The sequence below is a fragment of the Ranitomeya variabilis genome, chromosome 3, assembly GCF_051348905.1.
Source record: "Ranitomeya variabilis isolate aRanVar5 chromosome 3, aRanVar5.hap1, whole genome shotgun sequence".
Taxonomy (NCBI): Eukaryota; Metazoa; Chordata; class Amphibia; order Anura; family Dendrobatidae; genus Ranitomeya; species Ranitomeya variabilis.
In genome coordinates this window covers 20,387,601-20,531,779 of record NC_135234.1, presented here as the reverse complement: position 1 = coordinate 20,531,779, position 144,179 = coordinate 20,387,601, and the positions used below count along the sequence as shown (strand labels likewise).

The 144,179-nt window shown below is 46.5% G+C and overlaps 1 protein-coding gene across 4 annotated transcripts; it reads right to left on the bottom strand.

Moving 5' to 3' along the window:
- Window positions 1–44,151: 44,151 nt before the first annotated feature.
- TEX55 (testis expressed 55) lies at window positions 44,152–127,892 on the bottom strand. 4 transcript variants are annotated; one of them, XM_077293717.1, is made up of 6 exons: window positions 124,517–124,685; window positions 119,673–119,707; window positions 94,715–95,734; window positions 74,709–74,846; window positions 62,167–62,229; window positions 44,152–45,311 (listed from the first exon to the last, which is right to left on the bottom strand). In XM_077293717.1, the coding sequence occupies exons 2-6, from the start codon at window positions 119,703–119,705 to the stop codon at window positions 45,276–45,278; spliced, it is 1,290 nt and encodes a 429-aa protein (XP_077149832.1). In that variant the 5' UTR covers window positions 119,706–119,707; window positions 124,517–124,685; the 3' UTR covers window positions 44,152–45,275. The 4 variants fall into 4 exon arrangements, with proteins under 4 accessions (XP_077149832.1, XP_077149831.1, XP_077149833.1 ...); XM_077293716.1 differs by lacking the exon at window positions 124,517–124,685 and adding an exon at window positions 127,738–127,892 and having other exon boundaries at window positions 44,154–45,311; XM_077293719.1 differs by lacking the exons at window positions 44,152–45,311; window positions 62,167–62,229; window positions 124,517–124,685 and adding exons at window positions 62,326–62,432; window positions 62,825–62,863; window positions 127,738–127,892.
- Window positions 127,893–144,179: the final 16,287 nt, after the last annotated feature.

The following is a 144,179-nucleotide window of genomic DNA, read 5'->3' as shown; positions in this document are numbered from 1 at the left end:
TTAGAAAATGAACTGGCAGAAAAGCTGAATTATTCGGAAGCTATTAATGCTTTTGCAGCGGCTAAATCTAGAAGAGTCAGTTTCTCATAAATCTGCAACCTACAATTTTTAGGATCTGTTTCCAAAATAATTAATAGATATTATTTACCTACAACTTTGTTCTCACCGTTAATAATTAGCATACTTGTCCCTTTTCCCCAAGTTCTATATAAGTTAAAGGCAAATTATAATTTATTAAAAAAAGGGAAGATACAAGCCTGCTCTCTATTTATTACTCAAGCCCACAAAAATAATGTTTATTATTTTCGGTGCCGGGGGGGGGGGGGGGGGGGGAGAAATTTCCTACTCTCGCCCTGTGTCATTTTTGGGCTAGAAACTGCCCTGAATTGACAGGTTCCCTTTAAACCACTAGAGTGTTGCTTTAGCAGTATGCTTTGGGTCATTGTCTTGTTAGATGGTGAACCTCCGACCTGGTCACAAATCTATGACAGACAAACAGGTTTTGCTTAAGAATATCCCTGTATTTCGCACCTTTCATCTTTCCCGCAACTCGGACCATTTTCCCTGTCCCTGTGGCCAAAAAATATCCCTACAGCATGATGCTGCTACCACCATGTTTCACTGTGGGGATGGTGATAGCTATCCATTATCTATCTACATATCTATCTATTATGTCTCTATTATATATTATATGTTATCTATCTATTATCTATCCATTACCTATCTATATCTATCTATCTATCTATCCATTAATCTATTTATTATCTATTATTTCTATCTATATATCTATTTTCTATTTAGCTTTTATTATCTATGTATCTATTATCTATCAATTATCTATCTATCTATTATCTACAGTATGTATCTATCTATCTTTGTATCATAAGATGTAACATTTGGTCTCTTGACAGCTGTTAATCATCATAGTCATGTGACTCATTATGGTCATGGGGACATGGGAGAAGACGTCTTACGGATGAGACTGGGGCAGAATTTACAGACAAATATAGCACAACATTTATTAATTTTCTATTTGGAGGAACTTTAGGTGCTCCTCAGATTTTTCACTACTCTGGATCCAGGCACCTGGTGAGTGCCCACGTATGGACCTCATTCTCCAGAAAAGGGGTAAAGGGGTCGGTTACAGGTGCACCAGAAGACCCAATAGTCCATTATCTCTTAACACATGAACTCTCCTAGAAGAATATTATGTAAGCCATACAGAGATTTTCTCTTCTGGGTGGAGTCACCGTTTGTAAATGATCATTAAGTTGCATTTTTCCTTCTCTTCCATTGTTTAAACCTGTAATCTACACAGAGCCGTAAATCCACAGGTAATACCATAAATCCGTCAACACTGAGGAGCTATGAAGAAATGTGGTGAGACATAAGACCTAGTTAAATTCATTACCTGGCAGCTTTGACAAATTTCCTTAAAAGTAAAAGAGCTTTCCATATTCCCTGATAGATTCTGTTCAAAACGTTGGGGGATGTCCCAGGCCAGGTGCCTCATAAGGATTTTATCCAAGATTACGCATTGGCAATGGCGAAAAGGAGCTCAACAAAACCATGAATAGATGCTCAAAAATGGGCCACCAAAATGTCACTCATGGTTGAAGACCAACTGGACCCACCATCGTTATCTAAGAGGGACATCGATGGTCATCTCAAGCTGGGATGGTCCTGAAATAATATAGGACAATAGTATATAGAGGAATGTAAGTCCTTGGACAACAAACGTCTCCAAATATATGTTGTAAAGCAAATCCAGGCTTCCCAAGTAGTCATGATAGTGGTAGGGTTTTGCTTGTTGAGGAAAACAGGACTAGATGTCCATGCTCAGTAGTGGAAGAGCCAAAATTGGAGTAACTGGGTGAAGATTAAATAGATCCTCCACAGATATGATCCAGGATGGGATCACGTTACATGGACGAAACGTCATGTTCAAAGAACATCCCAAACACATGGTGTAAAGCAAATCCAGACTTCCATAACAATCACTCATGGTGCTTTTAGTGAGATGAAAGGTACAGGGTCTTGGCTCGTTAATGGAACCATGAAGTCAGCACAAGACCCGGACACTGATCCCAGGAATATTCACCCAAAACGGATCATTCACATTCTAAATTGTCATGAGAAGATCACAGTGGGAAGTCTACGTTCTTGTACCTCCACTAATTATTAAAAAAAACAGATGCCAAATGCTTTTCCATAACTGGAATTGAGGTTTTCCAGTGTTCTTGGGTGTGAGAACTTTCTAGAAATGGACAATCTCTGAACTGGACTAAAAGGGTTTTGGGATTTCCACAACCCTTCGGTTCTAGATATCAGTCAGGTCTAAGACACTGATGTTCTCACATTTACAGTATGTATGGAAGGCTATAAGATAAGAGTTGGGTGGATCTTCCCGAGAAGAAGCATGTGTGATCCTCTGCTCATAAGCTGAAGTGTAAGACATTGATCCAAGAATGCTAGTCTATATGCCAATGGCTGAGCGGTTCTCCACTGGTTTGGGGAATCAGGGATCAGCGGAGGTGGAACACCCCACTAAATTAGACTTGGCCAACCTGAACTCTTCCTATGCGTGAGCTTCTTCTTAGCTATCGCTACCCCCCCCCATTAGTTTTGCCGTCACATGGTTATATCATCCATAATTCCACATATATAACCTACCCGGAGTGTAGAATACAGTATATAGTATATAAAGGGGTTGTCCCATCTCGGACATTAATGGTCTATCCTCAGCATATCCCATCACTGTCGAATAAATACAGGGCTCACTACTTACACTAATCACATAAAAGTGAATTTGTAGCCACCTCATCATTCAGAACAGGGCCCCAATCTTAAAATGGCTGCAGGTCCAGTGGTTATGCCTTAAAGGGGTTTTGGAAATCCTCTGTCCCCCATCTAGAGTTTACTTTAAAGAAACAAATTGTACTTTCCTCATCCTCCCCAGGTCCAGCGATGAGTCTCCGTCACTGCTCCTATCATTGTCTGCAGCGCTGACATCATGTCCACAGCGCTGCAGTCAATCAGTGGCTCTGAGCTGCAACTTGGGTAGGGACACTGAGCTCCCGGATTGACTGCAGCGCTGTTGAAGTGCCATCACTGCTCAGTTGGGACTGATGATTAACCTGGTAGGATCCATGCCGGATATTTAGTGCTCCAATCACTAATGTGGCATAATTGTGTGCCCTGGTCCCTGGTGACTTGTGGTTAGTGTGTCAGTCGTTTATGGACAGTTATTAAAGTACCGGTTCCTGGTGTCCAGTGGTTTTGTTCCTTGGTCCCTGGTGATGTATGGTTAGTGTGTCAGTCATTTATGGACAGCTATTAAAGTACTGGTCCTTGGTGTCCAGTGGTTTTGTCAGTGGTGGTGCCCTTATCCCTGGTTAGTAGTGGTCTATGTGATAGTGATCCCATCTCTATGTCCTGGCACTGGTCCCTAGTATTCAGTGCTTCAGTTTCTCAGTCTTTAATTCCCAGTGATTTATTGCCCTGGTCCCTGGTGACTAGTGTTTCATGTCTCAATAATTTATGTAGAAACCAGTCCCTGGTGTAAAGTGTTTTGTACCTTAGTCCCTGATCAATAGTGTGTCAGTGACATTTGCCCAGTTCTTTAGTGCTATTTCAGGGATTGCTATCTCAGCCTTTAATGCCCAGTGGTTTATGGCCCTTGTCCCTGGTGTTTAGTGTCTCAGTAATTGATGAACAGTTACAGTTATATGAAAAAGTTTGGGCACCCCTTTTAATCTTAGGCTTAATGTTTTATAAAAATTGTTTTTTTTGCAACAGCTATTTCAGTTTCATATATCTAATAACCGTTGGACACAGTAATGTTTCTGCCTTGAAATGAGGTTTATTGTACTAACAGAAAATGTGCAATCTGCATTCAAACAAAATTTGACAGGTGCATAAGTATGGGCACCTCACCAGAAAAGTGATATTAATATTTAGTAGATCCTCCTTTTGCAAAAATAACAGCCTCTAGTCGCTTCCTGTAGATTTAATGAGTTCCTGGATGAAGGTATTTTTGACCATTCCTCTTTACAAAACAATTCCAGTTCAGTTAAGTTTGATGGTCGCCGAGCATGGACAGCCCTCTTCAAATGATCCCACAGATGTTCAATGATATTCAGGTCTGGGGACTGGGATGGCCATTCCAGAACAGTGTAACTGTTCCTCTGCATGAATGCCTGAGTAGATTTGGAGCGGTGTTTTGGATCATTGTCTTGCTGAAAGATCCATCCCCTGCGTAACTTCAACTTTGTCACTGATTCATGAACATTATTGTCAAGAATCTGCTGATACTGAGAGGAATCCATGCGTCCCTCAACTTTAACAAGATTCCCGGTGCCGGCATTGGCCACACAGCCCCAAAGCATGATGGAACCTCCACCAAATTTTACTGTGGGTAGCAAGTGTTTTTCTTGGAATGCTGTGTTTTTTTGCCGCCATGCATAACGCCTTTTTGTATGACCAAACAACTCAATCTTGGTTTCATCAGTCCACAGGACCTTCTTCCAAAAAGAAATTGGCTTCTCCAAATGTGCTTTTGCATACCTCAGCCGACTGTTTGTGGCGTGCTTGCAGAAACGGCTTCTTTCGCATCACTCTCCCATACAGCTTCTCCTTGTGCAAAGTGCGTTGTATAGTTGACCGATGCACAGTGACACCATCTGCAGCAAGTTGATGCTGCAGCTCTCTGGAGGTGGTCTGAGGATTGTCCTTGACTGATCTCACTATTCTGACTCATGGGTATGTATAACGCAGTGGTGCCTGGATAGGCCAATTCTTTTGGGCGCTTCCGTATTGACCTGTACTCACGTTCATACCGATTTATCAGATAGCTTAACTCAGCCACGTTCTCATGTAAGAAGACTCCAGGAAAAGAGGATTGCTTTAACCGAAATTCTTGTATTATGATGAAAGCAGCAGGTAAAAAGGAATATTCAACAGAGGACATGTAGTAGGATGCATACAGATGGAGGAATGATGACAAAATGGAGAATAAGGGCGTGAACAAACATACATCACAGGACTACAGTGAGAGAGTTGGGACAAAATACAGGGAAAAGCAAACTTCTGCCTAGAAAGAAGGATAGAACACAAGCAATGCAAACATTGAATGATTTCCCAAGTCGTGGGACATGACACTCCCCGTCTGAAATCCTTGGATTTCACGATGTCCGTAATTCTTCGAAGTCGTTCGAACCTGAAAAAACAAGAGGAAGAAAACATGCATGCAATAATAAACATAAAAGATTTTTAAGTCCAACTCGTTGTTGTTGACCCGTAGATCACACCGAAAGATAAGTTCAAGTATATAAAACCCATCTTCAGATTGGGGAAGCCGCAAACATGCAAACTCTTCCACCAACCCAGAATCCAATGGGAATGTTAAGGGTTCAATCCAATGGAAAATGTCAACATTCAATAAACTGGGGGATGAGGAGGAATGCTCCCCGCCGTGAACAACGTCCAGGAGCATGTTCAGTTCATGTGATGTCCTCCTTTCGTAGAAGCAACACGAGTTCAGTGACCGGGCGGAAGAAGGTTCGGGTAGAGCCCCCTTTTGTCACCTTAACTTCTACCTTACGAGTCTTTCCGTCCTCACTGGGTAGGACCTTGGTGATAAGTCCCATTGGCCAGTCATTACGATGAGCCTCTGTATCCTTTAAGAGAACAAGGTCTCCTTCTTGGAGATTGGGACTGGGCGTCTGCCATTTGTGACGGTTTTGAAGCAAGTGTAAATATTTGGTCTTCCATCGATGCCAAAACACGTTAGCCAGGTGTTGTACTTGCCTCCACTGACGTCTGTAAATGTCCTTATTATCGAAGTTCCCAGGCGGAACTGTAGCAGCTCCAATCTTCTGTGTGAGAAGTGTGGCTGGAGAAACATCAGAACCCAAGTTGAGGTCCTTTAGGTTTGTGGCGTGGTCCTCAGATGGAAACGCGTTCATTACTTCTTGTACAACTTCAGCAATTTCTACTGCCAATACCGCAGCGCAAAGCTCGAGTCTGGGTACAGAGTGTGCAGGCTTTGGAGTTAACTTGGCTTTACCCAGGATGAAACCACAGTGTACCTTGTTAGCTCCTAAGGTCATCAGATAAGCTACTGCGGCTATGGCTTCTGTAGATGCGTCAGAGAAAATATGAACTTCTCTTCTGATTGCAGTCAAAGGTGATCTTGGAGAATAACAACGTGGGACTTGGAGTTGCTCTAAGAACTTCAGAGACTTCTTCCACGCCTCCCACCTTTGCTGTTTCTGAGTTGGGAGCGGGGTGTCCCAATCCGTGTTCTCGGCCGTAAGCTGTCTTAACAGTATCTTGCCTTGAATAGTGATGGGTGCTACAAACCCGAGAGGATCATAGATGCTATTTATGACAGATAGGACTCCTCGTTTGGTAAAGGGTTTGTCATAGGGTGACACTTGGAAAGTGAAGGTGTCCCGTTTGATATCCCACAGTAGACCAAGGCTGCGCTGTGTTGGAGGAACATCGGAACCCAAGTTGAGGTCCTTTAGGTTTGTGGCATGGTCCTCAGATGGAAACGCGTTCATTACCTCTTGACTGTTAGAGATAATCTTGTGGAGTCTGAGGTTTGATGTGGATAGCATTTCCTGTGTTCTGGAGAGTAGGTCAATTGCATCTTCGCTTGTGGGCAAGGACTTGAGCCCATCGTCCACGTAGAAGTTCTTCTCTACAAATTGCCGAGCATCGGAACCGTACTCTCTCTCACCTTCCTGGGCTGTCCGTCTCAGTCCATAGATCGCCACAGCAGGTGAGGGACTGTTGCCGAAGACATGGACCTTCATCCGGTAGTCTATGACCTGATTGTTGACGTTGTTGTCCTTGTGCCATAGGAACCTAAGATAGTTTCTGTTGTCTTCTTTCACAATGAAGCAATGAAACATCTGCTGAATGTCGGCCATTATGGCAACAGGTTCTTGTCTGAAGCGGATCAATACTCCAAGGAGGCTGTTGTTCAGGTTGGGCCCAGTTAGGAGCAGGTTATTGAGAGAGAGGCCTTCAAACTGAGCACTGGAGTCAAACACCACTCTGATCTGATTAGGCTTGCGAGGGTGATAGACACCAAAGGATGGAAGATACCAACATTCTTCTCCCTCCCTCAGTGGTGGCGCAGGTTCAGCATGATTTCTGTCAAAGATGTTCTGCATAAAGTCAATGAAATGCTTCTCCATCTCTGGTTTCCTCTTTAGGGTACGCTTTAAGGATGAGAACCTTGCAGTTGCTTGCTGCAGGTTGTTCGGCAACCTCACTCTTGGGAAACGAAAGGGTAAAGGAGCTACCCAACTGTTGGAGTCGTCTTGAACAAATTCTTTATCCATAACCTTTATAAATTCTTTATCTTCCCTTGTGGGTGCCAACTTGTTGTCATTACTTGTGGAATCGAACACTGATGACCCAAGGTTTTCTTCCCAGGACTGGAGTGTGTTCATGTTGTTGAAGGATTCCTGTTGCCACTTGGTGTTGCTCACTTTCTCTTTCACCCAGTAGTGATGTGGGCATGGTTGGAAATGGGTGCTGCGACCATTTGACAAAATGTGTGTCTTGTAAGAGGAGATGTTGTTAGGTCTCTTCATCTTGTGTATGCAAACATTGCCTATGATTACCCAGCCTAGATCTAAGCGTTGGGCAAATGGTGCATCGTGTGGTCCATTAATTTGCTGACGCACCTTGTGCAGCCGGAGGATGTCTCTGCCTAGCAGAATCAGGATATCTGCACTGTTGTTGAGGGCTGGTATCTTGTTTGCTATCCCCTTGAGATGTTGGTGATGAAGAGCAGCCTCTGGCGTTGGGATCTCTTCTCGATTGGATGGAATCTGGTTGCACTCGACCAGTGTAGGTAACGGTATCTCGACGGTGTTCTCAAGAGATGTCGCTGTAAGACCACTGGCCCTTCTCCCATAAACCTCTGTAACACCACTGCAGGTACCTAAGGTGTAAGGGTAAGCATTTCCCTTTAAGTTAAACATATCAAAGAGTTCTGACCTTGCAAGTGATCGGTTGCTCTGATCGTCCAGAAGGACGTACACCTTCACGGCTTTCTCTGGGTGACCGTTGGGATATACGTTCACCAGGCAAATCTTCGCACAGGACTTGTCCCAGAGGTCTTCTCCGCAGACTTCTGTGCATGAAGAAGATATTGTGGTATGGCTTGCAGTTTGAGCTGCGTCCTCCCCGCCATGACTCGTGGTGGGGGAAGGAGTAAGTGTAGAGTCAGGATGGAATGGGTGGAGCGCTTGTACGTGGTCCTCACTGTCACACTCCATGCACTTAATTGTAGCTTTACAGTCTTTAGCAAGGTGTTCGGTAGAAGCACAGCATCTGTAGCATACCCCGAACTTCTTTAGAAGCTCCTTGCGTTCTTGGAGCGGTTTCTTCCTGAAGCCGATGCACTTTTTTAAGGGATGTGGCTTCTTGTGGATGGGACACTCACGATTTGGGTTCTCTATCTTTTCACCTTTGTTACTCTTGTCTGGGGGTGATGTTGGTAAGGGAAGAATATCCGTCTTCTTCACTGACACTGGACCCCTGCGGTTTCTGTCGTTCGAGCGTGCGCTGACGTATTTAGAAGGAGGTGAAGCTGGGCCCCTGGATTCTTGGTAAGAAAAGCTTGGGTCGTTCTTGCGCTCTGCCACATCTTTTATAAACTCACAGAAGTAGGAGAATGGAGGAAATGACACTTGATGCTCTTTCTTGTATTTTGACCCTAGTGTAGTCCACTTTTCTTGCACGTTGTACGGTAGCTTGGAGATAATGGGATTTACTCCACGAGCAGTGTCCAGATAGCTGAGGCCAGGTAGGTGGGTGTCTGCCTTGGCCAGATGGAGCTCTAACAGCAAGTCACTGAGCTCCAGGAACTTTGAACTGTCTTTGCTTGATATCTTTGGAAAACTCTGTAATCGCTTGAACAGTGCGTCCTCTATGGCTTCTGGACTGCCAAAGTTTTTCTCTAGTCTTTCCCATGCAGCCATGAGACCAGCCGTTGGATTACTGATATGTACAGACCTGAGTCTCTTGACACGCTCGGTGGATTGTGGTCCTAGCCATCTGATTAGCAGGTCCAGCTCTTCGGCAGCAGTGATGCCGAGGTCACTAGTTACGGTTCTAAAGGCATTTTTCCAACCTCTGTAATTTTCAGGTTGGTCGTCAAACCTTGTGAGACCGGTTTTAGTAAGTTCGCGGCGAATCATGTACCTTGCGAAGTCGGACATGTCTGTTCTTTCTGACTTAGGATGCACGAATGTAGGTTGAGCAGTGCTGTACATAGGGGTGGAGATGTCTTGGCCTTGAAACGTGGGTAAGTATGGAGTGGCATATGCATTTAGTCCAGCAACCGGTTTGGTGGGTATAGTCTCTGCTACATGCGGAGCTGGCACTATGCGGTTGTTGAAAGTATAATGACCTGCCGGTATATTAGATTGCGTGTAGATAATAGCCTGTGGAGTTTGATGAGATGCAGGGTCTTGGCGCATACTGGAATACGAAGGAAGTTCAAGTTTGGGAGCATTGTGCTGACCTTGAGTGTAGGGTTCTGTAAGTTGATCGGCATCCTGGTGTCCTGGAGAAGCATGAACGCCATCAGAAGTGTTAGTGATGATCTGCGGTTCGCCATTTTGGCTTAGCACGTAGTCTCTTGTGCGTTCAATAGGGTCCTCCGCCTCCACTTCACACAAACTGATGCTGTCTCTTTGACTCCCACTGATAGCTTGCTCCAGGATCCTTAACTCCGCCATGGCTGTTGCGTGCTCACATTCCTTCTCCAGAGCTTCCTTGCGTGCTGCATCCGCATCCATTTCTGCTCTCTTTTGTGCTGTGGCTGCATCCATATCTGCTCTCCTTTGCGCAAAGGCTGCTTGTATCTTAGACGTTTCTGCCTTAGCACGTGCCCTTATAAGCTGCTGGCTGAGAGTGGAATATTTTGATGAACTTGACCTAGATGAGCGTTTTGAGTGCTTAGACGATTTGGATGAGCGAGATGATGCATCTGGTGTCCGTGCAATTTTAGCCTCTATCTTTGTCTTAATGTCGCGTACGGTGCAGTCCCTTTCAGAATTAAGCTGCTGGAAACTTTGCAATTCTTTTAAAGTCTCTGGCAAATTCAGTTTCTTCAGGAGAATAATGTATTGGTCAGTCTTCTCCATATACCTTTGGTATGCTGTGCATAATTGTTCTAGGGCTCCCTCAAGTGGTAACTCATGAGAAGCAGGCCTTGATACAGTGTCTATGTGACTCAGCACTTTCTCCCACAGTGAAGACACATCACTATATACAACACATTTTTCAGTCTCTAAATTCTCCATGACTTTCCATGTAGGTTTAACTGTACGTTTTCCTCTTTCACTAGCTGGTGGATGGGGATCTGGGTCTCTGTCCTGTGTTTGTAAGTCTGGTAGGGACATTGTATTCCTTGCTTCAGACATGATTTGCTTGCAGGCAGGAAGAGTGGATGATGAGGGTTATACTTCTCACTGTTTATCTGCGGTGTGTGCTTCTATGCACGCTGGGGTCTGGCTGGGAACTGGGATACTGTGTATCTGGGAAATGTCCTTTTCCACTGAGGTTCAGCACAGACCTTGAGTTACTGTCTCTGAAGGCAGGCTATTCCTTTTTACTATTCTGACTCATGGGTATGTATAACGCAGTGGTGCCTGGATAGGCCAATTCTTTTGGGCGCTTCCGTATTGACCTGTACTCACGTTCATACCGATTTATCAGATAGCTTAACTCAGCCACGTTCTCATGTAAGAAGACTCCAGGAAAAGAGGATTGCTTTAACCGAAATTCTTGTATTATGATGAAAGCAGCAGGTAAAAAGGAATATTCAACAGAGGACATGTAGTAGGATGCATACAGATGGAGGAATGATGACAAAATGGAGAATAAGGGCGTGAACAAACATACATCACAGGACTACAGTGAGAGAGTTGGGACAAAATACAGGGAAAAGCAAACTTCTGCCTAGAAAGAAGGATAGAACACAAGCAATGCAAACATTGAATGATTTCCCAAGTCGTGGGACATGACACTCACCATTCTTCTTCTCTGCCTTTCTGATGTTTTTCTTGGCCTGCCACTTCTGGCCTTAACAAGAACTGTACCTGTGTTCTTCCATTTCCTTACTATGTTCCTCACAGTGGAAATTGACAGGTTAAATCACTGAGACAGCTTTTTGTATCCTTCCCCTGAACAACTATGTTGAATAATCTTTGTTTTCAGATTATTTGACAGTTGTTTTGAGGAGCCCATGATGCCACTCTTCAGAGGAGATTCAAACAGGAGAACAACTTGCAAGTGGCCACTTTAAGTAGCTTTTCTCATGATTGCATACACCTGGCTATGAAGTTCAAAGCTCAATGAGGATACAAAACCAAAAAAAGTGCTTTAGTAAGTCAGTAAAAAGTAGGTAGGAGTATTTAAAACAAGAAAATGATAAGGGTGCCCATACTTATGCACCTGTCAAATTGTGTTTGAATGCAGATTGCACATTTTCTGTTAGTACAATAAACCTCATTTCAAGGCAGAAACATTACTGTGTCCAACAGTTATTAGATATATGAAACTGAAATAGCTGTTGCAAAAAAAAACAATTTTTATAAAACATTAAGCTTAAGATTAATAGGGGTGCCCAAACTTTTTCATATAACTGTATTAAAGTACCAGTCCCTGATATCCAGGAGTTCTGTGCCCAAATTCATAGTTGTTCATTTAGTGTCCCAGTCCCTGGTGTCCAGGTGTTTGGCTCTCAGTCTTTATTGCCCATTGGATTCTAGTGGTCAGAGTCTCGGCCATTCTTGCTTTACCAGTTGTTCAGCTCTTCAGTGGTCAGTGACTTAGCGCTGTACTCGGAGGTGTCCAGTGGTTTAGTACTTTGGTCTTTAATGCCCAGTGGGTCAGTGGCCAGTTTCTGCTATTTTGTCCAGATGTTTAGCAACCCAGTTACTGGCTTCAGATATTTAGTCATTTTTATAGGCCCTGGTGACAAGTGGTTAATGTCTCAGACATTTACATCTTTGTCACTTAGGATCTCAGACCTTGGTCAAAAGTAATTTAATGCCTAAGTCCCTGGAAAATAGTCCCCCAGTCCCTGGAAACTAGTGATTAGTGCCTCAGTCCCTGGAAACTAGTGATTAGTGCCTCAGTCCCTGGAAACTAGTGATTAGTGCCTCAGTCCCTGGAAACTAGTGATTAGTGCCTCAGTCCCTGGAAACTAGTGAATAGTGTCTCAGTCCCTGGAAACTAGTGATTAGTGTCTCAGTCCCTGGAAACTAGTGATTAGTGTCTCAGTCCCTGGAAACTAGTGATTAGTTTCTCAGTCCCTGGAAACTAGTGATTAGTGCCTCAGTCCCTGGAAAAAACTAGTGATTAGTGCCTCAGTCCCTGGAAATTAGTGATTAGTGCCTCAGTCCATGGAAACTAGTGATTAGTGCCTCAGTTTATGCTGTAAAATCGTTTAGTGCCATAATCCCTGGTGAATAGTGTTACTTACATCCAGGTTTTTAGTCTCCCAGTCCAAAGTGTAAGATGTTTAGTGCCCAAGTCCCTTGCACCTAGTGGTTAGTGTCTCAGTCACTTACGTCCAGTTATTTTGTGTTCCAATCTCTGACTAAAAGTGGTTTAGTGTCCCTGGTCCTGGTGATGAGTGGTTAGTGTCTCTCTTATAGATGAGACATTGGCCACTAGACTCTGATGATTATTGGTTAATATCCCAGTCCCCTATGTAAAGTGACCTAATATCCCAGTCCCTGGTGGCTAATGGTTCGTGTAATAGTCCCTGGTGACTATTAGTTAGTGTAACAGCCCCTGGTGACTAGTGGTCAGTGTAACAGTCCCTGGTGACTAGTGGTCAGTGTAACAGTCCCTGGTGACTAGTGGTCAGTGTAACAGTTCCTGGTGACTAGTGATTAGGGTAACAGTCTCTGGTGACTAGTGGTTTGTATAACAGTCCCCGGTGACTAGTGGTCAGTGTAACAGTCCCCAGTGACTAGTGGTCAGTGTAACAGTCACTGGTGACTAGTGGTTTGTGTAACAGTCCCTGGTGACTAGTGGTCAGTGTATCAGTGTTGTGAATTCCGTTCTCGGACTCCCTCTGGTGGCTTTGAGTGGAACTGCTGGTCCTTGAGGTTGGCTTGCTCAGCTGCCCTCGTTTATTGCTATGCTGGCTACTGTTATGGATCTGGTGGTTAGGAGCACCCGGAATGACGTGATGGTTAAACTAGTAATTGGGACAAGCTCTGGGGAAGTGGGAACTCTGCTGACCGCAAACGCTACTCCTATCACACACACTAGAAATAGCCGTGGCGCGTACCTAACTCTCCCTAGACGCCTCTTCACAGCCTAAGAGCTAACTACCCCTAAAGATAGAAATAGAAGCCTTACCTTGCCTCAGAGAAATTCCCCAAAGGAAAAGGCAGCCCCCCACATATATTGACTGTGAGTTTAGAGGAAAGTCACAAACACAGGAATGAAACAGGTTTTAGCAAAGGAGGCCAGACTTCACTAAATAGTCAGAGGATAGAAAAGGGATCTATGCGGTCAGCACAAAAAACTACAAAAACCACGCAGAGTACGCAAAAGACCTCCACACCGACTCACGGTGTGGAGGTGCAACTCTGCACCCCAGAGCTTCCAGCTAGCAAAGAAATATCATGATAGCAAGCTGGACTGGAAATAGCAATACTAGGAAATATATTCAAGAAGCATTAACAACTAATGAACTAGCAGGAACTTAGCTTCTGCTGGAGTAGACAGGTCATCTGAGAAGTCCAAGAGAGATATGAACCCATACTGAGACATTGAATATATTTCCTAGTATTGCTATTTCCAGTCCAGCTTGCTATCATGATATTTCTTTGCTAGCTGGAAGCTCTGGGGTGCAGAGTTGCACCTCCACACCGTGAGTCGGTGTGGAGGTCTTTTGCATACTCTGCGTGGTTTTTGTAGTTTTTTGTGCTGACCGCATAGATCCCTTTTCTATCCCTATCCCTATCCCTTTTCTATCCTCTATCCTCTGAGTGAAGACTGGCCTCCTTTGCTAAAACCTGTTTCATTCCTGTGTTTGTGACTTTCCTCTAAACTCACAGTCAATATATGTGGGGGGCTGCCTTTTCCTTTGGGGAATTTCTCTGAGGCAAGGTAAGGCTTCTAATTCTATCTTTAGGGGTAGTTAGCTCTTAGGCTGTGAAGAGGTGTCTAGGGAGAGTTAGGTACGCTCCACGGCTATTTCTAGTGTGTGTGATTGGAGTAGGGTTTGCGGTCAGCAGAGTTCCCACTTCCCCAGAGCTTGTCCCAATTACTAGTTTAACCATCAGGTCATTCCGGGTGCTCCTAACCACCAGGTCCATAACAGTACAGCTGGCATGAAGTAACGATCTGAGTGGAGTTAAATAGGAAAGCCAGCATAGCAATAAACGAGGGCAGCTGAGCAAGCCAACCTCAAGGACCAGCAGTTCCACTCAAAGCCACCAGAGGGAGTCCGAGAACAGAATTCACAACAATCAGTCCCTGGTGACGAGTGGTTAGTGTAACAGTCCCTGGTGATAAGTGGATTGTGTAGCAGTCCCTAGTGACTAGTAGTTTCTGTAACAGTCCCTGGAGACTAGTGGTTAGTGCCCCAATCCCTGGTGACTAGTGGTTAGTGCCCCAATCCCTGGTGACTAATGGTTAGTGCCCCAATACCAGGTGACTAGTGGTTAGTGCCCCAATCCCCGGTGACTAGTGGTTAGTACCCCAATCCCTGGTGACTAGTGGTTAGTACCCCAATCCCTGGTGACTAGTGGTTAGTACCCCAACCCCGGTGACTAGTGGTTAGTGCCCCAATCCCTGGTGACTAGTGGTTAGTGCCCCAATCCCTGGTGACTAGTGGTTAGTGCCCCAATCCCCGGTGACTAGTGGTTCGTACCCCAATCCCCGGTGACTAGTGGTTAGTACCCCAATCCCTGGTGACTAGTGGTTAGTACCCCAATCCCAGGTGACTAGTGGTTAGTGTCTCAGTCACATGTCCAGGTATTTAGTGTCCTTGTCCCTGGGTGGCAATGGCTTAGGTTTGCTGCCCAGTTTCCTATGTCCAGTGGTCTCATACCCATCTTCCTACCTGTAGACTGAAAAATAGGGGTCCGCTGTAGACAGACCTCGGTGATTGTGGCACTGTATCATACTGAGGGGGTAGTGTGCAGATAAATGAGGTCACAGTGTTGCCCATTGTGCTGGTACCAGCCACATCATCCGTAGCTGTTGTCTCCCGTCTGCTCCATTCATTCCCTGCTGTCCGGGGTGGAGGGTCCCGGATAATACACCAGGACCCCCTTTTAGGGATTGTCCCACTAAGGACATGTATGGCCTCTCCACTCCTGACAGCGTCTGCACACGAGACATTGACCCCAAAAACCCGACGCTCACCACACATTGGGTGAATCTCTGACCGCACGTCACAGCTATAAACTATTTATGGCGATTACTCACAGAGTAATAAAGTCTCGGAGATCTAATTACTGCTGCAGATCTGCGAATCCCCGGAACCATAAACGTTCTGTGATTCCACGAGCCGCAGAAAGTTCTGTGTCCTGACGGCTCCTCACACAGGTGCATCAGGGTCCATATAAAAAAGGCATGTCAGAGATAATGGAGAGCGGGGGCCGCTGCACTCTCGGGGGGATTATTAAGGTCTTTGGGTTCCATAAGCATGAAGGCATTTCATTATTACAACAAACTAGCTGAAGAGCCCGGCATTGCCCGGACGTAGTAACTAACTGTGGTCAGTTATAACAAATTATAATGATTATATTACACAAAAAAACATTTCACATCATATATTCAACACTACAGGTTTGCACTGCTTCCAGAGCCCTTGAGTGAATTTGTGCATTTTCCCCCTCACACCTTTCATTTTCACCTCACTCCTCGCATTTTCCCCTCACTCCACTACTTTCCCCTCACAGCTCTCATTTTCCCCTCACTCCTCATTTTCACCTCACTCCTCTCATTTTCCCCTCACTCCTCTCATTTTCCCCTCACTCCTCTCATTTTAACCTCACTCCACTATTTTCCCCTCACAGCTCTCATTTTCCCCTCACTCCTCTCATTTTTAATTCACTCCAATATTTTCCCCTCACTCCTCGTTTTTACCTCACTCCTCTCATTTTCCCCTCACTCCTCTCATTTTCCCCTCACACCTCTCATTTTCCCCACTCCTCTCATTTTCCCCTTACTCCACTATTTCCCCCTCACCCCTCCCATTTTCCCCTCACTCCTCTCATTTTCCCCTCTTCCCCTCACTCCTCTCATTTTTCCCTCACTCCTCTCATTTTCCCCTCTTCCCCTCACTCCTCTCATTTTCCCCTCACTCCACTATTTCCCCCTCACCCCTCTCATTTTACCCTCACTCCCTGATTGTAGCTCGCAGCAGCTGGGACGTTGCAGCCAGTGAGTTTTTCAGGGTGGCTTCCGATGTGAATGTGTCTCCGCTTGTGTGTGCTAACAACGTGGGCCGTGTGGACGGGGCTTTGTGTATGGAGTGAGTGTGGCTATGCGGAGTGGGTGTGGCTTGATACATACACATACATACATACACTCAGCTTTATATACTGTATATAGATCTACATGTAAGGAGGTTGCTTTCCCTGCTCTTTAGCTGGAACCACTTAGTCAGACAGCTGGGTTGTCGGGGGGAAGACTTTCTGCCCTGGACAGAAGGGATCATGTGACGGCTGGGGGCAGAGAGGAAGAGAGGGGGGTGTGATCAGAAAAGGGCGGGAGAGCAGAGCGCGCCAGATAGAGGGGACAGCGTGCCAGAGAGAAAGCAGGCTGCAGCGCCGCGCTCCCCATGACAGAGTGCTCCCCGTGAGCGCACTAAGGCTGGAGTGAGAGTGGGGACTTGGAAGCCTCCATAATCAGAGACGGCGTCAGGGGTGGATTAAGGGTAGCCAGGGCCCCGGGCTGTTCAGACACTGTGGGCCCCCCCCGGTCATGTGACGGGGGGTCATGTGACGGGGGGTCATGTGATGGGGGGCCATGTGTTGGGGGGTCATGTGATGGGGGGTCATGTGACGGGGGTCATGTTATACCCAAACCAGATTATTCCAGAAAAATGGCCGGGCCCTACTCTACTGTAACCTATTAAATATTTGTTAAAATCTGCAATACAATTTAGGTGTATTTTGACCAATAATATCACATACAAGGAACAAATACCACCGCACCATGACCAGACCACAAATTACAACCACAGTGATCGAATAATATCACATACAAGGAACAAATACCACCGCACCATGTCAAGAGTCAAGACCACATATTACCACCACTTGGTGACCAAATAGCACATTCAAGGGACAAATACCACAACACCATTTCCAGACCACATATTACCACCACATAGTGACTGAATACTACAATACTGATCAGTAATTAAAAAAAACAAAAACGAAAACCCAATACTATCACCATAAGTGGCAGTATTCACAGGAGATCTGTACTTAGTATGCAGTGTCTGTGTAGAGGTAATACAGAGATCACTGGTGGTATTACACACAGGACCTCTGTATATAGTGTATAGGTAATACAGTGATCACTGGTGACATATACAGGAGCTCTGTATATAGTATACAGTGTATAGTGTCAGTGTATAGGTAACACTGACTCACCAGTGACGTCTCTAGGTGAAGTCCTTCATCTTTCATCCAGCACAGACCGCCATCATTTCTTCCAGCCAGGACTCGTTTCTGCAGGAAATAACAGTTAGCTCGAGCTCTGCTTGCAGAACATATTACTTAATTTTTCACAACTTCTACATTACACCACATGGAGAAAGAAAGGCGACATAGTGTCACTCTGCACAGTAACAGGACCGCCCCCCCCCCCCCCCATTTAAAACAGTATACTCAAAAAATAAAATAAATACATCACTGCAGTAATAATATCCCTTATTAGCCCCTATGGTAATAATATTCCCCACCCTGGCCCCATGTGTCTCATTCGTGGCTCCAGCCATATGTTCTCCCATCCTGCACTCATGAGTATCCATTCTACACCATATGATCTCCCCATCCTGCCCCATCTGTCTCCATCATATCCATCCTGCCCCATGATCCTATCCTGCCCCATGTCTTTCATTCTGCCCCGTGTCTCCAATCATGCCCCGTATCTACATTCTGTCCATGCCTCCAGTCCTGCCCCCAGTGTGTCCAGCATATTACCCCCAGTGTGTCCAGCATATTACCCCCAGTGTGTCCAGCAATCTGCCCCAGTATGTCCAGCATATTGCCCCAGTGTCCAGCATTGCCCCCGGACAGTGTCTCCAGCAATCTGCCCCAGTGTCTGACTCCAGCATATTGCCCCCAGTGTGTCCAGCATTGCCCCCAGACAGTGTGTCCAGCAATCTGCCCCAGTGTGTCCAGCATGTTACCACCAGTGTGTCCAGCAATCAGCCCCATTATGTCTAGCATTGCCCCAGTGTGTCCAGCAATCATCTGCCCCAGTCTGTCCTCGAGCATTGCCCCCAATGTCTCCAGCATTGCCCCAGTGTGTCCAGCAATTATCTGCCCCAGTGTGTCCTCCAGCATTGCCCCCAGTGTCTCCAGCATTGCCCCAGTGTGTCCTCCAGCATTGCCCCCAATGTCTCCAGCATTGCCCCAGTGTCTCCAGCATTGACCCAGTGTGTCCAGCAATCATCTGCCCCAGTGTGTCCTCCAGCATTGCCCCCAGTGTCTCCAGCATTGCCCCAGTGTGTCCTCCAGCATTACCCCCAATGTCTCCAGCATTGCCCCAGTGTGTCCAGCATTGCCCCAGTGTGTCCAGCAATCATCTGCCCCAGTGAGTCCTCCAGCATTGCCCCCAATGTCTCCAGCATTGCCCCAGTGTCCAGCATTGCCCCAGTGTCTCCAGCAATCTGCCCCAGACTCCAGCATTGCCCCAGTGTGCCCAGCATTGCCCCAGTGTGTCCAGCTGCAGGCTGCAGCAATCATCTGCCCCAGTGTGTCCTCCAGCATTGCCCCAGTGTCTCTAGCATTGCCCCAGTGTGTCCAGCAATCATCTGCCCCAGTGTGTCCTCCAGCATTGCCCCCAGTGTCCTCCAGCATTGCCCCAGTGTCTCCAGCAATCTGCCCCAGACTCCAGCATTGCCCCAGTCAGTGTCTCCGACTCCAGCATTGCCCCAGTGTGTCCAGCAAATTGCAATCATCTGCCCCAGTGTGTCACTGTCACTGACTGACTGCAGTGTCCAGCATTATAATCTGCCCTGGGCCCTGATTATTGCCGTTACTTAGTTAGGTCACGGTGGTTAGCAAAATTAAAAAAAAACAAACAAAAAAACGAGTTATCCTCACCTGACCAGCGCTCCAGCGGCGAGCTCCCTCCAACAATGATGTCAGACGCCTGCGAGTCTCGCGACGTGTGTGCTGCGTCTGCGGCCGGCTTCAGCGGGTGCGCGCCCGCACGTCCATAGGAAACCGCCGCAGCGACGCCAGTAGCGGTAGGGGCCCGGTGAGCAGATGAGACGGGGCCCGATGCGGGCCCCCTCTCTCTGCCCTCCGGGTCCGGGCCCATAATGATACTTACATACGCGGCGCCAGTCAGTCAGGGGGGCAAGACCATGCACGGTGCACTGCAGACAGTAATGGCGGCGGCCAGCGGGCAATCTGTGCGGTAGCCCCGGGCCCCCCCACACCACTGGGCCCTGGGCTACCACCCATATTGACCCTCTGATAATCCGCCCCTGGACGACGTATCCCCTTACAGTGACCTGAGCGCGCAGCCCCGGTGACCGCACTGACAAGCCAGGACCCCTGAGTTCACTGCTCAGTGTGTGTATTCTTGCTACAGAAAGAGAGAGACTGTCAGCCTGGTCTACAGAGACTCCCAGCAGAGTGGCTGTGTGAATTCCTGCTTGCAGCTTCACTGGGAGAAAAGTCTTAACCCCGGAGTTTCCAGTTCCCAGGAAACAGAGAAGAGACTTCGATCCCCTGGTCCCCGCAGTATCAGTACAGAGACTGTGATTCTTGGTGAGAGACTTAACAGTGTGGAGCCCCTGATTCCTGGCTGTGCTGTAAAAGCTAAAGACTGCATCTTATGAGTACATGAAAGCGGACTCTGCTGGTGACTGTACCCACGCTGGAATTACGACCCTCCAGTCAGCACCTCCCTGGACTGATAAGTTACAAGAACACTCGTTAACCCTTTTGTTTTCGCTTAACTGTTTACTGTTTGATTTACCTCTATTAACCCCCTGTTTACTCCCTGCGAGGAGAATCTTACTCCTGTTAATAAATTCCCCCCAACAGTTGGTCTGTCTGTTCCGTGGTGACATACACAACCCTGCACCCTATTACACTTGGCGTAGTCGGCAGGATGTCACACGGTAGCGCGGAAGGGGCAGACCAAGCAGTTGAGGGAGGCCCCAGGTCTAGCATCTCCCTGGGAGCCATGTTGGTTAACCTGCCAAAATTCTCAGGGAGCGATGTCATGTTGTGGAGTTGGACGGAGCGCATCCGAGGGATGATGCGGATGCATCCTATGACACCGGCTCTGCAGGCGGAAATAGCGGTGATGGCTCTAGAGGGGGATGCACGGGACTCTTATGCTCAGACCCCCCCAGGCGAGAGATACCCTGGACAAAGTATCACGTATACTTGAGGAGACGCATGGGGACCCCACTGATGTAGGGGAGCTGCGCATGTGACTTCCGCCGGGTACAAAGAGAGGGGGAGACCGTGACGCAATATATGAACGCACTGCAGGAGCTTCATAGTGCCATTATACGGAAGGACGGCATAGGTGTGGGGTCAATTGACGTCGAGCTGCGGGACCAACTGGTGACAGGCTTGCGAGATGTGTTGGTGAAACAGGCCCTGCAAGAGCGCATGCGCGTACAGCTAGATATGACTTTCTCTGAGGTTGGGAGTGAGGCACGCACGCGCGAGCAAGGGGAGGTAGTGCCAGGGGGAAAGGTATGGAGCGGGGAGGTAACAGCCCCTCAATGGGTAGAAGACTTGAAGAAGGAGGTTAAGCGAGTCCGTGAGGAAGTAGCTGAATATAAGAAGATCCCTGCTGCAGAGTACAGCCCTCCGGTGCGAGAAAGAGAGACCGCTCCCCAAAGTGAGACTAGTGCCGCTCGGCGAAGAAGACTGCCTAGATGCTACAACTGCGGAGCACCCAGTCAAAATGAAGAGGAGGCGATGTGGACCTGAGATTCCCAGCTGAAGATAAGAAGAATCTGGGAGGAGATTGAGAGTCTGGGGAAAGCCCTTACTGCCGTTTTGGGGACCAGCGGCATACCCCGAGGTAACAAGCGGAAGCCACCAGAAAGAGATAGAGTAGAGGTGCGCAGCATGAAGAAGGCTTCGGTGGTGGCCCCAGAGTGTAACTCCGTATCCTGGGGTGAAGAGCAACCGCAGATGAGATGTCCCCCGCCGAGGTCGACGATCTAGGCTGAAGCGCCCTCCAGACAGACGCAGACGTGAGTGCTGGACATGCCGAACGGTGGGACACATGTCCAGAAATTGCCCTACCCGAGAAGAGCGGTGGCAGAGATCCGCTCACCCCTCTGAGGGTCCTGCTAACTGGAGGGAACGTCGCCCCTGGAGAGAATGGTACGGCAGGAAGAGAAGAGTTCCACCTAAGGCAAGACAGTACCACAACATCGGATGCCAAGGAGAGGTGGAGAAGGTGTCAAGCATCTCTGGTGGAATGACTGCGCTGTCCCGACGCGTAAAGGCGAGCCTGGTGGATCTCCAGCCTGGGTCTGAAGGTTTTGTTGGTGAGACTCAGTCCGGAGGGAAGAAAGTGACGTTCACTCGAGAAGACCACCAAAGTGCTTTATTACCTTGCCCAGCACGAGTTCCCGAAGAAGGACAGAAAGTGCCAAGGGTTCCTGCGACACTCGTTTTCAAGGTCCGAGCCGATGAGAAGGAGGAACCACTGATGTCGTCCCCTGAGGTGAAGAAAGTGCTGGCTGTCAGCTCACCAGTTCCTGATCGGACAGGGGAAATGGAACAGCTGTGTGAGACAGGGCGTGTGGCTGAGAAGCCCTGGGAAGTGATGCCCGCAGAGCCCGGCACAGATGACAAAGAGTCCGGCCTGCATGGTCTTAATTCATCTGACTCAAGCTTCGACGAGAATGCTCCTGTCAAAGAGAGGGGGAGCTATGGAGAAGAATTGCTTGTATTAAGCCCCCAAACTGAGGAGCCCGAACAAGAAGTCCCTAAAGTTTCCGACAACGACAAGGAGGAGGATGAATCATCTACACAGACATCTGCTAGCGGCAAAGCTAAGAAGAAGAAGAAAAAGAAGAAGCGGCCAGCAGTTGTCGATGAAGCGGAGAAGGCATATCTCAACTTGACCGATGAACAACTCCTAGACCATTTAGTTTGGCAGTATGTGAAAGAAGAAAGGCAGAAGGAGATGCGAGAATTGCAGTTATCTGACTCCCCTCAAAAGAACAAAGAGAAGCACGAAGAGTCCTCGCCCGTGGAATGGCGAAATTCAAGAGAGGGGGAAAGTAAGGAGGTTGCTTTCCCTGCTCCTTACCTGGAACCACTTAGACAGCTGGGTTGTCGGGGGGAAGACTTTCTGCCCTGGACAGAAGGGACCATGTGACGGCTGGGGGCAGAGAGGAAGAGAGGGGGGTGTGGTCAGAAAAGAGCGGGAGAGCAGAGCGCGCCATACAGAGGGGGCAGCGTGCCAGAGATACAGCAGGCTGCAGTGCCGCACTCCCCATGACAGAGTGCTCCCCGTGAGGGCACTAAGGCTGGAGTGAGAGTGGGGACTTGGAAGCCTCCATAATCAGAGACGACGTATCCCCTTACAGTGACCTGAGCGCGCAGCCCCGGTGACCGCACTGACAAGCCAGGACCCCTGAGTGTGACTAAGGAAACTGCTCAGTGTGTGTGTATTCTTGCTGCAGAGAGAGAGACTGTCAGCCTGGTGTACAGAGACTCGCAGCAGAGTGGCTGTGTGACTTCCTGCTTGCAGCTTCACTGGAAGAAAAGTCTTAACTCCGGAGTTTCCAGTTCCCAGGAAACAGAGAAGAGACTTCGATCCCCTGGTCCCCGCAGTATCAGTACAGAGACTGTGATTCTTGGTGAGAGACTTAAGGCCGGGATCACACATGCGAGAAACACGTCCGTGTCTCGCATGTGAAACCCAAGCTCTGGCGCCGGCACTGTGGAGCGGAGCGTGCGGCCGCATAGGAACACATGGAGCTGCACGCTCCGCTCCCAAGTGCCGGGGCCAGAGCTTGGTTTTCACATGCGAGGTACGGACGTGTTTCTCGCATGTGTGATCCCGGCCTAACAGTGCGAATCCCCTGATTCCTGGCTGTGCTGTAAAAGCTAAAGACTGCATCTTGTGAGTACATGAAAGCGGACTCTGCTGGTGACTGTACCCACGCTGGAATTAGGACCCTCCAGTCAGGACCTCCCTGGACTGATAAGTTACAAGAACACTCGTTAACCCTTTTGTTTTCGCTTAACTGTTTACTGTTTGATTTACCTCTATTAACCCCCTGTATACTCCCTGCGAGGAGAATCTTACTCCTGTTAATAAATTCCCCTCAACAGTTGGTCTGTCTGTTCCGTGGTCACATACTCAACCCTGCACCCTATTACATACATATAAAGGGAACATATCTGGTGGATCACACAGTCTGATCTGTGGCCGCATGGGATAGAGAAGAAAACAGAACAGAATGATCTACAGGCTTCCTGCAAAAGATTCAGCATTAGGCCGGAGACACACTGGTGTGAGATACGGCCGAGTCTCGCTGGTTAAAAGCAAGCTGTGGCACCTGCACTCCGGAGCGGAGCGTGCAGCTGCATAGCAATACATGGAGCCGCACGCTCCGCTCCGGAGTGCAGGTGCCACAGCTTGCTTTTAACTAGCGAGACTCGGCCGTATCTCACACCAGTGTGTCTCCGGCCTTACTTGTATTATTTTCATTGAAGTCCCCTATGTATACAGAGAAGTCTGTAGCCCCCCTCCGTGTTAACTCATTGGCACAGCACGATGGCGCTACGGACGGGCGAATTTGCGCCCACGACCTATTGAGCTGCTTCAATGCTGCACCCAGAGCTCCGGTCGCTGCTGTTAGGGGCAGGTGCTGGCTTCATAACACAGCTGGCACCAGCCCCACACCCAAAGAATTGTATATCAGGAAGGGGTTAATGTGGAATGGGGCAGTCTTGTTCTTATATTGGTCACATTTACATTAATATTTGTTTATGAGGTTTCATCCAATCTGAAATAGTCTTATTTTTAAAACTAACTACAACTCTCAACATGTCCGGACTGCATAGGGTTAGCCTTACATGACACGACCCTGTTCAGGCTGCAGAGGTCTCAAGCACCAATTGCTCGTTGGCCACAACTCGTTAGGGCCACACAGCGCTATGTGTCTTTACCTGCACACAAGAACAATATCAGGAAATTATTATTTTGCCTCTTGGATGAAGTGTCCAATAATAGGAAAACCAGTGTGTATTTCTGCTGCCACCTCCTGGCCATATGGAGTATAGCAGCATCATTGTAAAAAAAAAAAAAATATCGCCATTGTGCAAACTTCTGCATAAAAGACAAAATTACTCAGCAAAATCTATTGTGAGGGCAATGCAAAAGAGAAGAAAGTGGTACAGCAGCAGCACGACAGGTCCTAAGGTACTTTTATTTATTTTCTATGATTAGCGCACATTTTGCTCTAATTTTATGAACCTACTGCCACGCCAACACAACCTCATATGACTAAGGCCGGCGTCACACTAGGCGTAAGACAATACGGTCCGTTTTTTACGGCCGTAATACGGAGAAATGTTCCCAAAATAGTGATCCGTAGTCAGGGTGTGTCAGCGTATTTTGCACATGGTATCCTCCGTATGTAATCCGTATGGCATCCGTACTGCGAGATTTTCGCGCAGGCTTGCAAAACCGACATCTAATGGATTTATGTGCTCAAATGTTCGGGAAAACATATACAGTATCTATATATATATATGTATATATACATCATTGAGACACATATATATATATTCTGTATTTATATTTCATTCAGCGCGATATCTGTGAACAGCCGGTAATTCAATTGCCGGCTTTTCATTTCTCCTGCACAAACCCGACATGATATGAGACATGATTACATACAGTAAACCATCTCATATCCCCATTTTTTTTGCATATTCCACACTACTAATGTTAGTAGTGTGTATGTGCAAAATTTGGGCGCTGTAGCTTGAAAAATAAAGGGTTAAATCGCAGAAAAAATTGGCGTGGGCTCCCGCGCAATTTTCTCCACCAGAATGGTAAAGCCAGTGACTGAGGGCAGATATTAACCCCTTCATGACCCAGCCTATTTTGGCCTTAATGACCTGGCCGTTTTTTGCAATTCTGACCAGTGTCCCTTTATGAGGTAATAACTCAGGAACGCTTCAACAGATCCTAGCGATTCTGAGATTGTTTTTTTGTGACATATTGGGCTTCATGTTAGTGGTAAATTTAGGTCGATAATTTCTGAGTTTATTTGTGAAAAAAACGGAAATTTGGCAAAAATTTTGAAAATTTCGCAATTTTCACATTTTTAATTTTTATTCTGTTAAATCAGAGAGTTATGTGACACAAAATAGTTAATAAATAACATTTCCCACATGTCTACTTTACATCAGCACAATTTTGGAAACAATTTTTTTTTTGCTAGGAAGTTATAAGGGTTAAAATTTGACCAGTGATTTCTCATTTTTACAACAAAATTTACAAAACCATTTTTTTTAGGGACCACCTCACATTTAAAGTCAGTTTGAGGGGTCTATATGGCTGAAAATACCCAAAAGTGACACCATTCTAAAAACTGCACCCCTCAAGGTGCTCAAAACCACATTCAAGAAGTTTATTAACCCTTCAGGTGTTTCACAGCAGCAGAAGCAACATGGAAGGAAAAAATGAACATTTAACTTTTTAGTCACAAAAATGATCTTTTAGCGAATTTTTTTTTATTTTTCCAAGGGTAAAAGGAGAAACTGGACCACGAACGTTGTTGTCCAATTTGTCCTGAGTACGCTGATACCTAATATGTGGGGGTAAACCACTGTTTGGGCGCACGGCAGGGCTCGGAAGGGAAGGAGCGCCATTTGACTTTTTCAATGAAAAATTGGCTCCAATCTTTAGCGGACACCATGTCGCGTTTGGAGAGCCCCCGTGTGCCTAAACATTGGAGCTCCCCCACAAGTGACCCCATTTTGGAAACTAGACCCCCCAAGGAACTTATCTAGAAGCATAGTGAGCACTTTAAACCCCCAGGTGCTTCACAAATTGATCCGTAAAAATGAAACAGTACTGTTTTTTCACAAACAAATTATTTTAGCCTCAATTTTTTCATTTTCACATGCGCAACAGGATAAAATGGATGCTAAAATTTGTTGGACAATTTCTCCTGAGTACACCGATACCTCACATGTGGGGGTAAACCACTGTTTGGGCACATGGTAAGGCTCGGAAGGGAAGGAGCGCCATTTGACTGAAAAATTATCTCCATCGCTAGCAGACGCCATGTCACGTTTGGAGAGCCCCTGTGTGCCTAAACATTGGAGCTCCCCCACAAGTGACCCCATTTTGGAAACGAGACCCCCCAAGGAACTTATCTAGAAGCATAGTGAGCACTTTAAACCCTCAGGTGCTTCACAAATTGATCCGTAAAAATGAAAAAGTACTTTTTTTTCACACAAAATTTCTTTTAGCCTCAATTTTTTCATTTTCACATGGGCAACATGATAAAATGGATCCTAAAATTTGTTGGGCAATTTCTCCTCAGTACGGCGATACCTCATATGTGGGGGTAAACCACTGTTTGGGTGCACGGCAAGGCTCGGAAGGGGAGGCGTGCCATTTGACTTTTTGAATGAAAAATTAGCTCCAATCGTTAGCGGACACCATGTCACGTTTGGAGAGCCCCTGTGTGCCTAAACATTGGAGCTCCCCTACAAGTGACCCCATTTTGGAAACTAGACCCCCCCAGGAACTTATCTAGATGCATAGTGAGCACTTATAACCCCCAGGTGCTTCACAGAAGTTTATAACGCAGAGCCGTGAAAATAAAAAATAATTTTTCTTTCCTCAAAAATGATTTTTAGCCCAGAATTTTTTATTTTCCCAAGGGTAATAGGAGAAATTGGATCCCAAATGTTGTTGTCCAGTTTGTCCTGAGTACGATGATACCCCATATGTGGGGGTAAACCACTGTTTGGGCGCACGGCAGGGCTCGGAAGGGAAGGCACGCCATTTGGCTTTTTGAATGGAAAATTAGCTCCAATCATTAGCGGACACCATGTCGCGTTTGGAGAGCCCCTGTGTGCCTAAACATTGGAGCTCCCGCACAACTGACCCCATTTTGGAAACTAGACCTCCCAAGGAACTAATCTAGATGTGTGGTGAGCACTTTGAACCCCCAAGTGCTTCACAGAAGTTTATAACGCAGAGCCATGAAAATAAAAAATAATTTTTCTTTTCTCAAAAATGATTTTTTAGCCCACAATTTTTTATTTTCCCAAGGGTAACAGGAGAAATTGGACCCCAAAAGTTGTTGTCCAGTTTCTCCTGAGTACGCTGATACCCCATATGTGGGGGTAAACCACTGTTTTGGCACATGCCGGGGCTTGGAAGGGAAGTAGTGACGTTTTGGAATGCAGACTTTGATGGAATGGTCTGCGGGCATCATGTTACGTTTGCAGAGCCCCTGATGTGCCTAAACAGTAGAAACACCCCACAAGTGACCCCATTTTGGAAACTAGACCCCCCAAAGAACTTATCTAGATGTGTGATGAGCACGTTCAACCCCCAAGTGCTTCACAGAAGTTTACAACGCAGAGCCGTGAAAATAAAAAATCATTTTTCTTTCCTCAAAAAAGATGTTTTAGCAAGCAATTTTTTATTTTCACAAGGGTAACAGGAGAAATTGGGCCCCAATATTTGTTGCCCAGTTTGTTGTGAGTGTGCTGGTACCCCATATGTGGGGGTAAACCACTGTTTGGGCGCACATCAGGGCTCGGAAGGGAAGTAGTGACATTTGAAATGCAGACTTTGATGGAATGGTCTGCGGGCATCACGTTGCATTTGCAGAGCCCCTGATGTGCCTAAACAGTAGAAACACCCCACAAGTGACCCCATTTTGGAAACTAGACCCCCGAAGGAACTTATCTAGATGTGTGGTGAGCACTTTCAACCCCCAAGTGCTTTACAGAAGTTTATAACGCAGAGCCGTGAAAATAAAAAATAATTGTTCTTTCCTCAAAAATTATGTTTTAGCAAGTAATTTTTTATTTTTGCAAGGGTAACAGAAGAAATTGGACCCCAACAGTTGTTGCCCAGTTTGTCCTGAGTACACTGGTACCCCAAATGTGGGGGTAAACCACTGTTTGGGCGCACGTCGGGGCTTGGAAGGGAGGGAGCACCATTTGACTTTTTGAACGCAAGATTGGCTGGAATCAATGGTGGCGCCATGTTGCGTTTGGAGACCCCTGATGTGCCTAAACAGTGGAAACCCCTCAATTCTAACTTCAACACTAACCCCAACACACCCCTAATCCTAATCCCAACTGTAGCCATAACCCTAATCACAACCCTAACCCCAACACACCCCTAACCACAACCCTAACCCCAACACACCCGTAACCCTAATTCCAACCCTAATCCTAACCCTAATCCCAACCCTAACCCTAATCCCAACCCTAACCACAACTGTAACCCCAACACACCCCTAACCCTATCCGTAACCCTAACCACAAGCCTAATCTTAACCCTATTTCCAATCCTAGCCCTAATTCCAACCCTAACTCTAATTCCAACCCTAACCCTAAGGCTATGTGCCCACGTTGCGGATTCGTGTGAGATTTTTCCGCACGATTTTTGAAAAATCTGCAGGTAAAAGGCACTGCGTTTTACCTGCGGATTTACAGCAGATTTCCAGTGTTTTTTTGTGCGGATTTCACCTGCGGATTCCTATTGAGGAACAGGTGTAAAACGCTGCGGAATCCGCACAAAGAATTGACATGCTGCGGAAAATACAACGCAGCATTTCTGCACGGAATTTTCCGCACCATGGGCACAGCGGATTTGGTTTTCCATAGGTGTATATGGTACTATGGTACTGTAAACCTGATGGAAAACTGCTACGAATTCGCAGCGACCAATCCGCTGCGGATCCGCGGCCAATCCGCTGCGGATCCGCGGCCAAATCCGCACTGTGTGCACATGCCATAACCCTAACCCTACCCCTAGTTCTAACCCTAGTTGAAACCCTAACCCTAGTGGAAAAAGAAAAAAAAAATATTTTCTTTATTTTATTATTGTCCCTACCTATGGGGGTGATAAAGGGGGGGGTTCATTTATTATTTTTTTATTTTGATCGCTGTGATAGAACCTACCACAGCGATCAAAATGTACTTGTAACAAATCTGCCGACCGGCAGATTCGGCGGGCGCACTGAGCATGCGCCCGCCATTTTGGAAGATGGAGGCGCCCATGGAGAAGACGGACCGACACCGGGAGCCTCGGTAAGTATAAGGGGGGGGGGGGAGATCGGGGCACGGGGGGGGGGGCGTCGGAGCACGGGGGGGTGGCATAGGAGCAGGGGGGAGCGGACAGGAGGACGGGGGAGCGGAGCACAAGACGGAGGGGAGCGGAGCACAGATCGGTGGCTTGGGGGGGCGATCGGTGGGGTGGAGGGGTCACATAAGTGTTTCTAGTCATGGCCGATGATATTGCAGCATCGGCCATGGCTGGATTGTAATATTTCACCAGTTTTTTAGGTGAAATATTACAAATCGCTGATTGGCAGTTTCACTTTCAACAGCCAATCAGAGCAATCGTAGCCACGGGGGGGTGAAGCCACCCCCCCTGGGCTGAAGTACCACTCCCCCTGTCCCTGCAGATCGGGTGAATTTGGAGTTAACCCTTTCACCCGATCTGCAGGGACGCGATCATTCCATGACGCCACATAGGCGTCATGGGTCGGATTGGCACCAACTTTCATGACGCCTACGTGGCGTCAAAGGTCGGGAAGGGGTTAATAGCCTAGAGAGGGTCCATTGTTATTGGCCCCCCCGGCTAAAAACATCTGCCCCCAGCCACCCCAGAAAAGTCACATCTGGAAGATGCGCCAATTCTGGCACTTGGCCTCTCTCTTCCCACTCCCGTGTAGCGGTGGGATATGGGGTAATGAAGGGTTAATGTCACCTTGCTATTGTAAGGTGACATTAAGGCTACGTTCACATTTGTGGTCGGCGCCGAAGCGTCGGGCGCCGCAGCGTCGCCGCATGCGTCATGCGCCCCTATATTTAACATGGGGGCGCATGGACATGCGTTGTGCTGCGTTTTGCGCCGCATGGCCGCAAGCGTTGGACGCAAGAAACGCTTCAAGTTGCATTTTTTTTGCGTCCAACTTTCGGCCAAAAAGGACGCATGCGGCACAAAACGCAGCGTTTTAGCGTGCGTTTTGCCGCGTTTTTGTTTGCGTTGTGCGCTGCGGCGCCGACGCTGCGGCGCACAACGCAAATGTGAACGTAGCCTAAGCCAGATTAATAATGGAGAGGCGTCAATTATGTCACCTATCCATTATTAATCCAATAGTATGAAATGGTTAATAAAACACACACACATTATTACAAAGTACTTTAAAGAAATAAAGACACAGGGTATTTTAATATTTTATTATTCTCTTAATCCACCTGAAGACCCTTGTCACCTGAAACAAAGTTAAAAAAAAACCAAACAACAATATTCCATACCTTCCGTCGTTCTGTCCCACGTTGTAAATCCATCTGAAAGGGTTAACTAATTTTACAAGCAGAATCCTGTCAATGCAGCCGCCCCTGCCTGTAAAAACCCAGGGAATGAATGGAGTGCAGGGGAATGACCTGTAGTTACCTTGAGTCGCGGTGATGCGCCCTCTGCTGGATGTCCTCATATGAACTCGAGCCTGGGAAAAGTTCCAACGCTCGAGTTCATATGAGGACATCCAGCAGAGGGCGCCTCACCGCGACTCAAGGTAACTACAGATCACCCTGCTTTCCATTCATTCCCCGGGTTTTTACAGGCAGGGGCGGCTGCATTAACAGGATTCTGCTTGTAAAATTAGTTAACCCTTTCAGATGGATTTACAACGTGGGACAGAACGACGGAAGGTATGGAATATTGTTTTTTGTTTTTTTTTTTTACTTTGTTTCAGGTGACAAGGGTCTTCAGGTGGATTAAGAGAATAATAAAATATTAAAATACCCTGTGTCTTTATTTCTTTAAAGTACTTTGTAATAATGTGTGTGTGTTTTATTAACCATTTCATACTATTGGATTAATAATGGATAGGTGACATAATTGACGCCTCTCCATTATTAATCTGGCTTAATGTCACCTTACAATAGCAAGGTGACATTAACCCTTCATTACCCCATATCCCACCGCTACGCGGGAGTGGGAAGAGAGTGGCCAAGTGCCAGAATAGGCGCATCTTCCAGATGTGCCTTTTCTGGGGTGGCTGGGGGCAGATGTTTGTAGCCAGGGGGGGCCAATAACCATGGACCCTCTCTAGGCTATTATTATCTGCCCTCAGTCACTCGCTTTACCACTCTGGCGGAGAAAATTGCGCGGGAGCCCATGCCAGTTTTTTCCGGGATTTAACCCTTTAATTTAATAGCTAGAGCCCCCAAATTTTACACAGAGGCACTTCTTACATTAGTAAAGAGGAATATGTAATAAAAAAGGGATATGAGATGGCTAACTGTATGTAATCATGTCTCATATCATGTCGGGTTTGTGAAGGAGAAATGAAAAGCCGGCAATTGAATTACCGGCTTTTCGATAGAACACCGCTGCGTATTTCTCGCAAGTCACACGCATGGTCCGTGTGTAATCCGTATTTTTCTCGCCCCCATAGACTTTCATTGGCGTATTTTTTTGCGCAATACGGTGACAAACGCAGCATGTTGCGATTTTCTACGGCCGTACAATACCGTATATTACGGATGCGTAATATACGGCTGATAGGAGCTGACCCATAGAGATTCATTGGGCCGTGTGTAATGCGTATTTTACGGGCGTATTTTCTGCGCTCATACGTCCGTAAAACTCGCTAGTGTGACGGCGGCCTAACTCCTGCTACACCTATTAGGCTATGTTTACTGCATTTTTGCTGTGGTTATTTTTTTATGCCAAATTTAAGCTGCGTTTAAGCTGCTTACAAAAAGCAGGTTTTGCTTGGTTTTTGCTGCCTTTTTTGCTTATTTTTTGTTGCGTGATTTACTTTTTGCTGCATTTTTTACCTAGTTTTTGTTTTTTTTTACTTCGTTACTGCTGTGTTTTTTGCCCACTTTTTTTTACACTTTTTCTACTTAGTTTTTGCTGCTTTTGTTGCTTATTTTTTTGCATGTTTTACTTAGTTTTTGCTGCGTTTTTTGCTTAGTTTTTGTTGCTTTTTCACTTAGTTTTTGCTGCATATTTTGCTTATTTTTGCTGCGTCTTTTACTTAGTTTTTGCTGCATTTTTTGCTTATTTTTGCTGCGTCTTTTACTTAGTTTTTGCTGCATTTTTTGCTTAGTTTTGTTGCGTGTTTTACTTAGTTTTTGCTGCATTTTTTGCTTATTTTTGTTGCGTTTTTTCCTTATTTTTTTCTGCGTTTTTAGGGTCCCTTTCCACTTGCAAGAGAAAAAACGGTCCGTAATCTGGACCGAAAAAACGGATGTAGAGTATGCAATTGTCATGCGATTGTCATGCGAGTGCAATGCGATTTTTAATCGCACCATCCGTTTTACATCCGTATGACATCCGTATGCAATCTGTTTTTTTTCTCTGCAACTATTTTTATAGTCATTTACAGGACCATTTTACAGTGTTCTATGCCACAGAATGGTAATGTATCCGTAAAAAATGGACGGAATACGGATGGTCCGTATTCCATGCGTTTTTTTTTTACGCACTCATTGACTTGCATTGGCGAGTCTCGTCCGAGACTCGCAGCAAATCGCAGCACGCTGCGATTTTTTTCTCAGCCGATCCAGATTTTTCTCAGTCCGATTTCGGCTGAGAAAAAAATCGCAAATGAAAAGACACCTATTAAATAACATTGGTCCGAGTGCAATCCAATTTTTTATCGGATTGCACTCGTCCGTTTTCGCAAGTGGAAAGGGGCCCTTACTTAGTTTTTGCTGCATTTTTTGCTTAGTTTTTCTTGCGTTTTTTACTTAGTTTTTGCTTTTTTTTTTACTGTGTTTTTATCAGGGTATGTTTCCACGTTCAGGAAACGCTGCGTTTTTGACGCTGCGTTTTTCTGCTGCGTCAAAAACGCAGCGTCCAGATGTTACAGCATAGTGGATGGGATTTTATGAAATCCAGACTCCACTATGCGTTTAAAAACGCATGCGTTTTTGCCGCGAAAACGCATGCGTTGTGCGTTTTTTCAAAACGCTGCATGTTGCTACTATGAGCAAAACACGCAGGTACACCGCAGGTGACCTGCCAGTGACCTCAGGTGCAGTTTTGGTCAGGATTTTACTTGCATAAAATCCTGACCAAAGACTGATGCAATCCTGAACGTGGAGACATACTCTAAAGGTACCGTCACACTAGGCGATATCGCCAGCAATCCGTGACGTTGCAGCGACCTGGATAGCGATATCGCTGTATTTGACACGCAGCAGCGATCTGGATCCCGCTGTGAAATTGCTGGTCGCTGCTAGAAGGTCTGCACATTATTTGGTCGCTAGGTCGCCGTGTATCGCCGTGTTTGACAGCAAAAGCGACGATACCAGCGATATTTTACACTGGTAACCAGGGTAAACATCGGGTTACTAAGCGCAGGGCCGCGCTTAGTAACCCGATGTTTACCCTGGTTACCAGCGTAAAAGTTAAAAAAACAAACAGCACATACTCACCAGCGCGTCCCCCAGCCTCTGCTTCCTGACACTAAAGCGCCGGCCCTAAACTGAAAGTGAAAGCAACAGCGGTGACGTCACCGCTCTGCTGTTAGGGCCGGAGCTCAGTCAGCGTCAGGATGCAGAGGCTGGGGGACGCGCAGGTGAGCATGTACTGTTTGTTTTTTTAACTTTTACGCTGGTAACCAGGGTAAACATCGGGTTACTAAGCGCGGCCCTGCGCTTAGCAACCCGATGTTTACCCTGGTTACCCGGGGACCTCGGCATCGCTGGTCGCTGGAGAGCGGTCTGTGTGACAGCTCTCCAGCGACCACACAGCGACGCTGCAGCGATCGGCATTGCTGTCGCTATCGCTGCAGCGTCGCTTAGTGTGACGGTACCTTTAGAGTACATTGGTATCTTGTGCATGCTGATAACGTTTAGTGCATAAAAAAAAAAATCTGATTCAAGTTCAACAGGTTTTGGCTTAAAAAAAATAAAGCAAAACTTGATACCAGTGTTTTTTGCTTAGTTTTTGCAGATAACAAAGGCTGAAAAAATGCTGAAAGAAGTGAAATGCTGCATTTTGCAAAATCCAAGCTCTTATGACAAAACAGTCAGGAACAAGGTGTGTGCATGAGATTTCTGAAATCTCATTGACTTTGCTGGTACTGTGAAAAGCAGCTGAAATTTTGCATAAAAATAATTGTATAAAAATGCAGCAAAAATGCAACGTGTGATCATGGCCTTACACTTATCACAATTTGCAGGCTTTTTTTTTTAACTTATTTTCTTTGCAGAAATCATTAGTACATGTGAATATAAGAAATTTTGTAACATATCTTACCAGAGAAATATCCATTTCCTCTCTTCCTTCATCAATCTGTCTAAAAAAAATGTCAGCTCACTCAGGGATCAGATTACAGCTGACTATTAGAGTATGTTTCCACGTTCAGGATTGCATCAGTCTTTGGTCAGGATTTTATGCAAGTAAAATCCTGACCAAAACTGCACCTGAGGTCACTGGCAGGTCACCTGCGGTGTACCTGCGTGTTTTGCTCATAGTAGCAACATGCAGCGTTTTGAAAAAACGCACAACGCATGCGTTTTTAAACGCATAGTGGAGTCTGGATTTCATAAAATCCCATCCACTATGCTGTAACATCTGGACGCTGCGTTTTTGACGCAGCAGAAAAACGCAGCGTCAAAAACGCAGCGTTTCCTGAACGTGGAAACATACCCTTACAGTCTATGGAGTGGGGAAGTAAAAGAGGAGTAAAGAGGAGCAGAGTGGAGGGACAGAGATAGTGGCATAAACTGGCTCAGATGGGGTGCTGCTCAGAAATGGATGCAGACAGAAGGGGCCCCTGTACAAAAACAGTATATGGGCCCTTTGCAGTCCAACAGCTCTTTGTAATGCACCACGTTATGAATTTATGGCAAAAGTTGCTTGCCTAGAAGTGGGCCCCCATTATGCTTAGGGACCCTGTGCAACTACATCAATGGTATAGCTACCCCTGGTGCTGCTTTCTAGTTATCTTGCTGGATTCACAGCTACATAGTTCAGTGATGCATAATGTCCTCCATGCTGATGCTGTAGTGTTATAATCCCAGTGCTGGAATCACATCTACACTGCTTAAAACTGCTTTATCATGTCCTTCGTGCTGCTTTTGCCTTTTAAGAAGTGTTTAATTTACTCTCAAAGCTACACTGCTCAGTACTGCTGTATGTTTGTAATGCTGATTCTGCTTTCTAGTAAGGGTTTATCCAACCAAAAAGCTGGATTCACAGCTAGACTCCTCAGTGCTGCTCTATAATGCTATCCATGGTGCTGATAGCGTTAGTGTTTTCTATAATCTCGGAGTTGGATTCACAGCTACAATGCTCACTTCTAATGTATTGATGCACATCATGCATTCTAATAGGGGTTTTATCTAATTCCAGAGCTGAATTCACTGCTTCACAGCTTGTTGCTGCAGCATAATATCCTCTGTGTGTTTTATTTTATCTCATTGTTTTATTCCATCTCACAACTACACTGCTCAGTACTGCTGTATAATGTTCTTAATGCTGATCCTCTTTTTTAAAGTAAGGGTTTATCTTGCCCAAAATCTGGATTTACCGCTACACTTGTCAGTGCTGCTCTTTAATGTCCTCCATGCTGCTGATGATTGTAGTGTTCTCTGTCACCTCAAAGATGGATTCACAGTTACAATGCTCATTTCTAATGTATAATGTCCCCATGCTGCTGTTTTCTAGTAAATGTTCTAATTCCAGAGCTGAATTCATTGCTACACAGCTCGTTACTGCTGTATAATATCCTCCATGCTGATGCTTCTAAACTTTGTGACATGAGAACAGGAATCCCTCATATCTGTGTATGTATTGTGTATAGGAGACATCATTGCACCTAGTCTCTACCCACCAGCTCAGAGACAACAGAGGATTAGGAATGGAGAAAAATGCAGGAAACAAGACATAAAATGGCCAGAAATAGAGTTATTCCTGGTGTATAGACTGTTGTGAATTCTGCTCTTGTGTTCCCTCCGGTGGTTGTTGGTGGTAATACAGTTGTCCCTGGGTTGCAATCCTGGGCAGGTGTCCCTACTGATTGCAGTGCTGACTGGGGTATTTAAGGTTGCAGGATTCATTAGCCCTTGCCAGTTGTCCATTGTACTTGGAAGGTTTGGATCTCAGTCTGGTTCCCCTGCCCTGCTGCCAATTCAGCAAAGATAAGTTTCTGGTTTTGTTTCTGCAGCACGCATGCAGTGTGCTTTACAGATCAGTGCTATTCATTGTTTTTTCTTGTCCAGCTTGACTGTGCCAGGATTTTTCCAGTCAAGTTGGATTCTCAGGAGATGCAGAGATACGTTCCATGTCTTTAGTTAGATGGTGGAATTTTTGTATTATCTGCTGTGGATATTTTCAGGGTTTTATTACTGACCGCTTAGCATTCTGTCCTATCCTTTCCTATTTAGCTAGAGTGGCCTCTTTTGCTAAACTCTGTTTTCTGCCTGCGTGTGTCTTTCCTCTAATACTCACAGTCAATATTTGTGGGGTCTACCTATCCTTTGGGGTTCTGCTCTGAGGCAAGATAGAATTCCCATTTCCATCTATAGGGTTATTTAGTCCTCCGGCTGTGTCGAGGTGTCTAGGATTGTTAGGTACATCCCACGGCTACTTCTAGTTGCGGTGTCAGTTTAGGGATTGCGGTCAGTATAGGTTCCACCTTCTCCTGAGAAAGTCTCATGCGGCTCCAAGGTCACCGGATCATAACAGTACAACTGGCCAACAATGAGTTAAATGCATCTCAGAAGAAGGGAAGAAAAGTATTGAGCCATTTTTTTTTTCTGTAGCCTGCTTTGTCTTCTCTTCCCTCTTTTTCTCTGGGTGGCTGAGGAGTCTGGTGCTAGCATGGATATTCAGGGATTAATTTCTCGTGTAGACCAGCTTGCTGCTAGGGTACAGGATATTTCTGATTATATTGTTCAGACTCCGGTTTTAGAACCTAAGATTCCTATTCCTGATTTGTTTTTTGGTGACAGGTCCAAATTTCTGAGTTTTAAAAATAACTGTAAACTGTTTTTTGCTCTGAGACCTCGATCCTCTGGTGATTCCATTCAGCAGGTTAAAATTGTCATCTCCCTGCTGCGTGGCGATCCTCAGGATTGGGCATTTTCCCTGGAATCTGGGAATCCGGCCTTGCTTAATGTAGACACCTTCATTCAGGCTTTAGGATTATTATATGATGAACCAAACTCTGTGGATCAAGCAGAGAAGACCTTGTTGGCCCTGTCTCAGGGTCAAGAAGCGGCAGAATTGTATTGTCAGAAATTTAGAAAATGGTCTGTGTTGACTAAATGGAATGATGATGCCTTGGCGGCAATTTTCAGAAAGGGTCTTTCTGAATCCGTTAAAGATGTTATGGTGGGGTTTCCCACGCCTTCCGGTCTGAGTGATTCTATGTCTCTGGCCATTCAGATTGATCGGCGTTTGCGGGAGCGCAGAACTGTGCGCGCGGTGGCGTTGTCCTCAGAGCAGATGCCTGAGCCAATGCAATGTGATAGGATTCTGTCTAGAACGGAACGACAAGGATTCAGACGTCAGAATAGGTTGTGTTTTTATTGTGGCGACGCTTCTCATGTCATTTCAGTTTGCCCTAAGCGTACAAAGAGGATCACTAGTTCATTTACCATCAGTACTGTACAACCTAAATTTCTGTTATCGGTGACCTTGATCTGCTCATTGTCTTCATTTTCTGTCATGGCGTTTGTGGATTCAGGCGCCGCCTTGAACTTAATGGATTTTGAGTTTGCCAGGCGTTGTGGTTTTCCCTTGCAGCCTTTGCAGAATCCTATTCCTTTAAGGGGGATTGATGCTACACCTTTGGCTAAAAATAAACCTCAGTTTTGGACACAGGTGACCATGCACATGGCGCCAGCCCATCAGGAAGATTGTCGTTTTCTGGTGTTGCATAATTTGCATGATGTTATCGTGCTGGGTTTTCCGTGGTTGCAGGTACATAATCCTGTGTTGGATTGGAAGTCTATGTCTGTGACTAGTTGGGGTTGTCAGGGGGTTCATAATGACGTTCCTTTGATGTCAATCTCTTCTTCTGCTTCTTCTGAAATTCCAGAGTTTTTGTCTGATTTTCAGGATGTATTCGATGAGCCCAAGTCCAGTTCCCTTCCACCGCATAGGGACTGTGATTGTGCTATTGACTTGATTCCAGGCTGTAAGTTCCCTAAGGGCCGACTTTTCAACCCGTCTGTGCCTGAACATACCGCTATGCGGAGTTATGTTAAGGAGTCTTTGGAGAAGGGGCATATTCGGCCATCTTCTTCACCGTTGGGAGCGGGATTTTTTTTTTGTTGCTAAGAAGGATGGCTCTTGAGTCCCTGTATTGATTATCGCCTCTTGAATTAGATCACGGTCAAGTTTCAATACCCTTTGCCTCTGCTTTCCGATTTGTTTACTAGGATTAAGGGGGCTAGTTGGTTTACTAAAATTGACCTTCGGGGGCGTATAATCTTGTTCGTATTAAGCAGGGTGATGAATGGAAAACTGCGTTTAATACGCCCGAAGGCCATTTTGAATACCTTGTGATGCCATTCGGGCTCTCTAATGCTCCATCTGTTTTTCAGTCCTTCATGCATGATATCTTCCGGACTTATCTTGATAAATTCTTGATTATATACTTGGATGACATTTTGATCTTTTCCGATGATTGGGAGTCTCATGTGAAGCAGGTCAGGATGGTATTTCAGATCCTTCGTGATAATGCTTTGTTTGTGAAAGGGTCTAAGTGTCTCTTTGGAGTGCAGAAGGTTTCTTTTTTGGGCTTCATTTTTTCTCCCTCATCTATCGAGATGGATCCGGTTAAGGTTCAGGCCATTCATGATTGGATTCAACCCACATCCGTGAAGAGCCTTCAGAAATTGTTGGGCTTTGCTAATTTTTATCGCCGTTTCATTGCTAACTTCTCCAGCGTGGTTAAACCCTTGACCGATTTGACGAAGAAAGGCGCTGATGTGGCCAATTGGTCCTCTGCAGCTATCTCTGCCTTTCAGGAGCTTAAACGCCGATTTACTTCGGCCCCGATGTTGCGTCAACCGGATGTTTCTCTTCCGTTTCAGGTTGAGGTTGACGCTTCTGAGATTGGTGCAGGGGCCGTTTTGTCCCAGAGGGATCCTGTTGGTTCCTTGATGAAACCATGTGCCTTCTTTTCCAGTAAGTTTTCGCCTGCCGAACGCAATTATGATGTCGGCAATCGGGAATTGTTGGCTATGAAGTGGGCGTTTGAGGAGTGGCAACATTGGCTTGAGTGAGCTAAGCACCGTATTGTGGTCTTGACCGATCATAAGAATCTGATTTACCTCGAGTCTGCCAGACGGCTGAATCCTAGACAGGCTCGATGGTCCTTGTTTTTTTCCCGTTTTGATTTCGTGGTCTCGTATCTTCCGGGTTCTAAGAATACTAAGGCTGATGCCCTCTCTAGGAGTTTTTTGCCTGATTCTCCTGAGGTCCTTGAACCGGTCGGCATTCTGAAAGAAGGGGTGGTCCTCTCTGCCATTTCCCCTGATTTACGACGGGTTCTTCAGGAATTTCAGGCTGACAAACCTGACCGCTGTCCTGTGGGGAAACTGTTTGTTCCTGATAGATGGACTAGTAGAGTTATTTCTGAGGTTCATTGTTCGGTGTTGGCTGGCCATCCTGGTATTTTTGGTACCAGAGATTTGGTTGGTAGGTCATTTTGGTGGCCTTCTTTGTCACGTGATGTGCGTTCTTTTGTGCAGTCTTGTGGGACGTGTGCGCGGGCCAAGCCTTGTTGTTCTCGTGACAGTGGGTTGCTTTTGCCATTGCCGGTCCCTGAGAGGCCCTGGATGCATATTTCTATGGATTTTATTTCTGATCTTCCGGTTTCCCAGAAGATGTCGGTTATCTGGGTGGTTTGTGACCGGTTCTCTAAGATGGTTCATTTGGTGCCTTTGCCTAAATTGCCTTCCTCTTCAGATTTGGTTCCGTTGTTTTTTCAGCATGTAGTTCGTTTGCATGGTATTCCGGAGAATATTGTGTCCGACAGAGGTTCCCAGTTTGTTTCTAGGTTTTGGCGGGCCTTTTGTGCTAGGCTGGGCATTGATTTGTCTTTTTCTTCCGCATTTCATCCTCAGACAAATGGCCAAACCGAGCGAACTAATCAGACCCTGGAGACTTATTTGAGATGCTTTGTGTCTGCTGATCAGGATGATTGGGTGGCTTTCTTGCCATTGGCCGAGTTTGCCCTTAATAATCGGGCTAGTTCGGCTACTTTGGTTTCGCCCTTCTTTTGTAATTTTGGTTTTCATCCTCGTTTTTCTTCAGGGCAGGTTGAGCCTTCTGACTGTCCCGGTGTGGATTCTGTGGTTGATAGGTTGCAGCAGATTTGGGCTCATGTGGTGGACAATTTGGTGTTGTCTCAGGAGGAGGCTCAACGTTTTGCTAACCGTCGTCGATGTGTTGGTTCCCGGCTTCGGGTTGGGGATTTGGTTTGGTTGTCTTCTCGTCATGTTCCTATGAAGGTTTCTTCCCCTAAGTTTAAGCCTCGGTTTATTGGTCCTTAGAGGATTTCTGAGATTATTAATCCGGTATCTTTCCGATTGGCGCTTCCAGCCTCTTTTGCTATCCATAATGTCTTCCATAGATCTTTATTGCGGAAATATGTGGTGCCCGTTGTTCCCTTTGTTGATCCTCCGGCCCCGGTGTTGGTTGATGGGGAGTTGGAGTATGTGGTTGAGAAGATTTTGGATTCTCGCTTTTCGAGGCGGAGGCTTCAGTACCTTGTCAAATGGAAGGGTTATGGCCAGGAGGATAATTCTTGAGTTTGTGCCTCTGATGTCCATGCTGCTGATTTGGTTCGTGCCTTTCATCTGGCTCGTCCTGATCGACCTGGGGGCTCTGGTGAGGGTTCGGTGACCCCTCCTCAAGGGGGGGTACTGTTGTGAATTCTGCTCTTGGGTTCCCTCCGGTGGTTGTTGGTGGTAATACAGTTGTCCCTGGGTTGCAATCCTGGGCAGGTGTCCCTACTGATTGCAGTGCTGACTGGGGTATTTAAGGTTGCAGGATTCATTAGCCCTTGCCAGTTGTCCATTGTACTTGGAAGGTTTGCATCTCAGTCTGTTTCCTCCTGCCCTGCTGCCAATTCAGCAAAGATAAGTTTCTGGTTTTGTTTCTGCAGCACGCATGCAGTGTGCTTTACAGATCAGTGCTATTCATTGTTTTTTCTTGTCCAGCTTGACTGTGCCAGGATTTTTCCAGTCAAGTTGGATTCTCAGGAGATGCAGAGATACGTTCCATGTCTTTAGTTAGATGGTGGAATTTTTGCATTATCTGCTGTGGATATTTTCAGGGTTTTATTACTGACCGCTTAGCATTCTGTCCTATCCTTTCCTATTTAGCTAGAGTGGCCTCTTTTGCTAAACTCTGTTTTCTGCCTGCGTGTGTCTTTCCTCTAATACTCACAGTCAATATTTGTGGGGGTCTGCCTATCCTTTGGGGTTCTGCTCTGAGGCAAGATAGGATTCCCATTTCCATCTATAGGGTTAATTAGTCCTCCGGGTGTGTCGAGGTGTCTAGGATTGTTAGGTACATCCCACGGCTACTTCTAGTTGCGGTGTCAGTTTAGGGATTGCGGTCAGTATAGGTTCCACCTACTCCTGAGAAGGTCTCATGCGGCTCCAAGGTCACCGGATCATAACAATAGACATCTATATGAGGTGGTGTTGTCACTGACGTGGGATCACACAATGCAATCACATTGTGCGCTAAGAACCTCATTATATAAATAGTAAATATGGCAATAACGTAATAGTTATCATTCAGCTCCTTCTCCTTCTCACTTCCACAATATTCTTTCCTTTCTCAGCTAAACAGAAAATACAGGAGATCAGAGATGGAGGGAAAATCGACTGAGAGTGAGATACAGGAGGACGGGCATCTTCGATGGTGGCAGCAGCAGCGCCCCCCGGGGACATTAGTGCGCGGTAACATTCATCCACGCACTCATCTACTACATCCTCATCATCTCACCGACTCCACCAGCGGTAATACACAGTCTTGACCAGGAGATGGTGAAGTTTTATAAATTATAGGCTTAGATACAGCAGTTTAACAGACCATATGACACCTATTAGGATTACACGCAGGGCTAAAAAAGCAGTATTACACATGATAGGATTAGATACACAGCTCAGCAGACAGTATCACACATGATAGGATTAGATACACGGCTCAGTAGACAGTATTACACATGATAGAATTAGATACACGGCCTCAGCAGTCAGTATCACACATGATAGGATTAGATACACGGCTCAGCAGATAGTATTACACAGGATGGGATTAGATACACGGCTCAGCAGTCAGTATCACACATGATAGGATTAGATACACAGCTCAGCAGACAGTATCACACATGATAGGATTAGATACACGGCTCAGTAGACAGTATTACACATGATAGAATTAGATACACGGCTCAGCAGTCAGTATCACACATGATAGGATTAGATACACGGCACAGCAGTCAGTATCACACATGATAGGATCAGATACACGGCTCAGCAGACAGTATCACACAGGAGGGGATTAGATACACGGCTCAGCAATCAGTATCACACAGGAGAGGATTAGATACATGGCTCAGCAATCAGTATCACACAGGATGGGATTAGATACACAGGTCAGCAGGCAGTATCACACAGGATAGGATTAGATACACGGCTCAGCAGAAGGTATCACACAGGATAGGATTAGATACACAGCTGAGCAGTCACTATCACACAGGATAGGATTAGATACAGGGCTCAGCAGACTGTATCACACAGGAGAGGATTAGATACAGGGCTCAGCAGACAGTATCACACAGGATAGGATTAGATACACGGCTCAGCAGACAGTATCACACAGGATAGGATTAGATACACGGCTCAGCAGACAGTATCACACAGGATAGGATTAGATACACGGCTCAGCAGTCAGTATCACACATGATGGGATTAGATACACGGCTCAGCAGACAGTATTACACAGAATTGGATTAGATACACAGCTCAGCAGTCAGTATCACACATGATAGGATTAGATACACTGCTCAGCAGATAGTATCACACAGGATAGGATTAGATACACGGCTCAGCAGTCAGTATCACACAGGATAGGATTAGATACACAGCTCAGCAGATAATATCACACAGGATAGGATTAGATACACGGCTCAGCAGTCAGTATCACACAGGATAGGATTAGATACACGGCTCAGCAGACAGTATCACACAGGATAGGATTAGATACACATCTCAGCAGACAGTATCACACAGGATGGGATTAGATACACGGCTCAGCAGTCAGTATCACGCAGGATAGGATTAGATACACAGCTCAGGAGACAGTATCACACAGGATGGGATAAGATACACGGCTCAGCAGACAGTATCACAAAGTATAGGATTAGATACACGGCTCAGCAGTCAGTGTAACACAGGATAGGATTAGATACACAGCTCAGCAGACAGTATCACACAGGATAGGATTAGATACACGGCTCAGCAGTCAGTGTAACACAGGATAGGATTAGATACACAGCTCAGCAGACAGTATCACACAGGATAGGATTAGATACACGGCTCAGCAGTCAGTATCACACAGGATAGGATTAGATACACGGCTCAGCAGTCAGTATCACACAGGATAGGATTAGATACATGGCTCAGCAGACAGTATCACACAGGATAGGATTAGATACACATCTCAGCAGACAGTATCACACAGGATGGGATTAGATACACGGCTCAGCAGACAGTATCACAAAGTATAGGATTAGATACACGGCTCAGCAGTCAGTGTAACACAGGATAGGATTAGATACACAGCTCAGAAGACAGTATCACACAGGATGGGATTAGATGTATGGCTCAGTAGTAGCAGTGTTCTTCATTGGATAGACTGACAGAAAATCATTGTCTGATCCCACTTGTGGAGTCCTGCTTGTTGTCAGTGAATGGAGACGATTACATTCACATCTTCAGCCTGGAATCCTGTACATAATAACAGATCATATGATACATCTCACAGCTGAAGTTTTGTTACAGTTGTATCCAATCTAGACAATCATGTCTGCACTGAACACATCACTGCAAAACGCTCTCTCTCCTGTGCTGTTGGTTTGTTACAATGTGTCAGTGCAGGCAGCTGAACAGTCAAGGACTCTAAACTAATACATGTTGCCTGCACTGACACATCGCTCCATCTGTAGGGCAGGAGAGAGGCTCTTGTGCCATCCCTGAAGGGTCAGCACCAGTTACAGAGAGTTTACCAGTCCTAAAGGATTAGTACCAGTCCCAAATGGCTAGTTCGGGCCCTGGAGAATCAGTACCAGTATTGCAGGGACTAGTACCCGTCCTGAAGGAACTGTACCTGTCCTGGAGGATTATTACCAGTTCTGGAAGGTTATACAACACAGTAAAGTCAGATCACCAAGCAAGGATCTCCTCAAGGATTAATACAGCCCCAAATGAAGATAAAAACAGATGATCAGCAATGAAGAATTTGCCCCCAAAAATTTTTATTCCACGTTGCAGTAAAATTACTCAAAACAGAAGTGGAGCCACTAGTCACACTAATATATTTTGGTAATTACACCTTAGTCGTGGCTGAGTTCAGCCCTAGAGGATGAATTCCAGCGCAGTGGGGTTAGTACCACTCCTGGAAGTCTAATACCGTCAGTGATTAGAATAGTCTCTCCTAAAAGTTACACGCTCATTTATAGAGGACGCCATTGATCTAAATGGATGATGAGTTTGAATTTCTTCTTAGCAGGTTCCTCGGGGGAGGGGTCATTACTGTTCCTTCTTGGTGGAGATCATAGACTGGACCTAAAAAGCAAGAGACACAACTTTATGCTTCTTTGCCCCAAAGTAATATCCATTATTCCATTATAGTTACTTACATACAATGTCTAATTTGTAACACTGGTCACTTCTAATGTAAGAACCTACACTACTCAAAACCAAAGAGAAAATTCCCTGTGTCATACTCCGCCCCGCAGACCCTAAACTAAATAAAGAACACCAAACAAAAGTCCCTGTATCATGCGCCACCCACCACAGACCCTACAGTAAATGAAGAACATGAAAAAGAAGATCCATGTCAAACTCTGCCCCCTTCAGACCCTACACTAAACTAAGAACATGAAAGAGATGATTCTTGTGTCATGCTCAACCCCCGCAGACCCTACACTAAACAAAGAAACTGAAAGAGATGATTCTTGTGTCATGCTCCACCCCCGCAGACCCTACACTAAACAAAGAACCTGAAAGAGATGATTCTTGTGTCATGCTCCACCCCTGCAGACCCTACACTAAACAAAGAACATAAAAGATGATTCTTGTGTCATGCTCCACCCCTGCAGACCCTACACTAAACAAAGAACCTGAAAGAGATGATTCTTGTGTCATGCTCCACCCCCGCAGACCCTACACTAAACAAAGAACCTGAAAGAGATGATTCTTGTGTCATGCTCCACCCCTGCAGACCCTACACTAAACAAAGAACATAAAAGATGATTCTTGTGTCATGCTCCACCCCTGCAGACCCTACACTAAACAAAGAACATGAAAGAGATGATTCTTGTGTCATGCTCCACCCCCGCAGACCCTAGACTAAACAAAGAACATGAAAGAGATGATTCTTACATAGTTATTTATTAAGGTTGAAAGAAGACTGTAAGTCCATCTAGTTTAACCCATAGCCTAGCCTAACATGCCCTAACATGTTGATCCAGGGGAAGGCAAACAAAACCCCATGTGGCAAAGAGTAACTCCACCATGGGGAAAAAAATTCCTTCCCGACTCCACATACGGCAATCAGACTAGTTCCCTGGATCAACGCCTTATCAAGGAATCTAGTGTATATACCCTGTAACATTATACTTTTCCAGAAAGGCATCCAGTCCCCTCTTAAATTTAATTAATGAGTCACTCATTACAACATCATACGGCAGAGAGTTCCATAGTCTCACTGCTCTTACAGTAAAGAATCCGCGTCTGTTATTATGCTTAAACCTTCTTTCCTCCAGACGTAGAGGATGCCCCCTTGTCCCTGTCTCAGGTCTATGATTAAAAAGATCATCAGAAAGGTCTTTGTACTGTCCCCTCATATATTTATACATTAACATAAGATCACCCCTTAGTCTTCGTTTTTCCAAACTAAATAGCCCCAAGTGTAATAACCTATCTTGGTATTGCAGACCCCTCAGTCCTCTAATAACCTTGGTCGCTCTTCTCTGCACCCGCTCCAGTTCAGCTATGTCTTTCTTACACACCGGAGACCAGAACTGTGCACAGTATTCTAAGTGTGGTCGAACTAGTGACTTGTATAGAGGTAAAATTATGTTCTCCTCATGAGCATCTATGCCTCTTTTAATACATCCCATTATTTTATTTGCCTTTGTAGCAGCTGCCTGACACTGGCCACTGAATATGAGTTTGTCATCCACCCATACTCCCAGGTCTTTTTCATTGACGGTTTTGCCCAGAGTTTTAGAATTAAGCACATAGTTATACATCTTATTACTTCTACCCAAGTGCATGACCTTACATTTATCCCCATTAAAGCTCATTTGCCATTTATCAGCCCAAGCTTCTAGTTTACATAAATCATCCTGCAATATAAAATTATCCTCCTCTGTATTGATTACCCTGCAGAGTTTAGTGTCATCTGCAAATATTGAAATTCTACTCTGAATGCCCCCTACAAGGTCATTAATAAATATGTTAAAAAGAAGAGGGCCCAATACTGACCCCTGTGGTACCCCACTGCTAACCGCGACCCAGTCCGAGTGTGCTCCATTAATAACCACCCTTTGTTTCCTATCCCTGAGCCAGCTCTCAACCCACTTACACATATTTTCCCCTATCCCCATTACTCTCATTTTATGTAACAACCTTTTGTGTGGCACCGTATCAAAAGCTTTGGAAAAGTCCATATATACTACGTCCACTGGGTTCCCTTGGTCCAGTCCTGAACTTACCTCTTCATAGAAGCTGATCAAATTAGTCTGACATGAACGGTCCCTAGTAAACCCGTGCTGATACTGGGTCATGAGGTTATTCCTCTTCAGATACTCCAGTATAGCATCCCTTAGAATGCCCTCCAGGATTTTACCCACAGTAGAGGTTAAACTTACTGGCCTATAATTACCGAGTTCAGTTTTTGCCCCTTTTTTGAATATTGGCACCACATTTGCTATACGCCAGTCCTGTGGTACAGACCCTGTTATTATGGAGTCTTTAAAGATTAAAAATAATGGTCTATCAATGACTGTACTTAGTTCCTGCAGTACTCGGGGGTGTATCCCATCCGGGCACGGAGATTTGTCAATTTTAGTGATTTTTAGACGCCGCTGTACTTCCTGCTGGGTTAAGCAGGTGACATTTAATGGGGAATTTTTATCACTAGTCATTTTGTCTGCCATGGGATTTTCTTTTGTAAATACTGATGAAAAAAAGTCATTTAGCATATTGGCTTTTTCCTCATCCTCATCCACCATTTCACCCAGACTATTTTTAAGGGGGCCAACACTGTCATTTTTTAGTTTCTTACTATTTATATAGTTAAAGAATATTTTGGGATTATTTTTACTCTCTCTGGCAATGAGTCTCTCTGTCTCAATCTTTGCTGCCTTGATTTGCTTTTTACAGAATTTATTCAGTTTTCTATATTTATTTAATGCCTCCTCACTACCTACTTCCTTTAATTCTCTAAATGCTTTCTTTTTGTCCCTTATTGCGCCCCTTACAGCTCTATTTAGCCATATTGGTTTCCTCCTATTTCTAGTATGTTTATTCCCATACGGTATATACTGTGCACAGGTCCTATCCAGGATGCTAATAAACGTCTCCCATTTTCTTTGTGTATTTTTATGTCTCAGGATATCGTCCCAGTTAATTGCACCAAGATCCTCTCTCATCCGTTGGAAATTTGCCCTCCTGAAGTTTAGTGTCCTTGTCACCCCCCTACTACCCATCTTATTAAAGGTTACATGAAAACTTATTATTTTGTGATCACTATTCCCCAAGTGACCCCCAACACTTATATTTGATATGCGGTCTGGCCTGTTGGTTAATATTAGGTCTAGCAGTGCCCCCCTCCTTGTTGGGTCCTGAACCAGTTGTGAAAGGTAATTGTCTCTCATAGTTGTCAAAAACCGATTACCTTTGCTGGAACTGCAGGTTTCTGTTCCCCAATCTATTTCAGGGTAGTTGAAGTCCCCCATAATAATGACTTCTCCTTGAGTCGCAGCTTCATCTATTTGCTTTACGAGGATATTCTCCATTGCTTCCATTAGTTTTGGAGATTTATAACAAACCCCTATCAGTAATTTATTATTTTTTCCCCCTCCCCTTATCTCCACCCACAGAGACTCTACATTTTCATTAGATTCACCTATATTATCACGCAGGATGGGTTTTAAGGTCGATTTTACATACAGACACACCCCACCCCCTCGCTTACTAAACTAAGAACATGGAAGAGATAATTCTTGTGTCATGCTCAACCCCCGCAGACCCTACACTAAACAAAGAACATGAAAGAGATGATTCTTGTGTCATGCTCAACCCCCGCAGACCCTACACTAAACTAAGAACATGGAAGAGATAATTCTTGTGTCATGCTCCGCCCCCGCAGATCCTATACTAAACAAAGAACATGAAAGAGATGATTCTTGTGTCATGCTCAACCCCCGCAGACCCTACACTAAACAAAGAACATGAAAGATGATTCTTGTGTCATGCTCCAACCCCGCAGACCCTACATTAAACAAAGAACATGAAAGAGATGATTCTTGTGTCATGCTCCAACCCTGCAGACCCTACACTAAACAAAGAACATGAAAGAGATGATTCTTGTGTCATGCTCCACCCCCGCAGACCCTACACTAAACAAAGAACCTGAAAGAGATGATTCTTGTGTCATGCTCCACCCCTGCAGACCCTACACTAAACAAAGAACATAAAAGATGATTCTTGTGTCATGCTCCACCCCTGCAGACCCTACACTAAACAAAGAACCTGAAAGAGATGATTCTTGTGTCATGCTCCACCCCCGCAGACCCTACACTAAACAAAGAACCTGAAAGAGATGATTCTTGTGTCATGCTCCACCCCTGCAGACCCTACACTAAACAAAGAACATAAAAGATGATTCTTGTGTCATGCTCCACCCCTGCAGACCCTACACTAAACAAAGAACCTGAAAGAGATTATTCTTGTGCCATGCTCAACCCCTGCAGACCCTACACTAAACAAAGAACATGAAAGAGATGATTCTTGTGTCATGCTCCACCCCCGCAGACCCTAGACTAAACAAAGAACATGAAAGAGATGACTCTTGTGTCATGCTCAACCCCCGCAGACCCTACACTAAACAAAGAACATGGAAGAGATAATTCTTGTGTCATGTTCCGCCCCTGCAGATCCAATACTAAACAAAGAACATGAAAGAGATGATTCTTGTGTCAGGCTCAACCCCTGCAGACCCTACACTAAACAAAGAACATGGAAGAGATGATTCTTGTGTCATGCTCCAACCCCGCAGACCCTACACTAAAGAAAGAACATGGTAGAGATGATTCTTGTGTCATGCTCCCCCCCGCAGATCCTACACTAAACGAAGAATATGAAAGAAGATCCCTGTGTCATTATTACAGCTAAGTACAGATTGCATTTCCACCATCTATATATCTGTACTCTGACTGCTCGTCACATTCTCTTTTGTCACCCAGGATGAGGCAGCATAATAAGACTTCTATAAAAAAAGAAAATATCCATATCCAAGAAACAACGTGATGTTATCTCACAAGTATGGGAATAAATTCTCCATATGGATGGAGCACGAATATAATTAAAATGACAGTGAAATCAGAAATACTGCAAACCCAAAACTATTTATACTAGAGCAATTGTATACAGTGGCATGTAAAAGTTTGGGCACCCCTGGTCTAAATTACTGTTATTGTGAACAGTTAAGCAAGTTGAAGATGAAATGATCTCTGAAAGGCCTAAAGTTAAAGATGAAACATTTCCTTTGTATTCTAGGCAAAAAATATATATATATATATATATATATATATATATATATATATATATATATATATATATATATATATTTTGTCTTTTTGTTTTTCATTTTAAAAATTACAAAAAGGAAAATGGGCTGATGCAAAAGTTTGAGCACCCTTGGAGATTTGTGTCCTCAAATAACTGACTAAAGTGTCAGATCTTAATTAGTTTGTTAGAGTTATGGCTTGTCCACTATCATCGTATAATCGAAAGGCCGTGTGACGCATATTTCCCAGCTTTATAAAAACCCAGCCTCCTCTAACCTTGTGCCAAAAAACGGCAGCCATGGGTTCTTCTAAGCAGCTGCCGAGCACTCTGACAGTGAAAATGGAGGAGGCCCACAAAGCAGGAGGAGGCTATGAGAGCAAAGAGTTTTCAAGTTACCATTTCCTCAGTTCACAACGTAATTAAGAAATGGCAGAGTAACAGGAGTAGTGGAGTCACTGTGCCGTGGTCCGAGGAGAGCCTGGAGGGGCATAATCAAGTGAGCACCTGACTCTTCACTAGAGCCCCTGATGGTGGGGTTAGGCTTGGCTCCCGATGGACACCAGATGTTACACCAGGACAGACCTCGGGCGCACGGCAGCAGACCCCCAAGGGACAAGCAGCTGGAATGGCCAAGTAGGAAAGTACAGCTGATACAGGCAGGTACGGCAGGAACACAAGAACCACAGATGCTAGCTGGCATACAGATAGGCACTGAGAGGTGCAGGCTGGTTCAGCTGAAATACAGGGAGACAAGGCAAGTACAGACAGACAGGTTCTGGACAGGTAGACTGACTGGCGGGTACAAGCAAGCGTGCAGGGGACTAACTTTACACATTGCTCAGGCACCTCTATTCAGGTGAAGGTGCCTTTAATAATAAGTGTCTCCCAGCCATTGACTGTGGACACTTTAGAACAGTGCGCAAGGACCCTTTAAGGAGGGAGCACTGCCATGGGAGGACAGAAGCATGCAGGGACATCAGCACTACAGGTAGTTAACAGGAACAGTGGAGGTCAAGATAAGGTCTGGAAAACCAAGCAATATTTCAGTGAGAGCTGCTCCTAGGATTGTTAGGGAGGTAAATCAGAGCCCCCGCTTGACTGCAAAAGACCTTTAAAAAGATTTAGCAGCATCTGGAGTTGAGGTACATTGTTCTTCTGTTCAAAGACACATGCACAAATATGATCTTTATGGAAGAGTCATCAGAAGAAAACCTCTCCTGCATCCTCACCATAAAATTCAGCATTGGAAGTGTCACGGGGTTACCACGACAGAGTAGAGCCAGAAGACCACAGCGTCTGATTGCTCCTACTCTGGCACTGAGAAGAAGCACTTCTACTTCATTTTAAATGTGTTTATGTCTTCTGGCAGAACAAGGGTTAATCGGCCATGTTGGGAATCCCTGTGTTCACAGCTGAACTCAGTTAGCCACTCCCTTCCCCTTTATAATCTGGGCTCTGTTACTAATCCTTGTCAGAGCTAGCATTTGCTGCATGGCTAATGGAGGGAGAGGAGTTCATATGAGAAGGAGAGTTGAAGGAGTTATTGGTGACTGTTTGGTTTGTATATGAATCGCACGCCTGGGCACTGGGGTACTCGGGTCCAGTCGCACTTAAAGGGGATGTCACGGTGACATGGTCCATGGCACTGGGCACTCGATTAAAGGGGAAAGGTCTTTTAAAGGGAGTAGTAAAGTTTGTGTTTGTCACGCCACCTGTGGTTCTCGGTCAGAGGGGACCGACGCTGCTTAAAGGGGTCCTCTGGGGTGTTGTTGTTGCAGCAAGAAGGTGACGCTTCCCACAGGTGAAGCGCGGTCCCCAGGGCTCCCAAGGTGTATGGGCAAGGATGGTGTATGCCGGCACATAAGTGGAGGACACAAAGTTATAAAGTCTTTACCTGGTTTACTGACAGTAGCAGTCCACAGTCCAGGGTACCAGGTGATGGTATGGCCCGGCCGGCCTGGAAGCAATAGTGAATCCCTCTCCCAGGTGAGGTCCGTAAGCCTTCCTACTCACGCTAGTGTGCGAGGTCCCTGCTGCCTGTAGATGCTGGCAAAGTCCACTCTCTCCTGTCCTGGGACAGTTACCTGTATGGTGGGCAACTTGAGTCTTTTATAGGGTCTCTATCATGACTCGGGCTCTTCAGGTGCTGCTTCACCTTCAGGTGTGGTGTGGGCAAATCACATACAGTTCTATGCCCTCTGGTTCTGCCGTGTGTCCTGGAGTATGCCACAGCCTCGGGCTCCTGGTGCCCGGTTCCTGCGCTTCGGCTCTGAGGGTGCCCAGTCACAGTTCCCCTCTGAGCCCCTTTCCTTCTTCACTGTGCTCCTTTCCTCAGTAGCTCCACCACTTTCAACCCCTTGGGTTCATTTCCTTTCCCTGGAGCTGCAGCTCAGTCCTGGCTGCACGGCTCCGCTATCTGCTCTCCGTTCCAGACTTCCTTCTTTTTCCTCTCCCTCCAACAGACTGACTTGTTTGGTCTCCCTGGACCAACTGACTGACTCCTCCTCCAGACCAGAGCACTTAAAGCTGGGGAAGCTCCCCGGAATCTGGGTTCAGAGCTCCCCCTTCTGGCCTGGATTTGGAATGTGTTGAATGTGGGTGCGTTACCTGGTAAAGAGAATCCTTCTTGCCTCCAAGCATGATATCGACCTCCCCGAAAGGAAGGCAACATCACTGTAACAACCGGTTACCTGGGGTGTTAAATATGCGTAACGGTTATTCCTTATCCTTCTCTGTATTTGTTTATTCCCCATCCTCCACTCCCAGATGCATTCCTCTGTTACATGTGAGTGAATATTTTGTATGCCTGGAGTTTTCTGTTAACCCTTGTTTGTGTTGCCTTGTTTGTCAGGTTGGTGTACTACGGTGCACAGTAGCGTCCCCTCTTCCCTGGGTGGGGGAAGAGAACAGACAGAGGGCTAACTCAGGAGATAAGGCAAGGGTGGAGGCCCCGGCATCTTCACCTTCAGAAGTATCCTGGGGAATAGGGCGAGGTAGGGAGCCACCTAGTATTAGGGACAGGGAAAGAGCCCCTTGTCTCGGGTCACCTGACAGCTGTGTCGTGACAGGAAGTGTGCAAAAGAACATCTAAACAAGCTTGATGCATTTTGGAAACAAGTCCTGTGGACTGAGGAGGTTAAAATAGAACTCTGGCCACAATGATCAAAGTTATGTGTGGGAAAAAAGGGCACAGAATTTCTGGAAAAGAACATCTCGTCAACCATTAAGCATGGGGATGGATCAGTCATGCTTTAAAAAAGCTGAAGTTGGAAAGAGGATGGCTTCTTCAAATGGATAATGATCCTAAACACATGTCACAATCCACAATAGACGACCTCAAAAAGCGCAAGCTGAAGGTTTTACAATGGCCCTCACAGTCCCCTGATCTGAACATCATTGAAAATCTGAGTCTAGCCCTCAAAATAGCAGAGGAAGCAAGATGATCCAGGAATCTCACAGAACTGGAGGAATTCTCCAAGGAAGAATGGAGGAAAATCCCTCAAACAACAATTGAAAGACTCTCGTCTGGCTACAAAAAGTGTTTACAAGATGTGAAACTTGCAAAAGGGAGAACTATTAGGTACTAACCAAGCAGGGTGCCCAAACTCTTGCATCAGCCCATTTTCCTTTTTGTAATTTTTAAAATTTAAAAGATGAAAAAATATATATATTTTGTTATTTGAATAAAATACAAAGGAAATGTGTCATCTGTAACTTTAGGCCTTTCAGAGATCATTTCATCTTCAACTTGTTTAACTGTTCACAATAATCGTAATTTTGACCAGGGGTGCCCACATTTTTAAATGCCACTTTACATAACCTTACTCACGAAAAGAGGAAAAAAAAAAATCTGTTTTGCTGTGAATGCTCTAGGTGTGGGGTAGAAATATTCTGCACTTACAACACATATTTATTACACTGAACAAAGAAAATGAAAGTAACAAGTAACTCACAGATCAGATCTGTAAGAGCAAAAGATTACAGGGAGTCCTAAAAAATGATACTTACCTGCAGTAACAGTGGTAATCTGCAGGTTTGGGTACAAGGAGAAAATGAACTTATTCTCGCTGCAGCCGCTTTCTTCCAGTCATCAGACACACAGTGAGCATGCGGTAACCAAGCTCATGGACTCTGCACACACTGCACACACACTGCACACACTATACACACACAGTGCACAAAGTAAATGACATACTGCTAAAGCATGATCCAGTTAAACGTGAAAATCTCTACTTATATAAGTTGTGTCATTCACTATCAAAGGTAGATTGAAGCCAAAAGACAATTAAAGCCTACTGAAATCAAAGTATAAAAAACAGTCACGAGTAGATGCTGCTTTTATAGGGCTCTGGCAGTGCTCCAATGATTCTCTTCTTTTTTGGTTATTCTCCATTGTATCACTTGTTCATTTAATTTAGAACTAAGCTGACGACACTGATTTTGTCATTTCTTCTGCGTCCTAAGTAGACAGATTGATAGCACTGACAATGTACTTGAGTTATACTGTGATCAGCAAGTGTATTGTAATGCAAGATAAATCCACACGTAGAAAAAAGGTTGAAAGAGCTGAATATTTGGAGTTTAAAAGACCAAATCTACAAAATTATGACGACTACAGCTGTTCTGTGAGGGTCTGTGTGAGAATATTAGGAATCAAACATTGTCATGAAAACCAAGGAGCCCACCAGACAGGTGAAGGATAAAGTTTTGGAGAAGAGTAAAGCAGGGTTAGGTTATAAAAAGAATAGCTCAAGCTCTGAACCTCTCACAGAACACTGTTCAATCCATCATCCAAAAATAGATGGGAGTATGTCACAACTGCAAACTACCAAGACATGGCCGTCCACCTAAACCAACATCCCAAGCAAGGAAAGCACTAATTAGAGAAGCAACCAAGAGGTCCATGGGTCACTCTGGAGGAGCTGCACAGATCCACAGCTCAGGTGGGATATTCTGTTCCCAGGACAACTATTAGTAGCATAAGCCACAAATCTGGCTTTTATCGAAGAGTGGAAGGAAGAATGCCATTGTTAAAAGCAAACCATAAGAAGTCCCGTTTGCAAAAGCCATGTAGGGGACACAGTGAGCATGTGGAAGAGGGGGCTCTGGTTAGATGACACCAAAGAAGAACATTATGGGTTAAATGCAAAATGATATATGGGGTAGAAAACTAACACTGTACATCATCCTGAAAACACCATCCCCACCGTCACACATGGTGGTGGCAGCATCATGCTGTGGGGAGGCTTTTCTTCAGCAGGGGCAGGGAAACTGGTCAGAGTTGATGGGAAGATGGATGAAGCTTATACAGGGCAATCCTGTAGGAAAACATGTTAGTGGCTACACAAGACTAGAGTGTAGGTTCACCTTCCAGAAGGACAACGACCCTCAACATCCTTTCAGTTTTTCAAGGCTCTGTGCAGGAAAACAAATAGTATAGTACTGCTCCTATGTAACCGGGTTCCTTCTTATTATTATATTTGACATTTCTTCTAAGGTTCTTGTTTTCTCCTTCACTGGTAACTTGTATGTTTCAGCGTTCGCGCTCTCTGCTCCTCATTATTGCGCTCCGGGGTGAGATGTTTGTGCCTCTGTAATATTAGTCCTGAATTACCCTGCATGCTTTATAATGTCTGTTCTGCAGATTACAGTAATGTCCTTGTGACTATATATTGGGGTTCTGGGAAGCAGCAGATAGCGCAGCCTTATTTATTCTGCTGCTCGCTCTATTGATATTTGCATTAGAGGTGCAGGGTAATGGCGGAACAGCGGCTGTAACCAGACTCTCATTAGTGCCGGAAAAGAAGCCCAGAGATTAACGGAGCAATCAATATCATTTATCGCCACAGAATCTACTGAACGAGAGCGGCCGCACTAAGTGTTTATTTCTGGATGTTAATATTTCCTCACTGCTACTCACTAATATTGACTTTTGCGTTCTACTAAGTCTTCTGACTAGAAATAAACTGCGGGGAGAACCTTGATTACATAAAGGAAATGCAGAGATTACAGAGGAACTGTGCAAGGATTACATTACACAACTGTTCAAGGAGCACATTATAGTTATATTCCTATACATGGTGGCAGTATTATACCAGTTATATTATACATAGGGGCAGTATTATAGCAGTTATATTCTTGTACATAGGGGCAGTATTATAGTAGTTATATTCTTGTACATAGGGGCAGTATTATAGTAGTTATATTCTTGTACATAGGAGCAGTATTATAGTAGTTATATTATTGTATACAGGAGCAGTATTATAGTAGTTATATTCTTGTACATAGGAGCAGTATTATAGTAGTTATATTCTTGTACATAGGGGCAGTATTATAGTAGTTATATTCTTGTACATAGGAGCAGTATTATAGTAGTTATATTCTTGTACATAGGAGCAGTATTATAGTAGTTATATTATTGTATACAGGAGCAGTATTATAGTAGTTATATTCTTGTACATAGGAGCAGTATTATAGTAGTTATATTCTTGTACATAGGGGCAGTATTATAGTAGTTATATTCTTGTACATAGGAGCAGTATTATAGTAGTTATATTATTGTATATAGGAGCAGTATTATAGTAGTTATATTATTGTATATAGGAGCAGTATTATAGTAGTTATATTCTTGTACATAGGGACAGTATTATAGTAGTTATATTCTTGTACATAGGGGGCAGTATTATAGTAGTTATATTCTTGTACACAGGTGCAGTATTATAGTAGTTATATTCTTGTACATAGGAGCAGTATTATAGTAGTTATATTATTGTATATAGGAGCAGTATTATAGTAGTTATATTCTTGTACATAGGGACAGTATTATAGTAGTTATATTCTTGTACATAGGGACAGTATTATAGTAGTTATATTCTTGTACATAGGGGCAGTATTATAGTAGTTATATTCTTATACATAGGGGCAGTATTACAGTAGTTATATTCTTGTACATAGGGGCAGTATTATAGTAGTTATATTCTTGTACATAGGAGCAGTATTATAGTAGTTATATTCTTGTACATAGGGGCAGTATTATTGTAGTTATATTCTTGTACATAGGGGCAGTATTATTGTAGTTATATTCTTGTACATAGGGACAGTATTATAGTAGTTATATTCTTGTATATAGGAGCAGTATTATAGTAGTTATATTCTTGTACATATGGGCAGTATTATAGTAGTTATATTCTTGTACATAGGGGCAGTATTATAGTAGTTATATTCTTGTACATAGGGGCAGTATTATAGTAGTTATATTCTTGTATATAGGAGCAGTATTATAGTAGTTATATTCTTGTACATAGGAGCAGTATTATAGTAGTTATATTCTTGTACATAGGGGCAGTATTATAGTAGTTATATTCTTGTACATAGGGGCAGTATTATAGTAGTTATATTCTTGTACATAGGGGCAGTATTATAGTAGTTATATTCTTGTATATAGGGAGCAGTATTATAGTAGTTATATTCTTGTACATAGGGACAGTATTATAGTAGTTATATTCTTGTACATAGGGGCAGTATTATAGTAGTTATATTCTTGTACATAGGAGCAGTATTATAGTAGTTATATTCTTGTACATAGGGGCAGTATTATAGTAGTTATATTCTTGTACATAGGGGGCAGTATTATAGTAGTTATATTCTTGTACATACGAGCAGTATTATCTACTATATAATTGTCTAAGGGTCACTTCCGTCTTTCTGTCCTTCTGTCTGTCCCGGATATTCATTGGTCATGGCCTCTGTCTGTCATGGAAATCCAAGTCGCTGATTGGTCATGGCAAAACGCCAACGACCAATCAGCGACGGGCACAGTCCGGAAGAAAATGGCCGCTCCTTACTCCCCACAATCACTGTCTGGCGCCCGCATACTGCCCTCCAGTCACCGCTCACACAGGATTAATGCCAGCGGTAACGGACCGGGTTATGCCGCGGGTAACGCACTCCGTAACCACTGCTATTAACCCTGTGTGTCCCCAACTTTTTACTATTCATGCTGCCTATGCGCCATCAATAGTAAAAAAATGTAATGTTAAAAATAATAAAAAAACAAAAAACCTGCTATACTCAGTATTATAGTAGTTATATTCTTGTATATAGGGGCAGTATTATAGTTGTTATATTTTTGTACATAGGGGCAGTATTATAGTAGTTATATTCTTGTACATAGGGAGCAGTATTATAGTAGTTATATTCTTGTACATAGGGGGCAGTATTATAGTAGTTATATTCTTGTACATATGGGGCAGTATTATAGTAGTTATATTCTTGTACATAGGGGCAGTATTATAGTAGTTATATTCTTGTATATAGGGGCAGTATTATAGTAGTTATATTCTTGTACATAGGGGCAGTATTATAGTAGTTATATTCTTGTACATAGGAGCAGTATTATAGTAGTTATATTCTTGTACATAGGGGGCAGTATTATAGTAGTTATATTCTTGTACATAGGGGCAGTATTATAGTAGATATATTCTTGTACATAGGAGCAGTATTATAGTAGTTATATTCTTGTACATAGGGGCAGTATTATAGTAGTAATATTCTTGTACATAGGGGGCAGTATTATAGTAGTTATATTCTTGTACATAGGGTCAGTATTATAGTAGTTATATTCTTGTACATAGGAGCAGTATTATAGTAGTTATATTCTTGTATATAGGGGCAGTATTATAGTAGTTATATTCTTGTACATAGGGGCAGTATTATAGTAGTTATATTCTTGTATATAGGAGCAGTATTATAGTAGTTATATTCTTGTACATAGGAGCAGTATTAGGCCGGGATCACACATACGCGAGACACGGCCGAGTCTCGCAGGTGAAAACCCAGCTCTGGCGCCGGCACTCCGGAGCGGAGCGTGCGGCCGCACAGCAATACATGGAGCTGCACGCTCCGCTCCGGAGTGCCAGAACCAGAGCTGGGTTTTCACCTGCGAGACATGGCCGTATCTCGCATATGTGTGATCCCGGCCTTATAGTAGTTATATTCTTGTATATAGGAGCAGTATTATAGTAGTTATATTCTTGTACATAGGGGCAGTATTATAGTAGTTATATTCTTGTACATAGGAGCAGTATTATAGTAGTTATATTCTTGTACATAGGGGCAGTATTATAGTAGTTATATTCTTGTACATAGGAGCAGTATTATAGTAGTTATATTCTTGTATATAGGGGCAGTATTATAGTAGTTATATTCTTGTACATAGGGGCAGTATTATAGTAGTTATATTCTTGTATATAGGAGCAGTATTATAGTATTTATATTCTTGTACATAGGAGCAGTATTATAGTAGTTATATTCTTGTACATAGGAGCAGTATTATAGTAGTTATATTCTTGTACATGAGGCAGTATTATTGTAGTTATATTCTTGTACATAGGAGCAGTATTATAGTAGTTATATTCTTGTACATAGGGACAGTATTATAGTAGTTATATTCTTGTACATAGGGGCAGTATTATAGTAGTTATATTCTTGTACATAGGAGCAGTATTATAGTAGTTATATTCTTGTACATAGGAGCAGTATTATAGTAGTTATATTCTTGTACATAGGAGCAGTATTATAGTAGTTATATTCTTGTACATAAGGGCAGTATTATAGTAGTTATATTCCTGTACATAGGGGCAGTATTATAGTAGTTATATTCTTGTACATAGGGGCAGTATTATAGTAGTTATGTTCTTGTACATAGGGGCTGTATTATAGTAGTTATATTCTTGTATATAGGAGCAGTATTATAGTAGTTATATTCTTGTACATAGGAGCAGTATTATAGTAGTTATATTCCTGTACATAGGGGCAGTATTATAGTAGTTATATTCTTGTACATAGGGGCAGTATTATAGTAGTTATGTTCTTGTACATAGGGGCTGTATTATAGTAGTTATATTCTTGTACATAGGAGCAGTATTATAGTAGTTATATTCCTGTACATAGGGGCAGTATTATAGTAGTTATATTCTTGTACATAGGGGCAGTATTATAGTAGTTAGTTTCTTGTACATAGGGGCAGTATTATAGTAGTTATATTCTTGTACATAGGGACAGTATTATAGTAGTTATATTCTTGTACATAGGAGCAGTATTATAGTAGTTATATTCTAGTACATAGGGGCAGTATTATAGTAGTTATATTCTTGTACATAGGAGCGGTATTATAGTAGTTATATTCTTGTACATAGGGACAGTATTATAGTAGTTATATTCTTGTACATAGGAGCAGTATTATAGTAGTTATATTCTAGTACATAGGGGCAGTATTATAGTAGTTATATTCTTGTACATAGGAGCGGTATTATAGTAGTTATATTCTTGTACATAGGAGCAGTATTATAGTAGTTATATTCTAGTACATAGGGGCAGTATTATAGTAGTTATATTCTTGTACATAGGAGCAGTATTATAGTAGTTATATTCTTGTATATAGGAGCAGTATTATAGTAGTTATATTCTTGTACATAGGAGCAGTATTATAGTAGTTATATTCTTGTACATGGGGCAGTATTATTGTAGTTATATTCTTGTACATAGGAGCAGTATTATAGTAGTTATATTCTTGTACATAGGGACAGTATTATAGTAGTTATATTCTTGTACATAGGGGCAGTATTATAGTAGTTATATTCTTGTACATAGGAGCAGTATTATAGTAGTTATATTCTTGTACATAGGAGCAGTATTATAGTAGTTATATTCTTGTACATAGGAGCAGTATTATAGTAGTTATATTCTTGTACATAAGGGCAGTATTATAGTAGTTATATTCCTGTACATAGGGGCAGTATTATAGTAGTTATATTCTTGTATATAGGAGCAGTATTATAGTAGTTATATTCTTGTACATAGGAGCAGTATTATAGTAGTTATATTCTTGTACATAAGGGCAGTATTATAGTAGTTATATTCCTGTACATAGGGGCAGTATTATAGTAGTTATATTCTTGTACATAGGGGCAGTATTATAGTAGTTATGTTCTTGTACATAGGGGCTGTATTATAGTAGTTATATTCTTGTACATAGGGACAGTATTATAGTAGTTATATTCTTGTACATAGGAGCAGTATTATAGTAGTTATATTCTAGTACATAGGGGCAGTATTATAGTAGTTATATTCTTGTACATAGGAGCGGTATTATAGTAGTTATATTCTTGTACATAGGGACAGTATTATAGTAGTTATATTCTTGTACATAGGAGCAGTATTATAGTAGTTATATTCTAGTACATAGGGGCAGTATTATAGTAGTTATATTCTTGTACATAGGAGCGGTATTATAGTAGTTATATTCTTGTACATAGGAGCAGTATTATAGTAGTTATATTCTAGTACATACATTCTTTAACATACTATATAACACTTATAATAAAGAGTAATATAGAGATAGACATAGGGATTTCATATTAACACACACTGAGATTTGTATCGAGCTCAACGCTCCACAATCCTGGCATTATTTTTTATCAAAAATAACTGTGTTCCATGATTTCCACCTTATTATGTGTTATAGACCATCCCTGTACCTCACCTAACTAGGTTTATGATAAAAGTAATCCAAAATTTTTCTTGGTGTATAGCACGAGTGGACGTAGAACTCATAATTTACCTTTCCAAGCATAAAATCCAGTGGATCCTCTGGCTTTTCGAAAACCAGATCTTCTGTGATCTCCTAATAAAACATTAAAGAGAAGATGATAAACCTGTAATAACAGAGCGACAGATCTACCATCACTTTCTGCACAGCACTGGTGTACTTACCATGGAGGGCCCACTACTGTGGGGACTGTTGTAGTGAGCAGTGGGAAACGTAGCATTTTCTCGCACTGACCACTAGGGGTGCATGAAAATTTGGGGGGAGAGTCTATGCTTCAGCTGTAAAACAAGCCCAAATTATGACCCCTAAACCATCGTGCTGAACAATTAGTATGATTCGTGTTATGGGCTGATGTGGTGAGGTGCATTCTCTCATAAGTCAGAACGAGCAACATAGAAGGAAGGTGACGGCACAACAGGCAGGACACGAAGGACAGCACGTGGATCAGCAAGTGCCAGGAGAGTGGAAGACAGCAAGCAGACAAGCAGAGAGGGAAATACTACAGGACATCGAGCAAAGAGAGTTTATATACACAGGAACAGTAATTGCATTGTCAGCCCAGTACTTGCAGCAATCAAATAGTTAATGGCAGAGTTGTATGCAATCAGGACATGAATGGTTAACTGCAGGCAAAATGAATACTACAGTGGATATAAAAAGAATTACACACCTCTAATGAAATGCCAAGTTTTTGTCATGTAGAAAAATCCTACCAAGAAAAAAAAATTCAGAACTTTTTCCACCTTTAAGATCTCCCATAATCTGTACAATTTGTTTTTAGGTGAAAAAAAGAAAATAAAGAGTTAAAATAATGTGGTTGCATAAATATGCACGCTCAAACTAATACCTTGGTGAAGTACCTTGTGCATTTTATTTATGACACCATTCACTCTTTTTGGGTCGGAGTCTAGCAGCATGGCACATAGAGAATTAACAATTTTTTCCCACTCTTCCTTGCAATGGCTCCTCTTCATGTCTCCAACAGATTTTCACTTGGATTCAGGTCTAGCTTTGACCGGGCCGTTCCAAAGCCCTGATGGTTTTCTGATGAAGCCACTCTTCTTTTGCCGATTTGGAGGTCGCTTAGGGTCGCTGTCGTGATGAAAGGTAAAATACCTGTGCACCTTTAGCTTTATAGCAGAGTCCTGAAGATTTTGTTGCAAAATTGACTGATATTTAGAACTGCTCATAATTCCCTCCACCTTAACTAAAGCTCCAATTCCAGGTACCAAAAACTGCCCCAAAGCATAGAGTTGTCTCCACCATGCTTCACTGTGGGTGCTTCACTCTTTTGGTGGTGCACACTATTGGTTTTTCGAAAAACATACATTTTGGAATTACAGACGCAGAGTTCTACGTTGGTCTCATCAAACCATAAAACATTTCCCAAATATTTTTAGCAGACTGGATGTGTAATTTGATAAAACATCAACGGCTGACAACACAGCAAAGGATCTCAGTGCTGAAAGTTATAGTAGTTTCAGGCTGATCTCTCACCTTCCTCACGATCACGGATACCCCACGAGGTGAGATTTTGCACGGTGCCCCAGATCGATGTCGATTGACAGTCATTTTGTATTTCTTCCATTTTCTTACTATTGCACCAACAGTTGTCTCCTTCTCACCCAGCATCTTACTTATGGTTTTGTAGCCCATTCCAGCTTTGTGCAGGTCTATGATCTTGTCCCTGACATCCTTATAAAGCTCTTTGGTCTTGCCCATGTTGTAGAGGTTAGAGTCTGACTGATTAATTGAGTGTGCACAGGAGTCTTTTATAAAGGTGACTGTCATGAATCCCAATGGCTAGGGGATAGCACAGGACAAGCAAGGTACAAATAAATAACGGACGAGCTCTAGGGTGATGGAACCTGGGCTGACCGCTGCCCTACGCCTGACAAACGCAACTAGAGATAGCCAGGGAGCGTGCCTACGTTGGTTCTAGACGCCACGCACCAGCCTAAGAGCTAACTAGTACTGCAGAGAAAATAAAGACCTCACTTGCCTCCAGAGGAATGAACCCCAAAAGGTGTAGTTGCCCCCCACATGTATTGACGGTGAAATGAGAGGAAGGCACACACATAGAGATGATATATATAGGTTTAGCAAATTGAGGCCCGCTGTAAACTAGAAAGCAGAACGATACAAAAGGGGTCTGAGCAGTCAGCAAAAAACCCTAATCAAAAACCATCCTGAGATTACAAGAACCCATGTGCCAACTCATGGCACATGGGGAGAACCTCAGTCCACTAGAGCTACCAGCTAGCATAGAGACATAATAAGCAAGCTGGACTAAAAAAACAAACAACTGAAAATCAGCACTTAGCTTATCCTGAAAGATCTGGGAGCAGGTATGCAGGAACTAAACAGAGCACATCTGAATACATTGATAGCCGGCAAGGGAATGACAGAAAGGCCAGGTAAAATAGGAAACACCCAGCCTCTGATGGACAGGTGGAAACCAAAGGCCGCAACCCACCAAAGTCACCCAGTACCAGCAGTAACCACCAGAGGGAGCCCACAAACAGAATCCACAACAGTACCCCCCCCTTGAGGAGGGGTCACCGAACCCTCACGAGAACCCCCAGGGCGATCAGGGTGAGCTCTATGGAAGGCGCGGACCAAATCAGTCGCATGAACATCGGAGGCGACCACCCAAGAATTATCCTCCTGACCATAACCCTTCCACTTAACCAAATACTGGAGTTTGCGTCTGGAAACACGAGAATCCAAGATCTTCTCAACAACATACTCCAATTCTCCCTCCACCAGCACCGGAGCAGGAGGCTCAACCGAAGGAACAACGGGCACCTCATACCTCCGCAACAACGACCGATGGAACACATTATGAATAGCAAACGATGCTGGGAGATCCAAACGAAAAGATACAGGGTTAAGAATCTCCGAGATCCTATAAGGACCGATGAACCGAGGCTTGAACTTAGGAGAAGAGACCTTCATAGGGACAAAACGAGAAGACAACCACACCAAATCCCCAACAAGAAGTCGGGGACCCACGCGGCGACGGCGATTAGCAAACTGCTGAGTCTTCTCCTGAGATAACTTCAAATTGTCCACCACCTGATTCCAAATCTGATGTAGCCTGTCCACCACCACGTCCACTCCAGGACAATCCGAAGGCTCCACCTGACCAGAGGAAAAACGAGGATGAAACCCCGAATTACAAAAAAAAGGAGAGACCAACGTGGCAGAACTAGCCCGATTATTAAGAGCAAATTCGGCCAGTGGCAAAAAAGCAACCCAGTCATCTTGATCAGCAGAAACAAAACACCTCAAATAAGTTTCCAAGGTCTGATTAGTTCGCTCCGTCTGGCCATTCGTCTGAGGATGGAATGCAGACGAGAAAGACAAATCAATGCCCATCTTGGCACAAAACGTCCGCCAAAATCTAGACACAAACTGGGATCCCCTGTCAGAAACGATATTCTCCGGAATCCCATGCAAACGAACTACGTTCTGAAAAAATAAAGGGACCAACTCAGAGGAGGAAGGCAACTTAGGCAAGGGCACCAAATGAACCATCTTAGAAAAGCGGTCACACACAACCCAGATAACGGACATTTTCTGTGAAACCGGGAGATCAGAAATAAAATCCATGGAAATGTGCGTCCAAGGCCTCTTCGGGATGGGCAAGGATAACAACAACCCACTGGCCCGAGAACAGCAAGGCTTAGCTCGAGCACACACTTCACAAGACTGCACAAAGGTACGCACATCCCTAGACAAGGAAGGCCACCAAAAAGACCTGGCCACCAGGTCTCTAGTACCAAATATTCCAGGATGACCAGCCAACACAGAAGAATGGACCTCGGAGATGACTATTGGTCCAATCATCCGGAACAAACAGTCTTTCTGGTGGACAACGATCCGGTTTATCCACCTGAAACTCCTGCAATGCACGTCGCAAGTCTGGGGATACGGCGGACAATATTACCCCATCCCTAAGGATACCAGTAGGCCCAGAGTCTCCAGGAGAGTCAGGCACAAAACTCCTGGAAAGAGCATCTGTCTTCACATTCTTTGAACCTGGCAGGTATGAAACCACGAAATTGAAACGAGAAAAAAACAACGACCAACGAGCCTGTCTAGGATTCAAACGCCTGGCAGACTCAAGGTAAATGAGATTCTTGTGATCAGTCAAGACCACCACACGATGTTGAGCACCCTCAAGCCAATGACGCCACTCCTCAAATGCCCACTTCATGGCCAAAAGCTCCCGATTACCCACATCATAATTGCGCTCGGCGGGCGAGAATTTTCTAGAGAAGAATGCACATGGCTTCATCACCGAGCCATTAGAACTTCTCTGTGACAAAACCGCCCCCGCTCCAATCTCGGAAGCATCAACCTCAACCTGAAAAGGAAGTGAAACATCTGGTTGACACAACACAGGAGCAGAAGAAAACCGGCGCTTAAGTTCCTGAAAGGCCTCCACGGCCGCAGGAGACCAGTTAGCAACATCAGCACCCTTTTTAGTCAAATCAGTCAAAGGTTTAACAATACTGGAAAAATTAGCAATGAACCGACGATAAAAATTTGCAAACCCCAAGAACTTCTGAAGGCTCTTAACAGATGTAGGTTGTGTCCAGTCACAAATCGCCTGAACCTTGACGGGATCCATCTCAATAGTAGGAGAAAAAATGTACCCCAAAAAAGAAATCTTCTGGACTCCGAAGAGACACTTTGAGCCCTTCACAAACAGAGAATTGGCCCGCAGAACCTGAAACACCTTCCTGACCTGTAGAACATGAGACTCCCAGTCATCAGAAAACACCAAAATATCATCCAAATACACAATCATAAACTTATCCAGATATTCACGGAAAATATTGTGCATAAAGGACTGAAAGACTGACGGAGCATTGGAGAGCCCAAAAGGTATTACCAAATACTCAAAATGGCCCTCAGGCGTATTAAATGCGGTTTTCCACTCATCACCCTGTTTTATCCGCACCAGATTATACGCACCGCGAAGATCTATCTTAGTGAACCACCTAGCCCCCTTAATGCGAGCAAACAAATCAGTCAATAATGGCAATGGATACTGATATTTAACTGTAATCTTATTCAGAAGGCGATAATCTATACAAGGCCTCAGGGAACCGTCCTTTTTTGCCACGAAAAAAAAACCTGCTCCCAGAGGGGACGAAGATGGACGAATATGTCCCTTTTCCAAGGACTCCTTAATATAATTCCGCATAGCAGTATGCTCTGGCAGTGACAGATTAAATAAACGACCCTTAGGGAACTTACTGCCAGGAATCAATTCTATAGCACAGTCACAATCTCTATGAGGAGGGAGCGAATTGAGCTTAGGCTCCTCAAAAACATCCCTATAGTCAGACAAAAACGCAGGGATCTCAGAAGGAGTAGATGAAGCGATTGAAATCGGAGGTGCATGATCATGAACCCCCTGACATCCCCAGCTTAACACAGACATTGTTTTCCAGTCCAGGACAGGATTATGAGTTTGTAACCATGGCAGACCCAGCACTAGTACATCATGTAAATTATATAGTACAAGGAAGCGAATCACCTCCTGATGAACGGGAGTCATGCGCATGGTCACTTGTGTCCAATACTGCGGCTTATTCATAGCCAATGGTGTAGAGTAAATTCCCTTCAGAGGAATAGGAACTTCCAGAGGCTCCAGACAAAAACCGCAGCGTTTAGCAAATGACCAATCCATAAGACTCAGGGCAGCGACCGAATCCACATAGGCATCGACGGAAATGGAAGACAGTGAAAAAATCAGAGTCACAGACAAAATGAACTTAGGCTGCAGAGTACCAATGGCAAAAGATTTATCAACCCTTTTTGTGCGTTTAGAGCATGCTGATATAACATGAGCTGAATCACCACAATAAAAACACAATCCATTTTTCCGCCTATAATTTTGCCGTTCACTTCTGGACTGAATTCTATCACATTGCATAGTCTCAGGTGCCTGTTCAGAAGACACCGCCAACTGGTGCACGGGTTTGCGCTCCCGTAAACGCCGATCAATCTGAATGGCCATAGCCATAGACTCATTCAGACCTGTAGGCGTAGGGAACCCCACCATAATATCCTTAATGGCCTCGGAAAGACCATTTCTGAAGTTTGCAGCCAGGGCGCACTCATTCCACTGAGTAAGCACCGACCATTTCTGAAATTTTTGACAATATATTTCCGCTTCATCATGCCCCTGAGAGAGGGCTAATAAAGCCTTTTCAGCCTGAATCTCCAGGTTAGGTTCCTCATAGAGCAATCCCAATGCCAGAAAAAACGCATCCACACTGAGCAATGCAGGATCCCCTGGTGCCAATGCAAATGCCCAATTCTGAGGGTCGCCCCGCAGGAAAGATATTACAATCCTGACCTGTTGAGCAGGGTCTCCAGAGGAGCGAGTTTTTAAAGAAAGAAACAATTTACAATTGTTCCTGAAATTCAGGAAGGTAGATCTATCTCCAGAAAAGAACTCTGGAATAGGAATTCTAGGTTCAGACATGGGAGTGTGAACAACAAAATCCTGTATATTTTGAACTTTTGCCGCGAGATTACTCAGGCTGGAAGCCAAACTCTAGACATCCATGTTAAACAGCTAAGATCAGAGCCATTCAAGGGTTAAGAGGAGGTAAGAAGCAGCTAGACAGCAATTAAGGGCTAGGCAGCAAAACTCTGAAGGGAAAAAAAAATTTTTTTTCCCTTAAACACTTCTTTTTCTCCTGCTTCAGCCCAAACAATTAACACTTTGTGGGCCGGCTATACTGTCATGAATCCCAATGGCTAGGGGATAGCACAGGACAAGCAAGGTACAAATAAATAACGGACGAGCTCTAGGGTGATGGAACCTGGGCTGACCGCTGCCCTACGCCTGACAAACGCAACTAGAGATAGCCAGGGAGCGTGCCTACGTTGGTTCTAGACGCCACGCACCAGCCAAAGAGCTAACTAGTACTGCAGAGAAAATAAAGACCTCACTTGCCTCCAGAGGAATGAACCCCAAAAGGTGTTGTTGCCCCCCACATGTATTGACGGTGAAATGAGAGGAAGGCACACACATAGAGATGATATACACTCACTGGCCACTTTATTAGGTACACCTGTCCAACTTCTTGTTAACACTTAATTTCTAATCAGCCAATCACATGCAACTCAGTGCATTTAGGCATGTAGACATGGTCAAGACAATCTCCTGCAGTTCAAACCGAGCATCAGTATGGGGAAGAAAGGTGATTTGAGTGCCTTTGAACGTGGCATGGTTTTTGGTGCCAGAAGGGCTGGTCTGAGTATTTCAGAAACTGCTGATCTACTGGGATTTTCACGCACAACCATCTCTAGGGTTTACAGAGAATGGTCCGAAAAAGAAAAAAAATCCAGTGAGCGGCAGTTCTGTGGGCGGAAATGCCTTGTTGATGCCAGAGGTCAGAGGAGAATGGGCAGACTGGTTCGAGCTGATAGAAAGGCAACAGTGACTCAAATCGCCACCCGTTACAACCAAGGTAGGCCTAAGAGCATCTCTGAACGCACAGTGCGTCGAACTTTGAGGCAGATGGGCTACAGCAGCAGAAGACCACACCGGGTACCACTCCTTTCAGCTAAGAACAGGAAACTGAGGCTACAATTTGTACAAGCTCATCGAAATTGGACAGTAGAAGATTGGAAAAACGTTGCTTGGTCTGATGAGTCTCGATTTCTGCTGCGACATTCGGATGGTAGGGTCAGAATTTGGCGTAAACAACATGAAAGCATGGATCCATCCTGCCTTGTATGGAGCATCTTTGGGATGTGCAGCCGACAAATCTGCGGCAACTGTGTGATGCCATCATGTCAATATGGACCAAAATCTCTGAGGAATGCTTCCAGCACCTTGTTGAATCTATGCCACGAAGAATTGAGGCAGTTCTGAAGGCAAAAGGGGGTCCAACCCGTTACTAGCATGGTGTACCTAATAAAGTGGCCGGTGAGTGTATATAGGTTTAGCAAATTGAGGCCCGCTGTAAACTAGAAAGCAGAACGATACAAAAGGGGACTGAGCGGTCAGCAAAAAACCCTAATCAAAAACCATCCTGAGATTACAAGAACCCATGTGCCAACTCATGGCACATGGGGAGAACCTCAGTCCACTAGAGCTACCAGCTAGCATAGAGACATAATAAGCAAGCTGGACTAAAAAAACAAACAACTGAAAATCAGCACTTAGCTTATCCTGAAAGATCTGGGAGCAGGTATGCAGGAACTAAACAGAGCACATCTGAATACATTGATAGCCGGCAAGGGAATGACAGAAAGGCCAGGTAAAATAGGAAACACCCAGCCTCTGATGGACAGGTGGAAACCAAAGGCCGCAACCCACCAAAGTCACCCAGTACCAGCAGTAACCACCAGAGGGAGCCCACAAACAGAATCCACAACAGGTGACTATGTAAGACAGCTGTCATTAATGAGTTGATTAGGAGAGTCTAACTGGTCTGTAGGAGCCAGAACTCCAGTGATTTTCTCAATTTTATTTTTGATATTCTATTTCTCAATGTTATAATGAACCTTCCCTTAAAATTATAGATTGTTCATGTCTTTGTCAGTGGGCAAACTTACAAAACCAGCAAGGGATCAAATCATTATTTCCCCCACTGTATATTCACTGTGCCCATCTAATTATAATTGTATTGGCCTCATTTCACCCCCCAAACACGCAGGGTGGGCACAATCAGGAGGCTAAAACCCAGATACAATTCAGTGGGCGTCAGTGCAGGAAGGCGAGGAGTAATGTATAAATGCCTGGGGTCCGGACCACCACTGCCGTGCGGCTCTTATCGTGGCCGGGAGTGAGAACATGAATGCTCCTGCCCTTACAAGTGATGTGTTTGTTAGCACACATGTATCAGGGTGTTAGCCTCCTGATCGGCCTCCTTTGGGGGGTGAAATACAAATAGAATTAGATGGGCACAGGAAATGCCCATGACTCTCAGGCTCCATATCTCACCATCCTCTTCTCCTTTGATCGTGAGACCACCATCCTTTTATAGACAATCATCTGGGCTATCTCATACATAAATGTGACTTGCCGCTATTTAGCATACGATTAGTTATGCAGATTCTCGTCATGTGGCTGCATTGATACTGTTTTGCTCCTAAAGATCTAAATTTAATTTGTATTATTTTGTTAGTATTTTGGTTTTCACCACGGCCTGAATCCTTCCGGGCTGCTCTCCATCAAGGTCAAGCATGTCTGGTCCTAAATCTGATCCCAGGTGTCTTCTCCACGTTCCCCATGTTGCTGCACACTGGTCGCCTCACTTGGGTCTGTATACGGCTTGTTCTTCACCTCTAACCACAAAACCACAAGTGTTGGACTGGGTTGAGATCCGAGGACTGTGGGGACAATCCAGCTCCTCTACTTCATTGATCCATTTCTTCTCCAATCTCGCCGTATGCTTCGGGTCGTTGTCCTGCTGTCGTCCTTTTCATACCCATAGTACTCGAGTGTAAAAAGTAACTCATCTTGTAGGACCCTCACATATAGCAGAGCATTGAGGCCACCATCGATCCTGGTCAAATATCCAACACCTTTGGCTGTAAAACAACCTCAAATTATCAGACTGCCTCCACCGAACGTCACAGTTCCTGCAATTTCTCGATCCATTAGCCCCTTTTTCCCTGGTTTCTTCCAGACCTATTTGCACACATCGGAGCAGTCTATTGACTTTCATGTCAACGCTCCAATTCCCCCGTTTCCAATCTTCTACTTCTTTTCGTACTTTTTTGCAAACTCGAGCTGACACTTCTTATGACGATATTGAGGTTGAAGCCTCTTCACTTTTTTCGGGCCACCACTCCAGACTTATGTAATGTGCTTCACACGGTGCTTCCATGGACATCTGTGATCTCACTATTGTGGAGCATACGAGCCTCCTCCACTACCATCTCCACAACTGATAGACCTTGGGATGAGCCGACCTGCTGACTCTGACATTTCTCCTGAACGTCCACCTCTTGGCTTCTGAATGGATGGACAGACTTCAGTTTGTATCCTTCCAACTGTCATGGCGCTCACATGATGCAGTTTGGCAGTTTTCTTGGCTGAGAGACCGCTATCAATGAGCTGGATGCTGCGGTTTTTCTTTTCTTGGGTAATCGTCTTCATGGCTGCTCCTCGATTCGATCCAGTGACTATTCACTGGGGAATCAACAGAATAAGGCACTGAGCAAATAGGGAATGTGAGAAAAGGTTGCAATTTGTAGCATTCAAGAAGAAAAAGATTATTCCATCATCAGGAACAAAACAGTTACAATGCAGTGACATGACGAGAATCTGCATAACTGATCATATGCTAAATAGGTGGAAGTTAAAGTCATGTATGAGATAGCCATCATCTTATAGACAATCATCTTATAGACAATCATCTTATAGACAATCTCACATTAGAAGCAGTAGTGGATTATGAGAAATGGAGCTTAAAAGTCAGAAGGTCAGAACATTGTTACTCTTTTCACGATAGATAGATAGATAGATAGATAATAGATAATAAATAGATAATAGATAGATAATAGATAGATAATAGATAGATAATATATGATAGATAAATAGATAATAAATAAATAGATAGATGATAGATAGATGATAATAGATAGATAGATAGACAATAGATAGATAGATAATATATGATAGATAGATAATAGATAATAGATAGATAATAGATAGATAATAGATAGATAATAGATAGATAATATATGATAGATAAATAGATAATAAATAAATAGATAGACAATAGATAGATAATAGATAGATGAGAGATAGATAATAGATAGATCATAGATAGATAACACTGGTCAACAGCATTTTTGGTGCCAAAGATATTTCATCGAATTTGGGGTATTTTTGGGGTGCTGATTCTGAATATGTCATCAGTTTTGCCAGATTGGCTCAAGTTTTTGAGATTTTTGGTATCTTATTTATAGCACTTGTTGGTAAATGCGACGCATCATCTCATTAATTTCTTTGGATTAGTACTTGAACTGAGCAGTTCTCAATATAGTTTTGTGTTAATTAGTGTTCTAAAAGTTTGTTCATAGCTTGATTTTTGCACTAACTTTATGTTGTTGTCTGTTTTCCAGTGAAAAGCATGAACTCATCAAGAAGAAGTTGTCTTAACGATCCAGACTCATTCTGTTACATTTGTGGTGAATACACACTGCCAAAACATAGAAGAAACATAACAGACTTCGTAAAAAAAAGTGTATTTTGCCTATTTTGGGGTTATGCTTGGGGACCAAGACAAGTTTTGGGCACCACACATAGTGTGCAAAGCATGTATCGAATTATTACGAAAATGGAGCAAAGGACAAAGAAAAAGCTTCAAATTTGGTGTTCCAATGGTGTGGAGAGAGCCAAAAAATCATCATGATGACTGTTATTTATGGTAACCACAGGTACAGGCACATCTTCACAATGAGGGACAGGCCTTCTTGCAGATTCCATGTTACTCCCATTTTCGTTTCTTATGCTTATTGAATCCTTGCACTTGCACTGCACAGAAATAACAGTCATCATGATGATTTTTTGGCTCTCTCCACACCATTGGAACACCAAATTTGAAGCTTTTTCTTTGTCCTTTGCTCCATTTTCGTAATAATTCGATACATGCTTTGCACACTATGTGTGGTGCCCAAAACTTGTCTTGGTCCCCAAGCATAACCCCAAAATAGGCAAAATACACTTTTTTTACGAAGTCTGTTATGTTTCTTCTATGTTTTGGCAGTGTGTATTCACCACAAATGTAACAGAATGAGTCTGGATCGTTAAGACAACTTCTTCTTGATGAGTTCATGCTTTTCACTGGAAAACAGACAACAACATAAAGTTAGTGCAAAAATCAAGCTATGTACAAACTTTTAGAACACTAATTAACACAAAACTATATTGAGAACTGCTCAGTTCAAGTACTAATCCAAAGAAATTAATGAGATGATGCGTCGCATTTACCAACAAGTGCTATAAATAAGATACCAAAAATCTCAAAAACTTGAGCCAATCTGGCAAAACTGATGACATATTCAGAATCAGCACCCCAAAAATACCCTAAATTCATTAAAATATTTTGGACACCAGAAAAAAAAATTTTTTTTGTTGACCTGTGTAATAGATCACAGATAGATAGATAGATAATAGATAGATAATAGATAGATGATAGATAATAGATAGATTATAGATAGTTAATAGATATATAGATAGACAGATAGATAATATATAACAGATAGATAGATAGATAGATAGATAGATAGATAGATAATAGAAAATAGGTAGATAGATAATAGATATATAATATACAATAGATAGATAATAGATATATAATATATAATAGATAGATAATAGATAGATAATAGACATTGGAGTGCAGTAATAACTGTGGACACACAGGGGCAGTATTGCCCCACGAGTCTCTTCTACGGACACATATCGCTCCTCTGGCTCCAATATCCCGATCTGTAGTGTAGCAGCACTTGTTCCTGTACTGGTTAGTCCAGTTTACAGCTGGATATTTGGGATGTTTTACCTGAAATATCTGCAGAATGTTGTGTCTCTCCATGTACTTCAGAGATCGTTCAAAGGGGTCCTCATAGACCGGAGGGGTCTGCGGTGCGACGCTCGCCAGGTGACTTAACTCTGTGATCAGGACCTTCCTGCCATCCATCTAGAAAGGGAAGAATAATAGGACGGTGTCACTAAACTCTGACAGAAAGAACCTTCTACACTGTGTGCAGAATTATTAGGCAAGTTGTATTTTAGAGGATTATCTTTATTATTGATCAACAACTATGTTCTCAATCAACCCAAAAGACTCATAAATACTAAAGCTTAATATTTTTGGAACTCGGAGTGTTTTTTTTTAGATTTGGCTATCTTAGGAGGATATCTGTCTGTGCAGGTAACTATTACTGTGCAGAATTATTAGGCAACTTAATAAAAACCAAATATATTCCCATCTCACTTGTTTATTTTCACCAGGTAAACCAATATAACTGCACAAAATTTAGAAATAAACATTTCTGACATGCAAAAACAAAACCCCAAAAAATGAGTGCCCAATATAGCCCCCTTTCTTTATGATGACACTCGGCAGCCTCCATCCATAGATTCTGTCAGTTGCTTGATCTGTTTACGGTGCAGCGGCCACCACAGCCTCCCAGACACTGCTCCGAGAGGTGGACTGTTTTCCCTCCCTGTAGATCTCACATTTTATGAGGGACCACAGGTTCTCTATGGGGTTCAGATCAGGTGAACAAGGGGGCCATGTCATTATTTTTCTTCTTTGAGACCTTTACTGGCCAGCCACGCTGTGGAGTAGTTGGAGGCATGTGATGGAGCATTGTCCTGCATGAAAATCATGTTTTTCTTGAACGATACCGACTTCTTCCTGTACCACTGCTTGAAGAAGTTGTCTTCCAGAAACTGGCAGTAGGTCTGGGCGTTGAGCTTCACTCCATCCTCAACCCGAAAAGGTCCCACAAGTTCATCTTTGATGATCCCAGCCCATACCAGTACCCCACCTCCACCTTGCTGGCATCGGAGTCGGAGTGGAGCTCTCTGCCCTTTACTGATCCAGCCTCTGGCCCATCCGTCTGGCCCATCAAGAGTCACTCTCATTTCATCAGTCCATGAAACCTGTGAAAAGTCTTAAGATATTTCTTGGCCCAGTCTTGACATTTTATCTTATGTTTCTTGTACACAGGTGGTCGTTTTTGAGCCTTCCTTACCTTGGCCATGTCCCTGAGTATCGCACTCCTTGTGCTTTTTGTTACTCCAGTAATGTTGCAGCTCTGAAATACGGCAAAACTGGTGGCAAATGGCATCTTGGCAGCTTCTCGCTTGATTTTCCTCAATTCATGGGCCGTTATTTTGCGCCTTTTTTGCCCAACACGCTTCTTGCGACCCTGTTGGCTATTTGCCATGAAACGCTTGATTGTTCGGTGATCGCGCTTCAAATATTTGGCAATTTCAAGACTGCTGCATCCCTCTGCAAGACATCTCACAATTGTGGACTTTTCAGAGCCATCAAATCTCTCTTCTGACCCATTTTGCCAAAGGAAAGGAAGTTACCTAATAATTAAGCACACCTTATATAGGGTTCTGATGTCATTAGACAACACCCCTCCTCATTACAGAGATGCACATCACCGGATTTACATAATTGGTAGTTGGCTCTCAGCCTTAACAGTTTGGAGTAGGACAACATGTATAAAAAGTATCATGTGATCTAAATACAACTTGCCTAATAATTCTGCACGCAGTGTAGATTATGAGACTATAGCGGATATTTCAGATGGGCATGGAGTCACACATAAACATTGTTGTTGTTTACATTTTACAAATTACAAAAAAGAAAGTGGACTGATGTAAAAGTTTGGGCACCCTTGGAGATTTCTGTGCTCAGATTTCTTTGACCAAGGTTTCAGACATTAATTATCCTGTTAGGGTTATGGCTTATGGTTATGGCCAAAATCAGCTAGAAAGCCAACAAGTTGAAGACCTATGAGATGGAAGACAGGATGGTTGCTAAGGACGCGGTGCCTGACAACCCCATATGTGTTGTTAGCCAGTGTCTCCCTAACAACGCAGTCTGATCAGTGATTACTAAACTTCTTAAGTCAGTCAACCCTGAACCAACTACAAGGACCCATCAGATGAGAGAGAGGATGGTTACTATGGATCGGGTACACCACCATGACTGTTGTTAGGCAATGTCTTCCTAGCAACACAGACAACCAGTCTGTGACAACCAGTGATTCCTAACTTATTTAGATAACGTTTCCCCATACCTGATAGATGCTGGTGGATATGCAACAGATACAGATTTATTTGTGTGCAGGAGAAGTTTACACTTTTCTGACAGTAGACGGCGATGTTGCTACTGTTATATGCTTACTTGAATGTAATGCATATACTTGTTGTACTTTGATTTCACTTTCTGTTTGGTAAAAGATCCTTCAGACTTCCTGCTATGCTGTATTAAGAAGCTGATGCATGTATCTCATGTTCTGTGTAGATAAAAGTTGAACTACCCCATATGATCTACTCTCACACGTTTCTTCTGCGACCAAACTATGCAACACTAGAAAGCCCACCCATTCATGACCTGAGACAGGATGGCTGCCAGGAACGTTTTTAGACCACCATTTTGTCTCTAATGTCTCATTGAAGCAACCAGACTGTCAACTATGGACGAATTAAGCTTACACATATTTAGGCCTGATTACTCCAAACCAGCTATAAGGATGATATGATGAAGACCTGAGAAATCCAAGACAGAATGGTCACTAGACTCTTGGAGTCTGACAGACCCATATGTGTTGCTAGGCATTGTCTCCCTAGCAACCAGAATGTCTGACATGGGGGATAACTTCTCTCCCTAACTACCCAGGTCTCTGGTTTCCACTGTCCATGCCCCTGAATGGCAAGCCGGCCGCCATCAGGTCCATGCCCCTGTGAGGTGACTTTGGGAATCAGTTACAACACATCTTACTTTGTACTAATCAGATTTTTCTCATCTTCTGCTCCACTCACATCCAGAGCTGCTGTCTGGACTTTCTTGCCTCTACCGTGTAGGTACTAAGGTGTAGTACATTCTCCACCTCCGGCCATGCACCGCAGCCGAGCACGCTCACTAATCCCGCAGGCAGCAGCAGGAGGACGTGCGATCCTGAGCCCGGCGGGTGCAGAACGCGTGAGGCCGGCACTGTTCTGCTGCAGCTTTGGATGTGACATGAGCATGAGACTCAATAGTAACACAACTCTGATGAGCCCCTCCTGTCCAGTCTCGCCACATCTGCGCAGGTGGAGCAGAATCTAAACACCTCCGTGCTGCACTAAAGAGATTATCCGCATCCCGTGGAGTAATTTGGCTGCGGCTTCGTTCTCGGGGTCAGAGTGTCTGGAGAATGAGGAGGAATACAATTACTTACACACCTCTGATGTGATTACCGCGCCGCCATCTCCACGTCCTCCTGCAACTTCACTAATATGCTCAAATTGGATTTACTTTTCTGTGTAATTCTCCACTCTCATAGTCAGGGAGTTATTCCGGATTATTTCTAAACCTAATAGATAAATTCAATCCATTCCCTAGTTATATCGGTTCCCATTGTAGGGACTGTGACTCACCCTAATACATAGCAAACCCCAAATAAGATCCCCAACTAATACAGACTAGAACAGACCCCTAAAGTAGATCGCAGATCCTTAAAATTAAATTGGTCAGACCAATTAAAGGAATCTCTCACCTGCCATATATATTTTTTTTCCCACTTGATGTAAACGCCGCTGTTCTCTCGAATCCAGCGCTGTTCTTCTTTTGTTCCTGCTACTCTCCATTCCTGAGATATGGCCCTCTCTTCCCTGTATTTAAATCAAGGTTTGTTAGCGAACTGGGTGTGGCTCTCAAGAAGACAGAACACACCCACTTAGCTAATAAGACTAGATTTATATATATAGGAAAGAAGAGGCCATATCTCAGGAATGGAGAGGAGCAGGAACAAAAGAAGAACAACATCGGATTCAGGAGAACAGCGGCATTTACGCCAGGTTCAAAATTTACACATTTATGGTAAGTGACAGGTATTTATCTCCTTTGGGACAGTATAATTTTTTGTGTTCCCTTTTTGAAAAGCTATAATTTTTTTATTTTTCCATCAACATAGCTGTTAGTAGGCTTGACTTTGCCACTAGGCACCTGAGGGCGGGGGCCTTAAGCGGCAGGTTGCGGGGAAAGGGAGGAGCCACCATGAAGGAAGGTTTTAAAAAAACTTTGGCTGTCACTTTATGAGGTTATAGCTCTGGAACGCTTCAACGGATTCCACTGATTCTGCGAATGTTTTTTCGTGACATATCGAACTTTATGTTAGTGGTAAAATTTCTTCGATATGACTTGTGCTTATTTATGAAAAAAATGTAAAATTTGGCGAAAATTTTGCAAATTTTGCAAATTTTCAAACTTTTAATTTTTGTGCCCTTAAATCAGAGAGAGATGTCACACAAAATAGTTAATAAATAACATTTCCCACATGTCTACTTTGCATCAGCACAATTTTGGAAACACATTTTTTTTTTGTTAGGACGTTATAAGGGTTAAAAGTTGACCAGCGATTTCTAATTTTTCCAACAAAATTGAAAAAAATGTGTTGTGCGATTTATCCTGAGTACGCTGATACCCAGTATGTGGGGGAAAGCTACTGTTTGGGCGCATGGCAGGGCTCGGAAGGGAAGGAGCACCGTTTGACTTTTTGAACGCAAAATTGGCTGGAATCGATGTCGCGTTTGGAGACCCCCTGATGTGCGGCGCTGAGGAATAAGTACCCTTAACTGCAGCCAATAAAAGGCGTATTGGCGGTTGTTAAGGGGTTAAACTTCCTCCTTCTTTCTTCCACTGGACTGGGGAGGAAAACCGCCATCTTTACTGGGGGTGCATCACAAAGAAAAAAAAAAGTTGGATTTTCAATTCATTTCTCTCTTCTCTTGGATGATCTAGCACTTCAGAGGAGAGAGAAATGGGGTCCCCGAGCTCCCCCTGGTACCTCCGCCATCCTCGGACCCTCCTGCTCCGTCCCCCGGCCCTCCGCGTCATCTTCCCGGAAAAAAATGGCAGGTGCATGCGCAGTGTGCCCCCCGAGATCTGTCGGCCGGTACTCGGCAACAATAGGAGATTTTTTTGATTACTGTGATAGGGTCTATCACAGTGATCAAAATAAAAAAAATAAATTGTACATCATCCTCCAAAGTTTTCTGGATGAAACATGATTTCTCATGCACTCATCTGTAGGCGCCCGTAGACTGTCAGCAGTACCTGGTGATACCAACGAATTTGGCCGACATTAGTCTGGAGTGTATGGGGGACTATTAATTAACTTAATCGCATAGAAAACTTATGGAGGGAGTTGAAGCTCCGAGTTGCCAACAACAGCCTCGAAATCTTAATGATTTAGAGATGATCTGCAAAGAGGAGTGGAGCAAAATTCCTCCTGACATGTGCGCAAACCTCATTATCAACTACAAAAAACGTCTGACTGCTGTGCTTGTCAACAAGGGTTTTACCACCAAATATTAAGTCTTGTTTGCCAGAGGGATCAAACACTTATTTCTCACTGCAAATAAATGTATATAATTTATACAGTGTGAGTTTCTGGATTTTATGTTTGGTATTCTATCTCAACGTTAAAAATTAACCTACCTTTAAAATTATAGACTGTTCATGTCTTTGTCAGTGGGCAAACTTACAAAATCAGCAAGGGATCAAATACTTATTTCCCGCACTGTATGCACCTGACTAGCTTTCACTAAGAACCAGGGTTTGTGTTCGGTAGATGTGTCAGTCTGCTGGATGTTGAGCAGAGTCGTGCTGCAGGTGAGTGACCAGCCAAAATGTGAGCTGTAGCTAGAAGAGAGACAAGCCACAGTCTCTCTATAAATGGAGACGGCATGGGTCAGCTAGGAAAGCTGAGCAGTCTGTGTGTTGGAGCTGCAGCCTGTTCAGTGTGAACAATGCATGGAGTTGAACATGTCTGTTTGGCGCTGGTGCAGCGCCCCAGAGTCCTGGTCGTTGCAGTACTGTGGCTTCGCCACTAAGGGGAGCTATGGTACGTCTGATGGCACTGAAGGAGTTCATCTGATCAGGTATCACAGACACCAATACCGGGCCTCCAGGGGGAGCTAAGGGTTCTATTTACTAGGCCACTCTCCACACACTGGTAAAACTGGGGGTCAGGCAGGAAGTTAGACAGAAAGCTGACTGGATGGGAACCAGGCAACACCTTGTGGCAGAGGGTGTTGCGGGAGAAGATTCAGTAGGGTCCCTGTCAGGGGTGGGATCCTGACAGGGGCTTGGCGACTTGAGCGAACGTAACGGGACCGTGCCTGCACAGTATAGCGGCGGTGCCCAAGAAGGGACTGGAAGAGAGAGATTGTGCTGAGTGAGAAACGAGATCAAAGCAAGAAGGAGAATACCAGTAGGGGTCGTGCTGTAAGACCGAGGCAACATCCTACTGAGGCGCAAACCACCGGTGGCCGGAACGCCGAAGGAAGTATTTCTACAGACAGCTTCAGGCAATACTTCGAACCTACGGCAGGACAGTCAGTCTCAGGCGGGCTGTCTCACCTTAATCACCTATGCAGTCTTGGGGGGCAACTTGTGGAGAGATGCGACTCTAGGGTCCCGGAAGAGCTCCGAGCCTACCCGTCAAACGGGTGCCGTCCTGACCGCAACATCAGGGAGGGACGGAGATTAGTAGAAGATCATCTAATCGAGTTGTGAGGGAACTTAAGAAACAGACACAACAGTTGTGGGGACTTTCCGTAAGCACAGCAGGGAAGGACTACAACACACAGCGCTAGAAGGAAGGCACAGATTTCCACCTGCAAAGAGAACTCTGGAGGTGCCATTGGACCGGCCGGACTTGCGCAGCCTGGTGATCTGGATTCCGGACTGAGGACCCAGAGATCATCAGTAAAGAGGTAAAGAGACTGCAACCTGGTGTCCTCGTTATTTGCTGCACCGCACCACTACACCGCATCACTACAGCCTCATCACCGCTACCACTATCTACTTCTATCATTACTGACTGTGCGCCCCTCGGCAGGGTCACGGACCGGGCCTAGCCACCGTGACAACCCCAGAGCAGAAGCTCAGAGGCCCGGTACCGGGTACCCCTCGGCCCTGCGGCAGAGTGGGGGCGCTACAATTTTGGCGTCACAAACAGGATCTACTTAAGCCTGAAGAATCAGGTCATGTGTGCCTTGGAACTGTGATTTACTGTGCTTGGACTGTACTTTATTGAAAAGACTGTGTGCTGCCATTACTACAAGGATTGCCGCCAAAACCGCCGCCATTGCAGCGCTGAGGAGAAGCGCAGGAGAAGAAGAAGGGCGTGGAAGTGGGCGTGAGCAAGCTGAAGAGCGCGAAAGACAATGGCCGCCCAGTCTAAATAATTCGGCCCCTTGAGGACGTGTCCGTCAGCAGCCGAGATCCGCCTCCTGATCCTCAATGGTGGGCAGAGACAAAGAAAGCAGAACCGCCCACGAAGGAGAGAGCGGGAAAAGGACCAGGAAGAAGGAGCGAGCAACATGGAGGACGCCATGGCCAGCCGCCCGGAGCGTGGGGTCGGAGCCGAGGACTCCCCCAGCTACCCGGAGAAGCACCGCAGCCAGACCTCCACAGTTGACGCTGACCTCCTGCAGACCGGAGCGGACGAGCTGATCTACCAACTCCTGCAGACGCAGCTGAGCACTGAGGCCGGATGGAAGAAGACCATCATCGGGAGCCTCACCAGACATCTGTCGGCAGCCTCGTCTGGTCCGGAGCAAGAAAGAAGTTCCAGCACTCCGAAGCCAGAAAGCAAGGCCCTGCCGGAAAGCGAGATGTTGCAAACGGAGGTGACAACGCCGCAGCGCAAGGCCCTGCAACTGATGTTCCAGACCCCAGCGGAGACGGAGCAGATCGGCACCGGAGGAACCGCATCTGAAGCAGGTAGGAAGAACGACCCTGCCCTGATGATTGACACCACTCCAGTGACTGCTAGTGCCACCGCTACTGACTCCGTTCCAGTGACTAATCTTGCAGCAGCGCTACCTGCTGCCCTGACTAAGACCACCTCTGAACCGACGAGTCCCAGCACTACTACTACAGAGTGCATTATCTCTACCACTGAACTTACTACCAAAATTGACATTCGAACCCAGATTATACCTGAAAGACCGACTAGTGACCTCGATGCCGCATCGGATGAGAAGGCGAATACAGATCTTCCCAGGCCAGGGAGTGTTCGCTACCAACTGATGTCTTGCAACCTACTATGAGGATAAGCCTCGGAAACCTGAAACTGTAAATAGTTAACTGTTTATTTCCTTGCTGTTTTGCTGCTAAAACCCGTCCTGGGTTAACTCTTAAAGGGATCCCTTTGTTGACCCGGGATCCCTATTGTTTGGTTTGTTTTTCTACTTTTGTTTCCTGTTATCAAGAACTGCCGCAATCATGAACAGTGCATGATACAAACTTATTGTAAATAGTTGCACCTTCTTAAAGGCGCTTCCTACTGGTTTTACTTAAAGAGAGACTCTTTGCGAAGATACCGCACCGGAGCCTTTGCTGAGTATGGACTGGTAGCCTGAGAAGATATGCTACCTCATAAAAACTTGATCCCCTCTTAAAGGGGATGTTCATCTGTGTACTTATGAGAAATACTGCCTTAGAACAGTAAAGTGATAACGATGCTTTGAAAGAGAATGATAATGTTTACATGTAGAAGTTATGTGTATTGAATTGGTTAACTGTAAAAAGAGATGCTAATGATGTTCGTTAGAAGAAAGTGTGAAAGCTAGAAGAAAGGTGCAGTAGGCCCGTAGGGGTAGACAGAGTGTCCTGCATAGTTGTAAGCAAGAAAGTAAAGATAGAAGTTAATGCTCTAAGAAAATGTTTGATAATGTTGATAGAAAATGGGGATAGAAGGTAAACCCTGAGTCCTCCGTAGAAAACTAGTTTATTGTAAAGAAAGAGTTTAATAATGTGTTAACAGAGGACAGAAAGTGAACCCGTAGGGGTTAGTCAGTGAGTCCTCCTAGGAGCCATATGCAGATGGCTCAGTGTTCCTAAATCGAAAGTACGTTATGTTCTATACTGTGTATAGTAGTTGAAAAGACAGAAGGCTCGGGCTGAAAGGAGCGGTCCTGTAAGAAAGGAGAGGCAGTAGGTCTGGCGCCGTTAGGACAGGCGGTCCTGCAGATTTAAAGAAGGAGAATGTAAAAGTTAATTTGCCTTATAATGTGATTATAAGAAGGTCTTTAGTGGATTTAGAGTGTACGTCCTTTAAAGGCAATGTTAAATTATTGTTCCAGAGTTTGTACTAAGTAGAATACCCGGTTGGGTAAGAAAAGTTATTTATAGCATGTTGCTATGTTATTTAACCATGTTTTGTAACGTTCAAGTGTCCTCACCTCCCATAAAGGGAAGCTCTGTTCAAGTATACTTGTTGTTATTTGCACTCAACTAAATGTATGTCTTTTTGCTAACTTGTATTGTTGTTTTCTTCCCAGTCCCGGAGTACTGGATTTAACCGGGGGGGGGGGAGTGCAGCGCCCCAGAGTCCTGGTCGTTGCAGTACTGTGGCTCCGCCACTAAGGGGAGCTATGGTACGTCTGATGGCACTGAAGGAGTTCATCTGATCAGGTATCACAGACACCAATACATTTCACCGCCGGGCCTCCAGGGGGAGCTAAGGGTGCTATTTACTAGGCCACTCTCCACACACTGGTAAAACTGGGGGTCAGGCAGGAAGTTAGACAGAAAGCTGACTGGATGGGAACCAGGCAACACCTTGTGGCAGAGGGTGTTGCGGGAGAAGATTCAGTAGGGTCCCTGTCAGGGGTGGGATCCTGACAGGGGCTTGGCGACTTGAGCGAACGTAACGGGACCGTGCCTGCACAGTATAGCGGCGGTGCCCAACAAGGGACTGGAAGCGAGATAGATTGTGCTGAGTGAGAAACGAGATCAAAGCAAGAAGGAGAATACCAGTAGGGGTCGTGCTGTAAGACCAAGGCAACATCCTACTGAGGCGCAAACAACCGGTGGCCGGAACGCCGAAGGAAGTATTTCTACAGACAGCTTCAGGCAATACTTCGAACCTACGGCAGGACAGTCAGTCTCAGGCGGGCTGTCTCACCTTAATCACCTATGCAGTCTTGGGGGGCAACTTGTGGAGAGGGGCGACTCTAGGGTCCCGGAAGAGCTCCGAGCCTACCCGTCAAACGGGTGCCGTCCTGACCGCAACATCAGGGAGGGACGGAGATTAGTAGAAGATCATCTAATCGAGTTGTGAGGGAACTTAAGAAACAGACACAACAGTTGTGGGGACTTTCCGTAAGCACAGCAGGGAAAGACTACAACACACAGCGCTAGAAGGAAGGCACAGATTTCCACCTGTTAAGAGAACTCTGGAGGTGCCATTGGACCGGCCGGACTTGCGCAGCCTGGTGATCTGGATTCCGGACTGAGGACCCAGAGATCATCAGTAAAGAGGTAAAGAGACTGCAACCTGGTGTCCTCGTTATTTGCTGCACCGCACCACTACACTGCATCACTACAGCCTCATCACCGCTACCACTATCTACTTCTATCATTACTGACTGTGCGCCCCTCGGCAGGGTCACGGACCGGGCCTAGCCACCGTGACAACCCCAGAGCAGAAGCTCAGAGGCCCGGTACCGGGTACCCCTCGGCCCTGCGGCAGAGTGGGGGCGCTACACTGGCAGCTGCTGAAGCTCAGGCTGAAGGGGATACCAAGACTGGTAGAACTGCACCTTATATCTCAGTAAGGTTTGCTGCAGAAGAAAGTACTGTAATCTGTTGGGGTTAACCCACACTGACATGTATGTGCTGCTGAATTAACTGTTCATTCGCTGTGTGCTTGTTTTTGGTTTTGAGTCCCTTGAAGTCATATCAAAGCAATAAAACTGCACTTTAGACCAAACTGCATTGCTTGTGTGAACACTGCCTAATCCCTGAGAGCGTAAATCCCTACGATATATATATTACATATGTCGCTGCTGTTAGAGGCACACACCGGCTATGTATTAGGGCAAGTTCACACTGGGCAGCTTCTTTCCTGCCAAGATCAAGTTTTGCTGCAGAAAAAAAGCAGCAAAAATGCCCTGTGTGAACTTACCCTTACAGCTGCCCTGTATAGAGCGGGCACAGTTCCTGAGCTTGCTTTATACACGTGTACCATGACTGCACATGTATGGCCGGGTACGTGAAGGGGATGAATACTGATCCAAGACCCGAACCCCCCTAAACTAGTACAGACCACAGACCAAACCCCTGGGCAGACATGCTGATACCCATTGCCCACAGGATGTGGTGCGGAACGGCTGCAGGACCGGGGCGAGGTGAGAGTACTTTTGTGAGGGGCACCCGGGGGTTTTCACTAGTATGTCTGTAGTAGGATCTGGAGCTCACGTTTGGGGTACACGGAGCGGCTCCCTCCCGCAGCGCTGGGTGTAGGAGATGATATTGTTTTCTCAGTGTAATGTGTTACATTCATAGTGTCATTGAGCGGTGACATCTAGAAATATCCATGGAAAACACAGACACTTCTCCTGATACGTTAGTGACTCCTCCGACAGCATTAGCCAGAACAATAGGCGGAGGTAATGTTCCGTACGGCAGGACACCGGCGGCTGTAAACTACACAATACAGCAATAGCAATGTTATTAGAAATACTATAAAGGCACTTGTGCTGCGTACACAACGATAACTGCGCTAGAGCCAGCGGGGAACAGGAAGGCGACGTCCACCCTTCATATCACCCTCAAGCTTTAAACATGCCTCAATCACACCTATCCTCAAAAAGCCCAAGCCCTCTGTTGACCCATCCTCTGTGTCTACCTATCGCCCTATATCACTTCTCCCTTATGCCTCAAAACTACTGGAACAACACATCCATCTTGAACTGTCCTCCGACCTCTCCTCCTGCTCCCTCTTCGACCGCTTACAATCTGGCTTCCGGTCACACCACTCCACTGAAACTGCCCTAACTAAGGTCACCAATGACCTATTAACCGCCAAGAGCAAGCGACACTACTCTGTCCTCCTCCTCCTGGACCTGTCGGCTGCCTTTGACACAGTGGACCATTCCCTATTATTACAGACCCTCTCATCCCTTGGCATCACAGACTTGGCCCTATCCTGGATCTCGTCATACCTAACAGACCGGACATTCAGCGTCTCCCACTCACACACCACCTCCTCACCTCGCCCCCTATCTGTCAGAGTCCCGCAAGGTTCAGTCCTAGGGCCCCTGCTCTTCTCCATCTACACCTTTGGCCTGGGACAGTTCATAGACTCTCACGGCTTTCAGTATCACCTCTATGCTGATGACACACAGATCTACATCTCTGGACCAGATATCACCTCCCTACTAACCAGAATCCCTCAATGTCTGTCCACTATTTCATCCTTCTTCTCCACTAGATTTCTGGAACTTAACATGGACAAAACAGAATTCATCATCTTTCCCCCATCTCACGCGACCCCCCCAACGAACCTATCCATTACAGTAAATGGCTGCCCACTCTCCCCAGTCCCACAAGCTCGCTGTCTCAGGGTAATCCTTGACGCTGATCTCTCCTTCAAACCACATATCCAAGCCCTTTCCACTTCCTGCCGACTTCAACTCAAAAATATTTCACGTATCCGTACATTCCTCAACCAAGAATCTGCAAAAACCCTAGTCCATGCCCTCATCATCTCTCGCCTCGACTACTGTAACCTCCTGCTCTGTGGCCTCCCCTCTAACACTCTCGCACCCCTCCAATCTATTCTAAACTCTGCTGCCCGACTAATCCACCTGTCCCCCGGCTATTTCCCGGCCACTCCCCTCTGTCAATCCCTTCACTGGCTCCCCATTACCCAGAGACTCCAGTACAAAACCCTTAGGGCTTGTTTCCACATGCGAGAAACACGTCCGTGTCTCGCATGTGGGAACCAAGTTCTGGCGTCGGCACTCCAGAGTGGAGTGTGCGGCCGCATAGGAACACATGGAGCTGCACAGCTCCGCTCCCGAGTGCCGGCTCCAGAGCTTGGTTTCCACATGCGAGACACGGACGTGTTTCTCGCATGTGGAAACAAGCCCTTACCATGAGATACAAAGCCATCCACAACCTGTGTCCTCCATACATCTGTGACCTCTTCTCCCGGTACTTACCTGCACACAACCTCTGATCCTCACAAGATCTCCTTCTCTACTCCCCTCTTATCTCCTCTTCCCACAATCGTATACAAGATTTCTCTCGCGTATCACCCCTACTCTGGAACCCTCTACCACAACACATCAGACTCTCGCCTACCATCGAAACCTTCAAAAAGAACCTGAAGACCCACCTCTTCCGACAAGCCTACAACCTGCAGTAAACACCGATCAACCAAACCGCTGCATGACCAGCTCTATCCTCACCTACTGTATCCTCACCCATCCCTTGTAGATTGTGAGCCCTCGCGGGCAGGGTCCTCTCTCCTCCTGTACCAGTCGTCACTTTTATTGTGTAAGATTATTGTACCTGTTTTTATTATGTACACCCCTCCTCACATGTAAAGCGCCATGGAATAAATGGCGCTATAACAATAAATAATAATAATAACACAGAAGCGGTGCTCAATCCACTGTAACATAGGGCAACGTAACATGCCCTCATATACACTGCAGTCACATGTCCCCATAAACGGTGCAGTCATATGCCCCCATGTACACTGCAGTCACATATCCCTATATACACTGCAGTCACATGCCCCCATATACACTGCAGTCACATGCCCCTATATACACTGCAGTCACATGCCCCCATATACACTGCAGTCACATGCCCCTATATACACTGCAGTCACATGCCCCTATATACACTGCAGTCACATGCCCCCATATACACTGCAGTCACATGCCCCTATATACACTGCAGTCACATGCCCCCATATACACTGCAGTCACATGCCCCTATATAAAGTGCAGTCACATGCCCCCATATAAAGTGCAGTCACATGCCCCCATATACAAGGGGTGCACGCGTGTGGGGTCAGGCACGCGCATTTCTGCAGCTAAGCATATAGACGCCGCAGTTACTTCAAGGGCCGGGAATTAACATCCATCTCCTCTCTTCATACAGGTACAAACATCTCTGCTGGCTGTTATCTGCTGTCTACCATCCTGCAACCTTCCCTTTAATGGTACAAACATCTCTTCTCGCTGTTATCTGCTGTCTACCATCCTGCAACCTTCCCTTTAATGTGCCTGCTGAATGTTTGTTAAATTAATTTGTTGTATTGTATTACTTACTGCTGCACATCCATGCTGGGGTCACAGGAGATATTATCGTGTTAGAGCATATGGTTGTGGCCAGGCTCAGTGCCTTTGATCATGTAACCTCCCCTGGGGTGTTGGCCAATTGCTAATTTATCCCAAATAAGGACCCACAATCCCTCTCACCTGATCCTTTACTCAGTCCTATAAATTTAGTAGCATCTTAAGGGGTGCACGAGTGTGGGGTCAGGCACGCGCATCCCTGCAGCAAAGCATTGTGCAGCTGAGCATATAGACACCGCAGTTATTTCAACGGCAGTTACTCACGGCAGGAGTCAGGACCCCACACTATGATCTGTCTCTTTTGGGTATGTCTGCTGAGTAAGCACTTCTTATTACTTGGATCTAGCTTTTCTATTAACCCATCTTAAGGTACCTTCACATGGAGCGACGCTGCAGCGATAGCGACAACGATGCCGATCGCTGCAGCGTCGCTGGAGAGCTGTCACACAGACAGCTCTCCAGCGACCAACGATGCCGAGGTCCCCGGGTAACCAGGGTAAACATCGGGTTGCTAAGCGCAGGGCCGCGCTTAGTAACCCGATGTTTACCCTGGTTACCAGCGTAAATGTAAAAAAAAACAAACAGTACATACTCACCATCTGATGTCCGTCAGGTCCCTTGCCGTCTGCTTCCTGCTCTGACTGAGTGCCGCCGTACAGTGAGAGAGCAGAGCACAGCGGTGACGCCACCGCTGTGCTGTACTTTCACTTTCACTTTGCGGCGCTCAGTCAGTGTGGGAAGCAGACGGCAAGGGACCTGACGGACATCAGATGGTGAGTATGTACTGTTTTTTTTTTTTTACATTTACGCTGATAACCAGGGTAAACATCGGGTTACTAAGCGCGGCCCTGCGCTTAGTAACCCGATGTTTACCCTGGTTACCAGGGTAAAATATCGCTGGTATCGTTGCTTTTGCTGTCAAACACAACGATACACAGCGATCGGACGACCAAATAAAGTTCTGAACTTTATTCAGCGACATCACAGCAGGATCCTGATCGCTGCTGCGTGTCAAACTAAACGATATCGCTAGCCAGGACGCTGCAACGTCACGGATCGCTAGCGATATCGTTACAAAGTCGTTTCGTGTGAAGGTACCTTTACTCCTTCACCATGTTTACCTATGCCCTTACAGTGTTTGCTCCACTAATCCTCTCTTTCCTTCCCTATCACAAACCCCCGCACTCTCTAACCTAATAATCATCTCCCCTTCCCTCTTACCTCCCCACCTGTCCAACTCTGCTGACCTGCTCCTCAACCTCAAGCCTGTCCTAAGAAAACATAAAACAAGTTGGCCACCTTCTTTCTCCCACATGATCTCCCTTTCTCTGCTTCTCCTCACTGCTGGAGACATATCTCCCAACCCTGGACCCCCACAGCTCATACATCCCACTCCTACCCCCTCCTACCGCTCCCTATCTAATATGAACTACGCAATCTTTCCAACATAATTCCTGTGCCCCTGACGCCCACCCCCCGGCTCCCTCTCTCTGGAGCACTCTGGAATGCCCGCTCAATCTGCAATAAGCTTCACGTGATTCACGACCTTTTTGTCTCTCGCAATCTTGCCTTCCTTGGCCTCACAGAAACATGGCTAACACCCTCTGACACCGCCTCCCCTGCTGCGCTGTGTTACGGAGGCCTCCACTTCACCCACACCCCTCGACCCGGCAACAGACATGGTGGAGGAGTGGGTCTTCTCCTTTCTTCTAACCCAATTCCACTTCTACCCTCCCTTATCCTCCCCTCTTTTGAAGTCCACTCTGTCCGCATCTACTCTCCCTCCAACCTCCAAGTGGCCATCATATACTGACCTCCAGGCCCAGCCACTGCCTTTATTGACCAATTCTCCACCTGGCTTCTTCACTTTCTCTCTGCTGACATTCCCACCATCATCATGGGTGACTTCAACATCCCCATTGATACTCTTCAGTCAACAGCCTCCAAACTTCTGTCCCTTACCTCATCCTTTGGACTTACTCAGTGGTCCTCCGCAGCCACCCACACAGACGGACATACACTAGACCTCGTCTTCACCAGTCTCTGCTCTCTATCTAACTTCACCACCTCCCCTCTCCCTCTATCCGACCACCACCTGCTCACCTTCTCATCCCTGTCCTCCTCACCGGTCATCCATGTCCAGCAAAATGCCTCCTCACCAGTCATCCATGTCCAGCAAAATGCGCACCCCCGCAGAAACCTTGCACACCTAGACGCCCACACACTCTCTGACCTACCACTGGCATCCATATCCTCACTCCACGACAGACACTGCCACTGCTTTCTACAATGCCACTCTTGCATCAGCTATTGACACAGTTGCCCCTCTCGTCCATGGCAGAGTGCGACGTATCAATAGACAACCATGGCACAATAACACCACCATAAAGCTCCGGCAAGTGTCCAGGGTTGCGGAGCGACGTTGGAAGAAAACACATTCACAAGACGACTTCACTGCATTCAAACAGGCAACATTCGCTTTTAAATCTGCTCTCACCTCTGCTAAACAGGCCTACTTCACAACCCTCGTATCTTCCCTATCCTACAACCCCAAACAGTTATTCAAAACCTTCAACTCCCTCCTCTGCCCCCACTGCCCCCTCCAACCTCCCTCATCTCTGCTGAGGACTTTGCCACACACTTTAAAAATAAGATCGACCAAACAAGGCAAGTCTTCATTGTTCAACCACCACAACCCCTTTGTATACCAGACCAATACCCAAACCCCATAACCTCCCTCTCCAACATCACTGAAGGGGGCTTAATTGTCTCCTCTCCAAATCGCACCTCACCACCTGTGCGCTCGACCCCATCCCATCTCACCTCCTCCCCAACCTCACCACCACACTTATCCCATCCCTAACCCACCTCTTCAACCTATCACTATCTTCTGGCGCCTTCCCTTCTGCTTTCAAACATGCCACAATCACGCCTATCCTTAAAAAGCCAACCCTCGATCCAACTGCTATGTCCAGCTATCGCCCAATATCGCTGCTCCCATTCGCTTCCAAACTCCTGGAGCAGCACGTCCACTCTGAACTTTCCTCCCACCTCTCATCTAACTTGCTCTTTGACAATCTACAATCTGGTTTCCGCCCCCATCACTCAACTGAGACAGCCCTGACCAAAATCACTAACGACCTACTTACCGCCAAAGCTAATGGACAATACTCTGTACTCCTCCTTCTAGACCTGTCCTCTGCTTTCGACACAGTTGACCACTGCCTTCTACTACAGATCCTCTCCTCCTTTGGCATCAAAGACCTCGCCCTATCCTGGACCTCCTCGTACCTTTCCAACCGCACATTCAGCGTCTCCCACTCCCACACTACCTCCTCTTCCCATCCTCTCTCTGTTGGAGTCCCCCAAGGCTCTGTTCTAGGACCCCTACTCTTCTCAATCTATACACTTGGCTTGGGACAACTCATAAAGTCCCATGGATTCCAGTACCACCTTTATGCTGCTGACACTCAGATCTACCTCTCTGGACCAGACGTCACCTCTCTGCTGTCCAGAATCCCAGAGTGCCTATCAGCCATATCCTCCTTCTTCTCCTCTCGCTTCCTCAAACTCAATGTGGACAAATCTGAACTCATCATCTTTCCTCCATCCCATAGATCTTCCTTACCTGACCTATCTATCGCAATCAATGACATCATGCTTTCCCCCGTACCGGTAGTCCACTGCCTCGGAGTAACCTTCGACTCTGCCCTGTCCTTCAAACCGCACATCCAAGCTCTTTCCACCTTCTGTCGCCTCCAGCTCAAAAACATCTCCAGAATCCGTCCTTTCTTCAACCGTCAATCTACTAAAATGCTTGTGCATGCCCTCATCATCTCCCGCCTTGACTACTGCAACATCCTTTTCTGCGGCCTCCCTGCTAACACCCTTGCACCTCTCCAGTCCATCCTTAACTCTGCTGCCCGACTAATTCATCTCTCTCCTCGCTACACTCCTCTGCTTCCCCCCTCTGCAAATCTCTTCACTGGCTCCCATTCCCTCAGCGTATCCAGTTCAAATTACTAATACTGACCTACAAAGCCATCCATAACCTGTCTCCTCCATATATCTCTGAACTAATCTCCCGATATCTTCCCTCACGTAATCTCCGGTCCTCCCAAGACCTCCTTCTCTCCTCCACACTTATCCACTCCTCATCCAATTGCCTCCAAGACTTCTCACGAATATCCCCCATCCTCTGGAATTCTTTGCCCCAACACGTCTGACTATCAACCACATTCGGAACCTTCAGACGGAACCTGAAAACCCATCTCTTCAGGAAAGCCTACAGCCTGCACTGACCCCGCTGCCTCCTCACCACTACTGGAGTTACCGCCTCACCAACACCAGAGCTACCGCCTCACCAACACCGGAGCTCCTGCAACCCTCAACCTATTGTCTCCAACCCAACAATCCTGTAGAATGTAAGCCCGCAAGGGCATGGTCATCACTCCTCTGTATCAGTCTGTAATTGTTAGTTTGTTTACTGTAAGTGATGTCTGTAATTTGTATGTAACCCCTTCTCATGTACAGCACCATGGAATCAATGGTGCTATATAAATAAATAATAATAATATACGGTGCAGTCACATGCCCCCATATACAGTGCAGTCACATGCCCCCATATACAGTGCAGTCACATGCCCCCATATACAGTGCAGTCACATGCCCCCATATACACTGCAGTCACATGCCCCCATATAAAGTGCAGTCACATGCCCCCATATAAAGTGCAGTCACATGCCCCCCCAGTCACAGTACAGTCATATGCCCCTAATTCAGAGGGCAGACACATGCACCATATCTACATGCCCGTTCCATCATCCAGAAGGGCGCGGGAGCGCCGTTGTTCCTACCCGAGGGGTCACCACAAGCCTCACACTGACAAGACGGCCATTTACATAGATGTCAATCCCTATGTCAGAAGGTGCCTACCACAAACGTGGATGTCCAGCCCTATACCAGAAGGCCCTATACTGAAAAGACGGCCACGTATCCTAGAGACCAGTTTCATGCTATCAGTGACTGGACATCTATTAAGGGGTCTGTTCTTCCCCTCTATTTTGCCTCTCTTACATACTCACCTGGAACCAAGTAACCACATGATTAAGACCCGGGAGGGTCGAAACGTTGGGTTTTTGGTCATTCTGATCTCTTTGAGGGGCATGGCGTTATCCCCAGTTGCCCTCCGTTAATCTAAAGTCTTGTGAATAGATCACATGGGGAAAAAACGTAAAACACCCCTCCACAAATGCCACCCGCAGTTTCAAAATTGGCCCCAAACCTCCCAGCAGTGTCATTGCCAGTGAACTGAAGCCGTCAACATTCCAATCTGATATCTTGTATTAAATGGAGATTCTGCTCATATAACATATTTGTGGGAGAGATGAGACAATTACAATATAAAGAGGTTGTGCTGAATTTAAGTATGGGCTGGCTTACTTTTTTTTTTTTATAGAAATAGCGCTACTCTTGTGGTTGTGTTTGGTACTGCAGCTCAGCCTCATTTATTTGTATCTAATCCTGGACAACTCTGCTCTCAGCTGAGTAGTGGATGCCATAGGATCCAATGTAACTGGATACACTGCAATCACTTCTCAGCTAAAGAGCCACAAGTTGTGGGCCACTAATCCTTACATTACTAATAGTCATACTACGTCTACTTACCCCCTGGGCAGGGGGCTGCAATGGTCCTGCAGCGACCATCTCCTGGTCAGAGACTGCTGTTGTGATATCATCTTTGATTCTTTCAGCAGTCATTACGCTCTCCATCGCCTTAGCAGGTAGTACATCTTCTCCTCCAGTGGTTTGGTCGTTGCCAATAGTTTCATGGGCTGGTACTAGTTCTTTATCGAGAACTTTGGTAGAGCTGTCTTCATGGTGGTTGCTCATAGTTTCCACAGGGTTGACAGCTTCACCGCCGACATTTCTGTTTATGGTCGCATCTTCTTTAAAGGTATCCGCTGACTGTATTGAGTGGGAGTTGGGGTGACTGTCATTTGTGCCGATCGTTTCGTGATTTTGGATTTTGTGGTCTTGGGAACCTTCGTCAGTAGATGGTGGACCTGTTTTACTAACAGGATCAATAGTTTCTAGGTTCAGTTTAGAAACTGGTCCAAATATGACTTCAAGCTTTGATAAATCAGGTTTTCCTTGCAAGGAATCTTCCATAGGTTCAGTCTTACCATTCTCATGATTAGATATATTGATGTTTCTTTCTTGCAAGCCCGATAGACTTGAGATGTCTTCATCCTGTTCTTCCTTTTTGGATGTTTTCTTGGTCAGTGAAAGTGATATTTCTTCTTGAGGTGCCTCTTCATTCAATATCACCGGAGATTCTTGTTTCTGTACGTCCTCTATGGATCTGTCCTTGGACAGCAGTGGTGATCTAGTTTCCTCTTGAGATGTTTCCTCATTCAATAATTTCAGAGAATGTTCCACCTGTTCTTCCTCCTTGGATGTGTTCTCAGTCAGCGGTGGTGATCCTCTTTCTTCTTGGGATATCTTCATAGGAGAATCTTCTCCAACCTTCTTGAAGGACAGGTCATCATGTTCCTCAGAGGCAACTACAAGGTTCTCCTGTTTGGTTGTCTCTTCTCCGAACCCATCGTCTTTGGGTTGACCATCCTGAGGATGTGATGAGGTCAATGTTTCAGAGGTTGTGCCACCTTCGGTAATTACAGCTTCCTGATGTGAACAGAAAGAAATCAGATAGAAGAGCTAACTGAACTCTATGCACTTACAACATCACATCAATTATGCCTGCTTAGATGGTTTGGAAGTAGGGTCGCTGTTAATTAAGCCTATCAGCAATGTGTAGAGGAAACAACAAGAAGATACCCATATAGCCCTTGATTGGGTACATTGGGTCCCTTCCTGTCTAAGAGAGCAATTACCATGTGAGGTACTCATAAAAACTATTCTCCTAATGATGACTTGGTTGAACCCTTACCAATATGCCATTTTTACTTCCATATTTTAGTACCCTTATGTTCAAGTTCTTTGGTTAAACTGCTCAATCATGGTGCCCAATGCTTTGGTACACCAGTCCATCCCTGATACTGAATGCTACAGATGGATCTCATGATTTTTCTCCTAAGTCTATTTTTTGTGATCCTTCGACATCCATTGCCATCTCCATCATTGGGGACAACCACTTTTTGCGTCACAAAGGGTAGAGCTATGCATAGGAAGAAGTCCAAATGTGGACAGGTCAATGAATCTTCTCTGACAGTCCACTCACAATACACATGTAGGTGGTGGTGACCCACTTAACCCTCAGGGCTCCTGTGCAAAGTCTGCACGTAAATATGTACAGTATAGGACAGCTCTTGTCCATAGCAAACATAGGTTTGTCCAGTCTATCCTTAGTCCTCTTTATTTACTATGCAATTGTACTAGGCAGAACGCACAATCCTTAGGGTGACTTTACACATAAGACGAATGTCGAATGAACCCACCAATGTCATGAGGACTGGCCGAGCACCTAATGTGTGTGTATGGAAGTGTCCAACTTTCCGCTGATGACAGATGCTGGGGGAACGAGACAATATGGCAGATCCTTCATTTTCAAGGGAAAGAAGCCAGCGCCGAACGCATCTGCCAGTTGCTTACATCCATCTTCCCAATGAGAACATGCATGCTCGGACAACCTGAGTGTGTATGTTTAGATTGTGGGAGAAATATTTGTTGGCCGAATGGGCTCCTTTAGTCTGTGATCAGTGCAATATGGTAAAAACAAAGCACCTGTCATGTGACAGTGGTTCTGCACTCAATGAGTCTACTGCAACCATATCGGTCAGATGTAGGCCAGGTGGAGGGTCATCTTAGCTGGTGATGACCCCTCTACACTCGGTGCCTCTGAAGAAGCACATTCAGGGATGTGTTTGTGAATAGTGGTGGTGGGTCCACTTACCCTTTAGGGCTCTACTGTATGTAGTACTACAATTGATGACTGATCTGCCTGTGGGATAATCATCGTCATCGCATACAGAAAAGAGATGACAAAGATCAAAGTGGACCCCCATTATGGTGCTGGGTTACACCATACGAGATAGCAAGGAAATGCCTTTTGGTCAGTCAATCAGTAGTAAAATCAATGGGAACAACCAGTTCTTCGACAAACAGAAGCCCCTGGTCTGTAAATCAACTATGCTTTCAGTTTTTTTCTCCTGTCTTCTGGATAAACTTGTTGTATAGTCAAGCCAAGGGTGGTGGGTAGACAGGAGGCCTGTTTGGACTCTGATGCCCCCCTACACCATGTCCCAAACCCTCATTTTTACACAGATAAGGTTTCCTCTCTATTCCTCATCCTCCAAATGAACTCAAAGGGAGAAGGCACAAGAGTGGTTACGTGGTTGGACGCTGCCAAAGCACTTTATAGTGTAGAATGGAATTACCTGTGGGCAGTTTGAAAAAAATCGGATTTGTGCCTTACTACATTGCTTAACTCGGCTCTCCCCAGTTGCTAAAATTCGAGTGAATGACCAGCTCTCTGAGGCTTTTAAAATTACAGATGGGTACTAGATAGGGATGTCCGTTGTCGCCCTTTCTCTGTGCCCCGGCCACTGAACCCTTGTCGTGTAGCCTAAGAGAGTCCAGAGATCTTACTGGGTTTAAATGTGGAGAAATAAAAGAGCGAGTGAGTCTCTATGCAGATGATATCCTCAATAAGTCCAAGAATGTCAATCATAGCAGACTTCGGAAGGTTGTCAGGTTTATCAATGAATTGGAATAAATCTGTCCCGATGTCAGTAGATCCTCTGCCCCATTCTCCAATAGTTACAAATTGTAGACAAGTTTGGGAATAAGTGTCAGCACCAAGCCAAAAGAATATGGAACACGAAAAGAAAACCCTTTGTTAGATACATTTAGAACTAAGGTGAATGCATGGTCCAAACCCCCGCTATCAGTTATAGGTGGAGGAAATCAAGATGATCCTTATGCCATAATTGTTACAAGTGCTACAAGACGCTCCTTGGTGTTTTCCTCCCCCCATAGTTTATAAAGTACAAACGTAATATGGCGTAAAGAGCGTGCTCACATAAAACTACAAACTCTCCAACGTCATAAAGATGTGGTTGGACCGGCCATTCATGATCCATGGCTGTTATTGCAATGTTGCGATCACCAAAAAAACGTAATTCTTGCGTTTTTATGTTTTTTCTCATTACGCCATTTACCGGTCGGATTAATTATTTTTATAATTTGACAGATCGGATGTTTCTGAATGCTGCAATACCAAATATGTGTGGGGTCTTTAATGTTTTATTTTGAATGGGACAATAGAAGGGGTTGGGATCTGAACTTTTATATTTTAAAATGTTCTTTATATTTTTTAAAAACTTTTTTTTCTTCTTACATGCTTCAACGCTCTTCTTAGAAGACTTGAAGCGGCGATCATCTGATCGCTTGTGCACATAGTGCTTCAGCCCCCCTGTTCTATGTGGATAAAATGTCCATCTGCTATGATCGTCGGTGGGCCAAGGGGCAGCGCTCATAGCAATTCGGCAATGACAACCACAGGGGTCTTCTGCAGACCTCGGGTTGTCTAGCCAACCCATCGTCGTCAGTCATGTGACAATGGGGCCAATGGGCAGAGCTAATGAAGCGCATCCGCTTTGCGTGAGTTAAATGTCGCTGTCAGAGATTGTTAACAGATCCCCATATATGATGCCCCCGGAAGAAGCAGGCAGGCGAAACGCACGTCGGGGTGAGGGGACGCCATTTATGCAAGGTAATATATTCTTTTCTACACTGGTTTACTGCGGATGGGTGTTTTTGGTCACATGTATTCTCATTTGTATTGCTGCCTTCTATAAGGCCACTGTGCTGGTTATCATAATCCTTTTATAGGCAGTGAATACACTATTAAGGTTTTTGGGCTGGCCATTCTACTGGGTTATGTTGTAGTATTACCATTCGTTGTTGTATATCATTATTGTATAATCTGTTGTATCGGCGTGGGCATCTATCTATGTAGTCAAGCTATTCAGTACATACAATTTATTATTGAGTATACCTATAGATATAGCCTTGTATTGTGGTGTCCCCTACGGTACATTTTTGCTTTTTTTATCATGTTATTTTAAAAAATATTAATAAAGATTGGTTTTAATATTGAATGGGACCTCTTCTTCTCGCATGTAACGATGTGGGATTAGTTGAAGATGGAGTGGATCCCGACTTGCCCCTATTCATAGGTATCTCTCGTATCTTATTTCAGGCACTTCATTGGTTAAGGCACACAACTTTAGCTATGGAGGCCCAAAAATCTAACTAGAGAGAGAATATTTATCATGTGATCCCTTTATTTTTTGTCCCCTTTTTCCCCTTCTTCTCCCCCCTTCTACGAATGTTATACTCCCGTTATTCTAGAACTGCTCTGAAAATGAAAATGCTCCTCTCTGGGATGTCGGGAATCGAAGGCAAGATACTTTGTTTATGTTTTATACTATGGAATTATTATGTCATTTATGTTATTTGAAAGATGGAAAATGTGGATTTGGAGATTTTCAATAAAAATGATTTGATTTAAAAAAAAAAAAAAAGGTAAGATTTCCTCCTGGGAGAAGTTTTTGTCCCATTTCCAGGCTGCTCCGACGCCGCGCTCTCGGTTGGAGTCACTTTAACAACTTGCCAATAATCAGCCGGGGACGGCCCGGGATCTGCTGCTATGCAGCGCATTCCTAAATAGCTTGTGTCTATTTTAGGAAAATGCAGCAAAATCGCCCTTGTCGCAGCTATTTTAATCCAGGAGACGAAAGGCAGATCCAGCTCGTCACTGCCAAACGTCTCCAGATACATCATCGCTCCACGCTAGAGGGAGCGGGCATCATAATCAATGCGCGCCATGCAGTCATTATAGGGGAGCGCGGCATGGCCGTATCATTAACTGATATCAATTAGCATCACAGTTCAACGGATCATGCAGGTTGCGGAGTTAAAGGGAACCTGGACCCAGGATACGTCATCATCGCATTAATATTATACCTTATAAGACGGAACCAACGGGCATGAATGTGGCCGATAAATAACCACCTGCAAATGGGTAAGCGTGTGCGACCACCTTTACTGTACACAGTGAATAGGGCAGAAGTGAGCGTGTGTGACCACCTCTACTATAGAGAGTGAATGGGGCAGTAGTGAGCGTGTGCGATCACCTCTACTATACACAGTGAATGGGGCGGTAGTGAGCGTGTGCAACCACCTCTACTATACACAGTGAATGGGGCGGTACTGAGCGTGTGCGACCACCTCTACTATAGACGGTGAATGAGGCGGTAGTGAGCGTGTGCGACCACCTCTACTATAGACAGTGAATGGGGCGGTACTGAGCGTGTGCGACCACCTCTACTATAGACAGTAAATGGGGCGGTAGTGAGCGTGTGCGACCACCTCTACTATAGAGAGTGAATGGGAAGGTACTGAGCGTGTGCGACCACCTCTTCTATACACAGTGAATGGGGCGGTACTGAGCGTGTGCGACCACCTCTACTATAGAGAGTGAATGGGGCGGTAGTGAGCGTGTGCGACCACCTCTACTATAGAGAGTGAATGGGGCGGTAGTGAGCGTGTGCGACCACCTCTTCTATACACAGTGAATGGGGCGGTACTGAGCGTGTGCGACCACCTCTACTATAGAGAGTGAATGGGGCAGTAGTGAGCGTGTGCGACCACCTCTACTATAGAGAGTGAATGGGGAGGTAGTGAGGGTGTGCGACCACCTCTACTATACACAGTGAATGGGGCGGTAGTGAGCGTGTGCGACCACCTCTACTATAGAGAGTGAATGGGGAGGTAGTGAGCATGTGCGACCACCTCTTCTATACACAGTGAATGGGGCGGTACTGAGCATGTGCGACCACCTCTACTATAGAGAGTGAATGGGGCGGTACTGAGCGTGTGCGACCACCTCTACTATACACAGTGAATGGGGCGGTACTGAGCGTGTGCGACCACCTCTACTATAGACAGTGAATGGGGCGGTAGTGAGCGTGTGCGACCACCTGTACTATAGAGAGTGAATGGGGAGGTAGTGAGCGTGTGCGACCACCTCTTCTATACACAGTGAATGGGGCGGTACTGAGCGTGTGCGACCACCTCTACTATAGAGAGTGAATGGGGCAGTAGTGAGCGTGTGCGACCACCTCTACTATACACAGTGAATGGGGCGGTAGTGAGCGTGTGCGACCACCTCTACTATAGACAGTGAATGGGGCGGTACTGAGCGTGTGCGACCACCTCTACTATAGACAGTGAATGGGGCGGTAGTGAGCGTGTGCGACCACCTCTTCTATACACAGTGAATGGGTCGGTACTGAGCGTGTGCGACCACCTCTACTATAGAGAGTGAATGGGGCAGTAGTGAGCGTGTGCGACCACCTCTACTATAGAGAGTGAATGGGGAGGTAGCGAGGGTGTGCGACCACCTCTACTATACACAGTGAATGGGGCGGTAGTGAGCGTGTGCGACCACCTCTACTATAGAGAGTGAATGGGGAGGTAGTGAGCATGTTCGACCACCTCTTCTATACACAGTGAATGGGGCGGTACTGAGCATGTGCGACCACCTCTACTATAAAGAGTGAATGGGGCGGTACTGAGCGTGTGCGACCACCTCTACTATACACAGTGAATGGGGCGGTAGTGAGCATGTGCGACCACCTCTACTATAGACAGTGAATGGGGCAGTAGTGAGCGTGTGCGACCACCTCTACTATACACAGTGAATGGGGCGGTAGTGAGCGTGTGCGACCACCTCTACTATAGTGAGTGAATGGGGAGGTAGTGAGCATGTGCGACCACCTCTTCTATACACAGTGAATGGGGCGGTACTGAGCGTGTGCGACCACCTCTACTATAGACAGTGAATGGGGCGGTAGTGAGCGTGTGCGACCATCTCTACTATACACAGTGAATGGGGCGGTAGTGAGCGTGTGCGACCACCTCTACTATAGAGAGTGAATGGGGAGGTAGTGAGCATGTGCGACCACCTCTTCTATACACAGTGAATGGGGCGGTACTGAGCGCGTGCGACCACCTCTACTATAGACAGTGAATGGGGCTGTAGAGAGCGTGTGCGTCCACCTCTACTATAGAGAGTGAATGGGGCGGTAGTGAGCGTGTGCAACCACCTCTATTATACACAGTGAATGGGGCGGTAGTGAGTGTGTGCGACCACCTCTACTATAGACAGTGAATGGGGCGGTAGTGAGCGTGTGCGACCACCTCTACTATACACAGTGAATGGGGCGGTGGTGAGCGTGTGCGACCACCTCTACTATACACAGTGAATGGGGCGGTAGTGAGCGTGTGCGACCACCTCTACTATACACAGTGAATGGGACGGTAGTGAGCGTGTGCGACCACCTCTACTATAGACAGTGAATGGGGCGGTAGTGAGCGTGTGCGACCACCTCTACTATACACAGTGAATGGGGCGGTAGTGAGCGTGTGCGACCACCTCTACTATACACAGTGAATGGGGCGGTAGTGAGCGTGTGCGACCACCTCTACTATACACAGTGAATGGGGCGGTAGTGAGCGTGTGCGACCACCTCTACTATACACAGTGAATGGGGCGGTACTGAGCGTGTGCGACCACCTCTACTATAGACAGTGAATGGGGCGGTACTGAGCGTGTGCGACCACCTCTACTATAGAGAGTGAATGGGGAGGTACTGAGCGTGTGCGACCACCTCTACTATACACAGTGAATGGGGCGGTAGTGAGCGTGTGCGACCACCTCTACTATAGACAGTGAATGGGGCAGTAGTGAGCGTGTGCGACCACCTCTACTATACACAGTGAATGGGGCGGTAGTGAGAGTGTGCGACCACCTCTACTATAGAGAGTGAATGGGGAGGTAGTGAGCATGTGCGACCACCTCTTCTATACACAGTGAATGGGGCGGTACTGAGCGTGTGCGACCACCTCTACTATAGACAGTGAATGGGGCGGTAGTGAGCGTGTGCGTCCACCTCTACTATAGAGAGTGAATGGGGCGGTAGTGAGCGTGTGCGACCACCTCTACTATAGAGAGTGAATGGGGAGGTAGTGAGCGTGTGCGACCACCTCTACTATACACAGTGAATGGGGCGGTACTGAGCGTGTGCGACCACCTCTACTATAGACAGTGAATGGGGCGGTAGTGAGCGTGTGCGTCCACCTCTACTATAGAGAGTGAATGGGGCGGTAGTGAGCGTGTGCGACCACCTCTATTATACACAGTGAATGGGGCGGTAGTGAGCGTGTGCGACCACCTCTACTATAGACAGTGAATGGGGCGGTAGTGAGCGTGTGCGTCCACCTCTACTATAGAGAGTGAATGGGGCGGTAGTGAGCGTGTGCGACCACCTCTACTATACACAGTGAATGGGGCGGTAGTGAGCGTGTATGACCACCTCTACTATACACAGTGAATGGGGCGGTACTGAGCGTGTGCGACCACCTCTACTATAGACAGTGAATGGGGCGGTAGTGAGCGTGTGCGACCACCTCTACTATACACAGTGAATGGGGCGGTAGTGAGCGTGTGCGACCACCTCTACTATACACAGTGAATGGGGCGGTAGTGAGCGTGTGCGACCACCTCTACTATACACAGTGAATGGGACGGTAGTGAGCGTGTGCGACCACCTCTACTATAGACAGTGAATGGGGCGGTAGTGAGCGTGTGCGACCACCTCTACTATACACAGTGAATGGGGCGGTAGTGAGCGTGTATGACCACCTCTACTATACACAGTGAATGGGGCGGTACTGAGCGTGTGCGACCACCTCTACTATACACAGTGAATGGGGCGGTAGTGAGTGTGTGCGACCACCTCTACTATACACAGTGAATGGAGCGGTAGTGAGCGTGTGCGACCACCTCTACTATAGACAGTGAATGGGGCAGTAGTGAGCGTGTGTGACCACCTCTACTATACACAGTGAATGGGGCGGTAGTGAGCGTGTGCGACCACCTCTACTATAGAGAGTGAATGGGGAGGTAGTGAGCATGTGCGACCACCTCTTCTATACACAGTGAATGGGGCGGTACTGAGCGTGTGCGACCACCTCTACTATAGAGAGTGAATGGGGCGGTAGTGAGCGTGTGCGACCACCTCTATTATACACAGTGAATGGGGCGGTAGTGAGTGTGTGCGACCACCTCTATTATACACAGTGAATGGGGCGGTACTGAGCGTGTGCGACCACCTCTACTATAGACAGTGAATGGGGCGGTAGTGAGCGTGTATGACCACCTCTACTATAGACAGTGAATGGGGCGGTACTGAGCGTGTGCGACCACCTCTACTATACACAGTGAATGGGGCGGTAGTGAGTGTGTGCGACCACCTCTACTATAGACAGTAAATGGGGCGGTAGTGAGCGTGTGCAACCACCTCTACTAAACACAGTGAATGGGGCGGTAGTGAGCGTGTGCGACCACCTCTACTATAGACAGTGAATGGGGCGGTAGTGAGAATGTGCAACCACCTCTACTAAACACAGTGAATGGGGCGGTAGTGAGCGTGTGCGACCACCTCTACTATAGACAGTGAATGGGGCGGTAGTGAGCGTGTGCAACCACCTCTACTATAGAGAGTGAATGGGGCAGTAGTGAGCGTGTGCGACCACCTCTACTATAGACAGTGAATGGGGCAGTACTGAGCGTGTGCAACCACCTCTACTATAGACAGTAAATGGGGCGGTAGTGAGTGTGTGCGACCACCTCTACTGTAGAGAGTGAATGGGGCTGTAGTGAGCGTGTGCGACCACCTCTACTATAGACAGTGAATGGGGCGGTACTGAGCGTGTGCGACCACCTCTACTATACACAGTGAATGGGGCGGTACTGAGCCTGTGCGACCACCTCTAGTATAGACACTGAATGGGGCGGTACTGAGCGTGTGTGACCACCTCTACTATAGACAGTGAATGGGGCGGTAGAGAGCGTGTGCGACCACCTCTTCTATACACAGTGAATGGGGCGGTACTGAGCGTGTGCGACCACCTCTACTATAGAGAGTGAATGGGGAGGTAGAGAGCGTGTGCGACCACCTCTTCTATACACAGTGAATGGGGCGGTACTGAGCGTGTGCGACCACCTCTACTATAGAGAGTGAATGGGGCAGTAGTGAGCGTGTGCGACCACCTCTACTATAGACAGTGAATGGGGCGGTAGTGAGCGTGTGCGTCCATCTCTACTACAGAAAGTGAATGGGGAGGTAGTGAGCGTGTGCGACCACCTCTTCTATACACAGTGAATGGGGCGGTACTGAGCGTGTGCGACCACCTCTACTATAGACAGTGAATGGGGCGGTAGTGAGCGTGTGCGACCACCTCTACTATACACAGTGAATGGGGCGGTAGTGAGCGTGTGCGACAACCTCTACTATAGACAGTGAATGGGGCGGTAGTGAGCGTGTGCGACCACCTCTACTATACACAGTGAATGGGGCGGTAGTGAGCGTGTGCGACCACCTCTATTATACACAGTGAATGGGGCGGTACTGAGCGTGTGCGACCACCTCTACTATAGAGAGTGAATGGGGCGGTACTGAGCGTGTGCGACCACCTCTACTATACACAGTGAATGGGGCGGTACTGAGCGTGTGCGACCACCTCTACTATAGAGAGTGAATGGGGAGGTAGTGAGCATGTGCGACCACCTCTTCTATACACAGTGAATGGGGCGGTAGTGAGCGTGTGCGTCCACCTCTACTATAGAGAGTGAATGGGGCGGTAGTGAGCGTGTGCGACCACCTCTACTAAAGACAGTGAATGGGGAGGTAGTGAGCATGTGCGACCACCTCTTCTATACACAGAGAATGGGGCGGTAGTGAGCGTGTGCGTCCACCTCTACTATAGAGAGTGAATGGGGCGGTAGTGAGCGTGTGCGACCACCTCTACTATAGAGAGTGAATGGGGAGGTAGTGAGCATGTGCGACCACCTCTTCTATACACAGTGAATGGGGCGGTAGTGAGCGTGTGCGTCCACCTCTACTATAGAGAGTGAATGGGGAGGTAGTGAGCATGTGCGACCACCTCTTCTATACACAGTGAATGGGGCGGTAGTGAGCGTGTGCGACCACCTCTACTATAGACAGTGAATGGGGCGGTAGTGAGCGTGTGCGACCACCTCTATTATGCACAGTGAATGGGGCGGTAGGGAGTGTGTGCGACCACCTCTACTATAGACAGTGAATGGGGCGGTAGTGAGCGTGTGCGACCACCTCTACTATACACAGTGAATGGGGAGGTAGTGAGCGTGTGCGACCACCTCTACTATACACAGTGAATGGGGCGGTAGTGAGCGTGTGCGACCACCTCTACTATAGACAGTGAATGGGGCGGTAGTGAGCGTGTGCGACCACCTCTACTATACACAGTGAATGGGGCGGTAGTGAGCGTGTGCGACCACCTCTATTATACACAGTGAATGGGGCGGTAGTGAGTGTGTGCGACCACCTCTACTATAGACAGTGAATGGGGCGGTAGTGAGCGTGTGCGACCACCTCTTCTATACACAGTGAATGGGGCGGTAGTGAGCGTGTGCGACCACCTCTACTATAGACAGTGAATGGGGCAGTAGTGAGCGTGTGCGACCACCTCTTCTATACACAGTGAATGGGGCGGTACTGAGCGTGTGCGACCACCTCTACTATAGACAGTGAATGGGGCGGTAGTGAGCGTGTGCGTCCACCTCTCCTATAGTCAGTGAATGGGCCGGTAGTGAGCGTGTGCAACCACCTCTACTATAGACAGTGAATGGGGTGGTAGTGAGCGTGTGCGACCACCTCTACTATAGAGAGTGAATGGGGCTGTAGTGAGCGTGTGCGACCACCTCTACTATACACAGTAAATGGGCCAGTACTGAGCGTGTGCGACCACCTCTACTATAGACACTGAATGGGGCGGTACTGAGCATGTGCGACCACCTCTACTATAGACAGTGAATGGGGCGGTACTAAGCGTGTGCGGCCACCTCTACTATATACAGTGAATGGGGCGGTACTGAGCTTGTGCGACCACCTCTACTATAGACAGTGAATGGGGCAGTAGTGAGCGTGTGTGACCACCTCTACTATAGACAGTGAATGGGGCGGTACTGAGCTTGTGCGACCACCTCTACTATACACAGTGAATGGGGCGGTACTGAGCTTGTGCGACCACCTCTACTATACACAGTGAATGGGGCGGTACTGAGCTTGTGCGACCACCTCTACTATAGACAGTGAATGGGGCAGTAGTGAGCGTGTGTGACCACCTCTACTATAGACAGTGAATGGGGCGGTACTGAGCGTGTGCGACCACCTCTACTATAGACAGTGAATGGGGCAGTAGTGAGCGTGTGTGACCACCTCTACTATAGACAGTGAATGGGGCAGTAGTGAGCGTGTGTGACCACCTCTACTATAGACAGTGAATGGGGCGGTACTGAGCGTGTGCGACCACCTCTACTATACACAGTGAATGGGGCGGTACTGAGCTTGTGCGACCACCTCTACTATAGACAGTGAATGGGGCAGTAGTGAGCGTGTGTGACCACCTCTACTATAGACAGTGAATGGGGCGGTACTGAGCGTGTGCGACCACCTCTACTATAGACAGTGAATGGGGCAGTAGTGAGCGTGTGTGACCACCTCTACTATAGACAGTGAATGGGGCAGTAGTGAGCGTGTGTGACCACCTCTACTATAGACAGTGAATGGGGCGGTACTGAGCGTGTGCGACCACCTCTACTATAGACAGTGAATGGGGCAGTAGTGAGCGTGTGTGACCACCTCTACTATAGACAGTGAATGGGGCAGTAGTGAGCGTGTGTGACCACCTCTACTATAGACAGTGAATGGGGCGGTACTGAGCGTGTGCGACCACCTCTACAATAGACAGTGAATGGGGCGGTACTGAGCGTGTGCGACCACCTCTTCTATACACAGTGAATGGGGCGGTACTGAGCGTGTGCGACCACCTCTACTATACACAGTGAATGGGGCGGTAGTGAGCGTGTGCGACCACCTCTACTATAGACAGTGAATGGGGCGGTACTGAGCGTGTGCGACCACCTCTACAATAGACAGTGAATGGGGCGGTACTGAGCGTGTGCGACCACCTCTACTATAGACAGTGAATGGGGCGGTAGTGAGCGTGTGCGATCATCTCTACTATAGACAGTGAATGGGGCGGTACTGAGCGTGTGCGACCACCTCTACTATAGATAGTGAATGGGGCGGTACTGAGCGTGTGCGACCACCTCTACTATAGACAGTGAATGGGGCGGTAGTGAGCGTGTGCGACCACCTCTTCTATACACAGTGAATGGGGCGGTACTGAGCGTGTGCGACCACCTCTACTATAGACAGTGAATGGGGCAGTAGTGAGCGTGTGCGACCACCTCTACTATAGACAGTGAATGGGGCAGTAGTGAGCGTGTGTGACCACCTCTACTATAGACAGTGAATGGGGCGGTACTGAGCGTGTGCGACCACCTCTACTATAGACAGTGAATGGGGCGGTAGTGAGCGTGTGCGACCACCTCTACTATAGAGAGTGAATGGGGAGGTAGTGAGCATGTGCGACCACCTCTTCTATACACAGTGAATGGGGCGGTAGTGAGCGTGTGCGACCACCTCTACTATAGAGAGTGAATGGGGAGGTAGTGAGCATGTGCGACCACCTCTTCTATACACAGTGAATGGGGCGGTAGTGAGCGTGTGCGTCCACCTCTACTATAGAGAGTGAATGGGGAGGTAGTGAGCATGTGCGACCACCTCTTCTATACACAGTGAATGGGGCGGTAGTGAGCGTGTGCGACCACCTCTACTATAGACAGTGAATGGGGCGGTAGTGAGCGTGTGCGACCACCTCTATTATACACAGTGAATGGGGCGGTAGGGTGTGTGTGCGACCACCTCTACTATAGACAGTGAATGGGGCGGTAGTGAGCGTGTGCGACCACCTCTACTATACACAGTGAATGGGGAGGTAGTGAGCGTGTGCGACCACCTCTACTATACACAGTGAATGGGGCGGTAGTGAGCGTGTGCGACCACCTCTACTATAGACAGTGAATGGGGCGGTAGTGAGCGTGTGCGACCACCTCTACTATACACAGTGAATGGGGCGGTAGTGAGCGTGTGCGACCACCTCTATTATACACAGTGAATGGGGCGGTAGTGAGTGTGTGCGACCACCTCTACTATACACAGTGAATGGGCCGTAGTGAGTGTGTGCGACCACCTCTACTATAGACAGTGAATGGGGCGGTAGTGAGCGTGTGCGACCACCTCTACTATAGACAGTGAATGGGGCGGTAGTGAGTGTGTGCGACTACCTCTACTATAGACAGTGAATGGGGCGGTAGTGAGCGTGTGCGACCACCTCTACTATACACAGTGAATGGGGCGGTAGTGAGCGTGTGCGACCACCTCTACTATAGACAGTGAATGGGGCAGTAGTGAGCGTGTGTGACCACCTCTACTATACACAGTGAATGGGGCGGTAGTGAGCGTGTGCGACCACCTCTACTATAGAGAGTGAATGGGGAGGTAGTGAGCATGTGCGACCACCTCTTCTATACACAGTGAATGGGGCGGTAGTGAGCGTGTGCGACCACCTCTACTATAGACAGTGAATGGGGCAGTAGTGAGCGTGTGCGACCACCTCTTCTATACACAGTGAATGGGGCGGTACTGAGCGTGTGCGACCACCTCTACTATAGACAGTGAATGGGGCGGTAGTGAGCGTGTGCGTCCACCTCTACTATAGTCAGTGAATGGGCCGGTAGTGAGCGTGTGCAACCACCTCTACTATAGACAGTGAATGGGGTGGTAGTGAGCGTGTGCGACCACCTCTACTATAGAGAGTGAATGGGGCTGTAGTGAGCGTGTGCGACCACCTCTACTATACACAGTAAATGGGCCAGTACTGAGCGTGTGCGACCACCTCTACTATACACAGTGAATGGGGCGGTACTGAGTGTGTGCGACCACCTCTACTATAGACACTGAATGGGGCGGTACTGAGCATGTGCGACCACCTCTACTATAGACAGTGAATGGGGCGGTACTAAGCGTGTGCGGCCACCTCTACTATATACAGTGAATGGGGCGGTAGTGAGCGTGTGCGACCACCTCTACTATACACAGTGAATGGGGCGGTACTGAGCGTGTGCGACCACCTCTACTATACACAGTGAATGGGGCGGTACTGAGCTTGTGCGGCCACCTCTACTATATACAGTGAATGGGGCGGTAGTGAGTGTGTGTGACCACCTCTACTATAGACAGTGAATGGGGCGGTAGTGAGCGTGTGCGACCACCTCTACTATAGACAGTGAATGGGGCAGTAGTGAGCGTGTGTGACCACCTCTACTATAGACAGTGAATGGGGCAGTAGTGAGCGTGTGTGACCACCTCTACTATAGACAGTGAATGGGGCGGTACTGAGCGTGTGCGACCACCTCTACTATAGACAGTCAATGGGGCAGTAGTGAGCGTGTGCAACCACCTCTACTATAGACAGTGAATGGGGCGGTACTGAGCGTGTGCGACCACCTCTACTATAGACAGTGAATGGGGCAGTAGTGAGCGTGTGCGACCACCTCTTCTATACACAGTGAATGGGGCGGTACTGAGCGTGTGCGACCACCTCTTCTATACACAGTGAATGGGGCAGTAGTGAGCGTGTGTGACCACCTCTACTATAGACAGTGAATGGGGCGGTACTGAGCGTGTGCGACCACCTCTACAATAGACAGTGAATGGGGCGGTACTGAGCGTGTGCGACCCCCTCTTCTATACACAGTGAATGGGGCGGTACTGAGCGTGTGCGACCACCTCTTCTATACACAGTGAATGGGGCGGTAGTGAGCGTGTGCGACCACCTCTACTATAGACAGTGAATGGGGCAATAGTGAGCGTGTGCGACCACCTCTACTATAGACAGTGAATGGGGCGGTACTGAGCGTGTGCGACCACCTCTACTATAGACAGTGAATGGGGCGGTAGTGAGCGTGTGCGACCACCTCTACTATAGACAGTGAATGGGGCGGTACTGAGCGTGTGCGACCACCTCTACAATAGACAGTGAATGGGGCGGTACTGAGCGTGTGCGACCACCTCTACTATAGACAGTGAATGGGGCGGTAGTGAGCGTGTGCGATCACCTCTACTATAGACAGTGAATGGGGCGGTACTGAGCGTGTGCGACCACCTCTACTATAGACAGTGAATGGGGCGGTACTGAGCGTGTGCGACCACCTCTACTATAGACAGTGAATGGGGCGGTAGTGAGCGTGTGCGACCACCTCTTCTATACACAGTGAATGGGGCGGTACTGAGCGTGTGCGACCACCTCTACTATAGACAGTGAATGGGGCAGTAGTGAGCGTGTGCGACCACCTCTACTATAGACAGTGAATGGGGCAGTAGTGAGCGTGTGTGACCACCTCTACTATAGACAGTGAATGGGGCGGTACTGAGCGTGTGCGACCACCTTTATTATACACAGTGAATGGGGCGGTAGTGAGCGTGTGCGACCACCTCTACTATAGACAGTGCATGGGGCGGTACTGAGCGTGTGCGACCACCTCTACTATACACAGTGAATGGGGCGGTAGTGAGCGTGTGCGACCACCTCTACTATAGACAGTGAATTGGGCGGTAGTGAGCATGTGCGACCACCTCTACTATAGACAGTGAATGGGGTGGTAGTGAGCGTGTGCGACCACCTCTACTATAGACAGTGAATGGGGCGGTAGTGAGCGTGTGCGACCACCTCTACTATAGACAGTGAATGGGGCGGTAGTGAGCGTGTGCGACCACCTCTACTATACACAGTGAATGGGGCGGTACTGAGCGTGTGCGACCACCTTTATTATACACAGTGAATGGGGCGGTAGTGAGCGTGTGCGACCACCTCTACTATACACAGTGAATGGGGCGGTAGTGAGCGTGTGCGACCACCTCTACTATAGACAGTAAATGGGGCGGTAGTGAGCGTGTGCGACCACCTCTACTATAGACAGTGAATGGGGCGGTAGTGAGCGTGTGCGACCACCTCTACTATAGACAGTGAATGAGGTGGTAGTGAGCGTGTTCGACCACCTATACTATAGACAGTGAATGGGGAGGTAGTGAGCGTGTGCGACCACCTCTACTATAGACAGTGAATGGGGCGGTAGTGAGTGTGTGCGACCACCTCTACTATAGACAGTGAATGGGGCGGTAGTGAGTGTGTGCGACCACCTCTACTATAGACAGTAAATGGGGCGGTACTGAGCGTGTGCGACCACCTTTATTATACACAGTGAATGGGGCGGTAGTGAGCGTGTGCGACCACCTCTACTATAGACAGTGAATGGGGCGGTAGTGAGCGTGTGCGACCACCTCTACTATAGACAGTGAATGGGGCGGTAGTGAGCGTGTGCGACCACCTCTACTATACACAGTGAATGGGGCGGTACTGAGCGTGTGCGACCACCTTTATTATACACAGTGAATGGGGCGGTAGTGAGCGTGTGCGACCACCTCTACTATACACAGTGAATGGGGCGGTAGTGAGCGTGTGCGACCACCTCTACTATACACAGTGAATGGGGCGGTACTGAGCGTGTGCGACCACCTTTATTATACACAGTGAATGGGGCGGTAGTGAGCGTGTGCGACCACCTCTACTATACACAGTGAATGGGGCGGTAGTGAGCGTGTGCGACCACCTCTACTATAGACAGTGAATGGGGAGGTAGTGAGCGTGTGCGACCACCTATACTATAGACAGTGAATGGGGCGGTAGTGAGTGTGTGCGACCACCTCTACTATAGACAGTGAATGGGGCGGTACTGAGCGTGTGCGACCACCTCTACTATAGACAGTGAATGGGGCAGTAGTGAGCGTGTGTGACCACCTCTACTATAGACAGTGAATGGGGCGGTACTGAGCGTGTGCGACCACCTCTACTATAGACAGTGAATGGGGCGGTAGTGAGCGTGTGCGACCACCTCTACTATACACAGTGAATGGGGCGGTACTGAGCGTGTGCGACCACCTTTATTATACACAGTGAATGGGGCGGTAGTGAGCGTGTGCGACCACCTCTACTATAGACAGTGCATGGGGCGGTACTGAGCGTGTGCGACCACCTCTACTATACACAGTGAATGGGGCGGTAGTGAGCGTGTGCGACCACCTCTACTATAGACAGTGAATGGGGCGGTAGTGAGCATGTGCGACCACCTCTACTATAGACAGTGAATGGGGTGGTAGTGAGCGTGTGCGACCACCTCTACTATAGACAGTGAATGGGGCGGTAGTGAGCGTGTGCAACCACCTCTACTATAGACAGTGAATGGGGCGGTAGTGAGCGTGTGCGACCACCTCTACTATACACAGTGAATGGGGCGGTACTGAGCGTGTGCGACCACCTTTATTATACACAGTGAATGGGGCGGTAGTGAGCGTGTGCGACCACCTCTACTATACACAGTGAATGGGGCGGTAGTGAGCGTGTGCGACCACCTCTACTATAGACAGTAAATGGGGCGGTAGTGAGCGTGTGCGACCACCTCTACTATAGACAGTGAATGGGGCGGTAGTGAGCGTGTGCGACCACCTCTACTATAGACAGTGAATGAGGTGGTAGTGAGCGTGTTCGACCACCTATACTATAGACAGTGAATGGGGAGGTAGTGAGCGTGTGCGACCACCTCTACTATAGACAGTGAATGGGGCGGTAGTGAGTGTGTGCGACCACCTCTACTATAGACAGTGAATGGGGCGGTAGTGAGTGTGTGCGACCACCTCTACTATAGACAGTAAATGGGGCGGTACTGAGCGTGTGCGACCACCTTTATTATACACAGTGAATGGGGCGGTAGTGAGCGTGTGCGACCACCTCTACTATAGACAGTGAATGGGGCGGTAGTGAGCGTGTGCGACCACCTCTACTATAGACAGTGAATGGGGCGGTAGTGAGCGTGTGCGACCACCTCTACTATACACAGTGAATGGGGCGGTACTGAGCGTGTGCGACCACCTTTATTATACACAGTGAATGGGGCGGTAGTGAGCGTGTGCGACCACCTCTACTATACACAGTGAATGGGGCGGTAGTGAGCGTGTGCGACCACCTCTACTATACACAGTGAATGGGGCGGTACTGAGCGTGTGCGACCACCTTTATTATACACAGTGAATGGGGCGGTAGTGAGCGTGTGCGACCACCTCTACTATACACAGTGAATGGGGCGGTAGTGAGCGTGTGCGACCACCTCTACTATAGACAGTGAATGGGGAGGTAGTGAGCGTGTGCGACCACCTCTACTATAGACAGTGAATGGGGAGGTAGTGAGCGTGTGCGACCACCTATACTATAGACAGTGAATGGGGCGGTAGTGAGTGTGTGCGATCACCTCTACTATAGACAGTGAATGGGGCGGTACTGAGCGTGTGCGACCACCTCTACTATAGACAGTGAATGGGGCGGTACTGAGCGTGTGCGACCACCTCTACTATAGACAGTGAATGGGGCGGTAGTGAGCGTGTGCGACCACCTCTTCTATACACAGTGAATGGGGCGGTACTGAGCGTGTGCGACCACCTCTACTATAGACAGTGAATGGGGCAGTAGTGAGCGTGTGCGACCACCTCTACTATAGACAGTGAATGGGGCAGTAGTGAGCGTGTGTGACCACCTCTACTATAGACAGTGAATGGGGCGGTACTGAGCGTGTGCGACCACCTCTACTATAGACAGTGAATGGGGCGGTAGTGAGCGTGTGCGACCACCTCTACTATACACAGTGAATGGGGCGGTACTGAGCGTGTGCGACCACCTTTATTATACACAGTGAATGGGGCGGTAGTGAGCGTGTGCGACCACCTCTACTATAGACAGTGCATGGGGCGGTACTGAGCGTGTGCGACCACCTCTACTATACACAGTGAATGGGGCGGTAGTGAGCGTGTGCGACCACCTCTACTATAGACAGTGAATTGGGCGGTAGTGAGCATGTGCGACCACCTCTACTATAGACAGTGAATGGGGTGGTAGTGAGCGTGTGCGACCACCTCTACTATAGACAGTGAATGGGGCGGTAGTGAGCGTGTGCGACCACCTCTACTATAGACAGTGAATGGGGCGGTAGTGAGCGTGTGCGACCACCTCTACTATACACAGTGAATGGGGCGGTACTGAGCGTGTGCGACCACCTTTATTATACACAGTGAATGGGGCGGTAGTGAGCGTGTGCGACCACCTCTACTATACACAGTGAATGGGGCGGTAGTGAGCGTGTGCGACCACCTCTACTATAGACAGTAAATGGGGCGGTAGTGAGCGTGTGCGACCACCTCTACTATAGACAGTGAATGGGGCGGTAGTGAGCGTGTGCGACCACCTCTACTATAGACAGTGAATGAGGTGGTAGTGAGCGTGTTCGACCACCTATACTATAGACAGTGAATGGGGAGGTAGTGAGCGTGTGCGACCACCTCTACTATAGACAGTGAATGGGGCGGTAGTGAGTGTGTGCGACCACCTCTACTATAGACAGTGAATGGGGCGGTAGTGAGTGTGTGCGACCACCTCTACTATAGACAGTAAATGGGGCGGTACTGAGCGTGTGCGACCACCTTTATTATACACAGTGAATGGGGCGGTAGTGAGCGTGTGCGACCACCTCTACTATAGACAGTGAATGGGGCGGTAGTGAGCGTGTGCGACCACCTCTACTATAGACAGTGAATGGGGCGGTAGTGAGCGTGTGCGACCACCTCTACTATACACAGTGAATGGGGCGGTACTGAGCGTGTGCGACCACCTTTATTATACACAGTGAATGGGGCGGTAGTGAGCGTGTGCGACCACCTCTACTATACACAGTGAATGGGGCGGTAGTGAGCGTGTGCGACCACCTCTACTATACACAGTGAATGGGGCGGTACTGAGCGTGTGCGACCACCTTTATTATACACAGTGAATGGGGCGGTAGTGAGCGTGTGCGACCACCTCTACTATACACAGTGAATGGGGCGGTAGTGAGCGTGTGCGACCACCTCTACTATAGACAGTGAATGGGGAGGTAGTGAGCGTGTGCGACCACCTATACTATAGACAGTGAATGGGGCGGTAGTGAGTGTGTGCGACCACCTCTACTATAGACAGTGAATGGGGCGGTACTGAGCGTGTGCGACCACCTCTACTATAGACAGTGAATGGGGCAGTAGTGAGCGTGTGTGACCACCTCTACTATAGACAGTGAATGGGGCGGTACTGAGCGTGTGCGACCACCTCTACTATAGACAGTGAATGGGGCGGTAGTGAGCGTGTGCGACCACCTCTACTATACACAGTGAATGGGGCGGTACTGAGCGTGTGCGACCACCTTTATTATACACAGTGAATGGGGCGGTAGTGAGCGTGTGCGACCACCTCTACTATAGACAGTGCATGGGGCGGTACTGAGCGTGTGCGACCACCTCTACTATACACAGTGAATGGGGCGGTAGTGAGCGTGTGCGACCACCTCTACTATAGACAGTGAATGGGGCGGTAGTGAGCATGTGCGACCACCTCTACTATAGACAGTGAATGGGGTGGTAGTGAGCGTGTGCGACCACCTCTACTATAGACAGTGAATGGGGCGGTAGTGAGCGTGTGCAACCACCTCTACTATAGACAGTGAATGGGGCGGTAGTGAGCGTGTGCGACCACCTCTACTATACACAGTGAATGGGGCGGTACTGAGCGTGTGCGACCACCTTTATTATACACAGTGAATGGGGCGGTAGTGAGCGTGTGCGACCACCTCTACTATACACAGTGAATGGGGCGGTAGTGAGCGTGTGCGACCACCTCTACTATAGACAGTAAATGGGGCGGTAGTGAGCGTGTGCGACCACCTCTACTATAGACAGTGAATGGGGCGGTAGTGAGCGTGTGCGACCACCTCTACTATAGACAGTGAATGAGGTGGTAGTGAGCGTGTTCGACCACCTATACTATAGACAGTGAATGGGGAGGTAGTGAGCGTGTGCGACCACCTCTACTATAGACAGTGAATGGGGCGGTAGTGAGTGTGTGCGACCACCTCTACTATAGACAGTGAATGGGGCGGTAGTGAGTGTGTGCGACCACCTCTACTATAGACAGTAAATGGGGCGGTACTGAGCGTGTGCGACCACCTTTATTATACACAGTGAATGGGGCGGTAGTGAGCGTGTGCGACCACCTCTACTATAGACAGTGAATGGGGCGGTAGTGAGCGTGTGCGACCACCTCTACTATAGACAGTGAATGGGGCGGTAGTGAGCGTGTGCGACCACCTCTACTATACACAGTGAATGGGGCGGTAGTGAGCGTGTGCGACCACCTTTATTATACACAGTGAATGGGGCGGTAGTGAGCGTGTGCGACCACCTCTACTATACACAGTGAATGGGGCGGTAGTGAGCGTGTGCGACCACCTCTACTATACACAGTGAATGGGGCGGTACTGAGCGTGTGCGACCACCTTTATTATACACAGTGAATGGGGCGGTAGTGAGCGTGTGCGACCACCTCTACTATACACAGTGAATGGGGCGGTAGTGAGCGTGTGCGACCACCTCTACTATAGACAGTGAATGGGGAGGTAGTGAGCGTGTGCGACCACCTATACTATAGACAGTGAATGGGGCGGTAGTGAGTGTGTGCGACCACCTCTACTATAGACAGTGAATGGGGCGGTAGTGAGTGTGTGCGACCACCTCTACTATAGACAGTGAATGGGGCGGTACTGAGCGTGTGCGACCACCTCTACTATACACAGTGAATGGGGAGGTAGTGAGCGTGTGCGACCATCTGTACTATAGACAGTGAACGGGGCGGTGCGACCATCACTAATAGTTAAGGAAGCAGCTGATTTATTTGCTCAGGAGACCCCTATTCTTGTGAGTGGTGAGGGTCCGCACTGTAATACCGTTACCAGACATCCCGTTTAATCTGCCATCTTCCAAACTGTCTTAATTCTAGCAGTGACTTCCCACAGCATGAGGCCTACGACTCGTTACTTCGGGGGCAGATTTGCCCCCACTAGACAAAGGCTGACAAGGTGCTGGTAGTTCTAGATATTTGCTGCTATCGCCCCTTTTATCTCCTTGGAGACCCCGCTAATGTGCCTTTTTTTCGCTTTCGTTTTTCCCCACAATCCATCACTTTTTGATTTCCATAGTGGTTACAGCCGCACGTGACGAGTTGTCGCTTTGATGGACGCCTTTGATTTTACAGTATAATGTACTGAAAAATGGGAAAAAAATATAAACAGGATGGAACCGAGAAAAGAAACAGAATAATTCCGCCATCGTTTTTGGGGTTTTGTTTTGATGTCGTCCACTTTGCAATAGAAAATACTAGGGGTCAGTGCGATTATGGATCACACCAAACTTTTGTTTTTGTTTTTCTGCTTTAAGTATAATAAATATATAAGATGGAGAACAGCAGTTTTGTGTCTCCGCGTTCTCGGGGCGATAACCTTTTGATTTATTGGTCGATCGCGTTGTATCCTGGCTTTTCTGTCGTTTTATCGCTACCATTTTGGGAACCGTCTAACTTTCTGATCTATTGAGTGAGAAGTGATAATAAAAAACAAACAATAGAGACTTTGCTATTTCTATTTTTTTTTTGCGTTTATCGTATGGGAGAAATATTCTGATTATCGGACAGGATCGCTGTGGCCGTGCAAAAAATATATATATTTTCCTTTTGATGAACTTTCTTTGAAGGATTTTTTTATTATTTTGTTTTTAAAACTTGTACCTGATTTCCACATTCTGATGAGTCCCCTTTGGGGACGTGAACCTGCGATCGCCTGTAATTCCGCACAGAAGTCTCCTGTATAATTAGCGCCGTCCTATGATGCCCGGCCGCAGGCTTCTCTAGTACACAATCGTATTCTCTTCTTCCGCCATTTTTGAAGACCCCCGACCCCCCCTAATAATGGGCGCCCTCCCTGCCGTCGTCTCCAGCCTCCCGTACAGTATACAGAGTGTGTATACCAGGGATGCCGCCGCGGACGGGGTTAATCCTTGTGCGGATCCATAACTTAGCGGACGCGGCTTGTAATCCTAACTCTTTCTGACTTCTGCCGTACGGATTTATGATTCGCTCCGGTCGCTTCTATTATCTGCGCGGCGGCTCGGAAAGTGCTGGGGCTGCAGTTTTAGGTTAACCGTGTGATCCCGGGACAGCCGCTCGGCCAACCTCATGAGCTCGGGCAGTTGCCGTCTGCTGACCAGTATGGCCGCCATTAGAGCAGCGTTCTTCTTTCCCTGTGCCTGTATCTTACTGCTCAGAAGCCTAGAAAAGCTGGGTGATAACCAGATCCTCCGAGCCAGAAGACCCCACAAGACTCATGGACAAGTGCACCTCTTGCCAAAAGCTTCTCTTGCACCCCCCCCCACTGCTCATAAGCTTGGCTTATACTCCAGTCACATACGAAGCTGCATCCACAAATCTGCTGCACTGCACTGGCACAGCTCTACTCTTGCAAGCCTTCAATGGCTGATAACAGGGAACAGTAGAAAGTGACAATCAGCATATAGGATAAGAGAACTAACAGTGTGAGGAGCCGAGGAGCGGCGGAGGAAAGACTCACCTGTTCAGGAAGGGGCCCCTCCGGCACATCCATATCTAGGGGCAAGAAGGAAAGAAGCATGAAACCGATACTAGGGAGGAGAGGCGATATATCAAGTATGAGGCACTGCAGGCAACAGACGGACGTTTATAGGGGAACCCTGAGGGGATTACTGTTATGGGGACCCTGAGGGTGTTACTGGTTATGGGGGACTCTGGAGGATTACTGTTATGGGGGAACTCTGGGGGTGTTACTGGTTATGGGGGAACTCTGGGGGATTACTGTTATGGGGGAACTCTGGGGGTGTTACTGGTTATGGGGGAACTCTGGGGGATTACTGTTATGGGGGGACTCTGGGGGTGTTACTGGTTATGGGGGAACTCTGGGGGATTACTGTTATGGGGGGACTCTGGGGGTGTTACTGGTTATGGGGGAACTCTGGGGGATTACTCTTATGGGGGGACTCTGGGGGTGTTACTGGTTATGGGGGAACTCTGGGGGATTACTGTTATGGGGGGACTCTGGGGGTGTTACTGGTTATGGGGGAACTCTGGGGGATTACTGTTATGGGGGGACTCTGGGGGTGTTACTGGTTATGGGGGAACTCTGGGGGATTACTGTTATGGGGGGACTCTGGGGCTGTTACTGGTTATGGGGGAACTCTGGGGGTGTTACTGGTTATGGGGGAACTCTGGGGGTGTTACTGGTTATGGGGGAACTCTGGGGGTGTTACTGGTTATGTGGGAACTCTGGGGGATTACTGTTATGGGGGGACTCTGGGGGTGTTACTGGTTATGGGGGAACTCTGGGGGATTACTCTTATGGGGGGACTCTGGGGGTGTTACTGGTTATGGGGGAACTCTGGGGGATTACTGTTATGGGGGGACTCTGGGGGTGTTACTGGTTATGGAAGAACTCTGGGGGATTACTGTTATGGGGGGACTCTGGGGGTGTTACTGGTTATGGAAGAACTCTGGGGGATTACTGTTATGGGGGAACTCTGGGGGGACCCTGGGGGGATTACCGTTATGGGGGAACCGTGTGCGCTATTGGTTATGGGGGAACCTTGTGGGCATTACTAGTTATGAGGGAACCCTGTGTGTAACTTGTTTTGGGGGAACTATGTGGGTGCTCCTGGGTTTTGGATGAACCCAATGGGTGTTACGGATATAGGGAAGATCTCTGGGAGTTACTGATTATAAAGAATCTGTTTGCGTATTATTAGTTATGGGGGAATCCTGTGGGAGCTAATGGATTATCATGGAACCCTGGTGACTGGTTATGCAGGAACCTTGTGGGTGTTCTTGATTATGGGTAATAACTGCGGGTGTTACTGGATTATGGGGGAAATCTGTGGGTGCAATTGGATTACAGAGGAATCCTGCGGGTGTTACTAGTTAGGAGGGTAGACTGTGTGCATTACAGGTTATGAGTCAGCTCGGAGTACGATCACTATGTCTACACTTTTCAAGGTTTTCAAACATCTTCATCTGGCCCAAACCCCAATGATCTTTGTGGTTTTGTCCTGATAAAGAGGTTTGTAAACCTTGAAATGTGTTGACATAATAAACCGCATTCATGCTTCACCTCCATGTGTGATCGCACTTTAGAACTTTGGGCAGCCTGTATGATGGTCGTGCTGCAGCCTGTATGATGGTCGTGTTGCAGCCTGTATGACGGTCGTGTTGCAGCCTGTATGACGGTCGTGTTGCAGCCTGTATGACGGTCGTGTTGCAGCCTGTATGACGGTCGTGTTGCAGCCTATATGACGGTCGTGGTGCAGCCTGTATGACGGTCGTGCTGCAGCCTGTATGACAGTTGTGCTGCAGCCTGTATGACGGTCGTGTTGCAGCCTGTATGATGGTCGTGTTGCAGCCTGTATGACGGTCGTGTTGCAGCCTGTCTGATAGTTGTGCTGCAGCCTGTATGACGGTCGTGCTGCAGCCTGTATGACGGTCGTGTTGCAGCCTGTATGATGGTCGTGTTGCAGCCTATATGATGGTCGTGTTGCAGCCTGTATGATGGTCGTGCTGCAGCCTGTCTGATAGTCGTGCTGCAGCCTGTATGACGGTCCTGTTGCAGCCTGTATGATGGTCGTGTTGCAGCCTGTATGATGGTCGTGCTGCAGCCTGTATGACGGTCGTGTTGCAGCCTGTATGACGGTCGTGCTGCAGCCTGTATGACGGTCGTGTTGCAGCCTGTATGACGGTCGTGCTGCAGCCTGTATGACGGTCGTGCTGCAGCCTGTATGACGGTCGTGCTGCAGCCTGTATGACGGTTGTGTTGCAGCCTGTATGACGGTCGTGTTGCAGCCTGTATGACGGTCGTGTTGCAGCCTGTATGACGGTCGTGCTGCAGCCTGTATGACGGTTGTGTTGCAGCCTGTATGACGGTCGTGCTGCAGCCTGTATGACGGTTGTGCTGCAGCCTGTATGACGGTCGTGCAGCAGCCTGTATGACGGTTGTGTTGCAGCCTGTATGACGGTCGTGTTGCAGCCTGTATGACGGTCGTGCTGCAGCCTGTATGACGGTCGTGTTGCAGCCTGTATGACGGTCGTGCTGCAGCCTGTATGACGGTCGTGTTGCAGCCTGTATGACGGTCGTGTTGCAGCCTGTATGACGGTCGTGCTGCAGCCTGTATGACGGTCGTGCAGCAGCCTGTATGACGGTCGTGCTGCAGCCTGTATGACGGTCGTGTTGCAGCCTGTATGACGGTCGTGCTGCAGCCTGTATGACGGTCGTGTTGCAGCCTGTATGACGGTCGTGCTGCAGCCTGTATGACGGTCGTGCTGCAGCCTGTATGACGGTCGTGCTGCAGCCTGTATGACGGTTGTGTTGCAGCCTGTATGACGGTCGTGTTGCAGCCTGTATGACGGTCGTGCTGCAGCCTGTATGACGGTCGTGCTGCAGCCTGTATGACGGTTGTGTTGCAGCCTGTATGACGGTCGTGCTGCAGCCTGTATGACGGTTGTGCTGCAGCCTGTATGACGGTCGTGCAGCAGCCTGTATGACGGTTGTGTTGCAGCCTGTATGACGGTCGTGTTGCAGCCTGTATGACGGTCGTGCTGCAGCCTGTATGACGGTTGTGTTGCAGCCTGTATGACGGTCGTGCTGCAGCCTGTATGACGGTCATGCTGCAGCCTGTATGACGGTCGTGCTGCAGCCTGTATGACGGTTGTGTTGCAGCCTGTATGACGGTCGTGCTGCAGCCTGTATGACGGTCGTGTTGCAGCCTGTATGACGGTCGTGCTGCAGCCTGTATGACGGTCGTGCTGCAGCCTGTATGACGGTTGTGTTGCAGCCTGTATGACGGTCATGCTGCAGCCTGTATGACGGTCGTGCTGCAGCCTGTATGACGGTTGTGTTGCAGCCTGTCTACGCTTCTTTAGGAGTTGTGACTGTCACAGCTCATCAGGTGAGCGGATGTATAATATCTTATACCACATGGTTATCAGATAACACTCTATTTACACTTTTTAGTTTCTCCAGTTTTATCATTCGATTTACTGGTTAAGAGGGAAATTAGTGGGTGGTTGTTATTGGTTTTGGGGAACCCTATCTGTTTTACTGTTTATTGGGGAAATCCGTGGGTGTTACTAGCCATGAGGGACAAGGTGAGTGCTAATGGACTATACTCCTGTGGGTGTTTTTAGTTATGGGTGAACCCTAGGGGTGTTATTGGATATGGGGGAACCCTGTGGGTGTTACTGATAATGTGGGAAACCTGTGGGTGCTAATGGATTATGGGGGGAACCTGTGCTTGTTAATAGTTGAGGGAAACCTGTGTGTATGACTGGCTATGGGGGAACCCTACTGGTGTTACTGGTCATGGGGAACCCTATGTATATTATTGGTTATGGGGAACTCTGTGGGTGCTAGTGGGCTTCGGGGGATCCCAGTGGGTGCTTTTTTTTTCTTTTTTGTTTTGTTGAAAATTGAGTTTGAACAATAACATGTAGATATATTTACTCTTGGCACAAGGGACCTTCTGTGATTTGGGGATAATTCCCTCTATTGAAAAGATGTAAGATGTGGCTTTAGAGGAGAATATTATCCATTTGAGAGTTTGGGGTTGAGACACATTTCTTTAGCGAGGCTTGTGTCTCCCCCATTCTTCATGTGGTGAGCCCCAGCCCCAGCTAATGGGGGGTGTTCTCACCCTTATGGATTTTTCCCAGCCCTTCTAATATCTAATTTTAATGGGAATCCTCTGTGAAACTTGCTTGAGAATGAGTCCTATATGTACGGTGCGATGTGATCCTATTAGCATTATACTTATTGAACAATATTTGTGTCACTATATCAAAGTGCTACTATATTAAAACTCTATGTGCTGTACGTCAAAGATGCTGTAGCTTATCAGTCATTATATGAATACATTGAAGCGCTGAGGTTTCGTTCCTTTGTAACATGCTTGAAAATGATAAATGATAGATTTATGACTATGGTGTTTTATATTAACACAAGATGAAAACTGAATTATAATCGTGCTATAACGCCGCTGTACATTTATTTTTTTGTTTATATGTGTATATATTTTTTCTTTAAAAAGCGCTGTGACTTAGTAGCGCTGAGGTTTCGTTCCTTTGTAACACGCTGTTTACTGGGATCTTTTTGCCTTTACCCAAGAGAGTGGGACAAGTCATGGATGTGATTAACAAGGCTGTACACCTGTTTCATCATTACCAATCGATGTCTAAATGCACATTTTTCAAAGCCTTCCTAGATCTATGCACTGTACTTTATGTGATGAATAATTCCTGTATCACTGCCTGCACTTTATGCGTGTCAATTATAATGTGAATACATGCTCTTATAATGATGATTAATGCAAATGACTATAATCAGGTATACTCCTTATATACCTGGCACCTTCACATGGTCACTGCTTGAGAAAGGTTCCTATTGGGACCGAAACGTCACTTTCTGGGCTGATGAAATAAGCTCTTTTTCACTACAAACGGTGCGCTGCCTCCAATTTTTCTTTTTTTCTTATGCAGATTATTGGTTATGGGGAACTCTGTGGGTGCTAGTGGGCTTTGGGGGATCGCTCTGTGGGTGTTACTGGTTATGGGGGAACCCTGTGTGTACTAGTGTATTATGGGGGAATTCTGCGGGGGTTACTGGTTATGACCTGTGGGTGCTAATGGATTATGGGGGACCTGTATGTGTTTCTGGTTATGGGGAACCTTATGGGAGTTACTAGTTATAGAGGAGCCCTGTGGGTGTTTTTGGATATGGGGGAACCCTTTGGGTGTTACTGGTCATAGGGGTACTATGTGAGTGTTACTGGTTATGTGGGGAAAGCATGTGGGTTTTACTTGTTACGACGGTGGCCTGGGTGTTACTTGTTATGGGGGAACTCTGTGAGTGTGACATAATTTTGGGTGAACCCAGTGGCTGCTAATGGATTATAAGGGAACTCTGCAGGTGTTACTGGTTATGGAGGACACCTGTGGGTGCTAATGAATTGTAAGTGACCTGTGTGTGTGTTAGGCTACGTTCACATTTGCGTTGTGCGCCGCAGCGCACAACGCAAACAAAAACGCGGCAAAACGCACGCTAAAACGCTGCGTTTTGCCCCGCATGCGTCCTTTTTGGCCGAAAGTTGGACGCAGCAAAAATGCAACTTGCTGCGTCCTCTGCGGCCGGACGCGGGCGCCGCAGCGACGCATGCGGCGCAAAACGCAAGTGTGACGCATGTCCATGCGCCCCCATGTTAAATATAGGGGCGCATGACGCATGCGGCGCCGCTGCGGCGCCCGACGCTGCGGCGCCCGCCGCGAATATGAACGTAGCCTTACTGGTTATGGGGGCACCCTGTGTGTGTTACTGGTTATGGGGGCACCCTGTGTGTGTTACTGGTTATGGGGGCACCCTGTGGAAGTTACTGGATATAGGGGTGCCCTGTGGGTGTTACCAGTTATGGGGAATCTCTGGGTGTTTATGAGGGAGCGCTCTGGGTGTTACTAGTCTTGGCGAAACTCTGTGGCTGTTACTAATTATGGGACTGGGTTATTTGTTATGGGGAAACATTGTGTATGTTACTAATTGTGAAGGATGCCTGAGTCAGTCACTGGTTATAGGGCGACCATGTGGGTGTTACTGTTTTCGCCTGAAAGTCCAGATAGAAAAACCACAGCTATTCTGGTGCATGTGGACGCTCTGACGCCATCGCCGAAAACTCACGAACCTACATAGCAAACACAAGCCACTGAAAAAGCCAATACAGCCGTCAATCAGCACTAGAGCCACAGACCCCCCACGGGAAGAGAGACCCTATACCAAGGCAGGTGTGTGTGTACAGGGGTCACACTGCAGCCTCGGACTAGTGGGAACACAGCCAGGGGGGTTTTATCGCCCTCACGGCTCTGTACATATTTGGGGGTCTGCGCATATTTAGAGGTCTGGGGTTTTACTGATTTAGGTGACTGATTTGGGGTCTGGGTTTATTTAAGTGTCAGTTTATTTAGGGCTCTGCAGTTAGAGCTTTGTATTTTGATGTCTGTATTTTGGGGTCTGCAGTGAGGACTCTTTATTTTTGGGTCTGTGTTTTGGGCTCTGTAGTAGGGCTCTGCAGTTAGAGGTGTGCAGTTAGGGCTCTGCAGTTGGAGGTCTGCAGTTAGGGGTCTGCAGTTGGGGGTGTGCAGTTAGAGGTCTGCAGTTAGGGCTCTGCAGTGAGAGGTCTGCAATTAGGGCTCTGCAGTTAGGGCTCTGCAGTGAGAGGTCTGCAGTGAGAGGTCTGCAGTGAGAGGTCTGCAGTTAGAGCTCTGCAGTTAGAGCTCTGCAGTTAGAGGTCTGTAGTTAGGGGTCTGTAGTTAGGGGTCTGTAGTTAGGGGTCTGCAGTTAGAGCTCTGCAGTTAGAGCTCTGCAGTTAGAGCTCTGCAGTTAGGGCTCTGCAGTTAGAGGTCTGCAGTTAGAGGTCTGTAGTTAGAGGTCTGTAGTTAGAGCTCTGCAGTTAGAGCTCTGCAGTTAGGGTTCTGCAGTTAGGGCTCTGCAGTTAGAGGTCTGCAGTTAGAGGTCTGCAGTTAGGGCTCTGCAGTTAGGGCTCTGCAGTTAGAGGTCTGCAGTTAGAGGTCTGTAGTTAGAGGTCTGTAGTTAGAGCTCTGCAGTTAGAGCTCTGCAGTTAGAGCTCTGCAGTTAGGGCTCTGCAGTTAGAGGTCTGCAGTTAGGGCTCTGCAGTTGGAGGTCTGCAGTTAGGGGTCTGAAGTCAGGGTCTGCAGTCAGGGGTGTGCAGTCGGGGGCGTGCAGTTAGGGCTCTGCAGTGAGAGGTCTGCAGTTAGGGCTCTGCAGTTAGAGGTGTGCAGTTAGGGCTCTGCAGTTATCGGTCTGCAGTCAGGGTCTGCAGTCAGGGGTGTGCAGTTGGGGGCGTGCAGTTGGGGGCGTGCAGTTAGGGCTCTGCAGTGAGAGGTCTGCAGTTAGCGGTCTGCAGTGAGAGGTCTGCAGTTAGGGCTCTGCAGTTAGGGCTCTGCAGTTAGAGGTCTGCAGTTAGGGCTCTGCAGTTAGAGGTCTGCAGTGAGCGGTCTGCAGTGAGCGGTCTGCAGTGAGAGCTCTGCAGTTAGGGCTCTGCAGTTAGGGCTCTGCAGTTAGAGGTCTGCAGTTAGAGGTGTGCAGTTAGGGCTCTGCAGTTATCGGTCTGCAGTCAGGGTCTGCAGTCAGGGGTGTGCAGTTGGGGGCGTGCAGTTGGGGGCGTGCAGTTAGGGCTCTGCAGTGAGAGGTCTGCAGTTAGCGGTCTGCAGTGAGAGGTCTGCAGTTAGGGCTCTGCAGTTAGAGGTCTGCAGTTAGGGCTCTGCAGTTAGAGGTCTGCAGTGAGCGGTCTGCAGTGAGCGGTCTGCAGTGAGAGGTCTGCAGTTAGGGCTCTGCAGTTAGGGCTCTGCAGTTAGAGGTCTGCAGTGAGGGGTTTGCAGTTAGTTTTTGTGGCTGCCTGAGTGCAGATACAGCGCTGATTACACAGAGAATCAGTCCTCCATGTTCCGGTCCGTCTCCTGATGACACCACGTCCAGTACAAAGTGACCCGAGCTGCCGCAGGAGAACAACAAGTCTCATCATTGTCTGCCGTCACCACCACAGCGGAGCAGCACGTACCTGCACCCGGACCTCCTGCTGTACCCGTCCTGTGAGGTGTCAGACTGCAGCGCTAGACTAGAATTGGCCCTTAGCTGCTACCGTAGTGTGGACTCTCAGCCCGTCACCATGACGACTGTTCACTACAGGATGACGACAGCTGGTGATCACGTGATGACGCACAGAGATCATAGCAACAAGCCTCAGTTGAGCGGCTGCTTTATGCTGAAATGTCCTTTTGCGGCTTCCGTAGAAGGAAGTTTGAGTTTCTCGCTAAAATTCTCAGTTGTCATGGCAACAAAATAAAAGTTGGAATTAACCTTTTTTTTTATTACGTTACGTGTAAACAAATCGCTTCCTATTTTTTAGGTTTGGGGGGTGATAGTGAGTGTGTGTGTGTGTATATATATATATATATATATATATATATAGCCCTGGTGGTTGCCATGAGTAACGGCGCTGTCCACCCCTAGCTCTGATCGCTGCTGTCACAGGCAGACGCCGGCTGTATTACACACGCGCTGCCGTACCGTTATTTCCCTATGTGCCAAAGGGTTAACAATTTCCCCATTTTGCTAATCAGAACACGTCCTGTACAGGGACACTATTATTTTCTCTGTGTCCTGTTGTTTCCTATCTGTCGCCGGGGATTTCTATCCGTGCGCCGGCGTCACATCAGCTCGTTACATCGGAGCCGGAGCTCGTTATGGCGCGTCGTCCCCATTAATTTCGTGCCCCGTCCCGCTAATGTCCATAATTGTAATTACGATTTCTTGGCACGGCCGGCGCTGATCGCTTTAATGAAGGTGCATTAGATAATGGCAGAGAACATCCTGCTCAGATTACGACGACGCTAATCCCCCGCCGTCTGCTCCGCTCCGGGGTCTCGGTCATTAATGGTCGCTCCTGTAACCACCTGAGCGGCCAACGTGTCCGGATCAGGGCGCAGATCTCGAGCACATGCGGATTAGCGGATCATTGTATCAGAACTGCGAGATAAATCACCGGTCCCAGACATCGGGAAAATGACCGTTATGATGACATCGCTGCCGGCGCCATTCATGGGGTCACCCTGATCGCTTGTGTTTTTTTTATTTTAGTGAGTGGAGTTTATCCCGTTCCCGTCACCATCATTTTACACTTTTACATTTTCATTTTTTCCTTCTTCTTCCAAGAGCCATAACTTTTTTATTTTTCCTTCACCATAGCTTGTATTTTTGCGGGACGAGTTGTAGCTGTGATTCACACCTCTCACTTTACCATATAACGTGCTGAAAAAATGAAAAAAAATTCTAAATGGGATGATACTGCAGAAAAAAAGGGGAAAAAAGTGTTTTTTTTGGGTGGGGGAACGGGGTTATGGCTTTCATTGAGCTGTAAAAATGACCTAGAAACTTCATTCTTCAGCTCAGTCCAAATACGACGACGTCAAGCTTATCTGTTTTTTATTACTATATTTTACTGATTAAACAAATGTGATGTGTGACGCCATTTTCTGAGGTTCTTAATCTTTTTATTTTTCCATCGATGGAGCAGTGTGAGGACTTGTTTCCTGCAAACTGAGCTATCGCTTCTATAAAGACCTTTTTTGGGTGACGGGTTTTGATCGCTTTTTGTTGCATCTTTTGGGAGAAGTGTTTTCACTGAAAAATGCAATTCAGGAGTTTCAATATATTTTCATGGGTCAGACCTTTTAGGGAAACAATGATACCATAAAAGTTTATATATATTCTTAATTCTTAATTGAAAAACAGTGTGTGACCCCTTCTCAAGAACAGCACCACGGAATGAAAAAAATATATATATTTTTTTAAATTCATTTTTATTTTATGTCTTAGTCCCTTGGAGGAACTTAAACCAGTTCATTTACTATATACTGCAAGATTAGAGTATTGCAGTATATAATAACGCTAGATGGTAGCCCGATTCTAACGCATCGGGTATTCTAGAATATGTATGTAGTTTATTTATGAAGATTTCAGAATAATGCAATTTATACACAGGATTCGGCCGGCCGGGCACGACCAATTAGCGAAGCATGGTTCAAATCCCGCGCCAGTTCGCGGCCGGACTGCGTCTGTCGCTGATGGATCAGTGAAGCCAGGGCCAGCTGCAGGTTTTTGAGGGCCCCGGGTGAAAGAGTCTCACAGCCCACGTAGCATATAACACAGCTTACGTAGTATATAGCACAGTCACGTAGTATATAGCACAGTCATGCAGTATATAACACAGCCACGTAGTATATAACACAGCCACGTAGTATATTGCACAGCCACATAGTATATTGCACAGCCCACGTAGTATATAGCACAGTGATGTAGTATATAACACCGCCCACGCAGTATATAACACAGCCCACGCAGTATATAACACAGCCCACGTAGTATATAACACTGCCCACGTAGTATATTGCACAGCCACGTAGTATGTAGCACAGCCCACGTAGTATATAACACAGCCACGTAGTATATTGCACAGCCACGTAGTATGTAGCACAGCCCACGTAGTATATAGCACAGTGATGTAGTATATAACACCGCCCACGCAGTATATAACACAGCCCACGCAGTATATAACACAGCCCACGTAGTATATAGCAATTTGGGCACCAAATCCCTGTTAAAAAAAAGAATTAAAATAAAAAAATAGTTATATACTAACCTTCCGGCGGCCCCGGATCCAGCCCAGGCCTTTAGCGATGCTCCTAGCGACGCTCCGGTCCCAAGAATGCCTTGCGGCAATAACCCTGGGTCATTGCAGCAATGCATTCTTGGGACCGGAGCGTCGCGAGGAGCGGCAAAGGCTGCCTTGGATGCCGGAAGGTGAGAATATAATGAATTTTTTTATTATTATTTTTAACATTATATGTTTTTACTATTGATGCTGCATAGGCAGCATCAATAGTAAAAAGTTGGTCACACTTACAGGGTTAATGGCAGCGTTAACGGACTGCTAAAACGCTATGTGGGCACTGACTGGAGGGGAGTATGGAGGGGGCACTGACTGGAGGGGAGTAGGGAGGGGCCAATTCGCGGCCGGACTGTGCCTGTCGTTGATTGGTTGCGCCCAGCTGGCTGCGACCAATCAGCGATGTGGGATTTCCGTGACAGACAGACAAACAGACGGAAGTGGACCTTAGACAATTATATATATAGATTTCTGATCTCCTATGAAGCCCAGTCACAGGGTACTTCAGTATGCCCCCTGCTCAAGCCGGTAGCCATCGAAATAAAGTCCATACTCAGAGCCATCTTAAAACCCATCACGGTTGCCATCGTCCATGTAACTCGAGTGTCCTCCCTTCTTCTTCGTTCTTCCGTTTGCAAGTCTCAATCCTGCCCACTGCACCAAGTGTAGCCAGGGGCGAAGTACTCGTGCTTCATGCCCTGACACGCTACATGACCTGCCTGGCTGTGTGGACTTTAGCTATGGTAGCGATACGCCCTTGCAGACCACATGGTGCCGTTGGATTCGGCCGGCCAGGACCAGAGGTTACAAAGTTCAGTAAGGTAGGCCATAGCTCATAAATAAACATATTTTCACTGAAGAATAACTTATGAGGAACTTTGTGCAGCAGATGGTAGGCTTTCATCTTCATGGACATCGCTGTTTTGACACGGAGATCATCACACACTTTCCCTTCTCTTTCCAGGAATCTCTCTCGCTTTCTGCTTCGCTTATCTCTTCTGCCTCAACACAACCCAGTACATTATCCCGGGAGCCCGCTTGTCCCCAATAACGGCACTACAGTCGAGCAAGCAAAATATACTTCCCCCATGGTTCTGCGTCCAGGGGAGTTTTCTATATGGCCACTACTTAGCGCGCTGCTTTATTGACGCCTCGCTTATCCTTCCTCTTCCATCACGTTACCCAACTGGCAGACAACTCTGTACTGTCCCGTTAGGCTTCCTGCCCCAGGCCCGGATACTTCTTCCTTTTCTTTTTTTCCTCTGGACCGATCCAAAACACTAATCACTTTCTTCTCTGTGTCGCTTCTCCCGTGGGAGCTCACTACCTGCCTTGGTCGCCTCCTTCTTGCAATAAATGCACCCACTGCATGCAGTTCTGCTGCTCAGCTAGACCTGAGGCGTGCTTCTACTGCAGGCTCGTCCCTAATAGTGATGGGTCTTTCCTGAACGATCAGGTACAAAGAGCCGGCTCCCTGCTGTGAACGATGGGAGCCGGCACCCCAGTGAGAGCCATTGAATTTTCTGAATGGCTCTCCCTAAAATTCCAGGGTTCAGGTGACGTAATTTGGTGAGCGCCGCCGAGAGAGCTGGATCACAAAATAGAGCCGGACTGTCCACCACTAGTCCCTATCTGATGTTCTCACTGGAAGCTCTCCATTGTCTTCCCATTTAGCCACTCCCACTCTGGGCTAGTCCTAACTATTAACTCTGACTATCCTTGTCAACTACCTCTGGAAGTCTGGAAGAGTAGGGTACAGAGGAGTCTAGAAGAGGAGGGGAGAAAGGAGTCTGGAAGAGTAAGGGACAGAGGAGTCTGGAAGAGGAGAGTACAGAGGAGTTTGGAAGAGTAATAGACATACGAGTCTAGAAGAGGAGGGGGCAGTGGAGTCTGGAAGAGTAAGGGACAGAGGAGTCTGGAAGAGTAAGGGACAGAGGAGTCTGGAAGAGGAGGGGATAGAGGAGTCTGGAAGAGGAGGGGACAGAGGAGTCTGGAAGAGGAGGGGATAGAGGAGTCTGGAAGAGGAGGGGACAGAGGAGTTTGGAAGAGTAAGAGACATAAGAGTCTAGAAGAGGAGGAGACAGAGGAGCTGGAAGAGTAAGGGACAGAGAAGTCTGGAAGAGGAGGGGACAAAGGAGTCTGGAGTCTGGAGGAGGATAAAGGAGTCTGGAGGAAAACAGTGGAGTCTGGAGGAGAACATATGATGACAGTAGCATGGAAGAGGAGGGGACATAGAGATGTGGAGGAGGACAGAGGAGTTTGGATCAGGACAAAGAAGTCTGGAGGAGGACTGAGGAGAATGTAGGAGGAGGGGACAAAGGAGTCTAGAGGAGATGGGCACAGAGGAGTCTGGAGGGCAGAGTCTCACAGCAGTTCTTTCATAAAGAATACAGGAGTGCAATATATCTCACAAAAGACCAGACATCCATAACCTTTCACATATCTCCCAGCTTTTGAATAAGAAAAAGAAAGACAAATCCTGAGTAGCGTACGTCGGCAAATTTTTGTCCACGCCCCAATCCACGCCTATTTACCATTTCTTTCTCCCCTGGCGGGAGATGTCAGAGGGACATTCAGCAGACCCTCGAGACAGCAGGGCGTAGACCCAAATCTAGAACTGTCCACTGTATCCAGGACAGTTGGGACTAGAGAAGAGCGGATCGATTCACGGGACTCCGATCCAGCGTACAGATCAGTTTTACCTGGTGGATCTTTCACCTTCCTGTGCCCCTGACGCGGCTTTTCATCACCCAGGGCCGGTGCGACGTCATCCCTGCGTCCTGCTCATCTCTAGTTGGGACCTAGAGACTTAGTTGGATTTATTTTTTTGTTTATTCATTTACAGTCGGAGCCGCCAGAACGTTCTCATTTTTACGTATCTTCACTATATGATATCTGGCTTTTTTCTGTATGCAAGGCTGTATTCACACGGTGCATAAATACGGTGCATAAATACTGTACTTTTTTGTTTTCTGCAGATCTCTGCACCAAACTACATAATGACAATCTTCTCTGTTTTTACATTTTTTCCTGCCCTTTCCCCATTATTTGATGTGGTTTTGGTGCAGATGTGAAGTCACTTTTTAATTTGTTTTTAATTGTACAGAAAGCATTGATTCTGCACTTAAAAAAAGTAACTGCAGTTTTTTACCTGCGTTTTTTTAGGGTCTGCATAGAAGACGAGAGAGAAAAAAATGCCAAAATCGCACAGTTCAGGAGCGTCTTTAGACCACCGGGGGTGCAGTTTTCACGGAATCACATCCACTTTGCTTGGACAGTTAAACTGCAGGATTTCTGTGCAAGAAATAAACAGCAGAAAAAAAATGCAGCATCAAATAAAATCTGAGTGTAATGTTATTGTCAGTCCTGGAAGACACAGTTCACTGTTGTTCTGTAACAATTCCCTAAACAGAGAGCTTCCCTCCACTACTGTCATTTCCGTGACACAAATTTAGTACTCTTCTTTTGGTATTTCTTTTTATTCTATGTACTGTAATTGTATATGCTGCATTGCTTTGTCCATTTTGTAACATCTTTGTACATTTTTTATAAACACTGCCTACTTTTTGGATTAAATATATGAAATGTAATAGTTCTGTTCCTCTTGCTCTGTAAACCGCACCCCTGAAGCCATACATTACCTGTAATGGGTGTCCAGTTGGCCTGTATAAACGATTGGTGGTGGCAGCTAGTGGTTATTTTTTGTTGTTGTGGAGCTGGCAGTGAACGTTCTGGGGTATATATATATTTTCCATGTGTTGAAATCGGATGTGTATAAACCACACATTCACTGTCAGTTCCCATTCACTCATCAGTTAATTGCATAAAGTTCCCATTCACTCATCAGTTAATTGCATAATTGTCCTGACAATTGGAGGCGGCGGAGTGTTGATTCTTGACCATTGCTACCAGCCAGGAGATCTGCTGTGATTCCAGGGTAGAAGGAGATACTGAGTCAAGAAAAGTTAATGTGAACACTAATAAATATGATTGTTTTTATGGTTACATGTTTTATAAAATTTTTGGATTTTATCTTCATGGCTGGTTTGTGTCTTGGGTTTTCTGGAGTTTCTACCTCAAGGCCGTTTCCAGGGATTGGGGAAGTCTGTCCATAAGGGAACCATTACAAGGCATAGGGATATAGTTGCAGCAATTTGCGTAAGGTTAAGATATAGTTAACATTTGGGATTAGCCCACATATGGGAAGGGGTTAGATCAGATAGAAGGGGCATCACTTCTCCTAGTCAGTCAAGTTCAGAGAGAGTTCAGTCGGTGAGAGTCTCGGACAGTGCGAGGGTTCAAGTTCAAGAACAAACTGCGATGGGTCCTAAAAGTACCAAGCTTCAATCCAGCAAGAGGGCACACCAAGAGGCTAACAAATATGTCCTGTCTCGGGCCTATGGCCCAGAAGAGGCATTGAAGTGCATGTCTCGTTCTCTCCTAAGAGGAAGGAATAGGTTGGGGAAGAGCCAGGAGAAATGGTGGCAAGCTTCAGGAAATCTGGGTCGCCAAACAGGGTGTCCCTGGTACCAACAGGTGCTGTTGAGATGGGGCAGGTTGGGCAGAATGGAGGCAAAAACTATTAGCATACCGGGCAAATGTGAACATCAAAGTGGAACCTGTCCCAGACGGTATGCCACAGCCGAATGTACCTGAACTTTGGGGTAAAACTGAACCTGTTGAACTGGACCCAAGGTCTCCTGTTACATGTGCAGCTGTATGGACCCCCAAATGACAAGTGATTACAGGACGAATCATACAGCATCCAGCCCTGGTCCCTCCTTCACAGGCAAGCAGAACTATATCTGGCAGCTTCTAGGTAGGGAGCTGATTATTCCAGCTGACAGCAGACATTCTTATTCTACCAGATTGGATGGCACTACAAGTCCCAACAACCCTAAGCAGTAGCTGAACAGAGCTTATGTTGCCCAGAGCTTCTGATCCTGACGTCTCCCCCATCACATGTGCTGCCTGAAGAATGAATACGGCAGCACCTTTGGACAGGTGCAAACGTTGCAGGAGCAGGTCCCAGAGGAGACGTGACCATATGGCGGTATATATGTAGGCATTTTATGTGTTATAGATATGTCAACACTGTGCTATGTATGATACATACAGCACAAGTTTTAGGCAGCTTTGGAAAAATGCTGTAAAGTAAGAATGCTTTAAAAAATGGAAATGTTAATAGTTTGCCTATTATTAACAAAAAGAGAAATCTAAATTCCATCAATATTTGGTGACCACCTGCGGCCTTGATTAATTCTTCTAGTTACACTTGCACAGTCAGGGATTTTGTAGAATTATAGTCCGGTGTATGAGTAACCAATTATACCAAGCAGCTGCTAATGATCATCACTTTAATATGTGGATTGAAACCCAGTCATTAACCGTAACAGAAATGGCTGTGTGGGAGGTTTAAAACTGGGTGAGGGACAGACAAACTCTGCTACAAAGGTGCGGTTATTGAAGACAGTTTCATGTCACAGATCATACACCCTGGAAAGACAGTGCATAGAAACAAGGTAGTTATACTGCATCAATAAGGTCTCTCCCAGGCAAACATTTCATAGCAGAGGTTTCTGGATGTGCTGTTAAAGCTCTTTTGACGGAGCACAAAGAAATGGACGACGTTCAAGTCTGCAGATGCAGTGGTCAGACGAGGAGCAAATGAAAGACACACTATGTTACTTCCCTTCAAAACTGGAAGATGTCAAGCAGTGCCATCAGCTCAGAACTGGAAGCAACTAGTGGGATCAGCTACACCATCTACATTTTGGAGAAGTCTGGCCAGAAGTGGTTTTCATGGAAGAATTTGAGGCCAAAAAGAATACTTTGTACATGGAAATAAGGCCTATGACTCAACTCTGCGTAAAAACATAGGGGGAGGCAGAAAAATGTCAGCTGGTCCTGGACTAAGGAGTCACCATGTGGAAAAGAAGCAGATTGTTCCTGAAGGGCTGGATAGCGGCACAATAATGAGGGTCTGCAGGAGCAGTGACAAATGGTGGAGGGTCCACAAATTAGTGGCTGAATTTCTGCAAACAGAATTGTGAATTTGGTCAGGATTAATGGTGTCCTCAATGCTGACTAATCCAGGAAGATACTTTATGTAATACCCTCAGGGAGGCATCTGATTGGCTACAAATTTATTCCGTAACAGAAAAACGACCCCCAACATCCAGCCAATGTCATTAAAAGGAGGAGTCCTGGAAGAGATGATCCGGCCCCCACAGATCCCTGATCTCACATCATCCAGTCTGGCTGGCATCACATGAGGAGGCAGAAGGATTTGCTCACAGTTAGTGGTAACAGAAAACTTCTGCACTAGATTTCCCATGACTGAAACATTGGATCTCTATAAAAATGTTATTTTAATGGGGGGGACCCGAGCCATTAAGGCCATATCACTGCTACTCTATGTAAAAATATCCTGACAGGTTCCCTTTAATAGTATCTTTTAATTGACCTGTAAAGTCTTCTTTTATCAGATTTCCATTTATCTGTCCTAACGCTGAGAGTCGCAGAGTTATCTATCAGTCCCCAAGTGACCGCACATGTAATGACTCCGTCAGTACACCGTCATTAATCCAGAGGACACGGCTACTAATAACTCAGCATGGACTCTGTCAATAAGTAAGGCTCAGTGCCCCTCGTGTCCGCAGCATTAATCCTGGCTAATAATGGCGGTCTAATAGGCGCCCGTACAAATCACTCACCTTCTTATTCCACCAAGGAAATGCTAGTCACCATATCTTTGTTTCAGGGAAAGTCGGGCGACCGTGCTGAGGTCTCTATATGACCATTTCTGGGGGATTCCATATTTATGATCATATGATAGCTTAAGGGAATAGATATAACTCTTCAAATACAGAAATGCGAGCATTAAACATCAGAGAGTAACGAGTTACTATCTTTTTATCTATCTATTGATCCTACTGATCGATTCCCTTTTACAGGATTAGGGTCTAGTCTGGGGTCTGTAAACATAGGAATCAAGACTAAGCTTGGTATATTTTGTGGGCTCTGATCTAAAGTTTGTGTTTTATAGGGTCTAGTCAGAGGCTTAATTAGAAGTTGAGTACAGAGGGGTGAAACCGCCGTTCACGGTCGTCCTGTACTCCAAAGATTTAATCCGATCCATGGCCTATAAGACGGAGAGAAGTAGAAGAGCAGGAAGCCCACGACTATGTGACTTACCTGAATTGGCATTTCAGTTGAGAGTGCGGATCCCCCTAGGAGAAGGACCAGGCAGCGCCGTCCTACACCCACTGACAATGTCTGGTCTATATTTTCAGGGGAAAGTAACGTATCTGAACACCACCTATTTCTGCAGAGAAGCCACTAACCTAAACCAGATTTTCGGTTATAGAAGAGGCTGTAGTGGCTTGTTTATTTAAGAAGTATCTGTGCCTGAAGGCCGGAGTGGCTTGTTTATTCGGGAAGTATCTGTGCCTGAAGACCGGAGTGGCTTGTTTATTCTGGAAGTATCTGTGCCTGAAGACCGGAGTGGCTTGTTTATTCTGGAAGTATCTGTCCGTGAAGACCAGAATGGCTTGTTTATTCTGGAAGTATCTGTCCGTGAAGACCAGAATGGCTTGTTTATTATGGAAGTATCTGTCCGTGAAGGCCGGAGTGGCTTGTTTATTCGGGAAGTATCTGTGCCTGAAGACCGGAGTGGATTGTTTATTCTGGAAGTATCTGTGCCTGAAGGCCGAAGTGGCTTGTTTATTCGGGAAGTATCTGTGCCTGAAGACCGGAGTGGCTTGTTTATTCTGGAAGTATCTGTGCCTGAAGACCGGAGTGGCTTGTTTATTCTGGAAGTATCTGTCCGTGAAGACCAGAATGGCTTGTTTATTCGGGAAGTATCTGTGCCTGAAGGCATGAGTGGCTTGTTTATTCTAGAACTATCTGTGCCCAGAGACCGGAATGACTTGTTTATTCTGGAAGTATCCGTGCCTGAAGGCCGGAATGGCTTGTTTATTCTGGAAGTATACGTGCCTGAAGGCCGGAGTGGCTTGTTTATTAAGAAAATATATGTGCCTGAATGCCGGAGTGGCTTGTTTATTCTGGAAGTATCTGTACCTGGAGACCGGAGTGGCTTGATTATTCTGGAAGTATCCGTGCCTGAAGGTCAGAGTTGTTTGTTTATTCGGGAAGTATCTGTGCCTGAAGGCCGGAATGGCTTGTTTATTCTGGAAGTATGTGTGCCTGAAGGTCAGAGTGACTTGTTTATTCTTGAAGTATCTGTGCCTGAAGACCAGAGTGACTTGTTTATCCTGGAAGTATCCGTGCCTGGAGACTGGAATGACTTGTTTATTCTGGAAGTATCCGTGCCTGAAGGCCGGAATGGCTTGTTTATTCTGGAAGTATCCGTGCCTGAAGGCCGAAGTGGCTTGTTTATTCTGGAAGTATCTGTACCTGAAGGCTGGAGTGGCTTGTTTATTCTGGAAGTATCTGTGCCTGAAGGCCGGAGTGGCTTGTTTATTCGGGAAGTATCTGTGCCTGAAGGCCGGAGTGGCTTGTTTATTCGGGAAGTATCTGTGCCTGAAGACCGGAGTGACTTGTTTATTCAGGAAGTATCTGTGCCTGAAGGCTGGAGTGGCTTGTTTATTCTGGAAGTATCTGTGCCTGAAGGCCGGAGTGGCTTGTTTATTCGGGAAGTATCTGTGCCTGAAGACCGGAGTGACTTGTTTATTCGGGAAGTATCTGTGCCTGAAGGCCGGAGTGGCTTGTTTATTCTGGAAGTATCTGTACCTGAAGGCCGGAGTGGCTTGTTTATTCTGGAAGTATCTGTGCCTGAAGGCCGGAGTGGCTTGTTTATTAAGAAAATATATGTGCCTGAAGGCCGGAGTGGCTTGTTTATTCGGGAAGTATCTGTGCTTAAAAGCTGGAGTGACTTGTTTATTCTGGAAGTATCTGTGCCTGAAGACTGTAGTGGCTTGTTTATTCTAGAAGTATCTGTGCCTGGAGACCGGAGTGGCTTGTTTATTTGGGAAATATCAGTGCCTGAAGGCTGGAGTGGCTTTTATATTTGGAAAACTATTGTGCCTAAAGGCCATATTGTCCTGTTTATTCGGTCAGTATTCGTGCCTGAACACCGCAGGGACTTGTTTATTCAGGACGTATCCATGCTAGAAGATCCAAGTTGCTCGTCCTTTGCGAGTGAGATAGGGGCCCAGAGGATCAAGACTATGACCACCAGAGAGAACCTGGTGCGGCCTTGGGTAATTCTTTAGGCAAGACTTGTCATCTTGTTTCGGCCATGAAAGACTTGGAGAGGATAATGGAGAGAAAACTGGGAGCAGGTGGAGAGTCATTGCTGCTTGGGACAGGCATCCTAGAACTATCAGGCCATAGAAGAGCCTCGGAAGAGGTCAGGTTTGGGGAGTCTGCTGGGACTGGGAGAGATGTCAGCCATGGCTGCTCGGATGGTACTGGGCTCATATCTGGGTGTGGCCCCAACAGGAGAGAAGCGACTAGAGCCGAAGGTCGGCCACCCTTTGACATGTGATGTGGCCTGATTGGTTAAGTCAAAAGGGCCGGTTGAAGATTGGCTGGAGAATTCAAGTAACAATGCCCCCTAGAGAACATTGAACCTCTACACAGATTGTGACTTGTCAAACAGATTGTAACCATCCAGCATTCCGGCATGTGGTGCCAATGTGAAGAAAGTGAATAACAGAAGAGTAAACTCTTTTAGTTTCAAACAATTCCGTCTGTGAAAATTTCTTTTAAGGGGGATCATTTGACCACCCTTTCATATACAGGTGCTACTCATAAAATTATAATATCATCAAAAAGTTAATTTATTTCAGTTCTTCAATACAAAAAGTGAAACTCATATTATATAGAGTCATTACCACAGAGTGATCTATTTCACGTGTTTATTTCTGTTAATGTTGATGATTATGGCTTACAGCCAATGAAAACCCAGAAGTCATTATCTCAGTAAATTAGAATAATTAACAAAAACACACCTGTAAAGGCTCCTGAGCTTTTATCAAGGTCCCTTAGTCTGTTTCAGTAGCTCCACAATCATGGGGAAGACTGCTGACCTGACAGATGTCCAGAAGGCAGTTATTGACATACTCCACAAGGAGGGGAAGCCACAAAAGGTCATTGCTAAAGAAGCCGGCTGTTCACACAGTGCTGTATCCAAGTATATTAATGGAAAGTGGAGTGGAAAGAAAAAGTGTGGTAGAAAAAGGTGCACAAGCAACCGGGATAACCGCAGCCTGGAAAGGATTGTTAAGAAAAGGTCATTCAATAATGTGGTGGAGATTCGCAAGGAGTGGACTGCTGCTGGAGTCATTGCTTCACCATACACAGACGTATCCAGGACATGGGCTACAAGTGTCACATTCCTTGTGTCAACCACTCATGACCAATAGACAACACCAGAAGCGTCTTACCTGGGCCAAGGAGAAGAAGAGCCGGACTGTTGTCAGTGGTCCAAGGTGTTGTGTTCAGAGGAAAGTAAATTTTGCATTTCATTTGGAAATCCAGGTCCCAGAGTCTGGAGGAAGAGTGGAGAGGCCACAATCCAAGCTGCTGGAGGTCTAGTGTGAAGTCTCCACAATCAGTGATGGTTTGGGGAGCCATGTCATCTGCTGGTGTAGGTCCACTGGGTTTTATCAAGACCAAAGTCAGAGCTGCCGTCTACCAGGACATTTTAGAGCTCTTCATGCTTCCCTCTACCGACAAGCTTTTTGGAGATGGAAATGTCATTCTCCAGCAGGACTTGGCCCCTGTCCACACTGCCAAAAGTACCAATACCTGGTGTCAAAACAACAGTATCACTGGGCTTGATTGGCAGCAAACTCACCTGACCTTACCCTCATAGAGAAACTATGGAGTATTGTCAAGAGGAAGATGAGACACCAGACCCAACAATGCAGATGAGCTGAAGGCTGCTATCAAAGCGACCTGGGCTTCCATAACCCCCCAGCAGCGCCACAGGCTGATCGCCTCCATGCCACGCCGCATTGATGCAGTAATTGATGCTAAAGGAGCCTCGACCAAGTATTGAGTGCATTTACTGAACATACATTTCAGTAGGACAACATTTCGGATATTAAAATCATTTCTCAAGCTGGTGTTATAAAGAATTCTAATTTACTGAGATAATGACTTTTGGGTTTTCATTGGCTGTAAGCCATAATCATCAACATCAACAGAAATAAACACGTGAAATAGATCACTCTGTGTGTAATGACTTTACATAATATACGAGATTTACTTTTTGTATTGAAGAACTAAAATAAATTAACTTTTTGATGATATTCTAATTTTGTGAGACGCACCTGAATGTATTTATTATAGGCCTTGTGTAGGAAGTGACAAGTGATTATCCAGAATACAAGAGAAATAGATAAATGATTGGTAGATAGATAGATAGATCGATAGATAATGTAGAAATTAAATAGATCAGACCCTATAATTAGTGCTATAAGAAATGATTACAATTATTGTTATTGTCCATGGCGCTATGCTAACAGTGACCAGTAGGGGCAGTGTGGTACAGGACGAGCGCACACAGCAGCAGGCTCAATTACTTCTGTAGAGTCCGGCATTGCCACGCGGTCTCCTATTTTTAGCCTGTACACAACCCACAGCGGGATTCTGCTCTGTGCAATGTGTTTATCTCCGGGGCAGCTCCCTGAACACTTTTCAGCTGCATCAAGCCCAAGAAAATAAAAATGTGAACTAAGATCCCAGTAGTTGTGGCGGTTTTCACTCTACTGTACAATATTGCCCTTCTAGGGCCAATGATTGAGATAGAATATAAAAGAAAAAATAGATACAAAGAACAAAAACGGAGTAATGTATACCCATTGTTGTGTATGGCCCGTGGTGGGTGGGGGCCCGAGCTTCATGGAACTCTCAGCAAATTGTTGCTTTTTGGTGAATCGGACCGAGAACCTCTTTATGGTCATATGGATCGTCCTCTGTTTGGTCCAAGTGTCCAACCATGATCCTTGCTGGATTATTACAAAGCTGTCATCTATTTGTAGCATAGGTGATGACCGTCTGCTGGGACCCCCAACACTCCTGAGAAAGGGGCTCTATCGGAATAGGGCTGATGCCACACATGCGGACCACCACCCCATGGTCAAGCACAAAGCATGAATAGAGCGGGGTCGTCCGTCCGCCGCCACCTCTCCATTCCGATGCAGTACAATCTTTGGGGGTCCCAGCTGTTGGACCCCCACCGATCCTGTAGGTGACATGTTAGGAACGTCCCATTAACAAAGCACGTTGTCCGGTTGGGAGCACTATTTAAAGTGAATATTCCTAAGGTTTAAAGGAATTGTCCACTAAATACATTTCAGAATAGGCAACAAACCACGAGACCCCCAACGATCCGGAGAAAGGGGAGTCTCAATGTCCTCAGCGTTAATGGATTAGTAGTGCGCCATTCAGTTCTACGGGAGGGTTGATCGTGCATGCGCCTTACCTGCTGATCAAGCCATACAAGTGAATGGTACTGTCATTGTGCATGCGCACTACCTGCCGTCACACATGTGCACTACCTGCCGTCACACATGCGCACTACCTGCCGTCACACATGCGCACTACCTGCCATCACACATGCGCACTACCTGCCGTTACACATGTGCAGTACCTGCCGTTACCCATGCGCACTACCTGCCGTCACACATGCGCACTACCTGCCATCACACATGCGCACTACCTGCCGTTACACATGTGCAGTACCTGCCGTCACACATGCGCACTACCTGCCATCACACGTGCACTACCTGCCGTCACACATGCGCACTACCTGCCATCACACATGCGCACTACCTGCCGTTACACATGTGCAGTACCTGCCGTTACCCATGCGCACTACCTGCCGTCACACATGTGCACTACCTGCCGGTACACATGCGCACTACCTGCCATCACACATGCGCACTACCTGCCGTTACACATGTGCAGTACCTGCCGTTACCCATGCGCACTACCTGCCGTCACACATGCACACTACCTGCCTTACACATGCGCACTACCTGCCGTTACACATGTGCACTCCCTGCTTTACACATGCGCACTACCTGCCGTTACCCATGCGCACTACCTGCCGTCACACATGCGCACTACCTGCCGTTACACATGTGCACTACCTGCCGGTACACATGCACACTACCTGCCTTACACATGCGCACTACCTGCCGTTACACATGTGCAGTACCTGCCGTTACCCGTGCGCACTACCTGCCGTTACACATGTGCACTACCTGCCGGTACACATGCACACTACCTGCCTTACACATGCGCACTACCTGCCGTTACACATGTGCACTACCTGCCGTTACCCGTGCGCACTACCTGCAATCACACATGCGCACTACCTGCCGTTACACATGTGCACTACCTGCCGGTACACATGCGCACTACCTTCCGTTACACATGTGCACTATGTGCCATTACACAAGCGCATTACTTGCAGTCACACATGTGCACTACCTGCCGGTACACATGCGCACTACCTGCAGGTACACATGCGCATTACCTGCCTTTACACATGCGCACTATGTGCCGTTACACATGCGCAGCACTTGCTGTCACACATGTGCACTAACTGCCTTTACACATGCGCACTATGTGCCGGTACACATGCTCACTACCTGCCGTCACACATCTGCACTACCTGCCGTTACACATGCGCATTACTTGCCGTTACACATGCGCACTATGTGCCGGTACACATGCTCACTACCTGCCGTCACACATGTGCACTACTTGCCGTTACACATGCGCACTATGTGCCG

Bases quoted from the DNA above. Each gene is read 5' to 3' on its own strand.
- TEX55 (XM_077293716.1), bottom strand. From the start codon at position 119,705: ATGGATGTGCCGGAGGGGCCCCTTCCTGAACAG. The intron at 95,735-119,672 runs GTGAGTCTTTCC...TGTTCACATCAG, and splicing joins AGGGGCCCCTTCCTGAACAG to GAAGCTGTAATTACCGAAGG. The intron at 62,230-74,708 runs GTAAAACATCCC...ATGTTTTATTAG, and splicing joins ACATTCTGCAGATATTTCAG to GAGATCACAGAAGATCTGGT.